Raw genomic sequence first — 144,179 nt, forward strand, 5'->3', positions numbered from 1 at the left:
CCTTGGTGGAATTCTTTCATGAATTATAATGAGGTCACAGCACAAACTGGTCTGGAACTAACCTTTCACTCTAGGCAAATCAGGAAAATGTGTTCTACTGTAAATTTTAGGCCATTTAATAATGGAGGGTATGATAAATCCCCAGCTAAACAGCCACTACCTGAAATGCAAATCACTAAATAATACACTGGGGTTTTGGATGGCTGTTTAATTATAATTAGCTATATTATAATTTTTCAAAGTTTTTTTCCACATTTTTTTAAGGAAAAAGCAAAGAACTTTTTAATTAAATTAAAATAGAAGAAAAGTTTGTTCTTCCCTTTGCAGTGTTCTTTCAGAATGCTTGCCTTTTGTTAAATTTTCTTCTCTCTCAGTACTAAAGGTTGTCTTTAATTAATTTCCATTTCTTCATAGCAAATTATTAGGAAGTAGAATCTGTAGTGTAGATTAAACAAATGTGAAGTTTTTTGTATTCCCTGAGAAACCTGAGTTCTGAATAGCTTAAAATAACATGCAGTTCTTGAATATTATCTAATTATGTGTTGGAGGTTTTTTAAACAAATTCCTAGGAGAGTAAAATCAATGCTCTCTTTCTTTATAGTTTAAAGTCCCCATTCTGCAAAGATATTTGCATAACAGTTTAGTAGTTGCTCAAAATTTATGAACTATATACCCTTCTCAGTTTGAAGTGCATTTTTAGAGAGGCAATTTAAGATATCTTTTAGATTGCTGGTGAGATATCTAGTAATACAAAATCATTCTGTAGGATACAGTTTAGTACAAATCTTCTTAAAATTATAGCACACATCTGTCATTTAAAAATAAGGGTATGGAATTTCAATGACATGCTTAGATGACTTTGAATTAAAAAACTGGGGAAAATAATAAACAGAGTTACTGAGGAAAGAAATCTTTCCTGCAGGAGAACAAGTGAAACAAACTTGATTAAATTTTGGAGGGAGCCTGTCCCTCTGAAATCTGAATATATTGTAAATATAAGACAACACTTGTAAAAAAAAAAAAATCTTTTAAGTCAAATGACAGCTGATAAAGCTAGGAGGTCTCAGCAATGGTATTCCATCTGGTTATTCTGATTTATTTCCTTTGTTTTATCTTCTCTGTATATACCTTTATGATTTCTGGAATTGGAACTTCTCTAATACAAATATGTGGTTCTCCTAATCTGTTTTACAGCCCCTTCCCTCTGTTCTGTTTCTATCCATTGATTTTAACTTGAAAGTCCAGGAGCATATGGGATACCAGATATAGGTATATCCATCTTGTCAGGGGAATGATGCATTGCTGTATAGTAATTGACATTTTAAAGAGTGTTGTCCATGCATATTTCACAAACTGCTTGCTTGCACTAATACAGGAAAGTGGAGTAGAAGAGTGAACTTATAACACTGGTTTTGGAGGAAATGAGATAATCTAAATACACAGGTAAAGCAAAAGTTTCCCTTAGAATTTAATTCGAAATTGAAGTTTTCAAACACAATTACCTTGGCTTATGCTGTTTCTTGATGAAATGCTGCTTCTGGGCACGTGTATAAACACAGTAATGCATACAAAAATAGCAAAAAAACGTAAAATCCTACAAGTTCAATTTTTGTGTTTTTCTGTTGGCCAGATTTTCTTCATTATTTTGCATTTTTTCAGCTAAAGTACAGGTTTTGAGAATTTCAGAAGTTCAGGGTACCCTACAGATATTAACTATAGACACAAAATGGAACTGGGTAGGGTTGGCTGAAATTTTCTAGTGAGTGCAGATGAACAGGACTACTCTGTACTTTTTAGTTTCAATTCAGGATAATCAAAGCTTCCTTGCCTGTTAATTTGTGAGCTATATAATTACCTTTTTTTTCTTTTTAAAAGAAGAAAGGGTAAATCAGAAAACACTGAATACTGTCTCAGCACTGAAGCTTCTTGAGCTAATCTAAATGATGAATATTAATTACTATTTTTGTATTTATAAAACCAGTATTTCAGGCCACAGAGATTTATTCTGTGTGTCAGCAATGAGCCAAATAATTCATACTTGACTTTGGAGGTTTTAAATGGTACTAAAATGTGTTATAGCTGGTTCTGACTGGCTTATGCCAAACTCCCTTGAAGATGCACATTTTTCTGTCATACAGAATAACCAATTTCTTGTGCTTTAAACATGGATTCATATAGGAACTTTTATAAGTTAATTAATGATTGTTGTAAACGTCATTCATAATGCCATCTTGTGTCAAAAGTAGCTTCCACCACTGGTTTCTTTCTTTCCATCACATCAGAGAATTTGATGAACCGTTCACCAGTGCCAACATTTCATCAGAAACTTTTGCAGTTTTTTGGAAGCCCTGACTTCTGGAGGGAAGACACTAGTTTTTTATTAGAAAAAGAGAATTATGTGTTTTAGATCTCTTGGTTCATCTCTTTTGCATGGAAAAACCTGAAAATATAAGCTTAATTCCTCCCTAGTGCCTAGACAACACAATAAAAGGGATCTATCAGAAGAAAAATTTGTTTTTAAAAGGTATTTGAGGAAAGGGGTTGTTTCAGGAGGGGTAAAGGCTGATTAATGAATTTATAAGGCCAGGAATTGACCAGACTGTATTCTGGAACTGAACTTATCCTGTGCAACTGGAGGCACAGAAATGACTTCTCCCTTTTATCTTGCCCCTGACAGCTAACAGTGTAATCTTCTCTGTTTGCTGTGTAGGTCAGATGCTTTTCCTGGTTAGTGGATTACAGGAATAGAAAGCTCCTTCCCACTGTTTGTGTTATAAATTTGAGATAGTCTTTCATATATATAATAGATGCATTTAGATTCTGAACCATTTGCTGTGTGTTAGCTCAGCAGTGTGCTCTTCTGATCACTGAAGTAAGAGTCCACCTTTTATTTGGAGATCACCTTAACAAAAGAAGGTGTCATACAAGCAATAATCTGGTCTTCCTCTTTAATCATTCACTTATACAAAGTTTCTTTATTTGCTTTTCAAAGAAAATTCAAGGTGTGAGGTTGGCAGGAGTCCCAGCTGATTCAGGGTGACTATTGTGTAAAACACTCTTGAGCAAAACCGTGGCCTCTTCTGATTCTTTTATATCAGTGTGTAAAACTTGGGCAGGTATGCATGAGACAGGAAAAGTGGGCTGGGAGAGATGGGATCTGGATGTTTAAGGCCAGGTTGGACGGGGCTGTGAGCAACCTGGTCTAGTTGAAGGTGCTCCTATCCATGGCAAGGGGGTGGGAAAGAGATGGTTTTCAAGGTCCTCTTCCAACTTGAACCATTCTAGGGTTCTGTGGTGTGTTTCACTGTGGTGCAGATGTAGGTTTAATACTCACAGATGTGTGCTGGGGTGGTAGATGAGGTTGTTCTTGGCCTCTGTCTCCTTTGCACAGAGCCTGAAGGGCTGCTGTCATGCCCTTCCCCAGCCTCCCTCACTACTCCCTGGTCCCCAGCACAGAAGAGCTGCTCACACTGCCTTGCTCAGGTATGGGCGTGTGAAGCAGTGCCAGCTTCCTTTGTACCCTGTCACCCTCTCTGCTGGGCTAGGTGCTTTAGAGGTAGGTACATCAGTATTCATTCACTGGCTTGTCCTATCTGCATCTCTTTTTTATTCTTTTTTAAGGGTATCAGCTTGTGTGAGAAGAGAAATGGACAGCTGTCTGTTTTGATTGCACAAGTTGGGGGCCCTTAAGGAAATTCACCTGGCAAGATCATCAAAGCACTTACATTAATAACAAAGTAAGAACATCAGTACATCTGTATTTTCTATGTCTGAAGGAAATACACAGGGAGCAGAATTTACTGACCACTCAGAAGGATGCTTAGTTAACAAAACTGAATTTTTTTATTTATTTTTTTTTTTTAGAAAATAATTTGACTATCATCTAGTCATTTCTTGCATGACCCCTGTAACCTACTGGTCATCTTGGTGTGTTTTTCCTACATTACTTGTCCACACACTGCACTTCTCTTGCATTATTCATGGAAACCTTTTCCCTGTATGCTATCTTGTTAGCCAGCCATTGTTTTTGCCTCCCGGTCTGGGTTATACAGGAAGAAAATGTCAGTGGGCAAACTTGTATCTTGTTCAGTGCCCCTTCAAGAATGCTGCTGCTGTTTTGTGACTTGTTGTTTTTTCTACCTGTGGTAATTTATAGCAGCTGCTGCCCTTGAAAGTGGAGAGCACAAAGGTGAGCATCTAATTATGGCTAAAGGCAGATCCTGAAATGTTGAGCTCTGGCATAGTGCTGTGGTTTGCATCAGAATTACACACAAGGCTAGTTCACGATATAGGAGAAACAAAATTGGAGCAGGAGCCCATAACCAATCAACTAACCAGCACAAACCCCTGCTTGATCCAAGAAGGGATCAGACACAAAAAAAGCTTTCTCTGGAGAAATGTTTGAAGATGACAGCTAGAAGTTTTCTCGTGCCATTGCATCTAAGGTAGCTTGTTGAAGTTTGCTTTTTTTTTTCTGTAGGAAACAGATGACTACTTGATTCAACAGTGTTTCTTGAAAAGTGGCTGTCAACCTTTTGGGAATTCCAGCTCAGAATAATAATTGCAGGATTATCCTAGCTCTGCTGGATGATGTTCCTTTCCTAATGCTTCCCCTGAGCTTTGTTTGAAGTGTTTTGTGAGTCTTAGATGGAAAAGGGGAAAGAAATACTTATTTTGCTCTTCTAGCAATCCCTAGATAGGAGAAGGGTTATGAATATTGAATGTTCTCTTCGGACATATTTTCACTCATTTACTGTTGCCACTTTCCAGCAAACACTTCATTATAATGACTTATTGAAAGCTCTGGCATGTGATCACTAGTAGTGGCAATAAATATTTGGAACTTAATATTGAGCTGGTCTAAAGGAAGACAGTGTTTCTCATTCACTCTGGTCAGTGCTGTCAGACTTTTGATGTCTGCTCATCTTTCCAATGAAATCTGATGATCTTCGTGTACCTGAAATGCTGAGAGTGTTTGGAAAGTGAGAGTAAAAAGAGGAACCAAGTTATTTGACAGTAGATCTGGTAGAGAAGGAAAAGAATAATGTTGTAGGAAAAGAACAGATATTGTCTTGTATAGAGAACCTAATATTAATATCACTAGCTTTTTAGAAGGTCCTGAGTCATGCTTTCATTATATGGTAGAAATAACTTTGTCCTTGGTATTGGGCCCACATATAAACAGAAAATGAACTCTTAAAGGAGCAGGATCTGAGTTCAATGTGCTCAGGTTTTTGTTGTCTGTGTATCAGTTCCACATACTTCCGTATCCTGTGTTTGGTTTTTACCCACTAAAACAATTTACCTCCTTTTTGGGGCGGATGGCTGCCTTTTCTAGGGTTCCTTTTTTGGCTGTTGTTTAGATAGATATGAATAAAGAACAGCATCTTGCCTTCAGAATATTCCTTTTAGAACTCAATGGGGATACAGTGCCTGGGATTGCTATAAAACTATTTTTTCAGTTTGATTCATACTGAGACAGAAGTGGGTTTTGAGTTTTTTTGTAGCCACCAAGACCAGAACTCTTGCCATCTCCTTGGGCCGAAGAGTAGAAATTCTGGGCAAATGGCTCCAGCTCACCCATTTAAAAGCACGAGGAGTTTTCAGGCAGGATGGAAGTGAAGAAGTTGTTTGTTCCACATCAACCTGTTTCAGATGTTGAAGTGTTTCACAAGGCAGTGCTCAGTCTAACTCAGAGTGGTTTCCTAAGAGCTACACCAGTGTCAAAGGACTGTAGTGGGCTGACTTTGTTGTATTTTCTCTCCTCTCTCCAGTTGTGGAGGAGATCTGGTATCCAGCCAAAGGATTCATGAGCTGAGAAAAGGACAAGGAGAAGAAGAGGGACAAGAAGAAAGAAAACCTCCACCCTAAAACCTCTATCTTGCCCTCTGCCTACTACTATATTCCAAAACCCCAAATTCCAAACCCTTCACCATATGATATTACACACTTCTCAAACTACACACCACTGATTCTAGTTCTATCACTCAATTTTAGAAGCCTTCTCCAAGGCCTCAAGTCACTCCCTGTTTCCAGGGTTCCAACACCTCCCATGGGAAAGTGCTCTCCATGAACTTCTCCCAAGTGACTTCTTCCCATGGGCTGTAGTTCTTCACTAGCTGCTCCAATGTGGGTCACTCTTCCATGGGGTCAAGTCCTTCAGGAACAGGCTGCTCAGTGTGAGTCCCCCACAGAGTCACAAGTCCCACTAGGAAATCTGTCCCTGAAGCCCATGGGGTCACCAGCATCCTTTGGTATCCACCTGCTTCAGCCTGGTCTCCTCCAGAGGCTGCAGGTGGATCTCTGCATCCCTGGGGATATCCATGCAAATCTCACTCTGGAAAACTTTTCCAGAAGTGAAGCAAGGCTTCTTTAGCTGTTTTCTATATCTTACTGTTCATTTGGTATATTTTCACATTGATGTTGGATCCATTTTGGATTTATATGGACACTGTTAGATCCACACCCCCTAACCTTTGTGGTTTTAGTTTTCAATTAGATTTAAATATGAAGCACCCTGAGTGCCAATTTAATTATATTGTATTACTGACTAGTTTTCTGGCAGCATCTTGTCTCTAACTGTCTAGGCTGGCTTCTGAAGGGAGCTACTTATATAAATATAGTCCCAAGGGCAATGATTAGAAAGCAAAGACTAAAAGAAGGGTCTGTGCTGAAGGAGGAGTTCATAGTGAATATAGGCAGAGGAAACTTTGCATATTATCATGCAAACTTTGCCCGAGGTCTTGCATGCATAAAGAAGACCTCATGTACATACTAACAAATGCAAATTGAAAAAAAACTCCTACTGAAGCAGTTCTTTGAAATAGCCTCATAATAATTTAAATAATCTGTGAATTTATAGTTGAAATATTATGCAAAAATAACTTATCTAGAAGATGCTTATTGGACCTCTAGGTGATATGTTGTTGTCGATTAGTAAGCATGACACTTATTATTTCTGATTAGCCTTAGAAACCCACCAAAACACTGAATTACAGCATAAAAGGACACATGCTTAGGGCTGAGTTTGTGCTTAAAAGAAAGGCTCAGCATCTTTGTGGAGCTGAAATCTCCCTGTGCTAGTGAACTCTCCCCCAAATTGCTGACCTATTTGAAGCCTGGAGGAAATCTGCAGGTAGATAGAGCCCAACCACCCCCCTGTGCTGGGGCTTGCTTCCAGGATGAGCCATGGCTAATTCTGCTCTTTCAGCTGCCAGCTCGGGCTTTGCAAGGAATGCAGGGGTGAAATTCGCATCACACCGCTAGAGCTGTTACTGCCCGTGTGTGCTCCACGCCGACTTTGTCAACCCACTTTGATGTCAGGTTACCTCAATATGCTAAAGTAGGATGAGTTAGGAGCTGATTCCTGAGTGGATCAGACATCCCTGCCTTGGGGGCAGCAGCATCTGTTGGGCGAGGAAGGCAGGGAGGGGCAGCAGCTTCAGCTGCCTGTCTAATTTTGTTCTGCTGCATGTCTGGCAGAGCCCTGTGGTCACAGGTTACCCCTCATTAAAATGTCCTTCCTGGACCGAGAGCTGCTGCTCGTTGTTCTCAGTCGCACTGAGGTTTGCCGGATCAAAGGTTCCAGCTTTGCTTGACACATGGCCACAGGCTGTATTTTCTTACTGCAAAAGTGAATTCTTCCTACCAGATGAGCCTGAGCTGTGCAAGGCTTCCTCCAGCCCTCAGCATATGGAAAAGGGAGGGCTGCAGTTTCAAACTTTCCTTCCTGCTTTCCCAGTTTTTCTGACATCTTTGTCACCTTACTGGGCTGGCATTGCAGTTTTCTAATGTGTTCCAGGAAATCTTTTAAAATATCTTAAAGACAGGGCTCATTCAGCTGCAGGCACCAGTGAACCGTCCAAATGCTGCAAAGTTGGACTGGTCACCCAGCTTCAGGGTATCCCAATTGTTCTCTATCTGAGAATCAGCTGTCATGAATAACAATTACAGAAATTAGCAGTCAGTCCTGGACACTGTATGCAAAATAGTTAATATAACTTTAGCAGTCATTTGAGTTGGTTTGGTGGGTTGCTTTTATCTGTAGGAGTCTCTATGTTGTTTTATTAAAAATTATAAATGAATGATTTACTGATGCCTGGCAGATTACAGGCTGAGGAATCCTGATCATCTGAAAAGTCTTGCCAGTGTCTGAGAAATTTCAGTCACAGCCAAGGTCTTCATTGGTAAAGAAGTTGCTAGCATTTGTTAATTATGCTTGTGTTTTTCTTGATCAACTTCCCAAGTTCAAGCAAGATAGGAATTGATTTGCCTGATGAAATTTATCTGTCTGCATACTTCAGAATTTTATCTAAGCTACATTGAGACTACATATGGGTTCAACTATGGTGTATGCAGGTGTTTTATGTGCATAAATGGGATCTCAGGAGTAAAGGATCACTTGGGATGCAGAGCTGGGAGAGGGTATACACTTCTGCCAAACCTGGTAGTACAGATGTAGCTCATACTTCTTATGTTTCTGCTTATGATGACAGAATAAATAGTCAATAGTATTGCCTTTCCTCCTGGTATGAGGTCCATTAAAAAGACAGACACTTGTTATTTTATACTGAAGAAGCTGAAAGGATATAGCTGTAGGCCAGCAAACATGAATAATGAGGAAGAACATCAGCAAATAGGAGATATGGGTAAATGGGACAAGACATTGTGAAAGGTTTCATCAGAAACTGAAATTTTTTTTCTTGGTTCTTAGTATTTTTAAATTGTTTTCCAGTAATTTTTATTCAGCCTTATTTATATGTGCTAGTTAGTGAGAAATACAGAATAAATACTTGCTGGTGCTCAACCCCTGCCAGAGTTAAAATCTGGAGAGGATCTCCTCTCAATTCCCAGTCATTCTGAGCACAGACTGAGCATAAAGATGCAGATGGTCAGATTATGGAGGCAAGAGGGGAGTGTGAGAAATAGCAATAGTCCCAGTGAAGCACATCCTTATACCCTAAAAATTTATATTGTCAGAAGCCCCATGCTTTCCTTACAGTCAATTCATATCCTGATATTTTAAAGTTACAAGATTATTATTCTTTTAAGATGCCAAATCTCATATATACCTGATGTATACCTTCACTCATTTTCTGCTCAGGATGAGACAAGTAGAAGTTCAGGACTAAATTCAGATTAATTGTATACTAAGTACTCTTGCATGATAGGAAAAATCTATGCTAGTTGTCTGAAATAAATGTTCCACTTCTCATTTCATTTGTTCACTTTCTTTTGCAGAGCCCCTAAATGAATAAGGGATTGTTTGTTGTCAGTTGATTAAAACTATTAACTAGATTATTTCTTTATCCCAAGATAACTCAATCACTTGGCTTCTAGCATAAGAAAGGTTTGATGAGGTTAATGTAGCACAGGAAAATGTCAATTTAATGTAGGAGCTGGCTACGTTGATTGGTGCCAAATTTTATTTTAGTTCTGGCTTTTTATTTAGTATAAAAGTTGTGAATAAAGCTCATCAGATATTCACTCTGTTTCTATCTCTCTGAAGTGAGTGCTAGACAGCAAATTAGTCAGGTGTGGTGCTGTGTGTGTTCTTACTTCTTCCACTGCTTCCCTTACCTGCATCCTTCCAATTAAATTGTCTCTCTTGTTCAGTTCAGGTTATTTGATGAAGATAGAAAACATCTGGTGTCTCCTGTGGGCTTGCATGGAGTCTAGGATGGAAAAGGCACACAGCCACGGCCAGACTTGGCAGACTGCTACTCTTTCCCACATAACCCTTGCTACACACCCTGTCCCAATGTGTCTAATTACTCCATACCAAGGGATTAAAACCCACAACAGTGACCTATCTTGGAAGGAGAGTGGGGAAAAGGGGATGCATTGCTATTCCAAAGTCCTGAAGTGCCTGGCTATTCTGGCCCCTTTTCTCTTAGCCAGTCTTCCCCAACTTCCATTTTCATACATTCAGCTTTATAGTTTTTCAGCTTCCTTGGTAGGAACTGTTACTGAAGGGCTTTGAGAATTTGTCAGCCAAATGCTTTCATTATCACCTCTGGAGCTTTGTTGTTTCTTGTGCTCCATCCTTTTTCTCATTCTGATTTCTTCTAAGGGTGTGCCTCAGGGAAGCATTACAGTAACATTGAATTCTGCAGCTCCTGCCTTTCTCCAGCAAGCACATACATGAGTGTGAGACCCAGGCAGTGTGCACGGAGCCATCCAACTTTGGGCTGTACACTGAAAGAGGACAGGTTTAGATTTGATACTTGGCAAACATTTTTATGAGGAGGCTTGTAAAACACTGTCTCAGGTTGCCCAGGGAAGTTGTGGATGCCCCATTCCTGGAAGAGCTCAAGGCCAGGCTGGATGGGGCTTTGAGCTACTTGGTCTAGAGAAAGGTTGGAAGAAGTTGCTGAGAAGTTGAGTGTTTAAAACTCCCTTCCAACCCAAACTATTCTGTGATTCCAAGATAATTAAGCAGGAGGAATTTGGACTGTTTGTCTTCTTCAGGAAAGAAGTTGTGAATGTAGTGCTTTCAAAAATCATGAAAGGAGCAAGATGATATCCTGTGCAGGCAGAACAGCAAACCTGTTCAGTCTGTTGTGGTGTCTTGGAAATAAAATGGGTATTTCTGCTAAGCACTTTGCATCAAGAAATACTATAAGCTCTTGGCATTATTAATTGTCCTCACATTCTGTGAAGCAGGAAAACAGCCAAAGGTGAATAATCTTAATTCCCAGTACCTTTATCTAATTTAAACAGTATTCAGTGACCTTTAGCCAGAGAATTATTTTTCAAAAGCCTTTTCAAACTCTATTTTAACATGACATCCAGACTTTCAGCTGTGCCTGAGATTTTGCCAAGCTTAGGGGAAGGTCAGGGCATTATATAAAATATACCAGCTTCTTCTAGCCATGTTCCAATAAAGAAATAAAATAGATCAATAAAGCACATTGAAGTCATTATAATACAGATTTTGGAAGTTCCTGTTAGCAGAGCACTTGTGGGTATTAACTGAAAATGTGTTTTCTTTAAGGATGAGTGGCTGCAATATCTGCTGTCACTCAGTGACTGGGAGCTTTCTCTGCATGCAGATATCGTGCCCAACTCACAAATGTGTTGGCCAGGTGGCAGTCTTGATATGTGCCATAATAAGGACACATTGGTGAAAGGAGAAGTATGTCAAAACTCTGATCATCCTTCAACTAAACTAACCCTGGTTTGAAAGTTTTTCACTTGGATGTCTGCATCTATGTAGTCCTGATTAGGCAATGGCTTTGCTCCTCTCTGTTAAAAATAAAATGTTAAATTATTTGAACTCTGCTTGAAGGTATTGATGGGCAATAAAAGATACATAAATAATAACAAAACCACCAGATTTGATAGTATGTCATCAGTGATTCAGACAGCAAAATTAATTGCTCTTCTTACTAAAACCAAAATCCTCTGTGTACTCCAGAGCAAAGGAATTACTTAATATAAGAGAAAATCCATAAAGTGCTTAATGGTTGACTTGCTGTGGCATATTTCCTATCATCATTATAAAAAATTTATCTGTTGTATTTTCTAACTGCTCATCTTTTATAGGTGGGGTAAGTTCAGGAAATTAAGATAGGAGGAACAGAAAGAGATAAATATTTACCTTTTTTTCTTTTTTTTTAAGTTTCTTGGGTTTGAATGGATCCTATTATAAAATATGGTCCATGAGTTGCACATATTGAACTACATCTTAGGCTGATCATCCATATTTTAAAGAAATTGAGAAGAGCATATAAATATGGATAAGAATAATTGATTTACTTTTAAGTAAACTATTCTATCATGTATGGTTCATGTAGGAAAGAAAATCCCAGGTGTGAAACAGCTGTGAAATTTTTTGTCTAAAATAATTTTCAGGTTTTTTTAATGACCTTAATTTTCTATAGAAAATATTCTTTAAATTCCCCTCCCATAATGCTTGTAGAAGCAAAACAAATGAGTAATATCTGATTAATTCTAAAGTAGATGAGATAAAGCTGTTATAGGACTATGCATTTATTTGTTTACAATGTTCCTAACCCAGAGTGTTTTGCTGAGCACTGGCATGTTGGGTGTCTTGTGTTGTAGGGCAGGAGTTAGCTTGCTATAGCTCTGATAATTATAAGGTCATAAGATCTGTAAAGAAGCAAAATTATTGCTCCTGCTAGGTGAGGTGTTTTTCCAGAACAAATGTTTTACTTAGCTGTGGTATTTAATAGCTGAAGGAGTGAAGATTCCAGAAGGGACCGTGCAAGTCTGCAAGTGTGGTCACACCCAGCTCCTCTGTGAGAGCAGAAGGAACTCAGCAAAAGGAAGAAGTCAGCCAGCTCCACCTGAACATGTGGGCTGCAGGCAGGAAATTTAATGCGTTTTCCTGTTCTCCAGTTCATCCCATTCTTCCCCCTCATTTCTCATTACTACTTGAAATTCAATCCTTTCACATAGGAGTAGTCAATCCCAGTGGACATCTGAAGGGTTGGGAATTATATGATGTGTGATGTCAGACCTTGATGAGGACAACAGTGCCCTTCCTCAGGACACAGCAAGCATGTTCAATCCTTCTCTTTTTGGTGGCGTTCTGGGAACAAAATACATGACTTGTGTGTGCTTGAGTCCTGATGGCCAAGGGTAAAGATACAGGACTGACAGTTGCTATAGCTATAGAGCTTTTTGCAGCCTGATCAAGACTTGCTTTGGAAACTACTGACATGAAATTAATTTTCTGAGGAAAGTCTCAACATGGCAATAGCCATGAACTTCTTGAGGGATTTTAACTTCCAGTGAATTTGTTACAATTTGGAGACACTCCCAAAGTACCTGCAGTCTGATTTCCCATGGAGTCACATCCAAAAATAAATTCCTGGGAAATGGATACACCCTTGAGCAGAGGAAACAAATGCAGAGTACTGTTTTGCTCACTGGTTATTAAATTTTAACCTCAAATGTCAGATACTTTTTAAAAAAACAAAAAAAATAAAGATCTTCAATAACGATCCTCAAGTAAGTCTTTCTTAATAACTATTGATCCTACACACATTAGTGCCTAAAGGAATCTCACAAATGTCAGAGAGAGAACATCAGCAAAACATTTTCTGTACAAGTCACAAATTGCAAAATGTTTTGCTTTGAAATCACAACCAAACATAACCACAGTTCACTTCTCAACTGGTTAAGCAGCCTTTTGTCATTTGAGAGATTTTGATTCTATACTGTTAGAGGGTGATTTGCTCTTTTTCGGTATTTGTTTATAGGGACCTTTATAACAGGTAAGTTTGGATCTGTACTTTTTTTGGTAGTTTTTTTTTTTTTATTCTTTACTGAAACCTTTAAATGTGAGGTCTTGTAAACTAACCTGTGTTTTCATAAAGTGGCATGTAGGATTGCAGACCGCTATTTTAGAAATTAAGTATAACAATTTATAGCTGTGAAGCCAACAAGCCATCAAGATTCTTAAAAAAAGAAAAAATTGTTTACCCTTAACTGCCCAGAGATACTGAAATGCAAGCTTTGTACCAGGTTTTTAAAATCCAATTCTGCATTTCAATGAACATTTATCTACTTTTTATTGTTGAATATTTTTCTAGCGTTGTGAATAATAACGTTTTCTGCCTAGACATGCAAAATATAATTGAAACTCGACTATATGCCTGAAAGCACCCTGGCAGCAATTAGTTTCTATAAATAGTGTATTAGTGGGCCTCACTTGAAGCTAAATGGTATTGGTCTGTTTATATTCAACAAATGGGAATAAGATGCCATTTTTTTTCATCTGAATGAGCATTCCCTGTGAAGGTGGCTTCAGCAGATCTGTCTGAAAAGCAGAATTTACTGTCCTGAGTGCAGCACTCTGCCACTCCTGGGTCCCAGACTAATTTTGCTCTATGGCTCTCTGTATAGCTTGGTCACTGCCAGCTCAGGGACCTTCACCCAGCCCCTCTGTGGGGCAGGGGAAGTTGGAAACTTTGGCTGAGATTCATTTGCTCAAATGTAGACCCTCTGTGTGTCTCCATGTAAATAAATGGCTGGACTCTGTTTGCAAGCACTGGAGAAAAAAAAAAAAGGATGACTGTCTGGGGCACAATTGATTTCATTTTAAAGGTAGATATGTGAAAAATGTCAAATGGCTGTGGTGCTCAAGATGCCCTTTTCTCTGCTATCTGTTTAACAAAGCCTATGATACAATCTATAGTTGAGTATAATGAAATCTACCCTATGTGACATTCTGAAGTTTAGTCATCTAAACTTAAATGTTGGCAGATAATTATATGTTTTTTGGGAAATTCAGAATGGTCATAAAACCAAGAGAAGTAGTAGCCCGAGGAGCTGAAAACTGTGAATATGAACATTCACAGGTTCAACATTCAAGGTTTGAAAATGTTGGACTTTCTTTGTTTTCAATGGTAATCCAGAAGGATTATATGGATATGCCTTAAAACCTGAGGAGGGGCAGGTCAGAAATACAAGCAGAGGAGAGGAAAATGATCGCATGTTTTCAAGTTCCTTTTTGCATATAAGTAAAACTTTACAAAAAAAAAAAAAAAAAAAAAAGCCTTGTAAAACCATGGATTAGGCCTGCTACTTCAGCTAAGTATGGCTAACAGCTGGCCTGACAAGTACCCGTGAGAAAAAGATTCTGTACCTATGAGAATTATTTTGTACCCGTGAAAAAGAGTGTAAACATAATTGGGAACAAAGTCTGTGGTGAGCACGGAAACTAGCAACTACTAACCAATGAACGGGGTAGTAACAAGTTACTAACCAATTAAAATGAAACACAATGCTTTGAAAAAAAACAACATATAAATATGAGCTATGAGCAATAAAGACTGGCTATTGCTGCATGAAGGAAATGTTTCTTGTCTGTCTCCCCTGCAACAATTCCTCTTTTTCCTGAATTATTTGCACCCTCTAAAAATCTCCTTTCCACTTTTCCCTGTGTTTGTTTCTTTGGTTATTAATGTTTTCTCTGCATAAATATATGCCCATGCCAGTCTGTTTGTCAGACTACTGGATTCAGTTTAAGGCTAGGAGTTCTTATATCTGTTGAGAGTTATTTTTCTTGTTTTTCTTGTACCACTATTCTCTGGTGCTGAAACTTTGATGTGGATGCACTCTATTTTTACCCTCCTTGAAGCACTGAGGGGTAGTTCATCTGGCAAACACCTCATTCTGCTGCCTCTTCTCCTGTACCTTGCAACTTATCGCCCTCCTTGATGCACTTACACTTGCATCTTAAATGACTCATTAGCTAATCATTATCCTGAATTGGCAGATGGTAATTGCTGTATTAAAATTCTACATAACTTATTTGCCATGTAGGACTAAGCAGAATTATATGTGCCTCACCAGTGTGTTGATTAGAGATGCCTTAGGCATCATCTTTTCCAAGTTTTAAAAAATTACTCACAGTTTTCATATTAACTCAGAACAGGGCAAAGGTTGAAAACGAGACAGCTCTTGGAGCACACTCTAAATATTCTGCATCTTTTTACTAGCCCAGTCTAACCTCTGTCTGCCTCCAATGACCCATACCTAAACGAAGAAAAGGAGAAATATTGTAATGAATCCACTTTCTCCAGGCAGGTTTTCTATTTCTTGTAAAAAAAGATGCAAATGAGAAATAAAAAGCTAGAGTTTGCTGAGCTGCTGATCTTGCCAGCACTGGAATGGAGAAGGTACCATACTTTGGCATATGTCATGATGTTAACATGGTGGAGGTGATGATGTTGTCTAGCAGAGGTGTGGAGTATTTCCACAGTACAAAAAATGATAAACAACATACCCTAAACCTGCAAAAGTACTCAGCTCTTAATGACTCTTTCATACTGGGGATTTTGCTATCCATACTTGAGCTGATTTGTTCTCCTCTCCACTGCCAAAGGGTGTGGAGATTGAAAACTTCGTTGTATGGACAGTGTCCTCTCAAAAGAACAGTGATTCATCTCAAAAGTACAGGAACTCCAGTGGCCTAAAGAGCCCCTTCCCTTTTGCAAAATACTTGAGGGAAGAGACAGAAGGTGGCACAGGATTTTTAGTGGTCACCTCTCTTTACACAACAGATTGCACCAATTTTAGTGAAGAAATGGTGGTCTTGCTCAGCTTCCCATGTTGTGAGGAAGTCTTTAGTTAGGATCCTTCAGTAGAGCTGGACAAGAAACTTTGTGGCTTTGTTTTGCACAGCCTTGGGTCCAGCTGGGTTTTGAGAGCTGACCAAGTCTTGTTGGTGTGGTTATATGATAGATGGGGAAGCTGTCTGCCAAATCAGTGAAGAGCTGGGATGGACACTTGCACTGGAGCAGCCACAGGAATGTGTTCACCAGGATGAGAAGATGCCTCTGTGTGTGTACAGAGCGGTTTGAGGAATTTCTGTTGTGTTGATTAGTTTATATTTGTAAATTAAAGACCTAATCCCTGCCTTAAAGGCTTTGCAACCTCAAATTCTGTGTTGGGTTTTGGGCCCTTTGCCTCAAGGAAGACATTGAGGTGCTGGGGTGTGTCCAGGGAAGGGCAATGGAGCTGGGAAAGGGTCTGGAGCACATGATGGATGAGGACTGGCTGAGAGAGGTGGGGGTGTTCAATCTGGAGAAAAGGAAGCTTGGGGGAGAGGAATGGAAAGTTGAAGCCAGGTGGAAGTTGGTCTTTTCTACTGGGTAACAAGTGATAGGACAACAAGAAATGGCCTCAAATTGCACCAGAGAGTCTTAGGTTGGATATTAAGAGAAATTTCTTCACAGGAACTATTGCCAAGAATTGGAACAGGCTGCCCAGGGAAACAATGAAGTCACCCTCTCTGAAGTATTCAAAACCATCTGGGTGTGGCACTTAGTGACATCGTTTAAAGATGAAAATGGCAGTGCTGGATTGTCAAACTGGTGACTTTAGAGGCCTTTTCCAACTTACATGATTTGATGATTCTTAAAACTACTGAAATATACCTAGTGGAATACCTAGAAAAATACCTACTAGAATAAAGTAAAATATGGGATCACTGGGTAGGCAGTGGAACTGCAAGAAAGAGGATTTGGCAAGTGGTGGAAATCTAAGTTGAAGGATCCTCCTCCTATGGTCTGCACTCATTTGGAGGCTAAAAAGTGTTTTCCTCTTTTTAAATCAGAGTGAAAAATTGCTTGTTACTTACATTAGGGAGGTTTTGATAAAATTGCATTTTGCCTTAGAAATCCTGACATGTACTCTAAAAGAAGCCTCTTTTGCCATTTATAATTCACTAAGATATAATGATGTTAACAACAAAAATGATGCCACAAGCACAAGATTATGATGAAATTTATGAGAAAAGCAATATAAGCAGATTACATGTTGATAACAGGCATAACTGAAGCCAACACACAAAGGAGGGTGGACTGTTTTCTGTTCAAACCGAAATCAATTGCTCGATAGTCACATAAAACCAATGATCAGTGCCATCAGTGTCTCTGCAGCTACGTGCTGAGATTAGGTAATGATTATTTCACTGGATGAGCTTCTGGAGTAAGCATACTTAAATCACATAGACTGTACAGGTATTACTTTCTGCACTGCTGTGCTGAATGTAAACATAGTGATTACTTCCCTTTCCTTCCATGCAGCTTGTGTGGCATGATAAATAAATTTGTGATGTTCCTGGTTACTGTTGCCAGCTGGTGGAGTCACTTTTGCAGAGGAGGTGGTTTATATCACCAGGTTCAACATTTTCTTGATGGTTCAAGCCAGAGATTGTCATGTAGCCAGTGCATATTCTTATTATGCACTGGATGAAAGAAGCTGCTTATGGACCTTCATCCCTGCCTCCTTCCAAGAGAACATAAAGCTAAATTTTTCTTACCCACATATTAGGAACTGGTTAAATGTACAAACATCATTAACTTCAAAACGAGGAATTGCTCAATTTACTTTCATCCATAAAATCTGTCAGATTTTTTGTTGTTGTTTAATTGGATATATATTGGAGATATATACACACTGGACATATATTGAAAAAGTTCATGGCTGATAACCTGATGAAATGGTGCTTCTTATGTGTAGAAAACTCTACCTGAATAAGAAAGTGAAGCAGTCTGGGAGAACAGAATTTAAATAGTTCAAGCTTTAAGTGTACCCAGCAAGTATCTCTTGAAGGGTATTGGGTGTTCATCAAGGTCTGAATAGATAGATTCTCTGGTATAAGCAACTGAATGAAGAATGTATTAATTATAAGAAATGAAACAACTACAGTAGAGAAAAATACTGTTGATTTTATTATGACATCCAAATTTTTGGAGCCTGATCTGAGAACAGAATTGGTCCATATATAGTTCACTTGCAGAGAGGACAAGAGAGGAAGGTATTTCACTAAAGCATTAATCTGTTGACTTACAAATATAGCGTGATCAGTCTCTAACCGTACTAATGTACCACTTCCTCCTGTCAACAGCTCAGACTGGCTCATCCAAACTTTGCTTTTTAAGAGTTCTACCAAAAAAAAGTGAAATATTACTTGTCTGAGATTTTTCTGGAGGAATTAGTTGGAGTTGTTTAAGCACTACAAAGTTTTCTGACCTAAATGAACAGTGTAAGAGACTCAGAGGTCTCTTTACCTTTTGGCTTTTTTTTTTTTTTTTTTTTTAATTGCCTGGAGAAAACTTAATGTAATACTGAAATGTGCTATAATCTCTCTCAGAGGTCCCATTCAGAAATTTATCTTCCTCTTTAGCATTTAGTCTGACCATTACTTTCTGAGGAATTTAAAAAGGAAATGTTGAGATGTTCACAGCTTAAGTGCATACAGATGTCAAATTACTTTGTGAATAATATTCCACAGTGTTAACGAGAGGAAAAAGTCCTATTATAGATATTGGTGAAGATCAAGATTTGGGTTTTTTTCCTCTTTCTTTTTTCATATGTTTCCTTCAAGTGGTTGAAAAATACATCTGAGAAAACTTCCCTCTACACTAAAATTATAGAGCAGTATAGTGTGGAGTTTTAATACGAGTGGACGATCTAAAAAAAAATAGATTTAAAGCAGAAATATGGAAAACATTTTTTTGTTTTGTTTTCTCCAGAGTTAAGTATGTCTCAAAAGGATTTATGTGAATTCATGGTGGAGTAGTGTTCTGGCAATTAAATAGGGGTAATTCAGATGCAATTTTTCTGTCAAGAGCTCTTGGAAATGCAGCTGGAGTCAATCCTATGCCATATAGGTGGATGGTGTTGGTTTGCCAGGCTTTGAAGAACTGCTATGATGAAATGCTATGATGACATTAAGCTAGTGTACAGCAGTTAATGAGGGAGCAAGAAATGACTTCTTTGTTGTGAAAATAGATGATCCTAGAAGAGAAAGTGAACGATACCAGCTCAGTATCAGCCTCTTGTCTCACTTTTCTCCACCAAAAACTAAAGCTTGGTATTTTTAATTTCTCTTAGGTTTTAGTTGAGAGAGCACCAAGAGAACATCAGGTTACCATACAAAGTCTTCAACATGATTAAATATGACACTATCGATTAAACTACTCAGATCTGCAAGAAGGGTGACATCTGCTAGTTACAACGTTTGTTTCTCTGATTTTCTTGCTCTTCTCAGCCAACCTACTCTATGTGAACAATGATTGCAGGACTGGGCCAGACTGTGCTGCCTGTAATGTTTTGGAGATGTCGATGACAGCTGGCCAGCTGATGGGATGAGGCTGCACAAGGGTGCTGCCTTCTGCCTCCATGGAGCTGTCACTTTGAAGGCTGCCTTTTGCTGAGATTCATCCGAAGCATTTCTATTTTATTTCTGTCTGCAAAGGCTTTGGATGCTAAGCCAGAGGTGTTTTTAAGCCTGAACAGGTTTTGTTGATATACAGAGTGGGGAGAGTAGAGAATGGAGAGATAAGCGATCCTGAACTGTTTCACTGGTTATGTGATTTAATACTCTCTGCTTTGAGTGAGATTCACTTTGCACTCTGCATCCTCAGAGTCTGTAGCACAGAGGTTTCTGTTGTGCTAGATGCATCTATTAAATGACTTGCAGTTTGCTTGCCAAAAGGGGGGAAATATATAGGAGGCCAAAAAAAAGTTTAAAAAAAGAGTTTTATTACAGGATAGAAAAGAAAGGAGGATTTAAAAAATGGAAAGGAAAAAACCCTGGCATTTATTAGTTGGCTGTTCATGTTAATCCTCTTTAAGACACATGTGACCTCAGCTGGAAAACCTCTCACATTTTTCAATCTGTTGTGAAGCAGCGAGCTTAGTGGCAGTCATAAGAACCTTTAAAAATCTCCGAGCACTTCCTAGCTCCTCTCAGTGTCACTCTGACTCTCTAGGCTGGCATACCAGCACTGCTCAGTGGCTTGGACCAAATGATAAATACTAAGCCTGCTTCTATATATCAGTTAGTCTGTTCCAAGACTACTGTTTCAAAATGACATGTCAGAAATTGATGTGTGGATTTTAATGCCATTTTTGAAAAGAGACTCGAACAGAATTTTTATTTTTGAAGTGGAATTTAATAATTTGTAGTGTCTGCCAAAAAAAGCATGCCCTGGATTTCAACTGTTAAGGTAGTTCAGAAGAGTTTCTAAAAGTCCTGAAAGGATAATGCAGACCATAATGCTGAAAGCTTTCCCTCTTGAATGACTATAGAGGTAACAGATAAAAAAAAATAAAAGAAGGTGTAATACAATAGATCATTTTGTCTCTTATGTTGTCAAAGTTGGAGTGGGCTCATACATTGTTATTTTCAGTACTGATCCAGATTAATTTTGATTGTCTTAAGGAGCTGGATTTTACTAACATATAGGCCCAGAGTTACAGACATGGGGTTATTTCAGTTTTTTCCTTACTGCACGGGATCTTAAATATATCACCAGGAAATGTGGGCTGAGTGAGAACACTAATAATAATATAGCTTATATGGATTAACTGTATGGATTAACTGCATGACAATTGTTTTGGACCTTAAAATGAAACCATTACCTTTGATAATTCAGAGGAAAGAACAACTTAGAAAAGAAAGAAAATAGTCAGGTTTGGGGTTTTTATGTCACCATGATTTATTTATATTTCATATTATTTATTTCAGCATTAATTTTTCTGCATTATCTACACATAAGAACTGAAGAGAACATCTGTCTGCTTGAAATGGTATTTTATGCTGAGCTCAAGTGAAGTTTATTTTTATGCCTTTGGTGCTATCATACTTCTTTATTTTGCCTAAATTTTTATCACAGTTATACTGATGAAATTTGATGTTGTATGATTCCTTTAATATTGTGAGAAATTAAATATGTTCCATGTCTGGAAACACCAAACAAATAATTTATCTTTTCTCAGATCACGTCAATTACGAGAGCTTGGGTTTTTCTGTGTATAAATGCTTCAGTCAGATTGGTTGCCAGTAAACTTGGTAAACCTACAGAAACTGAATGAAAACACAGAAAATATTTATGAAAAGATCTATTTTATCTGATAGTTGTGAGATGATATGTCAGGAATTAAGTACGAGGATGTATTTTCTCCTACCAAGATATCACTTTTAAATAAAATCTTTTAGTTCATGCTGACAGACTCTTTCTTCTTCCCAATTGATTTCCAGGCTCTAACTAGTATTCATGAATGCAGTGACAATTTTAAGACTGTGTTTTTTAAATGCAAGTGTGTCATATCTAGTTTCATGGGCTGCTTCTCTATCAGCTGAAAAGGTCATCTCTCAAATTCACAAGTGCATGTAAATTTAAAAGAAATTTGTTTTTTCCTTGTAAAATGCTCCAGTGAGAGTGATTAAAAAGCATCCTGCAAAGGGAGTCACCATAAACAGAGGAAAAACATTTTGGGAATATGACCTTGAGAAGCCTGGGGACCTGGTCCACAAATCCTACTGCCACTAAATTTTTGACGGCAAGTAGTAAAACTCAGCGCAAAGGTTGCATTGTACTTGAAATTATATTTTAAAATGAACCAACAGTAAAGCAGTGTCTGACTGCACTTAGATAAACCTTGAAGCAGGTGATACATGACAGATAAAACTTACAAAGGGACAATATATGAATGGAAGCAGCCAGGCAGGCTGGGGGCGTGGCCATCAATTTATGTACACAACTGCATTTTCAACACAATTAGCTGTCTAATTGAGCATTATAGTTTAACTGACTCATTTAAACATGTAATTTATTTGAATGCACACTGCTTGTTAATCTATTTCTGATGTTTGCTCTTCAGGATGGCATCAGACTCTAGAAGAGGAAATTATCCTTCTGATGAACAGAAAAAAGAACCAAGAGTATATTGAGAAGGCCTGAATGCAAATAAATTTCTGTAATTTGAGATCAGATGGGGAGCTTGGAAGCCGAAAAGCCATGCAGAGAAAGTTAAGTACTAAGCATGACTGTAAAGTCATGACTTAATTTCAAATACCAGAGATGTGCTGCACTTCATGTTTTCAGGCTACTGTGGAAACCTGACTGGTTCAGCTGGCACCTAGGTAAGAAGGATTTTGTGGTAACTGAGAGGTTTAAACTGCACATCTGTCTTGTCCTGAGGGAAAAAAAACATCCTTTTCTCGATGTGATGGTTATTGCCATATAGATATGGCTGGCCTTTTTCATTCCTGAACAGGGACAAGGGCACGTTACCCATACTCTGTTAAATTATACAGAGTAGTCTGTCAGCAAGTTTCAGAGGAAGGAACAAGAATTCATAGTTGCACACTCCCTGGTGTGCCAAAATTTCACTCTCTGGGCACCAATTGAGCACCTGGACTTTTTTTTTTCTCTTTTTTTCATTCCTTTTTTTTTTCCCCTTAAAATTTCAGGACTTATTTTCTGAACAAAATAGTGGCAGATTTCCTTCTAACCCAGCAAACTGTAGTAGCTACAGCTCATCATTTATTTTGTGGTGCTGAGCTATGAATCTGCTGCTTCAATTACAGAGACTGCCAACAGACATATGAAAATCCAGAACACAGAGACTAAACCATTCCTGCTTTTTGTCTTTGGAATTACTTTTGCATACTCTGACAATTTCCCCTTATAAACAAAATGTAGTAACAGCTACAGTTAAGGAATGCAAAAGAACTAATGTGAAATTTTGCTGCCAAAATAGAGAAGAAAACTACTTTTTCAAACCTGAGGTTGGCACAATTCCTGCTTTTCTCCTTACCTTCCCCTCTGCTCTCCACACTCTCAAGTAATTAATTATCAGAAGGGAAGAGGAGAAATTAAATGCAAGATCATGCAAGTAGAAATAAAAATGTATGAGTTTTTTACTCCAAGATGAATTCACTTATTAGGAAATCCTGAAGTTTACAGCAGTGGATTTTGCATATCTGGATAGAGAAGGTAGAATAAGCCCAGAAGATAAAAATAAAAGAGTGTATGTAAAAGGATCTCTGAAATTTGCATAGGTTCCCAAGTACATGGCTGCTATGCAGAAGCCAAGATGAAAGGGAACACTTGCAGAAAACCTGGTCTTTGTACCCTTCATGGGGAGATGAAGGGAGAGTTAATAAGATGGACTGTGACTCAGAGCATCGTTTCTCATTTCCAGTTTTTTGACAGAACAATTGTCAGGAGGTAGATTTCCTATTTTGTTGCCCAATGTGTGCTCAGAATAGCTCTTGTCAGGAGAAGAAGTATTGGAAATATAATGAGAAATACATTATAGAAGATAAAATTCTTTACTACTTTGACCTTTCTGTCCTTTATACCATGCTTCATGGTGAGAGCCTCCATTTTGTGAAGAATAGCAAGGCTGTCCATACAAAGAGGAGGGCACTTCAAAAAGCTCCCTACTCTGGTTATGGGATTTGTTGGAACTTCTGGATTAGTGCCTCTTCTATTCTCCCTTCATAATAAAGAAGTGATGAACCCTTTCCCATTTGGAATGGGAGGACCAGTGGAAGAGAAGAATCAGAGAAATTACTCCCTAATTACCTTTAATAGAGTAGTTCCTATTTTAATGATATTGCTCATTCTTGCCCTGCTTTGAGAAAAATAGAAATTCCTGTCTTTGGACTCTGAGTTGAGTCTGCTATGGTGGGAAGCAGGAAGGGCATAGCCTGAGGGGCAGGCAGGACAGTGAAAAGCTCTGGATTAAGCTGCTTTGCTTGGTGAGGGTTTAGTTGAGCTGTCTGGGATAATGATGGGTGTCCGGATCAAAGAGTGAATTCTACATTATTCATGAGGATTGACTGAGACTTGGGCATTCACTGCCCCCTGGAAAGGGGCATGAAAAAATATGAAAGTAAGAAGAAATTCAAATGGGAATGGCTCCTACTTTAGTTCAGACTTTACTGAGTGTGTGCTTTCAGGTGGGGGGAAAAAAAGTGAGAAATGAAGATCATAAACTAAAGCAACAATTAATGGCAAGATATCCCTTATGTAGCAGATTCATTGATGTCATGTCTGAGGAGAGGCTTTTAAATATATGTTGTTTTCAGAAAGCTGAATTGGGCTATTTTCTATAGTTTCTTTGAAGGGTTTTATAATTATTAACAAAAGGTGTACGCAGATGATTAATGTAATCTCTGCTTAACCTATACTCCTGTGCAAGTAAGTATTTATTTCTTGTTTAAATTAAGAAAAAATAAAAGCCTAAATTGTGTAACCTGAAGAAAAATTGATACAGGAGCAGCTTACGTTTTCCCCAACTTAAATTTCTGTGGTATTTTGACCTATTCTGCAGCAAGTGTTCATGTGATTTACAGTACAACAACTTTCTGTACTCCTTCTCTGCAACCTTTCTGTCTACCACAAATATCTTTTACAGGGAGGTGTTGTGCTACTCTAAAATGACCACAGTTAACTTGGTGTGCTGTTTTAACTCAAGTACAATTTGTATTTTGATTCAGCAGATAAGTAATATCTCCTTTACTCAATAAAGGAGATATCTATATATTCAGGGTTGTATACTCAAGGGGAGGGCCACTTCAGTGTGGGAGAGGTTATGCAGTGGGAAGGATTTGCTTTAGCTCTAGAGACAACTGATTATATGTTTTCTACTCTGTATTAGCTCCAAATTTCAGCTTTGTGTATGTATGCGTTAAAGAGAAGTGAGAGTCTTTTATCCCATTGAATTCCCCTCTGCCACCATCCCCTGTGAGGGGATTGTTAGGGCCCTGAAGCCTCTAGAAAAGTGTGAACAATATTGATTATTTTCATTTCCTTTAAGGCAAGAGCCCTCAAATCGTGCTCTTACAGAGTCCTCTCAACTCTCTTTGATTGCAAGCAAGGTGTTAACAAAGAAGGATAAAACTGAGGTTAGTGTCCATTATGTTGTAAAAAAGCCTATGATAAGAGTAGAAACATTTGATAGGAAAGCCTCTCTTAATCTTTGGACTAGATTAAAGGTGGAAGGGATGGAAAAGTGCTGGAAATAGTGCAATACACAGAGAGGGTTGAGCTGCTGGCTGTTTCTAAGTTTGTATGTGAAGCGTGAGTTGAAATGTGCTTAGAAATCCATGTCAGTACTTTTTGTTGTCCTGGAGACCGAACTTTTCAGGATCTGGGTAAACTGTACCTCCTCACAAATTGTGGGCAGGGGAAGAGGGCATATTTCTGGCATTGTGGCTGTTTTGCACAAAATCTTAAAGTTTAGAAGAGGAAGTCAGAAATACCCTCATGAAGCCCACACACTGTGTCCATCCTGCCATACATCAGCTTCTTAATCTTACTAAATGTCACAAAACATGGTAAAATTACTGTACTTGAATAGACAGTGTCTCTCAAGAATAGATTGTGAACGTGGAAAAATAGGAACTTCGTTTTCAAAGCAGAAATAGAGGCTGACCTCAGCACTAAAATGCTCCTCTCCATTGAAGTGTGGGAATAATATATGGAGCTGCACTAGTACAAACTGCTGAAGCACCTTGGCAGTGCTCCAAGCAAGTGCTTCTTCTGATGGAGTTTTTAATACTTCAAGAAGACAAAGCATGTGTATTTAAATGCCAATAAAATGATTCCCTGTAGGATCCACAGGCTGCATTTCAAAGCTAAACTGCTATGACTGTGTGAATGATTGACTGCCAGTCACTGCTGAAATATTTCTGGGCATGTATGTGCTCTTGCTTATCTGCAGGTTAAATCCCTTCTTGTGGTAAACTCTGTCACTGCTTCAGCCCTTAACTGAGATGCTTCTGTCCAGCTCTGTTGATGGAGATGTTGTGCCATTGCTGCTAAAGAAGCCCAGACCACCCCAGAGCTCATTGACTGAAGCCTGACCTTGCTGCATTCATGACCTGCACGATGCCCCAGCCAAGATTTGTTTGGTCTCCAGACAAAAAAAAAATCTATATTAAATAGACCAAAAGGGAAAAAGTGTGAGTATTGCTGCATATGACAATTGAGACACGAATGAGAACAAAATGGGATCTACAATTCCCATTACAATTATTCTTGGGTAAGAGCATAGTTTTCTGCTTAAGAGAAATCAAATAACTTTGTATATATTCTCAATCTAGTCTAAATTGTATGCAGCAGAAGAGAAATGAGCTTGCTTAATCTGGTGGAGAGAAAAGTGACCTGTTAAGGGTGAAAGTAAGGAACTGGGCTTCAGATTACTACAAGACATCTGAAAGTTTTCCCCACTTAATGGTCAATAAATTAAAATTTTGCTTAAGTTCTTGAGTTCTCCTCTCCAAGATTTTGCATAGATTATTTACATAAAAGAATTCAGCAGCTGAATCTACCTGTCACACCTGTGAACTGGGATAATTATCATTTACCCTTTAAAAAAAAAGAAAGATGTGATTTATAGGGGAAAACCATGATTCACAGAGAGTTCAGCACCTGATCAAATAGAAGAGTAATGCAAATGGAAAACGATACTGTATGAATGACATGAAAAGTACAATAAAAGTGAATATGGGGTTGCTAAAGAGCCAAGGTTAAATTTGACAATCTATGTAGTTGTATGTTTTCTTCATACTACAAGCCTTTTACCTACTGTGAAGAATTCTCCCACGATAAATGGGGAAATAGGTTAGAAAACGTTCTCAGTGCTAATTCTGCCTCTATTTGAGTTTTTCAAGGTTTGGGTTTTTTTTCCTGATGTGCCAATTAATTCTTTTCACATGCCCAGCCTAGCCTGAGTCATCTGAAGTAAAATCCTGAGTCTGAAGCTGCCAGCAGTCTTGCCATCATGCCAGGTATCTGGCACATCCAGTATTAATGGAAATTTACCCTGAGGTCTTGGTTTCTTGAGTGCCATGGGGTATCTCAGTGTTTGCATCCAAAAGCTGAGGAAAAATAACATGGGGACTCTGAAAATGGTTGTCTCATTCTGCTAATGAGAAATGCAAACACAGAAAACTCAAGAATAATATTTATGTACAGCATTGCTTAGGTTATGATTACATATATCCTGAATATGAAACATGAGATGGTATAAAACACACTCATATTTTCACATCCACAGGGCTTCAGTGAGAATTGGCTTTCTCTCATGTGGAGCTTTCATGCTTGATACCAGGTGTTAATGATTCCTGTCTGCTTAAAAAAGACCCATTAAACTGTCAAACCATTCAGCCAAATTCATCATGTCATTTGAAATAGAGCTTTAATAGTGAGAAAAATAGGAGGGATTTCTGAAATCCCTTTTTCTTTCCTTCTTTTCTAGCTGAAAATTGACTGGCAGCTATCAGCAAATTGAAGACAGGGAAACTTTCAGAAGCATTTGCCTTCTAAACTGCTGTTGCCTGCAGTCTTGTTGATATCAGATTTTTATTTGCTTCCTGCATTTTTTGGAAGCTTTTGCTGAGAATACAAGAAAAAAAAATTTGAATTGCTTTTGGATTTCTTATAGAGGTTTAATCTTACTTTTAAAATCTGTGACCTGGATGTGCATTTAATTCCTTCTCATTTTTCCATTTGCTGCTAAATGTTTGTATCCAGAACAAAGTGGAATGCAAAATAATTGAGTAATTTGTAAGACTCTGACTACAAAATAACACCCCCCCGACATTCTCAGTAGTTCAATTTTTAACTAAGATTTGACCTGTAGTAGAGATAACAAATAATTTTGATATTCTCATAGTTCTATATTTGCATTCAAACTTAAAATCTGTCCCAGTCTGCTGAGATTTGTTACTTCATGATGATTTATTCTCAATGACACCTTTGTTTTTAAATACTTTTAGTTTCTTCCCCCCTATACTAGTTAAACTCCTTCTCAACACTACAATAGGAACTGAAATCCCCAGAGTCAAAACTCCTCAATGCTAGATTATTTACATGAAACAAATACTTTTAGGTATTTTGCTGTCCTTTGACATTTGAAACCAGACTACTGCCATTCTACAGGGCTGCTTTCTGAAGTTCACAAACAACTCGGCATTATACACAGAAGACTCAGATCAGTTTTCTAAACAACATTTTTCATGCCATGCCACCCACGTATGAGAGTCTGGGGCTTTCCTCGCCTCTTCAGTCTTGCTGTGCTTCCTCTTTTATTCCTGTGCCTCCAGTCATCGTGGCTATGTGTGGCTGGAGCCTTGACTTGTGACTCCTTGGACTTGTTCAATGCAATAAGCTGATTGACAAATGCCTGGAAACATTGTCAAGGTATGCTCTCTACATCTCGAAATTACAGAGTTTGGGCTTGAGAACTGGGAACTCAAATTCAGGATTGAAGTTTAGGTCCTTCACTTTGCTGTATTACCATAAAGGTAAATGCTTTGCGTGTGTTTTGTGGCATTCCCCAGAGAAAAATACCAAAATTGTAGCTTTTTTGGAGAGACACAGCTGTGTCCAGATGTTGGCCAAAACTCTGTTAGTGTGATAAACCGTGTCAAGTGTGCTCAGCCCGAGGTACTGAGGTGTTGTTATTCCCTGTGATGCTCAAGCACTGAGAAGAGAGGTGCAGCTGGCAGGAAGGTTATTGACACCGTCAGAGGCCACTGATGGCATTCAGGCAACCAGCCTGGCTTGCTGAATCTTCTGGCTGATGTTTAGCTCTTTGCAGGGTGTAGGATTTGTAGGCTTTTCTGGTAAGGATTTTTGTTTGGAAAAGACAGTGGATAGATTGATCAGGGCTGGTGGTGAAAAAAGGAAAAGGTGAAAAGGAAACTTTCACAGCGATGATCTCAGTTATGCTCTAAAATGTTTGTTCAGGAGAAAATGTTTATGAATTGGAAAAAAACAACCAGAGAGAAACAATAAAAAGGCTGTGGACAATGCCAGATGCCATTAGAGGCTGAAGGTTTATTTTCAGAATATACTTTTTAGAAACATTGCTTCAAATAATTTCATCAGTCTAAAGAAAATTGCACCTTATACCTTTTTGTTCTGCTTTTAGAGTGAGTTTTTATGGGAGAATGGGGCTGTTCTGAGTGTTGGACAGGCTAAACCCCGTGCTTTCAGAAAAGCTCTTTGAAAAGACACTGGGTATTGTCTGTTGTGTTTGTGTAGTGGTCCTTGCTCTGTGACGAATAATTGAAGTAAAAGTGGCTGCTGAGGTACAAATAATCAGAAGCTATTTTGTGAGTATACTGTAAGTGGGGTCAGCAGACAGTTAAGACCCTCTTCCAGCTTCATCACCTCCTCAGGACTGGGCTCAGCTGATGGGTAATTCTCAAGAAATTCTCAAAATACAACAAGTAATCCCCCAACACCAAATAAGTATTCCTTACCCTGAGTGAAACTGAGTGAAAAATAATTGGAAGTAATGCTGGAACTCTTAAGGAGAAAAGCTCCTATTTTTCTTGATTTTAGTGGATAGCATTGAGAAGCAGTGTACACAAACATACTCCCTGGGAAGGCTACAAATAATGAGATCACTAGCAAGCTGCCAGGAGTTAGGAAAAGGAGTTTTCTGCATCCAACCTTCCTCTGGGCCTACCTTATAAATTTCCCTGGGAATTTCCCAAGGTCCTAAGCTTTGCATGTATGCTATCATCATACCACTGAAGGAGCAAGCAACCTTTTCCCTGCGTGGGAGAGTGCTAATTGCTATGCCCAAAGGGCAAACATGTGTTCTTCTGGCTAGTAATCAAATGATATTTGAAAGCCATTATACTGCCCAGCATTTGTACTGGATGGTTGCTGCAGACAACTTGCTGGGAGCTGCCTCGGGGTCGTCTGGTTATTGAGCATTTGCTTCAATCTTGGAATCAGCTTCCTGTGTAAATAAAGGGAAAACATTAATTAAGAATGTCTACTTTAAAGTGATCAGATGTTTGAAGATGTCATGTGTTCCTTCATTAAAAAGGCTTTGAAAATTAAAAACAGGTCACCAGCCCAATTTGGTTCTCCAGTTAATGCTTTTTGCTGTTTTGATTTGATCCAGTTGCCTAATCTTATTGGGGAGCAGCCTGTGGAACGTGCACCAAGAGAAAAAAACTTGGCAGGACATGCCACCTAGTCCTGGCTTTACTTGTAACTAGTGCCATGGAGATTGGCTTGGTTTGGGCTGTGGGGTGACAGGGAAGGTCCTGCCTGCAGTCACATGTGGGCTGCTGTGCAGGGAAGTGAGGGATCAGCTACTGAGCATCAGTAGGTGGAGGCAGAAGTAGAATAGAGAAAACTGGACAAGCACTGCTTGACTGCTATGCAGTCAAAAGATACAATCACTTTGCTTTTTACCTGTCTGCATTTAAACCAGATAAGCTTTTTTTATGCCTTCTTTTATCTCAGTGCCAGCTATGACAGGTGAGTTATAACTGAAACTATGAGGCTTTAAAAACACTGAAGTTTTACAGTTGTACCATATTGGTTGTCCAGGATTTCTTCTTTCTCACATAAATTTGAAAGCACAGTTGTGCTCTGAGCTCAGTGCCTGCTCTTTTGGAGGATAAAATGGTTTAACTGATCTTATTTTTACTCCCAAACCTAGGTACTAATTAAGCAATACCTGTAAGAGCAATAACGTCTCACTACACTGATCTAATCTGAAGCTATTAGCAGCTGCAATAGTTGTACCACGAGAAGAATTTTCCCCCTTTGGCATATATTATAAAAGCTGTCCCTCGATTAGGTCAAAAGTGCTTGAAGGCTACCGATTTTTACTGTTTTAGGAGAACGCACCTCTTTTTAACACTTTAATTGCTCAGTTTGAATTTGAATGAGCAGGTGAAGCAAACGTATTTAAGCATCTGATTGCCTGTTTGTCTGGCCAGGGGAGCTGTGCGATAACACAACAATCTCACTGCCATTCCCGCTGGATATCTGTGCTCCGGGGTGTTTCCCGGTGACACAGGAGAGGTGGCTGTAAACCTTTGCACTGTGCTTTGACAAAGGAGGGGTGTGCGGGGCTGCTTCCTGGCATCCCGGGAAAACAGCTGCGCCTCCGACAATTCCTGCTCCCTGGGAATGACACAGCTCCTCAGGCTGCCTGGGGATGTTGCTGAGTAACTCGGGGCCACTAACACCGGGGCTGTGTGTATATCCTTTACCGTGGGTCCTGGTCCCCGCGGAGATTTCCAAATTAGTAACACGGACGTGGGAGGGAGAGGCTGAGCTGCGACACTCCAAGTTCAGCCCCCGCAAACTTAACTTTTGTTGGGAGTTTTTCGAGAATGAAATTGGATTAGACCCAGGGATGACGTATCCTGTTTGATTTCTTTTCCCCTTGTGCTCTGACGAGCTTTGTGTTTAGGCAGGCTTTTGTTTCTGGCTCTGAGCTGCTTTAAAAAAAAAAAATAAAAATTTGGGAGCGTGTCTCGGGGTGTCGAGGGTGCTGTGCTTTGCATCGATTGGCGAGGTTTAGCTGGAGCTGCTTGAGAGTGCTTTGTTCTCACCACCCCCAGGTCAGTTGCACAACATGCCCCTACAGTTTAAAAGAGGAAAAAAAAAAAAAAGAAAACCAACAACCAAAAAAAAAAAAAAAAAGTGCTGAGTAATGCCAGCGGTTTCTCAAATGGCTGATGCAAACCTGGAGAATTTGCATCATCATTCAGCCAGAGTAACTTGGTATGACAAGAGCTTAAATACAAGTCCATGCGGAAGCTGAGCTGGTTTCCAATGATAGGGCAGTACCACAGTGTGAAAGCGCAGGTGTTCCTGAGCTGGGCTTGGATCACAGGAAGGGCTCACACACTCTTTGAGAGCTGGTTACCTGTGTGTAGGAGCAGCTGCAAAGATAAGAGGACACAGACAAAGTACTTGGCTACATAGAGAGGGGGGGAAAAAAAAGAGAACTCCTTCAGTTTCTGCTGAAAACTTTTCTGCCTGTGCTTGCCAGCAGCGTGCTGGTGGCACTGTAGCATGTTTAGGAAAGCTGCTCTGCCCACGGTCTCTAATGGAAGCTACTTGCAGGGACAAGCTAATGGCAAGTTGTCCTCTATGGACAGCGGACAGCCAGCCCGGGAGGGAAAAGTTGTGCTGAAGAAGAAAGTGACGCTTTTGAGGGGGATATCCATCATAATTGGCACTATCATTGGAGCTGGCATCTTCATCTCTCCCAAAGGCATCCTGAAGAACACAGGCAGCGTGGGCATGTCCTTGACTGTCTGGACAGTGTGTGGTATCCTCTCGCTTTTTGGTAAGTCCCTGAAAAGTTTCTAATTGGTTTAGAGGGGCAGCCGGTGAATTATTGTGATTATTTCTCTGATTTTACTATTGGATGGGAAGTCAGAGTGCAGAGCTTGAGCACCAATGGGACTACAGAAGGTCTGTGCTGCACGATGGGTTTGGGCAGGATGCAAAGACTTGCAACCTTTGTCCCCTCGCACCCAGCACCAGCCAGTGAAAGCTGGAAGCATAATTTTTTTTTTTTAAATGGCTCTCTAAAGGAACAGGAAAACCAAATGCACATTTTCCCCCATAGAATGTGCTGTATGTATGTTCTTGTCCTGTCTGTAAGACGTGTTTTTGGTTTGCTTGTAAAGCCCCTGGCGGCTGGATGAGCACTCTGCTTGAACACCACTGAAATGTTTAGACAGCTCAACCTAGCTCCCTAGAGGCTAGAGCAAGGTCTGAGAGGAATAATTCCCACTGTATGTAAGCTGTATTGGTATGAAAGGGAGCAAAACAATATTACCAATAACCCCCCTTCTCAGCTCTTCCTTCCTCACTCACTCATGATGTTGCTTTGAAAGACCGGGCTACAAAAAAAAGTGTGATGGAAGCAAATTTGCCCTGGGAGGTTTATTGCTGGCCTGCTTGTTGTGGGAGTTTTTGCTAATTCTTTGTATTCCTGAAGAGTGTTTAATTCTGGAGAAGTCCAGTTAAGTTGTTCTGTGCACAAAACCCTCATTCAGAGTGGAAAACCCCACCCTGGCCTCCGTGGGACAGAGGGTTCATTGACCTATTTAATGAGTTAATCTCAAAGAACTAACATGAATATTGGCTTTATTTAAAAGGGAAATTACTTGTTTACTGGCAGGAGATGAAGAGGACAAAGAGGGAGTAAGTGTCTACTTAATAGGCAGAACATGCAAATGCCACCTTGTAAATTGGCTCTGAGCTTAAAAGAAATATTCTTCACAGGCTAAACCCACGCTGATCAAACAGTCCGAGTAAGTTAGGACCCATTTGGGTCAAATGGTAAAGGTATGGGGACAGTGTGCAGCATAATATCCTGCCTGCAACAAAATTCCTCTATCAAGAAAAACCTCTAATGCTGTTTGTAACCCTGTCAAAAGACCTTGGTCTTTTGAGTTACTTAACCCAGAATTTGCTTAAGTGCTGCATTTTATGGCTGTAATTTTAGTAGTAGTAATCTTCTGGCTGGCTGTGAAGAAAAGTCTACAAGAAAACAAAAACCGCCCCCAAAAAACAGCAGCAACAACAAAAAAACCCCCAAACCCAAAAAACCCACCAAAAAAAAACCCATAAAAAAACCCAAACAAAAATGAAAAAAAAAAAAACAAACCCTCTCTCTTTTATCAGCCAGTTTTTTTAGGTCATTTTCCAGGCCTCTAGATATGAAGACTGTGTAATTTGGCACAGCAAAAGGTAGTATCTTGTTCTCAGAATGGACTTGTTACAGTTGGTTTGTTTTTGTGGTTGTTCTTGCTTTTTTTCTTTTTTATATTTTAATTTTTAGTTCCCTGCATACCTCAGTTATAGTTAAATCACATATGGAGATCATGTAAGGTCTTGCTGAGGCTGTGTTTATAACATATATTAAAACATAATTTCATTTAATCCTGAACCTCAACAGAAGAGGCTGGCCAAAGAATATGCAGGAACAGGTTTTTTTTTTTAAATGTGGCTGTAAGGATTCCTTTAAACACATCTCCAGATAAGCTAAAGAATAGCGGATAAAAGTTGCCACATTTTTGCAAAGCCCCAAACGAACAAATGAACGAGGCTGGAGAATTTGTCATCATGTGGTACAGCCTTAATGGGCTTGTACATGTGATGTGGTTTTGACAACTGTAGTTCTTATCTCAAAGCATTGTGACGTAAAGGTGTGCTGGGAAGAGAGCTGAAATGAGTTTGTCTGTGTTGCTGATCTTAACTCTGCCTGATGCAATGCTAGAAAACTTCATTACTGTTTATTCCTGGCTCCTCAGAGTCTTCCAAGAGGGATGCCTCTGTTTGTTGGTTGTGGAACACTATTGATGTGGCCCACCTGTGGAGCTGTGAACCCTCAGCTTTGTAACTGGCTGATGATTCCTGACCTTTCACTGCATTTGTAGTACACAAAAACACTCCACCAGTGTTGAAAAGTCGTAACTAAGCCATCCCCTGAGTTTTGTATTTAAGATGTTAGGAGTACTGTTGAGGAAAATTCTTATTCTGCAGATCCTGCTTCCAAATTTTGGCCATTTGGTTGCTTTTGTCCATGGCTGAGGAGCAGTAATGCAGTTTTCAGACCTTCAGAGTTTGAGCCAGCCATCTCTAAGGCTAAAAGGAGTGGATAAACTCTTGATAACAAGTAAATCTTTCATTTAGTGGTGCAGTCTGAGTGCCTGGGAAGTAGTATGGCTGGTATGATGCTCCGTTTTGTTGTCCCTCTTCACAAGATGCAGAGTAGTAACAACACTTATTGCAAATAGCTTGTCCAGTGGCTTTAAATATAACTGGATAAATGGTTTGGTTTGCTGCATGTTTAGCTGAATGAATTAAAGCTTACAAAATTAATTGGAAAAAAAATTAAAACATGTAAAAAGTAGTTGTGATACCATGGCAGCTCTGTTGTTTAGGCTATAAATGTTTTGATAGGTATTTCTGGATGTCTTTCATGTTGGCACTATTTTGTATTCTCACAGGTGCCCTCTGCTATGCTGAACTGGGAACATGCATTAAGAAATCTGGTGGTCACTACACCTATATCCTGGAGGCCTTTGGCCCATTACCTGCATTTGTGAGGGTCTGGGTTGAACTACTCATCATTCGGTAAGTGTATCATGGCTCTGGTTCTTTTCTGATTGCAATGCACTTGTCAGTCATAAAGAAAAATCTCTGATATCTGTTGGGCAAAAAAAAATCAAATACATGTTGGTCATTTATCTGTGGTGGGGTTTTTTTTGCCATGATTGCTTCAGAGAGTTTAAAAATGCTGTTCTGCTCATCAGCTTTGAAATGTTCAAGGAGACCTGTGTGCATATATGAGCAAAATAAGAAAACTCCCTAGCACAAAAATTCGATCACTTGCCTTAATTTTGCTAAGCTTACTATGCCCATTGATATCTCTAATAATGTACAGTAAAAGAGAGAAGTCACCTTTACCTTTTCTCAGTCTTGGCACTACCTTCTGGAGCAATTACTGTTATCTATGTATACAGGAATTATTCCTGGTGGAACTATTGCTCATTAGTTTTCATAGTTAGGGGCATTATGTATGCTTTAGATGTCAGATTGGGCCCTGAATTTTTGTTTTTGTGAGCTGTTGGAGAACTTGACTTTTACTTTGCAAAACACTAACTGAGCAAATAAAGACACATTGTCTTCACATACCTAAAATGTCCAATATATTGCCTTGGTGCCGAAGCCTGTGACTCATGCAGCCTTTGACCTTGTGCAGAAGAATTACAATATGAAGATGTTGAATCGTGTAAAATAAACTTTCATCATGTAAATGGATTGAAGTATGAAACTCACGTATAGCCTCTCTTTATTTCTGCAGTTTTGTTGAGTTTGGAGATCTTGATATACGTAGAGCAGGGCAACTCACTTATATAAAACGACTTTGGGAATGCTCCATGCCTGCCTCAGGCACGTTAGCACTTCCTTCCCCTCTCTTCTGCAATCAGTAGATTAGTCACAAATGAGGCACAAGCTTCATTTCCAATCACAACTATGTTTACATAACACTGACAAGTCCTAGCACAGATTGTTGAGTTTAAAAGTGCTGACGGTGCTGAGTCATTATGAATCTATAAATCCTTGTGTTGTTTCCAGAGGAAATACTTTTGTATGTCAGATGGTCCCACACAACCTCCCCACCAAAACGTAACCTTTGAATTAACTGCATAATTTCCATCAAATGAGATGAAAGGGCAGATGTCTGTATGAACCTTTTGCCAAGAAGGAAAATCAGGCAGTGGAATGAGACCTGTGTTTTCACAGTGCTGTGAACAGCTATATCATTTCACATCAGAGCATCAACAAAAAGGAACAGTATTTGAAATCCTCCTCTTAATCTGCACCTGGTTCAGCAGAGGCAACTTATTAACCTAGGCACAAACGCCCACAGGAAGTCAGGCGTCATAAATTCCTTTCCTCACAAAATAATTATTTTTTAATGTATGACAGTGTCCCAGGAGTGTTTTGAAAATGCTGTTAGTCATCGTGATCTGCCCCACACCCAGAAAATAATCATGTGTGGGAGAGAACATCAGTGAATTCTTTAATCACCCAATCTGAGAGACAGTGAGGAAGACACACATGCTGTAACTTGCAGTGATCAGAACAGCACTGCTGAAACTCTGTGTAGAGTTTTGTATCTGACTCCTGCATCAGGAAAAGGATTGACTTCTACTATCAAAGAACTTGAGAACTCATATGTTTTTTTTTTTTCTTTTCAGCAGATGAAGTTGCATACACATGTCTCAGCTAGGCTGGCTTTTCTTCTGAAAAATTTCAGGATTATCATACTCATAGGCTGGTGGAGGAAATATAAACATAAAATAGATATTTCCTGCTATCATATATCTCTGTAAAGCCACTACTTGACAGTGGAGGACACACTTAACTACTCTGCCCATATACCAATCTGTTCTGCCTTACACTACACTGCTTCTCACTCAGTGCAACTGTGAACCATTTTCTCTCCCAAAGCCAAGTTCTGTGAATTTTATATATATATATATATATACCTTTAGAACGTACACAACAACTACTTTTCAAACAGCTGAAGACATCAGTGTGAGTGCATTGTCTGTGGAGCTTCGCTGTGATGGTTGCTAAACAAAGGCTGGATGAGAGGTTGGAAAAGACCTCGGAGATCACTGAGTCCAACAATTAACTCAACACTGCCGAGTCCACCACTAAGCTGTGTCCCTAAACACCCCATCTGTGTATTTTTTTAAATACTGCTCCATTATTTAAACTTCTGCCTCCACTGATTGATGGCATTGCCAGCCACATCTCCCCCAAGACATGGGAGTGTCAGAGGCAGAGCTATTTATGAGAGGTGTCATTTAGGAGCTATGTTTTTAGAAACATAGTGGTGTAGATAGCAGTGACTGCTTCTTTAAAAACTCTTTTCCTTGAAATAGGAGGGCCAAATCCAAGTTCTGGGGAAAGGAGCTGGGCCTGAGGAAAAAAGTCTGGGACAGCTCCAAAGATCTGATCTTTCATCTGATCTAGGGTGCTCCAAAGCTACTTATGGCATGCAGTACTTAAAAACTGGAAGCCTGGTGATCTTCTGATATGAATTAGAAACATTGCACTGAGGTAAAGTCAGCAAATGTCTGTGAAAATCCAGACAAAATTTGCAAAGCCGTTTGCTGGCCAGTGAGAGGGACATCCCCATGCGTGGGAGATGCACATGGAGCAGCCCTTGCTTGTCCATGCAGAAACTTCCTGAGAAAGATTGTTCTGTTCTCTGCTGCCCTGCAGCTTGGTCCAACACAGTGTGTGACTTCTGGGTTGAGTCATAACACAAAGAAAGTGGGTTTTGTTTCCAGGGTGCAACTCCCTTGTGTTCTTTTATTGTTTGATGGAGAGCAACAATGTCTCTGCAGAATTTTTACTGGGTTCCACAGAATTTTTATCAAAATCCTGTGAAGTGAGGTGTTGCAGGTATTTTCATGAGAAATTTGCATGGGCTCTTGTTCAGCTCAGAAGTCCTTTGAGAATCGTGTGCCCTTTTGTCCTATGGTGTGTATGTGATAAACCACAGATGCCACCAGCTGTCCTAAAAAGGGTGAAAATGTCCTCCCAAATGGAACATGAACAATAACAGGCTATTTGCTACTAATGTGTGTCAGTGCTAAGGCTTCTGTCAAACAATTAGCTTCTCTCAAAGAGAAAGGCTGTATGAATATTATGGGCATTTCAAATTTGTAAATGCAACAACTTTGTGTGGGGTGTTGGAGAACTTAACTCTTACCATGACAAGCACTGACTGACCAAATAAATTGTGTCTTTCTTCATATTCTTTTGTTTTATGGTATTCTATGGTCTACTACAGGGATTTGTGCTTTCACTTGCAGTGCTAGGAAATTGTTAGTCAATAAAAGGAATAAATTCTGTTTGTATTTTAGAAAATCCCATTTGGACTCTCTCAGAATTTAATACAAGACTTGGGTAGCTTTTGGATACTTATTTTAGTAAACCAGAATTCTCAGTTTGAATGAAATTCATTTGCTTGTGTCTCTGAGGGGTGAGATATATCTGACCACTTAAATTTACCGACTTTTGTGCAGGGTGTTGCCCATGAAATCTGATTCTGTCTATGTTCGCTTCAAGTGAGTGAATGATTTCGATTGATATTTTTCCTTTTTGATTACAACTGCTTTGCAATATGGAAGTTGTAAGAGCCACCCTGGTAAGAAGTGTTGCTGTCAAAATCAGAACAACTGAGTAGTGCTACATTCAGAAACTGAATGTACATGTCAGCAAAGCTACAAGAAGGCACCAAAATGAAGGTTCACAGTTCTCTGATAGTGAAGTTACAGCATGATCCAATCAGAATAACAACTATGTATTATTGCAGATAAATTTTGTGACTTTGGGTTTTTTCTCACCCTAGCCCTGCTGCTACAGCAGTGATATCATTGGCCTTTGGACGTTACATCTTGGAACCTTTCTTTATGCAGTGTGAAATCCCAGAACTCGCGATTAAACTTATTACAGCTGTTGGCATCAGTAAGTATCCCATTTTAGCTTTCAGGGAAGGGTAAAGATTATACAAGTTGAAGAAAGAAAAAAAAAAAAAAATAGCACACTGAGCAGGTAGTTGTTTGATGTCAATCATTAATTACTGTGCATCCAGTGCCAGGGGCACCTGTGTGACATTTTGCCTGGGTGTGTGTGTTTGTGAACAAATGCAGGGGCAAGAGGAACAGCAGACTTTATCAATGGCAGGGAAAAATCTATTGTCAAGGCTGATTCTGTTGCCACTTGAATTAATTGCCCAATTTTCATTATTTTTGTAGAAGCAGTTTCAGTCCCTAAGACATGGCGAGGCAGTGCCAGAGATATGGAAGAATGATTATAATTCTTTAAGGGCTTTGCTCTACCTTGGTTTTAGGAGGCAGCTGAATGCCAAGCATGATGTCATGAAAAAATGTAGCTCTCCTGAGTGTGGACAGGCAACGTGAGGTCATCTTCCCCAGACCCACTCTTTCCATCCTGGCAATAATCCTTATTGAGGCACTTGTGGTTCAGAAAGCAGGGATTGAATTTTGGGAGCAGAACCTACAGCCTGGTGCATGGTTGTTGCTGGCTTGTTGTCCTACACTTGCTAACTTTGTAGTTAGTGTAAAAGGGATCATTTAGGGTTACTAGGGTTATAGAAAGCCAATATTTGCAGTGGAAAAAGGGACAGTACCCTGAGAGCAGAGGCTTTATAGTGTACCTGAGCTGGTGTGGAGGATGCATGAAATGGGAAGGCACAAAGGGTGATTGGAATAGGACTCTGGAGCTTGTGGGATTTAATGTTTATTTCCAGGTCTGCCTGGTCAATGGTGAGAATGCTCCTTGTGGACACACTTTGGAATTCAGCTTCGCTGGGAGGGAGTGCAGAGTAGACCTGAGTAATTAGTAACAGATTGTTCCTTTCAGTTTGCTCAGTGCACATATCAGAAACAAAAAGACTGGAAAAAGGAATTAAGACATGCAAAATGATCAAAGGCCCACAGGAGACCCCTTCAGTTTTGCACAATAATAGGTTCAGATGACTTTTTCTTTCTTCGGGGCAAGGAGTTCAATTGACATTGAAATTTCCAGTCTCCAGGTTACTGTGGCTTTTTGTGGGAGCTCTCCTGGTAAGATTTCCTTTCTGCTGGGAGTGTTAAAAAATCAGTATGTGACTGCATTCATTTCTAACTTAATTATGCACAAACTATAGGTTTCATAGGAATAATTGAATTAAGGGTTTGAATTTTGAGGTCAATGACTTTTTACAGCTAGGTCTGTCTAAAACATTTCAGTGCAGGATAAGAGTGAAACAGATGTTCAGAAACGTTAAGGTCACTGAGACAGAAGGAATGTTAAGTGAGGACTCCATCGAAGAGTTTTGTTAATTGCATGTGATTCAAGCACAATAGGTGAACGATTTGAAATATGTTTTTGTTACTTTTAATTTAAGTGAAAATCTGTGCGATAAGCCAGGGCCTGGCAAAATAATTGAACAAATAAGTAGCATTGCAGGGGAGGTGGAGTTAGGCTGAAATAATCAGTCTAAAGGGAGAAGGGAGTCACAGCCAGATGCTCCTGTACAGAGTACAGGACAGCACAGTTAGGATGAGCTGGCATTTCACTGAAAGAAGAGATTCTTGTAGAAAACTCTAGTAGTAGTGAATGGGATGATGTTGAGAAAAACAGTGCTATGTCAGGCTGAGGCTTCATTCTTTGCAGTATACAGTGGAGTTTCATTTGTAGTAGCTCTTAGAACTTCTGCTGCACTTAAGCTCAGGGATCCCAGAGTGTCTGACTGTTATCCTTGTATGGTAACAATCAGCTGCTGTGGTGGTAATTGTTATGAATGTTTGGTATTGGGCATGTAGGCAGAGTGATAGGTAAGATTAAGTTGGTGAGCTGAACAGACACTTTGGAGCCCTTGAAGATCTTGTAATCCAATATAATGGTGCAAAAAGTAGTATTTGTTTCCATTTCATATTTAAGTTAATCAGAAATGACATGCCTTTTTTCTTACCCATGCCTGGTCCCTTTCCTTCCTTGCCTGATGAGAGAGCACTGGTGGTGTATATGTCTTTATTGCACAGGGAAAGGCAGTGGGATGCACCACTGAACTCTGTCCTTGTCTGAGACTTTGTTCCATTGTTTTACCTTGTCATTTCTCATTGTGCTAGAAAGGAGAGGGAGAAATTTTGAAAAATCTTCAGGTGATCCCCTGATCCCAAACATAATCATTGTTATAGAAACAATTTCTTACAGATGTTTGCCTAAACTGGTCTTAAAATCTGCCTCGTGGGAGTTTTTTAAACCCTCACCAGTATTGTAGCCCAGTTTTTTCAATCCTTGTCACAATACAAGGATACTTCTCTTTACTTTTTATTTTATTCCTCCCCACCTGAATCTCTATTGATGCATCTTAAGCTTATGATTAAGAGGTTGACTGAGATGGATCCAACCAGGATTATGTTGGGGAGTGGCAAATGCTATTGCTTCTCTACCAGCTGCCAAAAAATATTTCTCATAGAGAGGCTACAGCTATTCTTCTCCCCACCATTTCCCCTCTGTGCCTCTTCAGTGAAAAAGGAATGATAGTGCAGAGCAGATGTAGATCAGATGAGAGTTAAAATGCAACAACTGTACACAGAAACATTTTAAAAATCCCTTGTTCTTGCTTTATTATTTATAGGAAAAAGGCACAAAATTCCCCTCAAAATCAGCTGTTCAACAGTCTGTAAAAACAAATTTTCTGTTCTTCAATATACTGCTTTCGTTTTTAGTTGCCTTTATTATGGTCTTCCTCTTTTTAACACGACCAATCAACCAAAATGTCCAAACATTTCAATATCTCAGTAGAGAGAAGGATCCTTGTGTGGAGTCTCTTTCCAGATGCCACAGCTTTCTGAACCTCCAAAGCAAAACCTTCCTGTTCTTTTCAAACTTAGAAATCCCTTAAATTCACTTGGTGTTTCTTAAGCAAATCTTCATGAGGAGAAAAACCTAGATCAAATACTGGATATGCAGATCTCAGGTGGTCAGTCTGCCATAAACTTTTTCTCAACTCAGTTAATTTAACTGTACGTGAAAGAAGAGCAGACATGTCAAAGATTTTTATTGCACTGTACGTTTCATAGACTCATAATCATAGAAGGGTTTAGGTTGGAAAGGATGTTAAGGATCACCCTGTCATGGGCAGGGACATTTTACACTAGGTCAGGTTGCTCAAAGCCCCATCCAACCTGGCCTTGAACACTTCCAGAGACAGGACATCTGATTACTACAATTTTATGAAAATAAATGGCCAGGTAGAGGAGAGAGAAGCTGGCTGTGCTCCAGCACAGGGAAGCAGAGCTGAAGGAAATGCAAGCAGGAGACTGACTAGCCCTTCTGACTCCCCACTTTGGTCCAACAGGACAAAATAGCTCCAGGACACAAAGCAAAGGGATGTTGTCAACTTTTGTTTTCATGCTGAAGGTAGTGTTTTAAGGAGAAAAACTTTAAAACTTATTTTTCTCTTGAAGTGAAAGTTGATAGTCTCCTCCATATTTATTGTTTCTTGACCTGAAGAAAAATCCTATCACCATACCTATCACTGCAAAAAAGGCCTTGTATTCATATATTGCTTTATTTGTATCTATTAATTCTTTTCCTATTGGTAGACTTAAATATAATGGTAACAGGAAGGGATAAATTGCACTGTGCAAAGATATCAAACTCTTCTATCAATATGTAGCCCAAAGAGGAGCTGAGCCTGTTCCAAACTTTTCACATGGCCTCTGTATCAGAAAGCAGATAAACAGGTTTGAGCTATTAAAAACTGTGAGACTAAAAGCCACTTAGCAACTCACATGAGTTTTTGCATGTGTGTATTTTGGGCGTTTTACACTGCAATAATATATAATTCCCACATCCCCCCACCTTTTTTTTTTTTTTTTTTGGGGAAGTCTTCCAAAAAAACTCAAATACCCCAAACTTTGGCTGCTAGAGGTAAAGTTATGCTTGAAAACTGAGGTTAGCTGTACAGTGCTTGCTGGCAAATGCTCCAGCCCCAAGTTTCATTGGTGTCTATGTGAGTTTATAATTAGATGCCTTTTTTCCCCCACATCATGGCAAGATGTTGCAGTTGCCACTCTCTACTGCTGACAGTCTTCAGACAAGCAGTTTACATAAAAAAAAATCTCTTGGCTTGCAGGGATATGCTCTGATATGCTTTTGCAAATATGCTCTGATAGGTGGTTTTGTGCTTCCTGTGGCTTTTTAATTGGCTCATTAAGGTCTGCAAATTGAGGGTATTTTTGGGTGTTTTTTGAATTCCTTGACCCTAAAAGTCTGACAAGTTATGGGAAAGTTTTCTTGGTCTCCTGCTGAGGCAATGGTACATATATTTTGAAAAGTAGGCCAGGATGTAATGCTCACTGCTGCTTCTCCCATTAGATTTTGTTACCCATCTATAGTGTCTGTGGGAAGGAAAGAGATTGTGAAAAACATTCTTGGTGTGTCCATTGTGTTTGATTGTTCACGAACCCCATTTTGTTCTCCCTCCTCGCTCCTCTTGGTTAGGATTCATCTTGTTTTTAGCAGTGTATTTAGTTCAGGTAATCTTCTGTGCTCCCCACAGTCAGTGGAGAAAGGAAAGAGGAACTTCCTGAAGGTAAACTGTCTCATCTGGGATAGGCATCTCACAGAGGTATTGTTATTCACCCTCTGGAGCTAACTGTCTCTTCATTGAGGATGCAGCCACACTTAATGCCTGACTTTTAGTTAGAAAAGTTAGACTTGAGTCCTCCCTTTACTGCCTTTTTTTCTGAGAAACTGCTGCTCCTTCTGATATTTGCTGTGATGCCTTATCAAAGTGTCTGCAATCAGTTTCTCTAAATATCTCCAATAGGCTCTATTCTATTAAGAGAGGTGTTGACTAATGGCCACAGCCCCAGAATATAATGTCCTTCCTGAACCCTGACACAGCTGTCATCATCTTTTCTTGCTTTTTAGCAGCTTTCTTCATGACTCCACTTTCCCATTGCCTTTTACTGCCCAGTTTCTAACACAACCAGTACTATGGTGCTGGTATATGATATTAGTTTAAGTCTCATATTTCTAGACAAGTATCATGCACATAGAAGCATTAAGACTAAATATTTTATAATAAAATACCACTACTATTATTAGTAGTATATAATAAGCAATAATGTATTTATATTATTTAATATTATACTACATTATAAAGAAGACTGTAAACTCTTATAGCCTAATAAGTGCAATAAAGTAAAATTTAGAGAATCTAAAACTGGTTTCAAATTTTGTAAGCACTTAAGTCTCAGCTCTGCAACCTGAATTACTACTAGTGCAGTCCTCCAACTTACTCTTATGAAGGACCATCAAAGGACATTTGTATCATGGGACTTTTTACAAAGGCAAGCAGTGATAGGTGTCCTGGTTTCAGCCCAGGCTAGAGTTAATTTCTTCTCAGTAGCTATTGCAGGGCTGTGCTTTGGATTTGGAATGAGAATGGTGCTGGTAACACACTGATGTTTTGGTTTTTAGCTAAGTCCAGTTAATCCGTAGTCAGGGACATTTTTTTCCTTGCCTCCATGCTCTACCAGTGAGGAAGTTCACAAAAGAAACTGGGAGGGAGCATAGCAGGGATTGACCAAAGAGATATTTCATATCACAGAACATCATGCCCAGTATATAAACTGGGAGGATTTAAATGGAAGGGCATCTGATCTGGGTTTGGGAATGAGGGATCTGGCTCTGTTCAGTGGGTGAAGAGCAATTGTATTGTGCAGCACTTGCTCTGTTATCATTATTATTATTATTAACCATTTTTACAATGTTTTACTTAGTTTTCAATTATTAAACTGTTCTTGTCTCAACCCACAAATTTTACTTTGATTCTCCTCCTCATTCCAGTGGTGGGTAGGAGGAGTAAGGGGGGAGTTGAGCAAGCAGCTGCCAGGTTTAATTTCCATTTGGGCTTAAACCATGGCAATAGGATGAGGGCAAATGGCTTCATGCTGGAAAAGGGCTGGTTTAGATATATGGAGGAAATTTGTCTGATGTGGGTGGTAGGACACTGGCACAGGTTGTTCAGGGAAGTTGTGGCTGACCCATTCCTGAAGTGTCTGAGGCCATGCCATCCAGTAACATTTTCATATGTATATCAGGAAGGTGAAACCAATGCAATAGAAAGCCTGGAGGAGCTCTCAGCACTCATGTTACCTCCTCTGACCTGTGTAAGGTGACAGACTGATTGCTGCAGTCAGCTTGAACTCTGAGTTAGCTGGATATCAAATTGCAGATTCTCTTACACAAAGAACTCCTCCTTGACATTTTCTTGTGCTCTGGTTCATGCCTGGGCTTTTCTTTCTACAGAAGAAAATTATGATAGCCTGAGTCTTCTAGGAAAATTAAATAAACTAGTGCTTGAGTATGGCACTAGATTTTTTTTTTTATAACTTAAACACTTTTGGTCAAATTAATATTTCAAATATATTTTGCTTAAATGCCAGTTGTTAGTCTTGCTGGTGATCAAGCCCTGGGAGAAGAAGGGGGGACTCAAACAGCACTAATATTTATCAGTCACCTAAAGGGATCTTTCACAATTTAAATGATTCAAGATATGTCAGTGTAATATTAGAGCAATAGAGTACTCTGTGACTTTCTGTTGCTTGCCAAATATAGGTATACAAGGAAGTAAAAAAGAAAAAAAATGTATTTGGGTCTCAAATGAAACTTTGCAGAAGTCCAAGCCATTTGTGACGTCAGAACACTTCAGCTCTGAAATATGGTGAGATACAGACCTGAGTAAACATTTTGACCTTCAAGATCCTTTTCCAGTGAAAAGATTGTGTTAGGTGAGGTTGTGAGTCAGCATACTGACTTGTAAATTGCTCATTTGAGAGTGGGACTCTGTCTCCCAAAAAAAAACTTATAGAAAAATACTTTTTTTTTTCCCCCCTCTGGAGTTTTTATTTTATTAAAAATATATAAAAAATACATTGGGATCCAGATTACTTGGAATTTTCTCTCTGTTCCATTAAATTCAAATTACTTTTAGTTGAAATTAGGGGATTTTAAAAATATTTTTTAATCTCACTGGAGAAGAGAAACTATCCAAAAGACTTGAGATAAATCTGTGTTTTTTTTGTTATTTTTTCATAAAGCTTGTGCCATGCCAGATTTACAATGCTAGCTCCTACAAACTAGCAAATTGTGCTTTTGTGTCCCAACATGTGTGATGTAGCTGATGATATAGACAGAGTGGTGCTTTTGAGAGAGCTTGAATTATGAGAGGATTGAGATGAGGAGCTTCTTCATCAGCTCCACGTGATGGCAAGAGAGAGAGGAACATGTTTGACCACGGTTACCTGAAGCAGCAGGGAAAAGAGATATTATATCTAGTAAAATGGCTCCCATTTTCCAATCTTTGGGGAAATTTGTAGTTTGTTTTTACTACCTAAACTCCTTCTGTTTAAGTAAACTAGAATAAGTGGCACTAAAATGACAAGACCTGCTCTCATCCTGTTAGTCAGAGCTGTAGGAAATATTAGAAGATGCTGTCCCTGACCCAGAAGGAGATGTGAGCTGGCCAGGCAGGATGTAAAAGCCCTGCTCACTGATCTCTCCACATGCTGATGAGCTGCAGACCTGGGCTTTGTTTTCAAGAAGTAAAAGGTGTCTGTTTCTTCCCTGATTCCTAGCAAGGGTGGGCACTGTACTTGCACTCTGCCCCTCCTGCATCTCTGGTGGTACAGCAAAAAGAGGGGAGAACATGGAAAAAAGGACCAGAGGTAAAGCAGTTACAAATTTATGTGCAGCCTAAACAAGGGTGAGAAAGTTTAATATGGTTATCAATTGTTATTGTTTTATGAAAAATACAAATCTCTACTCAAAGCCGCAGAGACAAAGAAATCTGGAGTGACAAGAGTTGGGCAATTAATTTCTTCCATCAGAAGCAGGGTGCTGCTCTCTGTCAGCAGCTGACAGTTTTGGCTCAATGAAGCTGTAATTTGGTGTGGAGGATGCCAGGCAGGGAAGGGACAGATGGATGGTCAGTGCAGTGGGTGAGGCATAGGGGCTCAGCTCAAGCCTTTGGTGTGGTACCTTGAAGGGGGACGGGAGAAGTGGGAGGACAAGAGCTGGAGAAGGTTATGGGGGTGTACTTCCTTTAATTCACCAGGATCTGCTGTTTGTGTGACCTCTCTGCTGGCAAAGAATTTTGTGACAATTATTTCTTTCTGACTTTTCTTTTTCCCCTCACAGCACTGGTGATGGTCCTGAATAGCACAAGTGTCAGCTGGAGTGCCCGCATTCAGATGTTCCTTACCTTTTGCAAGCTTGTAGCAATTCTGATAATTATAGTCCCTGGAGTTATCCAGCTAATTAAAGGTATGAAATGAAAGGTAAATGCTTTTAAAGAGCTTTTATCTTTACCTTCCCCAGTCTTTCCCCACTTGCCTCCACCACATAATGCTTACAGCAGCAAAATCTCTTAATTAGTCTGTGCTTGCTTAACTGAGGCTCTGTACTGTCATGTCATTGATAAGAAGTGGAACTACACTGGGATGAACTGGCATTTCCTTCAGCATGCCAATGAGACTATCCCAATCAGACTGGCTTTTCAAAGGAGCAAATGGACTGCTCTTGTCTGTAATGTGTCTTTGGCCTGAGCTTTGTGAAAGGGGTGGGATGGGATTTAAAGACAGCTGTGCACACACCTAGGCCAGGCAGGATGTCTGCTCTAACTGTGCTAGTCCCTAGCCATGGCACATGTGTGTGGTGGCAGAGGGGCTCACAATTCACAGCAGCACAAAATCACATGGTGGTTTGGGTTGGAAGGGACCTTAAAGATCATCTAGTTCAAACCCTCTGCCATGGGCAGAGATATCTTCCACTGGGCCATGTTTCTCAAAGGCCCATCCAACGCCTTGAGCACTTTCAGAGCATCCTGGACAGCTTCTCTGGACAATTTGTGCCTCATCACTGTCACAGGGAAGAATTTTTCCTAATATGTAATCTAAATATGCCATTTCCCCTTGTCCTGTCTCTACATGCCCTTGTAAAGGCACTCTTCTCACTGACAGATGCTCAGCTACCTGTAGATTTTTCCATTCCAGCCCTCTGAGCAGCAGGTGTGGGATGGTGACAAGCCCCAGGTCACCCTCCTTACAGCAGCCACACAGAGCATAAGTAGCCTTTCAGCCTGTGGGGAAGAGTAGGGAGCACTCCTGAATGTATTGGTGGCAGATTTTTATCTAACAAAAACTGTCACAGTTTTTGGCTATGTCCCAGGGGACGCTCTTTTTTTTTCTGCTGTTCACAAACCCTCCTACCCAAGTGAAGAGCACAGTGTTAGCCTGTGCAGTGAGCTCAGTGTCTCAGGGACAGGTGGCTCTCTGTGGTCAATATAGACTCTGAAATAAAAACTTTCCTGTGTAGCACACTGCTGATTCACTATTTTTGTTTTCTTGTTTTTCACTTTCTTTCTGGCACTTGGCAAAGCTGTTTCCTGTTGCACATGACACATGAAATGTGTAAAATTCCTCTCTGTTCCCATCTGCCCCACTTCTCCTAGACCTTTGGAGCAGGTCAAACCCAGGTTTGCTTGGGGGTTCTTGCTCTGCTGGTGTCCCTGATTCTCCACTGGGCACCTTTCTCTGGCCACAGCTTCTCCCTTAACCAAAAAGCCTCTGCTTCAGTGGGAATTTTGACTGAGGGCTTAGTAAAAACAGAATAAAGGGTAGAGGATTTAACTAATTGCTAATTTAACTCAGTTAATTAAGTCTCTTCCTGCTCTGCATCTGTGGAGGATCATTGCTTCTCAGGAAATTTGGGATATGGTGGGGACATCTTGCAAACCATAAAGCACTTTGTGAATGAATAAGAGCATAACAAAATTCCTGCATATTTTCATTTATAGATATGTAGATAATTCTTCCTTGATGTAATATTAATACAGTGTTGATTATCATGGTAGGGAGTTACTAAACTCATTTTTCAATGGTAAAAATGTTTAAAATTTTGGGTTTATTTATCTTATAAATGTTGCTTCTGAATGAAATGACAACAAAATTCCTTCTGATTCAAATGTTGAACAAGTGAAATTTTCCACATCAAAAACTACTGAGCTCATTCTGCTCTTTCATATTGATGTAAGTCACTGCTGGAAATGACAGAGCAGTGAGTGTTATCAAGCTCAGAATGCTTTGAAACAAACTAATAGGCCAAATTCTCCTATTGCATGAATACAGAAGCCACAAAGCCTTTTACAATTGCTGGCAGAGTATGGCTGCAATGGTTGGGCCAGAATTTAAGGTCAAGGGCAGAACTTGATATCGGTGAACTGTTGGGTGATTAAATGTTCCATGATGTGTTATATTTATTTTTTTTTAAGTAGTTATGACCAAAGTGCCTATTTTTCAACTTTTTTTTTTTGGTTGATTTTGCAGGAGAAACACAGCACTTTAAAAATGCCTTTGCAGGGAATGATGCCAGTGTTATGGGATTACCACTTGCTTTCTATTCAGGAATGTATGCCTATTCAGGCTGGTAAGTGGATGAAACTTGCACATATTTTTCTTGAAAACAAACACTAATATGTTATAACAAAGACATTTATTTGTATGAAGCAATGAGTATCACATTCTACATCTTTTGCCAAGCTACATCATACAGCTAGGGTAGTTCTCACCACTGTTCCATATGCTCAGTGGTCATTGTGCAAGCAGCTCTGCAAAGGAAGGATTTTTCTTTTTCAGTATACAATATATAAACACACACTGACCACCAAAATAATCACACCACAAGAAAGGAATAGTCTTCATTTTTCATTAAATATTTTAATAAAAGTATAAAAGGACTAATGAAGCTTAAATTTTTTTTAAGAAGTCAGTAATTATTTAAAAAACAAATCTATGATTCTGTTACAAAGTTGTGTGGCCCTTAGCTTTGCTTTGTAATAGCAGTATTCGACAAGTAAGAGTCAATGAGATTGGTATGGAGCAGGAAACAGAATAAAAATCTCAAGATTTTATACCTCTTGCTCTGAGAGATTTGGACCATACATAAAAGTGCAAATGGCTTCCACAAAAATCAAGTGTGAGCAAAGGTATGAGACTTTACCTTCAGGTATCCTGCTTAGAACTTTCAAATTCTTTCTCTTCCCCCTCCAAAGTACACAGCAGCTGGTTTGAAAGGTGCTGCTGCTTCTTGAATCTGCCTTTACAATTTATTCATGCTCGTGAGGGCTCACATTGTGCAGTGCCAAAGGGTTTCTGCAGCAGCAGCAGCGTGGGGGGAAGAAAGCAGAGCACAGAGCACAGAGTGGGCTTTTTTTGAGATAGCTTTGTCTGCAGCCCTTCCCTTGGCTCCCCACAGCCTCACAGGCAGCCAAGGTCTTTACCTTGCATGAAAAGTGAGGGCTGCAAGATAAGGGCTTTATTTATTTAATTTGGAGGGACAATGGGCTGAGCATTGGCGTTCTCTGCCCATCTCCAACTCCCTGGTTGCAGGAGCATTATAAATCTGCACACTGAAGCATGAACAGAACTTTATATATTAAATGGCAGTGGGGGGAAGAAGCCCAAGAGAGTCCAAAGCCTTTATCTGGGGATAGATATGTAAGAAAAGAGCCTGGCATTTTGAAGCCTCAAAGAAATGGAATTGATTATGTGGACAATCTCTGCTTTCTTCCCCCTCTCTCCTGTAACTGCCTCTGTCTATCATATCCATACGTGTGATGGTTTCTCACTTTTTGAATATTAACTGAAGTTTTTGTATGAAAGCAATTTTAAAAGCTCTTTAATATTATTCAGTTTCTTTCCTGCAAAATGGTTCATCAAAAATACTGTTATTCTGTTGCTTCTTTCCCATTTTTCACACAATTATTTAAAGCCTTACAATAATTATTTTTTTCCCTCTTTACACCTTCTGACTTTTATTTCGAGTTCCTTATTTGCCACTTATAAAAGAAATTAGCAGGAAAAAGACCCAATTTGGCTAGTGGTTCTTCCCAGCTGTCTATTTTTCTTTGTCATCAGCTAAAATTCATCACCTGAGAGCGTGGAGGAGCAGACCATTAAGCGGAGTGGCAATATCCTTGCACTATCAGTTTCATGGGGCTAAATCAATAAAATGAGCTGAATATGAAGGAGTGTTGCAAGTGTTGATGTGTCCTGGGATGCAGGCAGAATTTTATGCTCACAAGGCTGTTAACTTTGAATGATACAGCTTTGAAAAAGAAAAGCAGTATCTCTTCTGTGTGTGGGTTCATCCTGTCAAGAGCAAGTGTAGACTATTGAGTATGCAGAATTCTGGTTGAAAAAGGACAAGTGGAGAAAACAATGCAAGGAAACATGTCTTGGCATCAATAAAAGGACTGAGGCTGGGCTATCATAGAATGGTTTGGGTTGAAAGGCACCTTAAAGATCATTTTGTTCCAACCCCTCTGCCAAGGGTAGGGATAGCTCCCACTAGACCAGGTTGCTCAAAGCCCCATCCAACCTGGCCTTGTACACTTCCAGGTATGGGGCATCCACAGCTTGGATAACCAGTTCCAGTGCTCCACCACCCTCTCTGTAAAGACTTTCCTCCATTTATCTAACCAGAATCTTCTTCTGTGCTCTATGCACTAGAAAGTTTAAAAACAAGCACTGATGTTTTTGCATAAGCTGACAAAGAATTTAATGCTCAGTCACAAAATCACTATTTTTAAAAAGCCATGAGCCACTTGTTCTGCTACCTCAGCTTTGCTCCAAGACTTGTGATGGGGCCAAGCTCCAGACTTTCTGCCAGATCAGTTCCCAGTGTTCTGTTCACTGCAGCACTGTGGCTCAGGTGCCATTTGTCTCCCTGCACAAGTGCAGAGGGCCAGCATAGGCTCTGTATTGACTGCTCTGTTTAATTAGACAAGATCTGACTCTGGGCCTGTCTCTGAGCCAGGCACAATTGTTATCCAGTCAGGCACAGCCCTAGTGCTAATAAATGTAGAACAGAGGGTTCAGCAACCCTGAGGCTCATGGTTGCTTTGTATGCAGGGCTGTGCCTGGTGAGCAGTTCCTATGAATTCCCATACAGAGCTGTCTCTTGAATGCTGCTGGAATATGATCAGAGTGCAACCTGTACTGGAGGTTGTGCAAGAGCAGGCAGGGCTAGAAGCCTGTGTTTAAGTTCCTATACCACAAAATACTGTGAAAGTTCTTAGTTTAGGAGGGGTTTTTCTAAGGCTTCAGTTATTTGTATGGTTAAGAAGCCCTTGCTGAGTACTCTGATGAGACTTTTTGCCAATATAACCTGAACCTATAAAAGGCAACAAGCACAAATGGAATATGAAGCTTGAAGGGTGCATGTGTGTGTACGTATAGAATTTGGGTAAACTATTAACTGCATAGTATGCCAGGGGAAAAAAATAACTTAATTACACACTGATTTTATACTGTTACTGTCTTTTTCTTTTCCTACTTTGCTGTCTTTTCTGAGAATTTTCTTCCTGAGTGTGGGGATAAGGGAAGGTTAAATATCACTCTCTCTTTAATCCAATCATGGGCCTGCACAGCCTTCTGTAATTAACAGCAGTGCTTAACTGAAAGCATCTCGATTCTTGGTTTAAGAACTACGGAATAAAAATATAAGAATAAATCTTATAATAAATTTTATAACTCTTTTCTAGGTTTTACCTCAATTTTGTTACCGAAGAAGTGGAAAACCCTGAAAAGTATGTACTACATGTTTTGCTTGACTTTTGAATAATGGTGGTGAAATTTAAAATGTTATAAAATTAGTGATCTTCAAAAGTTCTGTATGCTGGTCAAGCTGCTTGCCTTCCAGCAGATCTGGTGTCTATTTGAATTGCAACTGCTTGAAGATTTGCTATTTTTGGTCTGTTGTGACCTCGTTATGTATTCTGCTTTTATCTGCACAGAAAGCAGAAAATTAAGTAGATCTCTAGGGCTCCAGTTCTCCTCCTCAGGATACAAGTAACTACCAGGGGCTCCTTTCAGTGGAAGTTACTGATATCCTGCCAGGGAAATCTTGCCCAAGAAACTTACCTGCTGCAATATTTGTCAGTTTTGCTGTGTTTAAATATTAATCAAATACTTAGTTCTACTTGTTTTAGATGTCTCAGAAATGCAGGATCTTGAATACACATCACACAGCGTCCAATCTAATTAAACTGGACAGGGGATATGGGTTGGAGCCTGTTTCCAACCAGAGATGAATATTCTGACATCACCTGCCTGTAAAACATGGAAAGAAAAGTTATCCTGTTAGGGAGAGTTTGATTTGTCCCATCTATTTTAGTAGATTTGTTTTGGTACCTGAAGCCAGTAATAAAAAGCTACTTATGTTTTGCAAAAGTTAGAGAAAATGAGTTTTCAGATCATTTTTCTTTGAGGAAAAGAAATTATTTACATGATGAAGAAATTAATGGCTAAATATAATTTTCTTAGGTTTTTAAAATAAGATAACTGGCTGGGTACCAAATTACTTATTGTTTTAAAAGGACACCCAGCACTGTACACTCAGATAATATGAATCTGAGATATATAGAGGAAGAAAACCCCAAGCCATTGATTGGGAACATGCAGAAGGGTTTTGTTGGTTTCTTTGGTATCTGAACCAAACCTGGTGCTGTTTCAGAGGCCTGAAAATCCTTGTAAGGAAATGGATGATAAAATATGAGGCTGGTAGAAAGACTGGCAGATTTCCATTGTCTCAGTGACTTTGAGCTGTGTTGTGTGTTAGTGGGCTCTTTGATGTGATCAGGATATGTACAGCGAGAATTGTGTGACAGGAATCCAGGAGCAGGTGGAAAACACTGCATTAATATTTATGAGTAATCATTATGACAGATACCTCTGCACAAATGGGTTTTTCACTGGTAATCTTCAGTTCTGATAAAACACCACTTTAGGAGCTGTGGTTTAGTAAAACATGACTCTGGATGTATTGAAAATGTGCAGGTGTGGCACTTGGGGACACTTGGGTTTAGTGGTGGACTTGGCAGTGCTGGGTTAATGGTTGGACTCAATGGTCTTGCAGGCCTTTTCAAACCTGGAGGCTTCTGTGCTCCTAAGTCACTTGTGTCAGTGGAGAGCAGCTGGCTAAAGATTCCCAGGCCTGGGACACACATGAACTCAACTGGATGATCCAGGGTTTAACTACCAAGGATCTGTGCTATTTATAAAATCATGAGAGGCAGATATTAAAACCAAAAGACAACCTACATATTTTTTTACTTTTGAAAAATTGTTGTATTACAGATTGATTTTAAATGTGAAACTAAATGTAGGAGTGAAGGGATTCTGGTCCAGGATATCTACTATTTCAGGAAATTCTAGGGAGATAGGTTAGGAGTCAGAGTCTTGGTGGTGTGATTAAATTCAGCTAGAGCAATATAATTTGTAAATTATCATGTGATTGCCATCAATACTGTGTGATCTTTTTAAATGTGCAGATGCCCTTTGTGACTTTTCATATATTTCTGTGTCTCTGCAATTCTTTTAAGTAGAATTCTTGGTAATTTTCATTATAGCTATTTTGATATATGTCGAGTTTTTGTGATTTGAGTCAGAGGAGTGCCTATTTTTGAATATTTTGCTCTCTGCTGCATAGGACCTTGATATATCTTAGCTAAGAGAAGTGGTGTTGGTTCAATTCTGATGTTTTTCTTTCCATTGCAGCTAGGATATGAGGGAAGAAGACTGTCTTTTCCCATCTTAGGAGAGCTTTTCTGTTCTCCAGGTTATCCTTGGAGAACTGCTGAAGTTAATTTGTACTGCCACTGAGGATGTAGTACTGGAGGGCAAACCACATAACCTGGCTGGTTTAGTGTATTCCAGGATGGCACTGGAAAAAAAGACAGCTCGATATTACATGTGCAATGTTATCACAAGGCTCTTAAAGCTTCCCTTCATCACTCTTCCTCTTGAGGCTGCACTTTGAGAGGATGAGTAGATGCCCAGTTTTTACAATCTCTATGCAAAGATATAATATAGAATAGAAGAGAGCAGGATTTTAAAAATTGCTGAATAAATTGCAGGTGATGGTGGAGCAAATGGATTGTTACTGTCTGTGCCGACAGAGACCTCTGCACCACCTGTAAATGGGGATTCTGGACTCTCTTGAGCTGAAATAAGCAATTAAATAAAACATTTGGAACACATTTTTTATCTGGTTTCCACTTGTGAATGGCTCTTTTGGAAAGATGTCCTGAACCAAGGCTTGCTCCACCATTTTTCCCAAAGCTTCAGGGCAATGGAATAGTGTGGATTCATCTCAGTGGCAACTGTCTCAGCTCCCACGAAATCCAGTGCAAATGATAGATGAGCCACTAATTGTTCTGCTGTTGTAGGGGGCTTGGAGCTACAATTTTAAGGTCCCTCCCAACCCAAATTATTCTGTGATTCTACTGTATTGTACATCTATGTAGATATGATGTAGCTGATTTTAAAAAAAGAAGAGGAAAGTACAGGCTTGAACCACTTAGAGCTTGTAACAGCTCCAGGTGTGCAATTTGTAATGTTTGTCAATGGTTAGGATGGATGTAAATTACTTACAGCAAAAGAGGTGAGCACAGTGAAGTCTTCTGCCCTGCACCTGCCAAAGTAAATATTTGCCTGAGAATCAGTCACAGTTGTGCATTTCCAGGTGTGAGACAGCTCTGGAAGTAACTGAGGTGAATGATCAGCTCTATCCCCATGAGAACCAGCAGGCTGCAAAACTCTAGTGAATGTTCTAAGGGGATGTGCCAGATTTACAGCAGAGGGATGGGCAGGAATTCTCTAGCAGAGAGTGAGGATGGGGCTTTGAGCAGCCTGGTCTAGTGGAAGGTGATCCTACCTATGGCAACAAGATGATCTTTAAGGTCCTTTCCAACCCAAGATATTCTGTGCAGGTGGGCCCTAGAATATATCCTGAGATGCATAGGAAGGCAGAAGTATCTGCTATTAGACATTAAATTTCCTAGACAGAGATTGCATTTCTTTCTGTGGTGTGTGGCACCAGGAAAACCTATGGGGGAGTATGGCACGTGTCATTGGGAGTGCAGGAGAGAGGCAGGGAAAGGGGGATGCTTGTGCTTTTGCCCAGTCCCCTTTGTGCTGTTTGCAGAGGCAGGAAGGGCTTTGGAGGCTGTGGGAATCTGTGGAGGTGCAGCTGCCTGCCCAGGTGCAGTAAATTCCACTCTGAGGTCTATAAGTAGGGGAAATACTCTGGATCTTAGGCACTGGGGTGCCAAGGCAATATGAAACCTAGAGAGGGAGAGCAGGAATTAGCAAAGCAGGGAGCAAGAGCCCTTTACATTACAGAAGGGAGAGCAGAAAGACTTAAAATAACCTCTCAAAGAGAATGTCATTGCTTTTTGAACAGAGTTTTAGAAGTAGTGTTGAATTCTCACTTTGGAAATGCCACTGTCCCCTCTTTTGTGTAAGGACATTATTATAACCCCAATTATAAGATGTAGAAGTAGCTGTTTCTGTGTCTCGCTAAACCCCCTTTTGATGTCTCATTTTTAAGCCTGAACTCATTTCTTTATTCCTCTTTGTTCAAGCCAGCTATTAGTAGGTCCTGAAGAAACACAAAGTTAATGTTTATTTTAGAAGGAGCTGTGGTTGCAGTGCCAATGTACAATTTTTTAAAATAGCCTGAAATAATTTTATTAGCAAGAATATGTGGAACAACATTAAAGTGCGACAGCAAATTTCTTTTCCTTTTTATGAAAATTATGCTTTGCATGTACAGGTTGGGTCAGTATAAATTGTTGTTTCAAATAAATTACCTAAATAATCCTTGAAGCAGAACTTCACCAAAACAAATTTGTGCAGCTACATCCCATGTAGCTTTATTTTTGATTTTTTTTATGCTATAAGGATCAGTCCCAAACTGAGGTCTTATTGTGTTGCCTTGTTAAATAATAGGTGAATGAAGGAACAGCCAGGTCTCTCAGAGAGTTTGTCACCTGAAAAGTGACAGGAGCCATGTTGTCTGGAGCAGGAAATTTAGAGGATTAGAAATCATGCATGCTGAACTTCCAGACTCATTTCTTGAACATAGCCTTTGATCTCATCTGTATTCTTGAGCACTCACTGTGTACTCTCAAGAAACACGCCAAGTTTATTCAGTCAAGACCCTAAAGGCAGCTCATGCCTGAAGAGCACTTCCCTCTTGCCTTCCCAGGCTGAGCAGAGTCTGGGATCAGTGCTAAAGTTCATCAAGAATTTTGGCAGCTTCCAGATGAGAAGATAACACAGGAGAGTCTTCACATCACAGCAGCATCTTCAGAGCCTTGTCAAAGCCAGAGGCAGGTTGTGTCAAAAAGAGAATCCCACTTTAACAAAATTGTGCTCCATCCTCACTATGAGTAGATGACTGGCCTGAATGCTTCAAGTTGTGAAGATTAGCCTTGTGTTGTAAGATAGAGAAAATAATATTTCACTTTAAGGAGAGGGAAACTTGGACTCAAATTCCTTACTGACTTGAAGGCAGTCTGTTGTCAAGTGACAGTTTGAGAGAGATGTTAATTTATAGCCCTTGTTTTACTAAATAATTTTATTTCTTTGGCACTGCAGATTTTTGTTGGTGTTGTTGAACTTAGAAATATTTTTCATTTAGTGGAAAAAAAAGAGAATTTCAAAGGATGTGTAGTCTGAAAGTATTTTACAGTATAGATTACTTTGCAGTTGCAGTTAAGTACAGCTGCCATTTGGCATAATAATTCCTTTTTTTCTCTCTCTTTTTTTTTTTTCATTTCTTGCCCCTCACCTCCTTTATTGAACCATTTCATTTGCAAATATTTCATTTCTGTTTGTAAAATAACTTTGGTCCAGCCCAGGCAATCTATCATTGTTTAAAAAGTTACACAGTGCAAAGAACATATTATTGAGATGTATAGTGTTTATAAGTGTGGTCTCAGATTGATAAATCATGTCTTGTGCTGTTGAAAAACCACAAAATGAATTGCTTTGCTCTGACCTTGGGGTCTGAGATCAGTCAGTTTGTCTATTAGATTTTTCCAGTGTTCTTCTCACTTCATTTATTCCTGTTTTTCCAAAGCACCAAGCAACAGTAGCTGTATAGCAAGTCAGCAGAGCTTGATATCTTCAGACATTTCGTAAAATCAGGATATCAAAATGTTTGATATAATCTATTTTTATACTGTTATAATGTGAATGTCGTGTCTAGCTAATGTGTGCCACCCATTCATTCTAATTATAGAGTCTATGAGGACTGAGTGAGAGAAATAAAGTATTAAGGGTGTTTTCTTCAGGCTATCTGAGCATTATAGGGATGCAGATGGATGGGAGGGGAATGGGGGCTAGGATGCTACAACTCTTCCAGCTCCCTTTTTATTCATAGCCATCTGATTTTTGCTGCTTCACGTTAAAATGCAGCCCCCTACCAAAGTCAGTCAGAAGCTTGAATTGCACTCATTGTTGCTCATTGTCAATCTAGCCACTGATTGGGGATCAGATTCACAGCAATCAAAAAAGTAAAACATGTTTTCAGTGTTAATTGAGAGGATGCAAGTCTTTGATATTTCTGCCTCTCTCCTTCTTCCTTTTTTTTTTGTTATTTTGTAATTTAATGACAAGATTTATGCTGAAGAGGAGTATTAATATCAGTACTCTTAAACACTAGGAAGGTTTATCTGCCTGGAGTTTGAAATCTTTCTTGTGTCATTATATTCTACTTATTCCTAAAAGATACATTTGACTCCAATTCATTTTCTTCATGTCAGGCTACAGTGACAAATATTCAGTGCAGAAGTTATAGGATTACATTGTGATATTTTACCTGAAGATAATCAAAGGAGACAAATGCTAATCTTTCCAGTATTTTGTAAAGCCCATTTGCTCATGTGAATTCATCAAATCACCTTAAAGGGAAAACCAGGTCAGTCAAGTGAGCATTTGCATTTTTCCCTCTATATATTATTTGTGTCTTGCTTTTTTTTTTTTTGCAGTTGAATACTTATTCTTCATCATAGAATGAGGATGTTCTAATTAGCCTCCCCACAGCTATTTTTATGTCTCCTTAATAGAAGTTTATACTTTCTAATTTTGACTGTATCTAACAGCATTACAGTCTGCTTAAATTCTTTCAATCGTCTGGGAGGCATCTCAGATGAGGTGTCCAAACCTGGTGAATTCAACAATTTCTACAGTTTATTTCTGACCTCTGTAAGTGATAAAATCATGTTTTCAGATCTATACAATCCTTTAATGGGGAACTGAATCTGCCAAAAAAAGAAAACAAATTAATTTACTAGCTCAAATGTACTTTCATGAAACCAAGCATGGGTTTTGCTATTTGTAAAATGTATGTAAAACATTTAATTAAGAATGTAATTCAGTAGTATTTGTGTGTGTTTGAGAGGGACAAATAGACAATTATTAGATCTCAGGGGAGTTGACTCACCAGCATGAGATTGAAAATGATCTTTCCTTTGCTTTTGCTTTCTTGCTAACCTAATTAGCTCCGTAGTATTTGCATGACTCAAATCTTCAGCTCATTAATTGTTTCTTTTAGAAAATACTAATAATTCATTTCTGAAACAAAGTATTTCAGTCTTGGATGCATGTTTTTAATTCAGATTTCTGAAATCTCAGTATGGGAACTAACTTATTTCCCTTCATAAATCTATTTTATTCTTTTTAGTTGAAGGATGCCACTCTTGCTGGAAGTTGGAAATTCTCTTACGAGCGGGAATCGAATATTCTGATTGCTTTGCCTTTATTTATAGTCTTTTTTCACTCCTAGTTTGGGAGATTTTAGACCAGGCTTCTCAGAGCCCCATCCAACCCAGCCTTAAACTCTCCTGAGTTCTGGCTCCAACTTTTCCTCTCTTCACTCTTTACTAGTTGGAAACCAAACTAGTGGCAGATCCCAAGTGAGAATTACAATTTAATAGGAAAATTAAGATAAAGGCAATAATACAGAAACACTGGCTTAACCTGACGGAGTCAGAATACAACCTGACACCGTGTTGGCCAGGGTGTTGGTAGCAGTCTGATTAAATGGTGGCTGCATCCTCTTGGAGTGATGGATGTGACTCTGTTGAAGCAGTGATCCTGTAGAAGGGTCTGGTCTTCCTCTGAAGGTCCAGAGGTGGTTATGGACTCTTGTCCTCTGGGAATTCAGTGGATAAGGCTGCTTGTGATGTTCCAAATCTCAGGTTATATCCAGGTAGGAACGTTTGTCTCCTGTCCCTGCATGGAGCATCTCCCAATGGGATGGTGTAATTTTGTCAGCTATGCAGTGGGACTCAATGGCCTATTAACAGAAAATATCCCCTGGAGGGAGGATGGCTCATGGAAGAGATAAAGAACACTGCCCCACCCGGTTTTAACAACTGGTTATAGAATACATACTTTTGGTTACATCTTACATTTTTATCTAAAACAACTCTCCATCCCACCCCTCAGGAGATGTGCCATAAATGCTCTAACTGTGACAATCTGATGGTTCTGCTGACAAAAAATGTGATTGAGTCACATATGATACAGGGAAATTATTCAAGGGTTGCAACTTGCTTGTGAGCCCCAGTTGGGGTCTGTCTGTGATAGGATTTGTTGGGGGTCACTGAATCCACAAAATATTTCCAACCAGAGGAAGAAGTGAAACTGTGATTTTTAGCTGTGTTAGCAGCTTGAGTTAAAAATGTGAAAAGGGTCAGAATGGAACTGGAAGTGGTAACCCAAACTGAAATCCAAATAATTGGTTTCTTTCTTTTTTCATTAACTTCAATTACATAGGACTAGATTTTTGGATTTGATAATGTGGATTATCCTGTAGTCTCGTAGCAATTTCTTTGGCCCTGTAATTTCTGAGAGTTTCAACATAGTAACTACCATCTATAATATAATTGAGGATGCAGATTCAGTCCTTCTGTTCTTGTTTTCCCTATTCTTGGCTGTTGAACACAAATTCCTCCTGCCACACCCGAGTGTCCTCTGCCCCATAGGTGCATTGGGCTGTGCTGTGTCACAAGAGAGGGAATGGAGAGCACAGCTGGAAAGCAGAGTGTGCTGTGCAGTCTGTGTCTGGAGGGGTCCAGATGTATGCAGAAAACACTGCAAATCCCCTGCCTTGTCTTTGACAGATGCACTGTGTGTCTGAGCAGTGCTCTGAATTCACCAGAGCAATAGATGCAGGCAGCAGAGGGTCTGGGAAGATGACTCAGTGCATGAATTCGCCTGTCATCAGGCTGATCACAGGCAGCAAAGGCTTCAGCAGCAGGGACAGCCAAAGGGCTGCAGATTTCATTGGGCACTATTCCTCTTCCTTTCCTCTGAGACAGGCAGAGGCAGCCACTGTGTGTGCCTGCTGCTCTCCAGAGGCTGCATGTTTTCCCTCATACATCTAGTTAGGGACTGACCTAATGGATGCTGTTACATTCTACAATGTTCAGGGATGTGTACGTGACACACATTCAGCATATCAGATATTTTTATTTACTTTTCCTTTCCCTGTGTACTTGCTTTTTTCTCCCACTCCATTTTTTTTGGTGTTTATATCAGTGCTGAGTCCTGTGGTGAAATTCTACACATGAGAGAGATGACCCTGGGGTGCTGTATCTTTGTCATTGGCAGCTGCCTTCTAAACCTCAATTTAGCACTTGAATTGGTTCAGCTGCCTTCAGGTCTTTCTATTTCCTACTTCCACTTCATTATCTATTTTATGTAAAAAAAAAAAAATAAAAAACCACAAAACTGATGTTCTGTTTAGAAATTGACTGCAATGAAGAGCTACCTGTGGCAGGGTTTAAACTGATATGCCAGTCAATATGTGTAAATTAGAAAAGAGACTGATGTAATCTATTGTGTCTGTAAAGATTTCAAAGATGTACCTTGATCATTAATTAAGACAATAAGGATGTCTCATAAAACTGCAGTTGAGAAGACTAATAATTCACTATCGAATGAAGCAAGGCAAGGTGACTTGTATAATTGCCTGTTCTAACATTTATATTCCTTGTATAAAATACTCCTACTCACATAAAAGTCGAGCTGAAGGCCATGGAAATATTCAGGACTAGGCAATGCAGTTTTCATACCTAAACTTTGAGGGTACACTAAAGAAACACAGCAGTTGTCTTTCTCTATGTATTCGTTTGATTTTTATAGATTGAATTATTATTTCATACAGTTAACTTATAGCACACATCTGGCATGGGTGTTGGAGAAGAGTGAGTGGGAAAATGGCAGAATAAAAATGAGTGCTATAGATGCAAGGTTAGATACAGTATTGCTGTGCTGGGTTTTTTCTGTGGAAATGTGTGTTGAAATTAATAGTGCCACCTCTGCCCTTTTCCCCCTAATTGCCTGACGTAGAATCTAACTCCTTTTATGTCTCAAAAATGTAATAAGGATACCACCAAGACATTAGTCCGAAATCAGGAAGGGAGTCAGCTACCTGAAAAATCAAATCTATTCAGCAAACATGAGGTGGAGGATGGAAGGAAAAAGATGAATTGCAAGGGCAGTACCAGGACATGGTATATAGCATATATATATATATATATATATATATAGTTAGTAGTGGTTCTGTTCTGTGTGTGCTGCTGGGAGGGAGGATGGTAAAGCAGAGTGGGAATGCTGCCTGGGGGATTGTCCCCCTCTAAGGCAGCATCTACATTAAGGCAACATTTCTGAAACCATTGCTTTGGTATATTTGTTTCTGTTTATGTAGACTCTATGGCTTAAGATAAAAGAACCAACTTGAAATGAAAATGGCTGGATAAATTCCTTCACAATTCTGGAGACAACTGAAACTTTTTGAAGATTATTTGTTAGATCTATTTGATAGTTCTAAAAATGCATCATCAGGGCAGGATCCTACTGCTGGAGAGGTGGGTGGGAGAGGTTCCTGCAAGCTCACTGGATCAGTGCAAATGCCTGGGCTGCTGTGATGTACATCCTTATTTCTTTTTTTATCTGGGGCCAGTGGAGAAAGAGGGTCTGGACTAATCTCTTCTGAGGGGATGAGGGTTGAGCAAAGTGGTCAAGGGGAAGGTGCCCCTGTCCATGGCAGAGGGCTGGAGCTAGGTGGTCTTTAAAGTCCCTTCCAATCAAAACTATTGTATGATTTCAGTCTTTTGTTTTTTGCAAGTGGCTGCTTTTGTTAATTCATCACTGACAATGGAAAATGCCACGGCTGGGTATGGGTGGGGTTTTGCTTACAGTGTACACAGGAGGGGAAAACATCTACATGGAAGAGCCCTCAAACAGGTTTTCCTCTGCCAGGCCAGTGGCATCTCCTATGAGGAAGCAAAGTCCAGGGAGCTCAGCTGGAGCTCCCTGCCCTCCATCCTGCTCCGGAATGCAGAAGGTGTGTCCTGGGTGCCAGGACTGTGGCTGGCTGCTGCAGAGGGTCCTGCAGCCACTCTGGTCCATGGAGATTTGGTGTCTCCAAGGTGTCAGGATGTGACAAGCCCTCCTGCTGGCCCTGTGGCTATGCAGTGTGTGGTGCCACTGCACAGCAGGTTGCTCCTTTCTAGCCCTCGTGGCTCGTTTTGTTTGCCAACGTGATAACCTGCTGAGTGTAAGGTTTGTTTTGTTTCCTGTTGGTGATTTTACCTTTTTTGTTTTTTAAGTCATTTCTGTTTGTTTATGTGAATCATGGTTACTGTGAATCAGCTCTCCTAAGGAAGTAAAACAAATGTTTATCCACAGTCTCTCTGGGTAGCTGGAAAAATTGTAATCTGCTTTACCAGCAGGGTAATGTAATGTAACACAAAACACTGTAACCTTCGAAGTTTCCATTGCCCCGGATTTTCCTTAATTTTCACCAGCTGAAACACATGCAAAACTGTTCTATTTCTGTTTCCATGAGGGACATAGCAGTGCCTGTACAGAAGGGTGACAGTATCCTCTTTATGGGGTACCTGAGCTGCTCAGCAAAATATTCATGGCAGGAATAAAAATCCCTTGCAAGACTGATGTTCTGCTGTAGAGCAGAGTGTATTTTACTGGAGAGATGATGGGTTTCTCAGGGCTGAGCAGCTCTTCTCTTGGCCACACTGAAAGTTCCATTAGACATTTTCATTCCCTTTTGGTGTTTCATAAGCAGGGAGGCCTTACTGAAATTACTGGAAAAGAGATGGGCAACAGTGTATTCAGGGGTAGATAGAAAAAAGAATGAATTCACTAGGGAGACAAATCCAGCTGAAGTGGTTCAGAACAGTCACTGCAGCTGCCCCTCACATCTTGTCTTGGGTCCTAGGGGTGCTGAACTCTTTGTGAAAGCAGTGTGTTTTATAGAACTTCTAGTGTCGGTCTGCATTGTAGGCAAACCTCTCCCAGATTTTCTCCTTCTCATTTTAAAACTGGAACCTGGCTTTGTTTAAGCTCTTATTTCTGTGTTTACCAGCGGCATTAGCTGTTTTGGAGGTGACTCAGAGCACTCACCCTAATGTTTTGGTCTGAGATTTAAATCTGTGTTTCAAATAGCACTGAAATGTCACTGAAAGCCCCAGTCAAGACCATGAAATTCCTTATGAAATTGTTGACCAGCCTTTTCTCATGGGTACTGTCAGTGTTAGGTATAGAAAAAGAGGTCTCAAGCCATTTATCCTGGTGTTTGTGAAAGCAAGGCACCCTGAGTACCCATGGTTAGTTATTTAGGGCAGTGATAGCTACTTCAATTCACAGTGCAATTTTGTGATCTGTACGTGGTGCATCCTCTCCTGGAGCCAGAAGGGGATGACCCTTTTCTGCCACTTTTTATTTCCTTTTCTCTTTAATGCTGAGACTCAAAAATGAGGAAGAGCAGAGTGCCAAGGCAGTGTTAGATAAGCAGAGTGTTATACCAGTGCACGTAGCAGCATCTTGGTTGCCATTAACAGTAAATCTTTTCTTAGAGCACCATTAGGCTGATGCTGGCTGGCACCATGTGACAGAGCTGGTGAGATGACTGTCAGAGAAAGTGAGACAGCATTTCTTACTGGGATAAGATACAAAATCAGAGAATAAAATAAAATACAAACACAGCAATGGGCAATAAAAATTGCAAGAACTCTTTATTGCAGTCATGCACATCAGATTGCAGTTTTATAATGACAAAGAGTCATTAACATGTGCCATGCCACCATGAGTAGTTATTCTTTAGAACAGCATGGTCAAAATTCCAATAGCAAGAGAAGGAATGTTCCACTCAGTTCAGCCAGCACAATAACTAACTCTGGCACAGTCTTTTTGTAGGAAACGTTAAATGGGGTTCTCTTGTCTGATTGTTCATCTTTAATAGGTACTGAGGTTGCTGGCTTGTATTTAAGATATGTCATAGTCATATCAAAATGAGACAATTTGGCTTTGCACATTTTCCCTGTCGATGAGTACGTCCTTTCTTGTGTTACAGCAGAATTTCCATCAGAGGGGCACTGATCTCAGCTAGTGAGTGCTAAGATTGTTATTTCCCTGCACACCCTTCACTGCATGGTGGCTGTTTTATATGAGTGCTTATGGCTGTGCAGATGTTCTGGGAGCAGGTTCTGCTCACTTGCAGTGTAGCTTACATGTCGATATTTGGCTGTGAATATCTTGGAATTTTAAACACATAGCCATAGTGATATTTTATTTATGGAATGACTATTGTTAACTAAGTGACCATTAGGGTTTTTAGTCATTTAAATTACAGTGCAGTCTATATCCATGAAATGTAAGCCAGGAGGATTTATATAAGATTATGAACACTCCAGGGGTGCTGTGAAGTGAATAATCTGCATTTCACAAATTGCAGTGCTGTGGTGTATTATGTCAATCCTCATTCATTTGTAACACTTGCTGTTGAACAAATGCTGTTATTTGCATCTTCACCTTGTCATTATATTTTGTTTATTGTGAAAAAGTGGGCTATATAATAACATTATTTAATTTTTTGAAGTATGATGGAATGGAAAATCCCTTACAAGAATAGTTTTGATATCATAATTTGGAAATATCTAACAGTAATTTAGAGACCTCCTCCATAGATCATGAGAATGGATAATGAATAGGAGCACTCTGATATGACAAGAGGTTTAACTTCTATATTATGGGGATATTTTAAAAGAAAGAAAATTTACATTCATCCAACGCCATAAAGGAATGACAGGCACTTCTAGTTTATCATATCTGTTTATTACAGCAAAAAAACGGTTGCTAAGCAAAACCAGATAAAAGTAAAGGTTTATCCACAAGGAACATAGAAGACTGAAATTCCTTTTCCTTGGGCAAAACTCCCATTAGAGAACAAGCTGCTTGTGAGTCTGAGGAGGAAATAATTCAATGGATATGAAAATAAACATAAATGCTTTAGGATTCTTGCTTGGTGGTTGTGAAAGCCATGAGGAGAGGCTTTTTCTTAGTTGCAGGCTATCCCAGACATGAATAGATCCAAGTTCTAGGCCAGCTCACCTTAGTGTTAGGTGTTGGCAGAGTCACGATGCTGTACTAGAATGACCCTGGGTTGCAGTGAATTACATATTTTCTCTGCTTTTAAGAATGTAATTTTGCCCACAGAGGCCCAAATGTTGCCATTTTCTTTGTGCTTATTTTGGTTACTGAAAAAATGTCCTGCAAGCATTATTGCTAAACTAACACATAAATTTTTCCTGTTCCCCAGAGCTGATGTTTTTAAATGGAGGCCTGAAAAATGAAGATAGGGGTAATGATTTTTAAACCAAAGGAGACTTAGATACATGGAAGAAGGGGTTTGCAATGAGGGTTGTATAGCAGTGGAATGGGTTGCCCAGGGCAGTGGCAGATACCCCATCCCTGGAAGCATTCCGGGCCAGGCTGGGTCGGGTTCTGAGCATTCTGATCTAGTGGAAGGTGTCCATGCTCTTCCCAGGGAAGTTGGACTTAAGTGACATTTAATGGTCCCTTTCAACCCAAAGCTTTGTATGATTATCTAGGTTTACTTTCAAATGCAGATGTTGGGGAGACTGGTGCTGGACAGGGTGCTATGGATGCTGGGATGCAGGAATTTTTGATGGCACCACTACATGGTCCTTTTAAGTTGATGTTATTGGTCAGGATAAGAGATAGTGTGACAAATTCTGTATAAATCCTCATTATCACTCTCATTTTAAGATTTTAACGTGGAAGAGTAGGGCATTTTTGACAGAGGGTACACGGAACAATGTGCAATTGCAAAGATGAGTCAGCCTTAAAATCCTGAGGCTCATTGATTGTACTGTCCAGGATAATTGAAATAGGCTAATATGTCTGGCTATCTCATGTCACTACCAACTGCAGGGAACTCGATTTGCAGCAGATTTTCAGGATTAACTCTCTAAGGTTATGTTTGAGGTTATGTTTAAGATTTCTCAGTTTGAGCACAGAAAAAGGAAACCTCAGCCTTACTGGTAATTTTGAAAATTGTGCATATTTTGCTTCATGATATCACTTCATCAAAAAAGAGAAGGATAAGCTTTTTTTGCTATGCCTGTGATTAGTTTCAGCATTATGAAGGTTTAGTGAGAGAAGATTTCAGCTTACTATTTCCTTACTCAAAGCACAGAAGGTAATGAAATAGAAAAAGTTGATATTCCCATTTGAACTCCATTCAAGTGCTTCCAATTACTGTGTGCTGCAAAGGCATATTTAAGCTCACATTTGGAGTTTTCTGGATTTCTGTTCTCTGTCAGAACTCCTACAGAGTTATTTCATTGTGCTATGTGGGCTATCCCACATCTGTGAGTAGTCTGCTGGGCTGTCCTTAGCAGGACCATAATTTCTCTGCTTTCTGCAGAGAAAAGCTATCTGCCAGATAGCTGCCTTCATGGCAGTGCAGTATTGTTAAGACACCTCCTTATAATTTCATTTACACCTTTTTGTATCTTTAAAAATGCTAATACTTTAAGTCACCTGCAGTTACCATTTTTCTCGTTTTGAATTCTTTCAGAAGAGGAGCCTGTCTTGGTAAATGATATTTCAGTTTCCATGGTGCTCCTTATTACAAATAGCTGCTCTTTTCATCATCAAATGGTGCAATTTTCATTCATGCTGAAATATCAATGGTAACATACAGCAGCAAATTGTTCCTTTATGATCCTTGGCATTGTGGAAGCTCTCCTGCTCAAAATTAAATGTCAAGGAATTTAGCAAGTATGAAAAATCTGGCTCCTTTTACGCACATACACACAGAGGCATTTTCTCTTCCCTCTGTGCACCTAAGCATTTACCTTCCTTTATTACTGTAAGGAGTCATTAATATATGCTACCAGTGATGCTTCCCAAAAAGTCCAGCTTTTAGAGGGGTTGAGGGGGTAACACTCCTTCCTGTACCTTCCCCTGGAACTGGGTGAAATATTTTGTATTCAGGCTACTTGTTGCCGGACTGTGAGCTTGAGTAGCTCATTTTGGGAAGGATAGCATCCTTGCATTACTCAAAGTGTTGCTCTGTCATTTGCCCTGGTCCAAATTAGAAACACTTATCATCAGTGTAGGCAGCAGAAATGCACACAGATCAAGGCAGGGCTCTGCTTCCACCCTGCTCCCTGCGAACACTGAGGTACTGTGACAGGCAGCACGGTTTTTTTTTAGTGGGATTCCTTTCACAACCACTGTAATCTCTTTCCCTGGCCATGATATTGTTATGCAGTAGATGATGGCTTAGGTTTCTCAGCTACGTGGCCTGATCGGCACATTTCCCAGATCAGGTTCTCTTGTTTATAATTCTAAATATCCCTCTCTCCCCCACTGCCAATTACTGCCAGTGGTCCATCTTTCCTAAGAAAAGTGATCCTGTCTGGAGAAAGTACATGTTGTTCATAAATCAGGTGCTCAGGGAATTAATAATTTCAAATTCCCAGGGGAGCCCGCTGTAATAAATTACGCTACTTTTAATACACAATTACTTTGCTTCCTTCCTTTTACATTTATTTATGTGAAATGAAGTATGTGTTGGAGCAGTTAAAAGGAAGTTAGTCACACTATCACATGCTAAATAAAGCAGCTTGGAGGAAGTGCTTTGGATTGTGCCTCTGCCCCTTTCTCCTACATTTCCATACAGGAGCTGGGTGCAGTCAGATGTTTTGGTTTTTTTCAGCCCTGTGTCAGGTTTGTTGTTATGGCTTCCCTGCCTCCAAGCAAGCACTGTGATTTACTAGTGCTTCTCACCATAATCTACACTACTGGCAGTACTGGGAGCACTTCCAACAAATAAACCTCAGAAGAAAATAAAATGCTGGAGCTTTTTGAGAGAGCAGAGGTGCTCCTTTCATCTTCTGCTTGGGAGAGAGCTGGACAATAAAGGTAAAATCTGAGGTTTTGTCCCTCTGGTGGAAAAGGTCACAAACTTCCTCGAGGACATTAAGGTTTGCCACAAATGAAATAAAAGGAGGGTGATGTTTAATGATATAAGATAGAAACATAGAAATCATTCATCAAACTCAAGAGTATTTGACGGTATATTTGTATCTGAATCCTCTGAATTTAGACTATGCTGCTTTTTAAAAGGCAAGCTTTTGTGAGAGTGACAGACAATCTTTTATCTACAGGTAGAACCTAAACCTCACTTTTATTGCAATACACTAGATAAATAACCATTGTCTTCTGGGCATCCTCACTGCCACTTCAGGTTCTGAAATGCAAAATGCAGATCCTTTGCTAAGATCCTCCGTTTTGCTTTTTTCAGGCACCTGTTTTTTCTCTGGTTAAGCCTCCCAGACTCTAACAATAAGCACACTTGAGTTCCTAGGGTGGGCCCTTTTCCCTGCAGGTATGACTATAGCAACAAGAAAGAAAAGCAAGATCCTTGGGACTTTCAGGTTCTCAGGAGGAAAATAACTTGGGGTCAAGTTACAGTGCAAAATAAAAGCCACATTTGGCTATTCACACATCTTTTGGAAGCAGTTTTAAACTTTCTGCAATAAGTTTGCAACTGAGGTAGCGTGAAGATGTTGAACACTGGCATTTCATATACTTATGGAAATAGACTTGACACAGGGAGTGATAAATATTTTATGTCTCAAGTCTGTATTCCATTTCTTCTTTTAAAGAGATTTTAAAAATTAGCCCCCACAGTAGCTCTGTGAGCTGCCTCTCGTGCTCAGTTTCTGGCTCCTAACAGTGTTCATATGCCTGCTATACAAGAAATAGCTAAGCAGAGGCAGAGAAACTAGTATTTAGTGCTGTAATCTCAAATCGTTGTGTGTTTAGCTGTGTAATCGTTGTGTATTTAGCTGTCATCTTTGATACCTGCTGTGTTGGCATAGTTTTCTTTGGAGATGCCAGCAGCACTATCCCCTCCATGAAAAATGATTCAGGATCCTGCTTGGCCATGAAGAGTGTCTTTGGCTGGTAGTCCAAGTTTCAGAGTAATCCATTCTGCTCTTCCAAGAAAGATGTTTCATAAAAGGTGTTGACAGGGTGGGGCTTGAGCACTCTGGTCAGATCTGGCTTGGTAACCTGAGTTTGTACACAGAGACATTATAGCCAGCTTTAAATCGCTGTTAAAATAAAGCAAATCCTCTTGTGAGCATAACTATTCTGTTTCTTGAGGGCTGTGGACAGATTTGCTCATTGAGATTTGAGCTGGGAGGGTTTGCCTGAAAGGGGATGTTTTATAGAAAAGAGTGTTACCCTGTGCAATGATTACCTAAGTCTTAAAACAAGGCAGAATTTATGTTAATTAGTTTTTGAGGAAAACCTGTTGGAAAAAGTGCTGAAAACATCTGAGAAGTTGATAAAATTTCCTGCCTTTTGCAGTGCTCTGATAACACAGTATCACACTTTAAAGTCAGTTGGTCATGGAAGACCCTATTTACAAACAGTAAGCAATTATCATCTGAACCAGTGAAGTCAACCACTGAGAAGAAAATAAGTAATTAGCACACCAGAAGCTCTTTTCTTCTCTTGCTAGGTGGTAGAAGGCAAGAAGGCTTTTAAATGCAGCCTGTAGCCTGATTCTTCATTGTTTTATCCCACTGTCATGCTGCCGTGTCTCTGAAGTAAGAGATATGGAACCAAAGAATGGAAATGAATAAGGGGAGCCCTTTAAAACTCACTCCAGCAGTAACATCCATGGAGCATGTGGTGGTGTAAATGAGAGTGCAGCTTAATGACTGGGCTTTCCTTCCTTTTATTCTTCCTTTCAAAATCAAAAAAAGATCACAGGATGATGAAGGGCAGTTATGTAATTGAATATTGTCTAAGCTGAAAGCCCACAGACTGCAAGTTCCTCTGATCTGGAACATAAGGATGGAACATACTGGGAGGCAGTGATGGGAAGAGATGATTTGCTGATGGGGAAACTTCAATAAACAGAATAATAATAGTTTGTCACAGAAGTCAGCAATTGATGAGACACTGGTTAGCATGTAGAAATATGTGGATTTGAGAGGTGCTGTGATGATTCCCATCACTTTTGTCTCTCTATTCCTGGCTTTGATTCAGTCCTGGGAGGTGACCTCCTCTGAAATTTTACATCTGCCTTTTCCCCTAGCAGATGGATGAGATTGTAGTTTTTTCACCTGTTGACATGGTGAGGACTATTTGATCCCTTCAGTGTAATGTGTTTCTTATAGGCTGTTTTTACATGAAAAACATGTCAGGCATAAGTGAGTTTATATCAAAATGTACTGCCTGCTATCCAGAATGTGGGATTGCCACAGCTTATGGAATGACTGCCTGGGAATGGTGAGAGACATAGTTTGGACTCTGGAACACGGCACCTACTAAGGCAAGCCTGTGTGTATTGTAGTCTTGCACTGAAGTCTTGGGAATATTAAATTTCTCTTGCCACTTTCTGTATTTGGTTATTTTTTATTTTCCCCAGTGTCAGGTTATTTGGATAAATTTGCTCTTGGGATAAATTTGCTCTTTTTCTGCCAAGCTTTGGTGCTATGGGCAGTGCAGTGGATGATATGATTTTTTTTTTAAGAGTGCCAAAATCTGGAAAGAGTTCGTTTGGAAAATTGCTTAGCAGATTGAAAATGGTGAATAAATTATTGCACAAGGGAACTTTTGAAACTCCTCTGGTGGTAAATGTTCAGCTAAAGAAATATGAAATATACAGCATCATGCTTATGAAAACTAAGAAAATTCTTGCCCATAAATCATATGAGGGAATTAGGATTTCTCTCCTTTCATTCTAAACTCTCATTATTTTCATTCTAAATTTGTATGTAAAATTATCTTCCCCTATTTCCTTACAACAGTAAAGATGTAATTTCATGTAACTTTATCAGTAATTAAGCTATTTATTTCAACCTTTTTGTTTGTTTCCTGGCTGGGTCCCACTGGTGCAGCTTTGTCCAGGACAGTTGACTATGATGATGAGCAATTGTAAAACCTGGCTTTGATATGGATGCAAGGAAAAGGTTTTGGTATGACCATTAAATGATAAAGGATGTGGGAACAAGGTGCTTCACCATTGTGAACTCAGCTGGCTTGGAGGGCTGTCTTTGACTGTGTGGTTGTCATTTCATAGGAAGAACAGCCCTCAGTGGACACAGCTCTTACTGCTCACTGTTTGCTCTTATAAAAGTTGACATTAACTTGAGATATGTGTTGTACATTTCTAGGAATATTCCTCAACTGATTTATTGGCATGGTTTTTCTTATCCTCAGGTTCTTGCTCTGGCTTTCTTTCTCTTTTTCCTTTTATCTTTTTTCTCTTTTCCCCTTCTCTTGCTTGCTCTGCTTTCAGTTGTTTCTTGCAAAAATATTTGTAGGAGTAGAGATGTCCTAGAGCTGATTATCAGAAGATCTATGATTCTACACCACTGAAGGCTAAATGCAAAATCCAGTGGTTATCCTGATTCACTGAACTGTATGCCCCAGCTCTAGTGCCTTTTACAGGCTCTAGTGGAAGGAAACTTGCTTCCAAGCAATAGACAGCATTGCTTGGCAACCTTTTCAGCCCTGTATAGCACAGGATGGGCCAGCTGTGTTCCCAACACTGAACTTCTCTCTGATGGTAGGCTCCTTTGTGGCTCTTTTTCTGGGAATCACAAGGTAAATGTGCTCTTTGTTTAAGTGTGAGTCTTCACTACAGTTGCTCTGTATATAGGGCAGAAGGAGAAGATTTAGCTTTGAATAGCAGCTAGAGATGGGTAAGTCTTAAAAGGTATGGAGATTGAATTGAATTTTAGTTAATCTTCAGCTCCATTGACTCTATCCTAATTGTCTCTCACCCACTTTTTAAAAGGCTTTTTAATTATAGGGTCAATATTTTCTGATTCAGATTTCTTCAGATTCTTTTTGATACCGATTTTCTTCAAAGTTTTGGGAGAAGACATGAGTATTGCAAAAACGACTTTCCTGGCAGCAGCTTCCCCTTCTAACCAAGGAGCAAGCCTGCTTGAATATCATCTTGACACTAATTCTCAAGACATTTGGAAATAATTGTATAGGTTTGGAGCTAATATCAAGGCTAGGTTGGATGGGGCCCTGAGCAACCTGGTTTAATGAAATGTGTCCCTGCCCACAGCAGAGGGACTGCAATTAGATGATCTTTAAGATCTATTCCAGAATGATGATTCTGTGATCAGCAATTCAAGGTCTACTCAGGCAAACAGCTGGTTTGAAAAGAGTTGTTCTTTGTTTTGAAATCTTTTGAAATAAGAGCACTGCCCTGTAGTAACCTGTAGCCACTTCAATGCAAGTTGAAGTCTTCAGCTTGCTTGAAATAAATGAGATATTGCAATCTCCTGTATCTGAGCACTCACAGTGCCATGGTTTTTAAGCCATTTTGAGGTCTTTATCAGTAGGATGAGATTTGTGTTTTTGCTTGTAAGAGTTTTTCCCAAAGAAACATCCTGCTGATATGGTCAAGTTTCCCATCAGACATTTTAGCTTTGATAAATCAAAATCTTTGAAATAATAAAAGTGGGAAATACGTTTTCTTTAATTTTCTCTCTCTAGTCCAGAACCTGTAAGGCAGCTGTGGATTTGTTTTACATCAGAAACATGGCTTATCAGTATTTTGAACATCCTGTGTTGTGTGTGATTCATAGAATGCAGAAGTGAAAAGGTGGAAACTGCATCAACAGAGGCAATTTAATGGAGAATAGAATCTAGGTATGTTTTTTCTTATTTAGAGACAAGGTTTGGAAGTCTAGAGAATATCTAAAATATTCCAAGAAAATTGGTACAGTGATCCTCTCTAGGGAAAGGAGGTAGTCTTTATTCTAATGGCATTACAGCTTTTATTCTAGCATAGAGACTGTAGTTCACAGCAGAGTCTGATAATGGGATCCTGTTGCAAATTGGGAACTGTCTCTTAAATTGGATGGATAGAAAAGACACAATTAAAGCTCTCACTCAGTGGTTTTGCATACGGTTCCCACCTGTCTGCCTGTGTTTTCAGGTGATTTGAGGGCCAAGTGTGAATCTGAGCAGAGGTGTCAGTGAGAAATGAACCATAGTGTATTGCTCATCCCTGAAATCTTGAAACTGGCCTTTTATTTCTGTCTGAATCTGTCACTGGCAGCAGTGGGTAATGAGCAGCACTTGGAAGGGCTGTGCAGGCACAGACAGCCCTCTGAAAGCTCACTGCTGCCAGGAGACAAAAGGCAGTGCAGCCTGAGCACTTGCTTCCTTCAAGAACAGGGACTTGGGAGCTTAGAAGTCACAGCATCCCTTGTGCTGCTCCAGGCACTGGGTTATGATTTGTAGGCTTTTTAATGAACAGTGCTTCCTGACTATTAGTGCTTCCTGACTAGTTCTGGCTTGTTTAGGGGTTTTATTCTTTTGAGTGTTTTTTTTTTTTTTTTTTTTGTTTTTTTTTTTTTTTTTTTTTGTTTTTTTTTTTTTTGTTGGTGTTACTATCCAAGGGCGTTAGCACTTTTCAGCATAACAAAGCAGGACTTCCAGTGCTCAGATAATGGTCAGGTTTGGAAACTTGATTCTTCACACCACACCCTCCCACTCCCCCCAGGTTTTGAATTTCCATTTTGTTTTATCAGAAATTAAGCTGGGATTTAAATTAGACGTGAATAGAAGGTGTTTAGTAAGAGCTGGAACAAGGATAATCTGGTAAGTTTAGCAATATGCCTTCAGTCATTTAAATGGTATTTAAAAAAAAAGTCCAAATTTGCTATATTTGGTTAAAACATCTTTTTCTTAAATATTGGAGTCAGGGATGATTTTTCCAAAAGCTTGGAGGTTGAAGCATTCATCTGTGAAGCCGAAAATATAGATTAAATACCTGCTCTGAGATGCTTTAAATCCATGTATCCCTACCTTGAATCAGATGCTAAGAGGATTGAATTCAATTTACACCCAGGTCAGGAAAGAAGCTTAACCCAACTGACTGCAATATATCTGACAACTGACTTACAAACCCCATTTTGGCATATATTATCACCACACAGAGCTGCAGGATCTCTTGTGTCCATAACTGCAGGTTTTCCAGGAACAAAACACCTGTATTCTGGGCTCTTTGCTCTAGTCCTTGCTGCCATCTGCTCCATCAACAGACACATCCTACAAGTTGACTGGCTTCCCTTTTTCCAGTTTTTTCATCTGAGATGAGTGCATGAGGTAGCTGTGGCTTAATACAGTATGATGATGTCTGCCCAGATTTGGTGTTATATTACTGGCACGATCCTCTTACCTACCTGTGTGTCTGGGTTAATGGGAGCATTTGACACCATGGTTTGTGAGGTGGGCAAGATGTGCAACAATGATACTGTCCTGCTTTACTTATTTATAAATACATTTATTTATTTAGTCTCAGGTTAGAGCTTGTTTTCAGCTCTGTACAGCCATACTGATGTGAAGGATCTATTGGAGAAATAAGTGAAGAAGATCGTTAAATTTTTATCTGGCTGTGTTTCTTTGAGAAAATATCAGAAAAGAATGGATCTTTGCATTGGTTTTCAAAATACCTTTTCCTTTGAGGTGATTACAATAGTCCTTGTGCTTGTGATCTCTTCTGGAATAGCAGAATTCCTAGTTCTGCCTTTCCTTTCTTCCACCTGCTGGGGTGACCTTCTTTAAATATGGTAACCTCTCCAAAAGCAGCCTTAATATGGACAGCTGGGGGGAACCAGCCATGAAAGAGGAGCTCTCAGCTCTCCTCGGAGGGACTATAGGTACCATCACTCTCAGCCTTGGCCCTAAAGGATTAATTTCAGATCTGAGGTTTTTCTTGGCGTGATGTAGATATCAATAATATTAGCTGGAAAGAGACTAGAGTAATACTTGAGGCATCTGGGTTTTTCTCCTGACTCAAACATTTGCTTGCAGTGTGGCTTTGGACAAATTCACTGTGCCTCTGTTCCTCCTCTTGAAAACAAAAATAATTCTGCTTTTCTGACTAGGACATGCTATATAAAAGTTTGCATTATTATATATTTATTGGTTATTCTGTCTTTATCAAGGATGGCAGGGGGGTTGTGCTTTTCCATACCATTTGTGCTGTGCTAAATTTACAAATTTGTGCTGTTTCTATTTCTGTGTCATATTCTGCTCTCCTGTTCCCCTGAATAGTGAGAGAGATCACTGGGATGTGGTAAGCTGTGTAAAGGAAGAAATACATCCAGGAGGAAAGGGCAGAATTTTGCATGCTAGATGTTTTGGTATCCAGGGGAAGATGTCAAACACCTCTGGGTGTTTGGGCTCAGCTTGCAAGTCAATCTGAGTAGGGAACTTAAATGGGAGGTGGGGAACCAATGGGAAACACAAGGGTCGCAAGTCCCCTGGTGTCCCCAAAGGACTCCTCCCTCAAATGGCTTCTCACCTCTTGATTATAAACCTATTTCCTTTGTCTAGAGGGTTTTGTTTATTCCTTTTTTTCCTGGTAGTTTCTACTGATGGTATTTTGGGATCACTGAATCTGCACTCACCATCTTTAGTGGCTTCTTCTCATGTTATTTGTTTCATGTTCAGGGATTAGCAACCAGATTGCAAAATAATGAGCTGCCTTGTGTATTTCAGAAACATACCCCTCGCAATATGCATTTCAATGATTATCGTCACAGTTGGCTATGTGTTAACAAACGTGGCTTATTTCACTACAATCAGTGCTGGGGAATTGCTGCTTTCAAAAGCTGTAGCAGTGGTAAGTTACAGAAGAAAAATACAAAGATCTTCCTGCTGCAGTTATGTTTGTTGATATTATTCTTATTTTCAGGGGGGAAAAAGATTGGGTGGACACATCCAGTCAGGTTGTAGTTTGGCAGCACTTATTAGCATCCCTGTGAAATTTGATTTTTGACTGATGAGTGGGATTACACTTCAGGCCATCAGTAGCATTTAATAATGTAACATTGGACTGTATTTATTTACCTCTTATAACAAAGTCAATAGGACTTTAATTTCATAGCCAAGTACATCCTTGAAAAATTCAGAGCTAAATTGTAAGCTCAGCTCCTGGGAAGCAGGAATTACAGATCTTTATGGAAGAGAGGGCTCTGAACTATCTTGTGTAGCAGAATACAGTAACTTTGTCTCTGCACAATGTTTGTCCTGAGTACTTGGGAAGAGGATTGCCGTGAATACTGGAGCTCATTTGGGAAGGAGTTGCAAGGCAACCTGGCTAGGAAATACTGCTTTGTTTTTGCTGAATTGTGGTGATGACATCGATTTTTATATTTATGGTATCTGAGTCAAAATAAGGAAATAAAAACTTCCCTTTCTTTTCCAGTAGTAATACTGCCTGTGGCTATTTCAGTCGATGTGAGTGTTGAAAAATGACCAAATTCTGTAGCTAATGGGAGGCCTAGAAAGAAAACATTTTATAAACATGACGAAAATTATGCATGTTTCTTGTGGTGCCCCAAACTCCAATTAGGGCTCTTCTGCTAACCTGAAACACTAAAGCCTGAATGGATGGACTGTACCACTGGGTAGTACCAGCTGAGTGCAATGAAGGCTATAAAAAAAAGATATTAGATGTGCTGATCAGACCTTGATCCCTTCAGACTTGGTCTTCTTCTCTGGAGCCATAATGGTCTAAACTGACATGAGTTAGGGCCTGATTCCACCTCCTCATCATTGCTTCAGCTGGGGATCTTCCACAGGGGTAAGGGTAGGACAGCTGGGCTGTAGTAGCTGAGCTCTCACAAAAGAGACAATAAATGCCCAATTTTCAGTGAGGGATGCAGAGAAGGGGTGATACTAACACCATGATAATTGGTTAATAGAGGACAGTTGTTATTTTCCCATTTTGTGAAAAACCACTGTGTGCTTCTCTCTCTTTTCTAACAGACCTTTGCTGAACGACTGATGGGAGACTTTTCTTTAGCTGTGCCCGTGTTTGTTGCTCTCTCCTGCTTTGGATCTATGAATGGTGGCATTTTTGCCGTGTCCAGGTGAGCACTGCTGATGTTCCTGGGGGTGAGGGCTTGGGAGACATACTGAAAGTGTGGAAGCAAGGGGGAGGGAGAGTAGGGTTCATTCCTTTAGCAGGATATGATAAATGACTACACTGTTTACCAGGTATAGGGCTTTATCTCACTTTGTTTAGAGTAGTATTTTTAAAATCCTTGGAATAGTTTGGAAATGAATCTCTCTGAGGCTAGCCCTTAATCAGTGTCTTTTTTTTTTTTAATGTAAAGGAGGAAAATTGGAGGGAAAGCATTAACTCTTCCCAAACAAGGGACACCTTGAGAGATTGTTTTGATTTGTGTGTGGTTTTCTCCTGCCAGTACTTTCATTTAGAACACCTCAAACAAGACTTAGAAGTGCTGCTCTGCTCTGTGACTTTCATGAGCCACTTTGGGTACTCACAGTAATGAGCACATTTAAAGTCTGTCCACATTTATTTCCCACCAGGATGTTCTTCGTTGCATCCCGTGAGGGTCACCTTCCAGAAATTCTCTCCATGATTCATGTCCGCAAGCACACTCCTCTGCCAGCTGTCATTGTTTTGGTAAATCATACAAACAAATGTTCCTGCACTAGAATTCACATTACAGCCTTGCTCTGGAGGATTCAAACAGAATTTGGGCACTGCTTGAGTCTCATTTATTAATGTGAACGTGGGCTTTGGGCAGGGTGGAGGACAGGAGGAAGAGGAATGAGATGTGGGAGTCGTTCTTATTCTATCATCTCCTCCTTGCTTTCTTGACTATCCTTGCAATCTAATTCATATCTTACTGCTCTGAGTTTCTAAGAACCAGCTAGTGATGAGCTAGTTCCCTTTCAGAGAAACAAATTCCAGTTAAACACAAACAAAAAAAGGGATTCAGTTAACTGAAAGTTGAACTAAACACCAACATCTGGGAATACCCTAAAGGCTCATTACTTCACTACCTTATAGTGAAAAATACAAACAGTTTTGCAACTAAGATAATGGAGGGGAAACCCTCAGCTGTCCAGCATAGTGGTGATTAAAAAATGATAGAATATGTGCCTGGGAAGTAGCCTGTGAATTTTCTAAGGAAAACCACTGATGCTTTAGTGGAAATCCTATTACTGACTTCTAAAATAAACAGCAAAGGTAAATGTTGGCCATGTGTTAGCTTTGCAGACTAATTTGTATGGTAAAATATTAGGACTAAATGTCAAAACACCAACTTCAAACTTCAGTTTTCGTAGTGCCTTGAAGATTCACTTAACTTGCAGTCTTCATAATCATGGGTGTTCAGCCCCTCTTTTGGGATCAATGACTGCAGTGTATCTGGATAGGCCTCTGCCATATTTAGGGACTTACAGCCAAAGCAGAAGATGCACCTATGAGTCAATGCTAGTAAAAGCAAATGCCTGTGGAATTTAAATTGGCTTTTGCTATTGATGCCCATAAGCTCACTGCTGAATTGTTGAATTTTATACGTGCACATATAGCTCATAGGCTTTGAAATTTTGGAAATTTGGCAGTGTGATTATGGTGAAATGTTTTGATGAAATTAATTTTCCATAAACATTTAGTTTGCATTTTATTTCTTTGGGCGTAGTCATACCTTGTGGATAAATTTCATTGACTGTTTTTTGTGGAATGAAATGCACAAAATGTATTAATATATTATTTTTTCCTGACATTTTCTGCTATTGCATATGGTCCTGTTAAACCAGTGCATTGATTTCCTTTGAAAAAGTCAGATTCTCATTTGAGATGCCTTTTCTTCAGATATTACAATTTTTTAGCTCACCTTATTGTAAATAGAGCAGTGGCAGGACACATTCTACATCAATAGCAATTTTAGCATTCCTCTATTTTATTTCTCCTTCCAAGTTCTGCACACTGTAAGAAAAGAGAGAGCTTTTGAGGATAAACTGAGAAAATGAGCATGTGCCTGAGATTTGTTACGTTAAAAATCAAACCAACACCTTTTTTTGAAATTAAGAAATCTGTTTATGTATGTATGTTGCTAGAGAAACTTCCCAGTTTGACCATGAGACTTCCTTCTGGTGACTCAGTGATGGGTCACTGCTGAACTCCTGAACTTCCCACTCAGGTCTCCCCACTGCTCCAACCCTTAGTTTCCCATGGCAGAGTATCAGATGTCTCATTCCATAAAGCCAGGCACAGGAACACAGAAACAGTGGAGCTGGTGGCTTTTTATACCCCAAATTGTCCCCACAAGTCTTGCTCTTACTTCCAAGTCTTTTGTCTCCTGCTCTATCTCCATGTCTGCTGGCTTCACCTGTCTTCATCTGCTTTGGTATCCAAAGGGTCAGCAATTCCCAGCTCCTTCTGTGCCACCCAGTATCTGTCCATCTGGCTGGAGTCACCAATCTTTCATACTCTTTGTTATCCCAAAGGTTGGCTATTCATGGCCTCTTGTCTCAGGCTTCCACGCAGAGCTCAGTCTGCTTTTCAATCTGCAATCTCAGTCTGCATCTCAATTTGCAAGTTGAGCTACCTGGACCAGAAATATTCCTCACCAATGTGAGGAATTTGATAGATGTATGTAGTAACTCATGTTACTTGTATTTTTTTTGTATACTCATGCTTTCTTGTATTTTTTCTTGATAGCTCTCCTTCACTTGCATTATTGTATGTAGCTTGCATTGTAGTTATAACTGAGATTTTAAAGTTTTAGAGACTGAGTCTGTAGAGAAAAAATCTTGCCCGATATAATTCAGTGGTAGAATTTCCCTTGACATTTACATGAGTTTGCTTAATATCTGTATGAAAGGAACCAAGTACTTTATAAGTCATTAGAGGTTGGAGGCCAGAGACCCACATTTGAAATATTGATCCTTCTGATTCAAATCCATGTAGTCTGCACTGCTTTGAAATAAAGGAGGGAGAGCAGTGAATCTAGAAAAATAATACAAGTTAGTTTTTCTCTATGTAAAGATTTAGCCCAGTGTTTTGCTGCATCTGCAGTTGATTTCACCTGTTGCCTTGTTATGAACCTAAAGGCTCTCACTGCTAGGATCTTCCCTCTTGCTAAAGAATGAAGGATATGGTGAATTTGACTTACTCCCTCATGCCCAAATGCAAGGACGTTTTTTGTCCAGATATTACTTTGAAATAGGTCCATGTAGCCTTCACTAACCATCTAACTCATGACAAAACACTCTAGTTTATACATAACCTGCCTGCCTCACAGAAGCCTTGTATCTCAGACTAGCTTTTCTATGAGGAACTGTATTTATTCTGGTGTCCCCTCTCCTTCTTGCTCTTCAGTAGCTGCCTGAGTGACAAATTTTTCCTTCTGCTTATAAATATTTGCAATGTGCAGTAAGGCCACGCTCTGCAAGTGTGAAAGGCAAACCCAAGCTGGTGGCAACCCAGTGTGCCCAGCTGGCATCTCATGGCGTGGAACTGCCCCTTGCCATGTCCTCTTTGCTCACTTCCCCTTTGAAACCTGGGGGTCTAAGACTTTTTCCTTCCACAAAACACCTAAAAACCTCTGCTTTCCTAGGATCAAATGTGACCAAAATTTAACTGTTCATATCATTTGCATGAGGAATGGGGAAGTAAAAGTGCAGTGAGCCCATATCCATATGAGAATGCTGCCCAGGATGCTCCAGCACTTTGGTGGTGCAGTGTGCCTGTGTATTTTTGTCTAGGTCACAGGGGACAGATTTGTATTGACTATGTGTGGCCACCCAGGGCAGATATATATTGATCCAAAATGGTCTCAAGGGACAGCTAGGCATTGATCACACACCTGATTACATGACAAAGGCAAGCCTGAAGACTTGTGGCACTCAGGTGTGTGCATAAGGCTGTGCTGCTTGTCCCTGTGGGGAAATTTGACATCCCTGCTGTAAAATAATAGAGATCGATCTACTAAACCCCTCTTATGCTCTGAATTTCTTTTGCAGCATCCTCTCACAATGATAATGTTATTCACCGGGGATCTCTACAGCCTCTTGAATTTCCTCAGCTTTGCCAGGTGGCTTTTTATTGGACTGGTAGTTGCTGGGTTGATTTATCTCAGATATAAACGTCCTGATATGCCTCGTCCTTTCAAGGTAACATCTGCTCTCTACTCTTTTACATGAATCCTCCCTCCTGTCCATCCTGTAGTCAGACAGCAAGGGAGTATTTTCTGATGTAACAAGCTCTTTTCCGGGAAAAACAGAGTTTAGTGAAGACTGAGAGTTTTCCTGCAAGGTCCCCGGTGCTATCCCAGCTGTTTTCCATTCTGGAAAAGAATTCTTGCCTCTTCCCTGTGCTTTGGGGGCGGAGAATGAAGCTGCAGTGTTGAGATGAAGGTGTTTGCTCTGTTTTGCTTGTCTGTTGTGTTCAGGCCCTGTGATGCAAGCTGTGTAAAAATACCTCGAGCCCTCTGCAGTCACAGAGGGTTCAGACTGGAAATATTGGGGTTACATGTGCCAACTTGATTTTCAGCCAGTGCTCTATTTAATGTCTCCTTTGATAAAGGCCTGGATAACTTTACCACCAAAGAGTCACGTCAAGCATAAGAATTTTTGAGAGAGAGCATTTATGTCACTGCACATCCAATACCAAGGATGCCAATTTTCTGTGCAAATAAGGGGTTAGTGTGACTATTGTAGTATTTGGCACTTGCATGGATTTGTAGACAGAGTTATTGTGAACCCAGAAAGAAAATGTGAGTAGTCCCTTGAATAGTAGCTATTTTGGCCTTGGTTCTGCTTGCTATTTTTCTTGCTTGTTTTAAGTAGCATCATACAAAGTAAATTGTCCCATTGTGTATCCAGAAAGATAATATCCATCATCAAAAAATTGAGATATATATCCCTATTTCGATGCTGCCAAGAAGCTATTTGTGAAGACCTAAGAATGTGTATTGTTGCATTCTTGTAGGTATATCAGTAAATAAGGAGGTGAACAGTACAACCTATTTTGCTTTGATTAAAAAAAAATGTTTTGACAATGTACAAAAGAGGAACAGTAATGTTTTGAGGCGTGAAAGGAAGAGAACAATCTCCAAGGAATTCTCAATTCTCCATTACACTTAATGTCTCATAAGCCATGCCTGTAGGCATTTCCTTCAGAGAGTTGCTAGGAGAGTGATTGTATTGGTGTTCTTGAAAATTGAGCAAATAAATTTGACATGGTTACTTTGTGTGCTTTCAACAGTGACACTGGCAGTGCTATCAGTCATACAGTCAGAAAGTGCTTTTTCAATGAGTAACAGGTGCATAACACTATCAAATATCTTTATCACTAGTCAAATTACTGTTTAATTTGCTGTCTTCCTGCTAGATTTTGATTTTTACCTTAGGAAGAAAATCAATATGCTCTTAATAGTTTTAAAAGGTGACTGGAGCTCCTGGCTGTGTTTTAAAATGTTTTCTAATGGGTAATTATCAAAACGGAAATCTTTACTGTGGTTAGAGCTGCTTACTTATATGCTGGGGGATTAGAGGAAGGACTTTTACAATTTAACTTATTTACAGTCCTTACGTTTTAAAGGAAGTAAAACACTGGAGTGTTTTAGTGTGTAATTAAGAGACTTCTGTGGTACTCACTGCATAGCAGTAGTCTATGGCAGACTGCAGTGGCTTCTGCAGTCACTGACATTTTTTGTTCCTGTTCTAGATACCCTCATTTCTCCAGAACTGTCTTTTATTGCTGGGCCTTATCCAATTTATATTTCATGGAAAGTTAAATGCCTTAGTCATTACGTTACATTGACCTTATTATTTAATGGCTCTTTGTGTGGTTATTTTTCAGGTTCCTCTATTTATTCCAGCGTTGTTTTCCTTCACTTGCCTCTTCATGGTTGCACTGTCACTTTACTCTGACCCAGTGAACACAGGGATTGGATTTGCAATAACCCTGACTGGCATTCCTGCCTACTACCTCTTTATTGTATGGGACAATAAGCCAAAGTGGTTCAGAAAGCTTCTTGGTAAGTCCTGGTGTGGGACTTCTCTCCTTCATGCTGACTCCAGGCTTTCCTCAGAGCTCTCCCTGTGTTGTGAAATCCTTCAGATCAATGTTCTCAGCTGCTGTGAGCTGGGGGTGACTGCACGAGTTGCTTTTTGGGCACGTGCTCTAGCATTGCTCAGCCGGTGGCAATCAATGTCCCCTAACTAATGAGGTACATTCACAGCAAGGCTGTTCTTCAGCCAGGGATTGATATTAAATGACTGATGCTTCTTCCCCTGCCTCCCCTACAAACATCTAATTCCTTTTAAATCACCATCATCTTCTCCTGACCCCGTCTCTGTGCTACCAAAGACAGTACCGCACTCCTTGGAGAATCTGTTTGGAATCTTGAGCAAAACAACTGTGATGACAAGATGAGCTTGGTGTTCCCTGCTGAGACCATGTGTCTGTGTTTGGAATGGGACTGGAAGTGTCTGGAAGGTTCAGGCAGGTTGGGCATGTCCTTAGCAGTGGCTCCTGAACAAGGTGATGGCAACATATACCATGGCTGACATGCCTCTATGGAAATTATTTCTGTGCTTCATCAACAGTGACTTCTGTGTGACTTGGCTAGTAGTATTTCATGCCTGAAATACACTGAGAATCCTTCCTGTACCATTTCTGAAAGGTTTCAAAAGGATTTGTGGAAGTTCTGATGTGTTAGAGAAAGATTATTTGGAACATTTAAATTAGAAGTCAGTATAATTTATTCTAGCTCTTCATTCTCTCTCTTTTTTAAATTTTTTTTTCCTCAGGATGATGATAGCTTCCAAAATAAAGGGAATTTTCAAAATATGAAATAATACTATTGGCAAAATATTTCAGGAATAAGGGATTATTTATCAAAAACAACCAAACAAAAAAATTTTTTTGCTGCATAACTAAAACTCAACCTGTGAAAACTTTAACTAAAAATAGCTGATTTCTATAGATGCTGAATCAAAAGTGCATATTGTCTTCTGTGCTTCAGTCTTAATTGATGATTTAAAATGAGCTGCTCGCAAGAAAAGAATAATGCTTTTATATGTAATTACCAGTACAACCAGTTGTATGCATTTCCTTGATACAAATATGTTGTAGAGTTATATCCTATCTGCTTTAGAATATATTAATTTCCTTCTCAATACATGCTGGGAAGTCCATAGGCAATAGGGCAGGAAGTATTTACAGAAAAAGGTGTTAATTTAGGCTAGCAAAATCTTAATTTTGTAGCCAACAAGTAATTTATTACTTGCAGTGTCCTGGGAATGGGTAGAAATCTTCAGTATAAATTAAAGTAGTTGCATGCAGAAGGACATTCTATTAAGTAGTTGGGGTTTAGTCTATTTATAATTTCTCAGTCTTGACATTTAGGGTGTAGGAATTTTTCCCTTATCAAATCCAGGAGCTTTTTGGCATTTTCTGTCATGTCTCAGAGGTTTTGGAATACATCTACTTGAATCTTTGGCCACGGGATGCCAGTGTTGAACTACAATACTTAGGCAAGATAAAGAATATTCTCTTTAAGCTAGACTGGATAGATGTGAAGATTCTTCTGCCAGCTGTGACAATGAAGGTGAATAATTTCTAGCTTTTAAGATAACACAAAATTCTCCTCCTCAAAGGAAGCCTTTGTGCCTGTGTCATATCCATGGATGGGCATGGTGTACTGGCTCAAAGGGGAAGGCAGCAGAAGCCAGTCAGTGAGGGAAACAGTTTGTTTGCTTTGCAATTATTATCCCCAAAATGACAACAATAATGAGAGAAAACTGATGCTGACAGTTTTGAGATGGAGCAGAGTGGAGATTTACTTGTGAAATAAACAGATTTTTCTTTTCACTAAGAAGCAGCAATAAACCTTCTGTGTGGAGTCATTAAGCTGGCATTATTTTGGGAGACCCATTGTATAGCCTGAGAACATTTGCAAAAGGTATTGAGTGAGGATAAATTCACTTAAGGTACCTCTGTGAGATACAGAAAAGAAATTGGGCAGCTGCAAGGTTGATATTCTAACCTTGAAACAATATGTCTCATATAGGCATGGAAGTGTAATTCCAGACACCAGGTAAAGGACAGTATAACAAAATGGGATTGTCATTTAAAAGATAGATTTTTTTTCTAAAGCAAACTGGGTAGCTTTCTGTGAGAAGGTAAATGATTTTTTTTTTTTTTTTAAAGGAGACTGTGAAGAATTCAATCTACTTAGACTTAACCAAAGCATTTCATGTGGTAGCAGAGGGGAAGTAGGAGCCTGCCAGACTGAACACACTGCTGTGCTATCAATACTTTCTTATTTAAGAAAGTTTGGTATTAATTACCAATACTTGTCCCCAAGTTGCTTCAGGTGCCCAGATCAGAGCATGGGCAGCTGGTGTGGGGTTTGACAAGTCCCCTTCTTGAGGCATTGACTGGTTCAGCTGCCCAGCTGTGCTTCAGCCATGAGAGGTGGCTCATAAACCCCATAAGGTGCAGACTCCCATGGGCACAGACCAGCCCCACATAAGGTCAGAGAGAATATCCTGAACAGGCTTTGTAAGGATCAGAGGAAAGGGTTATTGAGCAGCCAGAATGGGATAAAAGAGCCTGAAGATGCATGTATTTCTGAAAGGAGTTTCAGGCTGATTACATTTGCAGAGCCCTGGAATGGATTACCCAAGGAATCCACTGCCAAGGCTGAAAATCTTTGTTCTGTACTTATGGCATTTACACAGCCCATCCTCCTTACAAAATTGCTGCATTGAACAAAAGGTATCTTTACAGCTTGTAGGGTTTGTAGATTCTGGGATAGTATTTTGCAATGAGAATAACATTTTTTTCCTCTCCTCTTCCAAAGGAATTTTGCTGTAGCCCTAGAAGTGCTGGGACAAATACTTTTCAGCTAGTACAGGCTTCATTTGACCTCTGCATTTTTGCTTTTTGTAAAACTAATGTGAAAATGAGAAAAAGTTGAGCCTAGCAGATCAGTGTGTAAAAGGATGCACCACCAGCACTTCCTCATTTGAAATCCCAACCTTACACTCACAATTAAAACATCTATTTCTGTAGAGGGTTGAATTGTGAGGAGGTAAAAAGTTGAATCCTACTTTTTTTCGAAGCTGAGCCCCTTGCTGGAAATGACATCTCTTTATATGACAAAATATCTCTACCAGGTTCATTTAGCAACATCAGAGGATGATACTTGCTCACTTAGGGCAAAGCGTTATATGCTCAATTTTCTTCACTTTGTTGAGTTTGTCGTGGGATCCATGGCAGATTATCTCAGCATTTTGTTGTTACAGATTTCTTGTCCACTCATATATATGCTATAAAAATCCTGTTTTCTTTCCTCACTTAAACTTTATGTGGTTCTTGTGTGGATACAAGGTCTGGGTTTTTTTATAAAGGTTATCCCCTGGGATCCATTTGCAGTGAATTTTCCTCTCAGAAAAGTAAAATTAGGTTTTAAAGTGGGCTAGGGAAGTTATCTGCACGGTCTTGTGATGAATATGAAACTGGTCCTGTAACTCTGGGTACTGCTCCAAGCAGACAACACAGAGGTACTGACTGGAAACAGATGGGAACATTTTCATAGGGGAAAATGCTCCTTATACTGATTTATTCTGAGTACATTGCAACCAAAAAATGCAAAGAATTCCAGCTCCCCCAGCTCATCTGCTCTGCTGTGGCTTCATCCCAGGAGAGAGAAAAACTGCTGCATGGAAATGGAGGACTAGGCAAGGTCTTGCTGCTGCTGGGTCTGTCCACTTAGGAGAACAAAATTTTGGCAGCTCTAGAGATGCCCAGGATTTCCCTCTGATGCCATGCCCTTTTCCAAGAGATGTCATGTCACTGCTCAGCTTCATCAAATTCTCTTTTTCCTTTTGCTTGTCCTCAAATCTGGAAGGGCTGGGATGGCAGGGGTGAAACCCTGCTGTTCTCCTGCTGCTGGCTTTCTTCCCATCCTTCATCCCTGCTATGCTCAGCCCAGCTCTGCTCTCCCCACTACGGGTAGGGAAGGCAGATGGGAGGAAAATGCAATGCCTGGAGACTCAGCCTCTCTGCCCCTGTCAGTTTACAGTCTAAGGGCAACCTGGCTTTGCACTGAGATGGTGACATGCAGAGAAAAGAGGAAAGGATGGAAGAATCTGCCTTAGACAGGAGGTCAGAGAAGTGGTTTCAGTTCATATCTTCTGTGAGTTGCACTGTTTTAGCCTCCTGGCTTTGCACTGTGTCAATGTCAACATTCGTGCCAGACGTTCAAGGAAAATCAGAACTTTCCTTTACAATTTCTGCTTATTTAAAATAGGATACTAAGGAACAGAGATAAGTGAAAGAAATTGTAAGAAAATGTTCTTTTACTATTCTTTCTATTCTGTATGTGCTATACATGAATTAACTGTGCCATTTACACATTAGTACCCTAAAAAGAAAACCACAAAAATCACCAAAAGGAAATAAATGTGCCGAGTGACAAAAAAGAAAACATGAAGTTACTTTGGATGGGTGACTTTTTTTTTGTTTGTTTGTTTCAACATAAATAAAGGCTAAGCAGTTATGCAGAGTACCCATTTTTTAAAGATAACCTTTAAAAGCACGCAGACTTTTATTGAATAAGATATTATTATGGTATATGCATAGCCTTGGATCACAGCCACAGAAAACAGTTAAAAAGAAGAAAAAATTGAGTTTAAATGATGTATATATATGATATATATATAACCTGTTTGAAGTCTATGTGCAAGTAACCTGTGTAGAAGCTAAGATAATTTTCCTGACTGCTTCTTCTCCATCTCTCCTGCAGAATCTGACCATGTGTATGCTTTTATCTTTGCAGGCAAGGTAACCATAACATTGCAAATCCTCTTGGAAGTCATCCCAGCAGAGGAAGATCAGAAATCATGATCATCATGTACAGCTTTTGGCTTGGTGTTTGATTTCTACCTGAAACAAAACTAGTAGGGAGATTTATCCCCCTTCCTAACATGCTGCAAACTGGAGGAACAAGTCACAGTCACGATGGATACTGAACAAGTCATTTACCAGAATCTTCTTTTATGATACTGTTGCAAAATTTTTTTTTGTCTACATGTAGAAAGCAAGTACTTGTGCTACGAGGGAACTCTTTACTGTTTCTTTTGGTACAGTGTCTTATTTTAACAAACTGTAAGTTCATCAAACTGCAATTTTGTTTGCCTTGTCCCTGAAGATAGGTTCAAGTGATGTGTAATGGCTGGGTGTACCATGAAGAATGTATCTTGCTTTCTGTCCCTGGAGATCTCAACTCTCACCAGAGCAAGGGTGAGATAAAGCTGCTGAATTTCACATACTACATTCTTCCCATCACTCTGTTTGGCAGCTCGATTTGACTTTTGACTCGCTGGAGGCCCCAGCACACAGATGCAGAAGCACCACTCCCTAGCCCTTTGGGATGGCAAACTCATGGTTTCTTCATTCCAGAGTTCTTATACCATCCCAACGGAAACATCTTTTGGGATTAATATTTCTGCCAGTGGGGCAGAAAGATTTTAGCACAGGAATTGTAGCAGTAATTTTATACATGCTAAATTTTTTCCAGGCTGGAATTGATCACTGGTTTTACCAGTGCTTGTGTATCTACACACACAAAATCCAGCAAGTTGAGCAATGACCTTCAAAAGAGTCAAAATATTTTGAAGGTCACCTCCACTGCTGTATGAATATTTCCTATCTGGAAGCATATGGTCCTGCAGTTATCAGTCAGGCAAAGCTGATTTTAAAGTTTTATATCAGTGTTGGTGGGCAGAAATAGATGTCAGTTGGTGGGAACATGGTAAAGACATGACAATAAATGCAATACTTTTTTATGAATAATGTATAAGGCAGGCTACAGCAGATTTGCTGATTTGAGTAGGATATGTGCCTGATCTCTGGGCTTTTCACTCAAGCACACTCCATTTAACAGAGCTTTGGAATACTGAGGAACATGTGCTTTTCCTGTCTTCTCATGGGTTTTATCTCAGCAGAAACAGAGAAAGGCGTTCAAAACTGATAAAATAAAATGAAATTCATCTCCAGAACTATTTTTAGCTGAGCTCTGTCTCAAATATGAGCTGAAATTTTGCCCTTTTTAAAAGATAATTGTATAGCTAAAGAAGTTTTTTAATACTTAGAAATTGAGTTTTATATTCTTAATGACTACCCAACCTTAAGGTTAAGGTTTATTATCACTCCGTTAAGAATATAACACTTAACTATTGAATGCACTACTATTTGAGCTGTCTGCTTTCAGCAAGTCATGTTTCATGAGAATTCTTGTGGAACTAAGCAACATTTAACTTCCTGAACTGGGAGAAAAGCACAACTAGTAGCCAGACCACTACAGTAAAGGGAGACTGTGTATTGTGTGTGTGTTGTATATATCCAGAATACCTACTGCTTTAAAGGTGTACAGTAATGTATCTTAAATGTATACATGTTTTTTTGATTTTGTATCTCTGTGGTGGAATTTCACAAAAGTAGGGAAATGCAAGTAACTGCTTATATGGAGAAGAGCATTAATTTAAGACACAGAAAGCATTTTGCAAACAGTGTTTTTCTTTAAATATTTTCTGTTTACAGTAATTTAGTGTTATTAGAAATTTATTTTAGGCAAACATTTGGAGAGAGTTTTTTGTGTTCAGTGGATGTGTTTGTTTAGTACTTACATTTGGGTCACAGTTCTGCTTTTGAGGCCATCCCCGTTCATCAGGGTTTGGCCTCTGTCGTCATGGAGCATCTTCAAAGTGCACAAACACTACTTCTCTCTGACAGAAATAAACTGTCTGGCACCCTGCAGGAGTGCACCCAACCCATTCCTCCCCTAATGAATGCAAAGTGCACGGGATCCAGAACAAAACCACTTCCAGAGCGACCATGGACGTGACTTTTTCACTCTGTTTCATTCCCATGTATTCACTCCTGTTGTGCCACAATACTTGAAAGTTGAATTGTAGGCAGTGTTAACTTGTAGAAATAAAGAGGCTCCATAAATATAAAAATAAATGTTGCTTTATTTCCTCATCGTGGTCTTTAATATTTAGAAATGTTTCTGAAGCCTGATTCAGTGAACAAATTTTTACTAGGTTTGGTTCATGTAAAGGGTTAATTTCTCTCAAGGGAAATCCTAGGACTTGTTGATTATGAAGTTTTATATTTTAGGAAGGAAAACACATGTAAAATAAAAGTCTGGATTTTTTGAAGGTGCACAGGGATTTTAATTTCAGTTTAAGTTTCTTTAGTACATGCAAGTACAGTACAAAATAATGTAATTGGGTTTCCACTGTATTATGGAAGTCAGTATTAAGAATTTTTATTACACTTGAAAGTGAGGCATATCTTCAGAAACTGAGGAAAAACATTTTTTCTTTAAGCATCAAGTTCTCTTATAAGATTGAAAAGAAATACTTAACAGAGTCATAGAGGAAATTCTTTTAGAATAAAGAATAGACATTAGCTATACCTTTTCTTATTAGGGCCTGAGGTGGTCAGGCCAATGAGATTATTTCTGTGGTTCTTCTTTTTCTTGCCTTTTGCACTTTTATATCAACTGGATGTGCCAAAAGATCTTTCTTTTTGTTTAGGTGGTTGTTGCTAGTTTTTTACTTCTTTGAATTTGTTGCTTTTCTGGGGTACAGGTAAAAGTGTCACTGAAGGTAAGAGAAATGAACATCTTATGTGAGTAGCAAATACTGCTCAGGTTTAGTGTAACACAGAGAAACTGTTCAGCACCTGAAGCCTCTGAAAGGGCTGATGTGCCTTTGCATCTCCTAATCTGGAGCATCACAATTCCCCCATAAGAATTATTTCTTTTCAATTCAAATTGCAACAGAAGCGTCTTTTGACCACACTACATCTTCTGCATTTTTCAATCTGAATGAAAAACAAACAAAAAAACTTTGCTTGCCAAAGGTTCACGTGCCTTTCACTATATACATATAAATATAACTCCTTGGCTGAAAAATCATGCTCCTGCTTTTATTTTCACAGGAAAAGCAGGCTTCAATTTACGAATAGTTGTCAAATATTTTTCTACAGAAGGAAGTAGTAGTTAGCTATATCTACAAGGTGCATAATTGTGTTGATGTAACAAGATAAAGAGGATTTCCCATTATGTTCAGTGCCTCCAGCATTTCTAACTTAAGAATTAGCCATATATCAGGATCCAAACAGATTTTAATTAGCCTGTCTTTGAGAAACGTGTGTTGATCTTTCTTAGGAGGAATTAGTTATTTCATTTTACAATGTATCTATCAAATACTATGTTTAATGACCAAGCAGACCAAGGTTTGGACAGCAGAGCATGGAGCAGCTAATTAATATACTGAAATCCAGTACAAAAATTGTATTTATATCTGGGAAGGATGCAAAGTACAAAGTCTGGCATTTGAACCCAGGCAGGATTGGTCAGGGGGAAGAGCACGACAATGTGTGATGACCCCTAATGGTCATAGGGCAGCTGCCTAAGGCTGGAGACCCTCCTGCAGGAAAACCATCCTAAAAATGTATATTTGTGCCCATGTATATACAGTTTGTGTCCTCCCTAAGGTGCTGTTTAGTCCCTTTTAGCCTGGCTCTATCCCTGGCAGGACAAGTCTCAGGGAAGGCTGGTACTGTCAGAGTGAGATGGCAGATTGAGATATCCCTGTGCCTTTTCTGTAGAAGATATCACTTCTTTTGAAGTGAATTTTCTTTTGCCCCTGGAACATCCCCTGCATTCTTTGAACCATTCCTCTCTGGTGGTGTCTGGAGTAACTGGGGAAAGCCTCTTTAAACACCTCTGGGGATTTGTTGGGGCTTGGCAAACTGATGGAGTTTTTCAGTTTGCTTCAGAAGCCTGTAGAATTTTCTTGCATGCTAGTCCATGCTAAATTTGTTTTCTATTGTATTTTTGCCAAGGTACTCTTGGAGAACATGTCAACAATTGACACCATTTCTGTTTACATTTGCTTTCTTGTTTCATTTTTTATTCAAAGAAACTTTTGAAATAATTTTTCCTTGAAGTACAAAGATGTAAATGGATAAAAACACCTGTTCCAACAAAGGATTAACTTTATCAAGCAAGAGTGTGGATCCTCCTCGTATTTCCTGTAACCCGAATGTCTACAGTGTTGTGATGTATATCAAAGCTTTGAGATTTTCTAAATATGATATTGGTGATGATCCAACATGGTTATAAAAATGCTGTGGCTACAGTCAGTTTTATGCTCCTGTAGCTCAGCCTCTGCTCCCAACTCAAGTTACTCAATGTTCCCACTGGTAAACTTTTCTACAGGCCTTTTTCAGATCCAGGAATTCACCTATCTCTCCTTTGAAAGGGCAATGCCATCCTTTCCTTTGTGGTTCACCTCAGCTCCCTGAGCTGGATGTTAGCAGGTGACCTTAGCTCTAGACAGGCCCTTAGCTGAGCCCAGGGATTCTTCTGTTCCAGGGAAGTTGGAACCCTGGGTTTTAAAAAGTAGCTGGCTTTTGCAATTATCTCTCTCATTTGTACTTAAAATGTTTTATAAAACTGTTAGATAGGAATTTTTGGTGCTGTTTTTTTTGATGTGGTTTTGTGTGTGTCTGTGTGTTTGTGAATTTTATTTTTTCCCCCTTCCTGTTAGTTATGAGAAGTTAAATGTTATGGGATCTTCTAATTTTACCCTGTGCCTTTGGCTGTGCCTGAAGAAAGCCATTTGATGCAGTTTCAGCTGCCAATATCTCTTTGCCACTCAGTCATTACAGTGTAATTGGATCTAAAGTACGTGGATAATTTGCTGCTAGCAATTCTGGCTTATCTTAATTATGATTTCCAGCTGATTTCTAACAATACTCATCAATGAATATGCATGGCATAGCAGTCAGACTGGTGCAGGTGAAAGAAAAACTCTGTTTGAGAACTTGAGCTTTGCTGCTACCTACATACCAAGCTGTTTAAAAGCATCAAGGCAGGATCTCTGCCTTAAACTGGATGGAGGCTTTCAGAAGGGCTAATGACACAGCCCAATGAGTGCAAATGTTTTGGATTCTGTATACGTGTGCATTCTTCCACATTTGGCAAAATTTCTGGGAGAAAATGAGGAAAATCTGAGAGGTATAAACGTGACCTCCTAGGCAGACGATTTCCCCAGTACTTTCTTCTGCATTCACCCTGACTGAAGGCTACAAATATATTTTCACTGAGAGCATTTCTATTCAGTGTTTCTTCTGCAAGCCAGCTCTTTGAAACATCTGTATTTAATTTTAAACTGGGTGCTATTCTTACCCGTCTGCTTGTGATTTTTTTTAAACCTCCTATTTTTCCTCACCTGAAAACTGTCATGTCATAGAAAACTGGTTTTACAGGTTGCAACAGTACTTTTAAAAAGTAACACAGTCATAAATTAGGGTCACATAAAGATCTAAAGCAGTTCCAAGCAGCTCCCTCCTCCCGGGCTCATACAGTATTGTTTGCAGATTGCAGCTGGAGGATCTTAAAGTTTATCACAGCAAATACTCAGCTCCCCTCAGGCATCAAGGATGTGGTGTTTTATTAGAATCCTTGCACTTGCACTTCAACACCTGATTAGAGGTTCTGACTTGGCCAAGTTGGTGTTGGAAAATTTGGGCACGTAATAAACCTCACGTGAGGTTATGAAAACTCTGTGGGATAGTGAGAGATTTGGACAAGCTGAAAGACTATGTGCACAGCAGTGAATTTTATTATTAGCCATCTATGTATAACTAATTACTTGCATATTTTCAATTACCAATAACTGAACTGAAAAATAGCTGTTATACTGTTTTAGAGAGGTGTTTCTTTTGTTTGTTTGTTTTAGTTTTTCTTTCCTTTGTTTTTGAGCATTATATTCAGGACAGCTCTCTCAGGTGTTCTGCTTGAAAGCTGGGGCAGACAAAGAAGCTTTTAAGGGAATTCTCACTGTATTTTCTCTACGTGCCCTGCACAGTGCAAGTCAATATTCATAAATTACTTTTAGCTGCTCTTAGTATTTCCCATCTCTGTTTGCTAATTCATATACCAGATATATTTAAAATGAACCACTAAACATCAGGGGATTTGATGCTTGTTCCACATGCAACAGCTCACTATTGAACAAAATTCCAGTGCTTTGTACTAATGCTAAGCCCTACCTTTGATTTTGTAATAAGTACAGGAGTCAGAGGCAGAATAAATCAGACCCTATACTGTCAGGTTGGCAGAGATGACTGATCATAGCTTTCTGGCAGCCCTGCATTTGACTGCAAGTCTCATGCAGCCCTACTTTAGATCATCTAGAGGCATCTGGATGATGAAAAGCAGGCTGGTTTAGAGGACAGAATACAGTGCTGCACCGCTGTCATGTTTATTTAGTGGCATGTGTCTGCTAAAATGCTTCAGGTTGTAGCTCATGGTAATAATTCTCTCTTGTGTTGAATCCATCTTGGCCCATTTTTATTCCTTTACCCATATTTTAAACAAAAATTGTTTTCAAAAACCTTTCCAAAATGGAAACAAAGCCTTTATCTAAAGCAGACACATGTGAGTAATAAAATAGCTCATTTCTGCACTCGCTAAGAGTGCTGTTTTTAGAAATGAAATCATTATGTGTTAGTCAAAAGGTTAGGTGGTCACCCCAACACTCATGTTCTTCCTGCTTTAGAAAAAACTCTTTACTCAAGTATCAGAAACTCTCTAGTCCTACAAATTTGAGTTTGGTTGCTGTTTGGCTCTTGGTGATGGACATCTGCACCAAAGCTCTGGTTTTGAATATTGAATTTGGATCTGAAACCCAAAAATTTTTCTGGGCAGAGGGAGCAAGGAGCAGCAGCCTGTGACTGTCGCCCTGTCCTGGAGGGGTTTGTGCATCTGTCATAGGAACAGGACTCATCTGGAAGCTGCTCTCATGGAGAAATTGTAGTTCGTTCATGTTATGAATATGCCTGCATACAAACCACAGACTGGTACAGCACATTGTGCTGGGTTTTCTCACAGTTTTTCAAGGTGTTATTTGAGATGCATTTATGTCTGCCTTGTATGGCTTTAATTTGGCTTTCTCTTTTATAATACAAATGATTTTCTGTGTATACACAGAGATGTATGTATTCTTTAGGGCTGGTGATGCAGAGCTGCACTCCCGTGTTGCAAGTTTAAGACAATCAATGAAGTATTATTTAATGCATGCCAACTTCTTTTTTAATGCTATTTCTAAAGTAAATTGCAGCAAGCACACAGCTATCCACTATGGAATAATAAATTGATATAGAATGTGTGGGGAAAAGGCAATAAGCCAGAATCATTAAAAAGCTCAGTGCACCACTCCAGCAACACAAAGCAGCCATAAAGCTGAGGTTGGAACTGCACACAGCAAATGGTGTACACCAGTAAATCTGGCCCTGGTAATTTTATTGCAAGTGACATGCAAGCCAGAAAAACATTTAGATAATTGAAATTAACGCTTTTAACAATGATCTATAAAGCAGTGAATGATAATCAAGAGGTTCTTTCAAGCTCTTTGTAGCAAACTTATAGTACTTCACACTCTATTTTTCTCCAATATAAAGGAGACAAAACAACACAGACCCTCTTTTCCTTAAGAATGGATCATCTTTTTGGTAAGGTATCATACCAGCCTCTACTTTGCCAAACACTACAAATGTGCATGGATTGAAGGCTTGTTATTTTGGTCTTGGAACAAAGTTAGATAAAAAAGGAAAAGATAATAAATAGGAGCTGTTGGAAAAACATGAAACAGATTTTTTTTTTTTGATTGATGCAAATCTGCACCTGTGTTTACTCATATCAAAGTGACTGTGCATACCAGATCATGTGAACATAGCCCTTGGGTAGGTAGAAAGGCTGCTGCAATCTTTGAAGTCTTTTGGAGGGTGTAACCACTACTGTAAAACTTTGGATATTCTTCACTGATACTCTCAAAGTTAAAAAGTTTTTATTTTGCATTTAATCCATTCCATGTTTTTCGATGTTGCTCTTAAGATACAACCATTTCCTTTCTTTCTGACCAAATTGAAGAAAGAGAAGATTCAATCTCTCATCTCTCTCAACAATGTCAGCTTTTTAATGTTGGATCAGCTATTTAAATCACTGTTTTACCATATTATTGGCCACTGTCTCTCATTAAACTGCCCCCAAAGCCACCAGGCAGGGAGCCTGGTATTTTACCACACCCCAACCAGGCAGCAAGCCTTTAAAATGAACCTGGGGAGAAGTGGGAACACTGCCTTGCATCATGTTGTGCACAGGGGTGAAACGTTTCCCTGTGGATTAGAACTAAAATCCTACCAGGACCCTTTTTAAAACTGAGCTGGTTTTGCTTATCTGAGTTCTGTGCAGAAATCTCTGCCATCTCTTTCTAGTCTATCAATCTGAGCTCTTTCATGAATACCAAATTCATTTCAAAAAATCAGAGTCAGTAAAATATCTCTGTAGAGGAAGCAGCAGTATTGGGAGAGAGATGGAAATGTGGGTTTGCATTAAATTCCCCTTTTTTGTCAGATGATAAGGATGCTTCAGAAGTAGTACTGCAAATATTTTTTTAAAAAACCCAATCGTTCCTCTACACTAATATAAAACATTTTGTTCTCAAATAAAAGCAGACAAATATGTGTGTGTGAGAGAAGAAATAAAGCATTGCAGGTGTGAGAACACATAAGAGCAATATTCTCTGTACTACTCCTGAAACTCTGGGGAGGGAATGAGTGCTTCAGGAGGGGAGTTGTGCTGCCAAAATTCTGGGACTCTGATATTCCTGTCTCTTCTCCTGAGCACCTCCAGCATCAGTCTTTTAGGTGCTGCCACTGTGGAGAAATTTGGCTGGAGTGGTTTACCCTGTCTTGATGGTGGGAAAGGTGCAATGTGCCTGGAAAAGTCATCAGCCCCCATGGAGAGGTGACCCCATACCCAGTGGGACTGTGGAATATAGTGAGAACAAAGTCTGAGAAAAAATGGGTGGCTTTTGAGATCCCACCCAGAAGCCCATGTTTGTGACAAATATAAGTTACTGGAAGCTGTAAAACCAGGAAACCTTTTACACTGATCTCCAGTATAAAAGAAATTGAGATCCAAGGTGAACGTAGAGATGATGTCAGTGCTGTGCTCCTGTCTCCGTGGGGGACAACTAATTCGGCTCCCTGGAGAGGTAAACACATCTCAGGGGGAAAAAAATAAAAAAAGGCTCAGCTCATGAGGGCAGTTGTGAAAGTTGGGTTATTTTAGGAGGTTGGAGAAAAGGAGACAGGCTGAGTTGGGAGGATCAGGACAGTATGCCCACAGTGCCATCACCTGTAGGAAAGAATGGGCAGAGTTTTCTCCCCATGAATTTCAAGTCCTAGTGTCTTGAAGAGGAAATTACAGGCTTAAAGTCCCCTTAAATAGGAATGTCAGAGATACAGACCTATCTCTCCTTCCAGAGGAAACTGGTGGCTGCTGTATGAAACCTGAGGGCAGGTAAGAGTAGCCTGGAGCAGCAGGCTATACTGACCAGGACTAGGCTGAAAATAGGTCAAAGCTGTTGTTTGTCCAAACAGAGAGTGAGTGTTCATATAAACCTTTACAAATATCTGATTTGCCTGCCGTGTTTTTCCCCATATTTACATTCAGGCAACAAATGCATTTGAGTGTGGGTGACATTGTACCAATTAAAAAAACGGAGGTTTCTTGACAGTCGAATCATACTCAATAGTATTTGAGAAATCTTGTTTTGAAATTTTTAGTCTACAACTGAGATATTATATCCATTAAAAATTTGTGACTGACTGGTTGAGACAAGCACATAATATTGTTTTTGTTCTGCTAAGACTCCTATTGATGTTGTGGATTTCTCATACCTAGAAATGTTCAAAGCCAGATTTGATGGAGCTTTAAGCAACCTGATCTAATCAAAGGTGACTCTGCTTAAGGCACGGGGGTTGGAATGAGGTGATCCTTAAAGTCTTTGCAAACCCAAACTATTTTATGTTTTTATTCCAAACATTTATATTCAAAGGATAACAGGAAGAGCATGCACAAAGAGCTTCAGTTACAATTACATTTTAGGAGTAATAATAATAAATTAAGAGACAGCAACAGATTTTAGGTTTCTTTTGGAACATCTAATTAGCTAATTTGTTATATTTTAAACTGAGTAACTGAGTATTCCAATTTAAGTGGAACTTATAGAGCCGTAATTTAGAAAAGAAATTGTAGTCTCTTTGTTGAATGGTAATACTTTTTCTCCTCTTAACTGTATTCATATTGCTCATGGGGTTCCAAAAGTACTTTGAAATTTTTGCTTGCAGTTCAAGTCCATTCCTAAAAGATTTTATTCATTAAAAAAAAAAAAAAAAAGCTTTGCTTTTATTTTCCACACAGTTCATCTTCTTGCATTCTTGGCAATGCAGACCAGGAGTTATTATTCCAGAAGCAGCTATGTGGAGTCTAGGCAGACGTACAGATTTTACATTAACAACCTATTTTGCAGAAATCCTTTACTCTCCATTAACAAAATATAGGTTTGATGGGGATCTTGATACTGCTGCTTTTTTATTTACGTTTCTTATTATTACAAAAATTGATTGTGACTCCACTTCAGTTGGTTTACCTATCTATTATAATATGCCATATTCAATATGTTTTTTTAAGACAACAACTTACGTTTAGGATTTCTAGTCCAGAAAAATCTTGTCTTCCATCATTTCTTTCTGGTATCATTAAGTTTATTTCTAATAATTGGTAATGTTCAGAGCCCTGAATTTCAGTCTGCAGGTTTTTTTGTCTTCCTGCCAAAACCTTCAGCATCATTCTGCAGCCCTTGGTACTCAGCGTTTCTTCTTGTAAACGACTGCAGGATTTCCTTACAAAGAGATTATTGATAGGACAAGGGGGAATGGCTTCCAGCTGAAATAGGGTAGGTTTAGAATAGATATTAGTCAGAAATTCTTCCCTGTGAGGGTGGTGAGGCCCTGGCACAGGTGGCCCAGAGAAGCTGAGACTTCTAATGGGGAGCATCACTGCCTGTGGCCGAGGGGTTAAAAGCAGATGATCTTTAAGGTCCTTTCCAACCCAAGTCACCCTATGATTCTATGAGTACCTCAGTAGAATATATTTTACATTTTATAAATGTAAATATGTAGGAATTTCATTTTCTTGATTATCTATGTGTCGTTCTACAACTAAAAAGAAGAAATGATCCTGTTAAATACCACTTTACACAAAACATTAGGAAAGACCTGTTATTGTGCTATGTTATAATTTCATCTCAAGTTTTTCTGCTTCTTGTACTGAATGTTACAGCTTGGAATATGAACATTTAACTCTCTTTACTCTGGTGCCAAAGATATTCTGGTAAGTGTAATGCCAGAATACAGAAAATTCCTTACTGAATGTCTCTGTGTCAAAATAATTGGTATCACTTCACAGATTATGCACCAGCTTCAGCCTGGGTTACAACAAACTCTGTAACCTTTGTGTGATGGTGCACAAAGTACCTCCCCACATTACCAAAATTTTGCATAGTCAAAACATGGTTTTTTCCCTCTATAAACCTTATAGTTTTCTTTTTAGTCTCTATAAATGTTATAGTTATAATAACTTTAATTTTTCTCCTCATGTCCTATAGTACAAGATTTCTCTTGGCAATTCCTTTTGTTTTCTTTGTATTTTAGAAGTCACACAGAGAAAGGTTAAGCTCTGAAAGGGCTGTCTCCTTTTGGATACATTTATTTACACATATATATGTAAATGGCCAGGAGAATACTTTCCTTTGCTCCTTATTTTTTTTCCCTCCCTTAAGTGGATCAGGCAGTAGCAAAAAAGGTTTATTCCATCTGCAGGAACAACCTTCCAGAAAAGAATAAGAGCAGATTAAGAGCTAACTTCAGAGCTGTGGAGGCTGCATCTTTGAAGATGTATTCATTTCACTTGCCTCTAACCATCTGAAAACTCAGTGCAAGACTGGAAGGTCTCTGTAGTCACTGGAGACAAACTGGTCCTCCCAGGAGGCAATGTGAGCTATTCTGGGGTATGAAGGATGAATTTTTCTCTGTCTGCTTTCTACTTCTGGTGGAGTTGTACTTTCTTGTCTCTCCAGCCCTGCTGGGCTTTGCTGCCTTTCACACCCTTGGACACATCTCAGCTCACAGCATTTTGAGAATGGTGGGTTTTCTCTTCACTCCCTCTGGAGCAGTCTGTTTTTCCCCACTGACCATGGAGAACACTCCTAGACTATAGAGGAACACAAGTCACACATCGGATGCCCGAGGCAAATGAGAATTTAGAAGAGATAAATCCCACTCTTTGAAGCAGAGTAAACCCAACAAGACTATCCATCCAGCTAGCAGTGCACATGCCTGAGTAAGAAGCCAGGATAATGTGCAGAAGGAAGAAAACATTTGAGAAGAATGCAGAAAAAAGGGTGTTTCAGTCCTACTGCAAAAGGTATGGTGATGTCTGTCACTGGGGCAAATGGAGTGACTTACCCCTTTACATGGAGTTAAGGGAAAACAGGTGACTCCCCTTCTCCTGAGGCTGCTCTGCTTTATCCAAACCCTTCTGTGATAAATGCAGGCAGTGGAAGCAACAAGGGGTCCAAGAGGAATGCTTCAGCAGTCGTTGCCAGAAGGGATTTTTACTCCCATACTCTTTCAATTTCTTTCAATTCAAAATGCTGCAGACAATGAACTGATGGTTTATTTTCTGAAACAAATAAGTACTTCAGAGAGAGTCTAGTGTTTTGATCAAAAGGCAGCATTAAAAACATGCAAGCAGTAAGTGGAAAATCTACTGTTAGAAAAACAATGCTTGGCAGCCCAAATCTGTTAATAAAAGTTCTCATTAATCCCTAGCAACACAATCAATCTGTGCTGAAAATTTAGTCTTACGTGTATGAATTGGAAGTGATCTTATTAGTGTTTTACTACATCAGGTCAGATAAACTTCCATATCTATTTCAGTTAAGCTTGTATTGATCCACTTAGAAGATAATTTTGACTTGCATTGTTTTTGGGGGGGTAATTTCATTTGTCTCAGACTGAAGTCAAGAAAAAAGTGTAATTTAGCAGTTGGGGGATGCATGCACTCTTCCACCTGTGCATACAAACACACAGACACCCACATATTTGTGTAGCAGAGGTGCCTATGTGATGTTTTGGAATCACCCTCTTGGTTCCTCGGTTCCTGATACCATATTTGGGTCAGAATTTGGTGTCTGAACTGCAGTATACCTATGGAAAGAACAATTCAGTGAGTAACAGAGACTTTTCTCAGTTCAGCTGCAGTCAAAGCTCCATCTGCAAGTCAGAAAGTGTTGTACAAGCTAAAAGCTTTGTTTTCAAAAGAAGAAGAGTGCCAAAGAAGGAGACAGGTGTGAGGTCTAGATAAATACCAACTGCAACAAGTTGTTGTTAGGAAGGGAGTTTCTTTGCTCTTTTCTGCAAAAATGTAGTCAGAGGGATGTAGCACCTCTCCTGTGAGGATGACTCGGGTCGTTCAGCATAAGAGAAGGATCTTGAGAAACCTTATTGTGGCATTTCAGTATTCACAAGGAACTTGTAAAAAAGATGGGACAGACTCTGAAGACTTTTTCCAGAATGAGGAGAAGGTTTGATCAATTCTATGCATAATGAAGGGCATCACCTATTTAGTTGAATGAAATTTTTATTTTTCAAAACAATGTGATTTGCATTACAATACATTTTAGTAGGGCCTATAGCAATAGGACAAGGAGTAATGGTTTTAAATTAAAACAGGTTCTGTTTAGATTAGATACAAGAAAGAAAATTTTTACCACTAAGAGTGGTAAAACACTGGACAAGTTCCCAGAGAGGTGGTAGATGCCCCATCCATGAAATCATTTAAGGCCTGTTTGGATGGGGCTCTGAGCAATCTGATCTAGTTAAATATTCCCCATTAATTGTAGAGGAGTTGCACTAGATGACTTTTAAAATTTCCTTCCAACAGAAACCATTCTAGGATTTTTTCAGGTATGTTTTTCAGGTAGGTGAGGCAATGCCCTTAAGTGGAGGGGTATAGGGAGAGAAGGACTGTGAGAAACCCCCATTTTTCCAATGTATCTGCCAGTGGCTTTTGGTCTGCCTTCCACTACTGAAAACAGAAATAACTCTTGGAGGTGTGGAATAGAGACAAGATCTCATCCCACTTGAGGATTTGCATCTTCCTCTCATATGAGGCAAATACTCCCCATTTCCCATTGGTAATGCATGGAGCAGGACTATGCCTCCTGTGGCTGCCAGTACCAGGAGAAAAAAAATTGTACAGGCAAGACACTACACTCATGATGAATTTGAAACAGTTTTTTTTATTTAGTACTGACATGGAAAGTAGGCATTGCTGCACTTCTTCTCTGAAGAGCATGAAGTCATTGAACAATTACAAAAAGAAGAGTGAGAAAGGCCATAAGAAGTACCCCTGCTGTGGTATTTTTCCTCTGTAAAGATGTCATAGACAAGTTCCTTTTACTTATAGCTATAGTAGCATACACTGAACTCATTTTTTCAGAAGGTATTTTGCTATAAGCTTACTCTCTGTCTTTACCATTTTTATTTGCACTCCATAGTCAGAAGTTATTAACAAAAGGCCTATAAATTCAAGTCATTAAACAGACTATCATTCAGCTGAAAATAATTCAGAATAATAAATTGAAAACATTAAAACCCCTTCCAAACTGAGAGGTAGACCTCTTGTCCATAGATCTGAAGACTCTGAGTCACCTAGTAAAGGCAACTGGCCTCATCCATCCACTATTTCACTGTGAATTAAAAACTGATCACATTTGTCATGGTTTGTCGTGGTTTCCACTGCAGCAAAAAGTCTGGTGGAAATGGAATACTTGACCCAATTAGCAAAAAAAAACCCCTCAAAAGTTTCTTGGTGACTCGGGAGGTGCCTCCCTATGGTCAATCTCAGCACTTCTGTGGGAAGAGACAGGATGGAATTGAGTCACAGCTGTGGGGTGTACCTGCAGAAGCACAGAACAGCACAGAACAGCACATGATGGCACAGAGAAGCACATGGCAGCACAAGGAACTTGTCTCCACCTGACTTTGTGGGGAGGAGGTGTCAGGGGCAGAGCCCTGCAGAGAGGAGCCTGCCAGAAGCTGACAGACAGGTGACCAGCACAGGATCACATACAGAGATATTAGGAAAGAATGCTGCTGACATGGCAATGTGTGAGAGATAATTAGTGAGAATTACCATATAATGAAATCCTGTGTCTTAAAGAATTGTATGAAACCAGCTCCTTTCTTTGAATAAAGGATTCAGATTCCCTGCTGGTCTGAGTCCGTGCCTCAGTGGTTACAATTTCCATGGGTGCAAAAATCCTGCCTGTGCAATAAGGTTTTGAGTTAATATAGTTGTCTTATTCCTAACAGAACAGGAAACAGAAACCTCCCTTTTCAGGAGAGCCTGGCACAGATGTTAAATTTTTTGGAAATTAGTTATTCACCATGATAACTATCGATGGATAAAAAGTCTAAAGCAGAGTGTAAAATATCTTGCTTTTCCAATACTCTAATTCCACTTGGAAAGGCTCCTAGTGGCAGACTGAGCACAGTCAGTACTGCTGCAAGGATTGCTCATGGATTCAACAGGGAACAGGAGACCTCCTGGCATAGTATCTAGCAGTGCCACCTTGGAATACCCTGCAAATTTATGTTTGCATGAGCCTGAAGTGTTGAAATATCCTGAGGTTCAGAGCTCTGTGAAACGTGCATTAAGCCTGCTTTCCTTCTTGAAATATTGCCTTAATATATATTAAAATATAATGCAAAATTTTGTGAAACTCAAACCCAGGGAAAAAACCCTTTAAAATCAAAACACTGGGATACATTATTACTACTTACTCATAATTTCTATTGATAAAAATACTAATGATAATGATTATCATCACCCTGCTGTATCTTTCCTTTCTGGTGCTATGGCAATTTCTGCACAACATGTGCACTATTCAGACAGTTCCTCTTAAAATACTTACTCAGATTTACTGATAAATGTGTGATTTGCAAATGCAGGTAGTGCATTCCTAGTTAGCAAACCCCTTCTTGCCTCCTATAAATAGGTGTGTGCTTAAGTGCTTTTTCAAGTGTGACTTAGACACATAATATTGGACAGAATAAGGGTGTAGTAGAAGGCAAAATATTTAACAATGCTGTACAAAGCCACCATTTATCTCCTGCATGCAACTTCTATTCTGCTTAACAAATTTTTGTTTGGCATAAGTGACAAACCAGGTTAAACAAAAGAACATTTCTGTCTTGCACTGCTGTTACAGTTAAACTTTGCAAAATTGGCTTTTCAGTTATTAAAAAAAAGATGAGAAAAAAGGAGAGGGAAAAAAGAAATGTAAAACTCTGCAAAGATAAGTTATGTGGCTGCTATTGAAAGAATTCTCTTGCTGGAATGTCAATAAATAAGACTTGAAAAAAAATAGAGAAAATCAATGGAACAAGTTCTAAAAGCCACCTGGTCTCTATATAGGAGGAATTAGCACATAAATGCAGCTAACTCCCTCAACATTTCATTTCTGGGAAAGGTGAAATTTTAAGCCATGGTATCCTCCATTATTCATCTCATCAGTCATCTTGCAATTGTAATTGGCATTGCCAGGCTAGATGCCTGCATTCCTGCTTTTCACCTACCCCTGTTGAACAGGGAGTGCAATTAATCAGCTCTTCTAGGGCTGGCTGTCCCTCTGTGAAATGCCATCAAAAACCTGAGCACATTTTGTGAGGAGAGGAAGGATGTCATTCTGGAGGACTTCTCTCAATGTTGGTGCGTGTTATAAACGAGCCTTAGGAACTGGACCTTTTCCTAGTGATGTTTGTGATCCGTCTCAAATGGTAGAGGAATTAATCTCAGGATTAAAATTGCCCTGGTTTCTTCCCTTTCTTTATGCTACTACCATTGTTGCAGTTTTGTAGTTTTGTGCTGTTTTGTACGTTGCTTCATTTCTTTGTAGGACTTTTATATTTGCATACAAGAATCTTGTGAGAAAAATTGGGTTGGAAGGGACCTCGAGGGATCATTTGGTCCATCCTGGAGTCTGGCTTACAGGCTGATACTAAGTGTGTGAGTAGGACAGAGGGAACTGGGGATGTTGGACATTATTACCTCTAAAGGTCTGTGAACCTTCAGGCAGTGCTTGTGGTTTCTCACAGAGAAAGCAGACCTCTCACAGCATGGCATGACAGCACCCATGGGGCCAGCAAATAAAAGCATTCAAATGGCTGAAAGAGCAACCAAAGCTCCTGTTAGACTGAGGATAGCTGTAAAATAAAACTTTACTTTTAGAATTTGATGTGTATAAGTGATATAAGTCCTTTCTCCCAAGTAACAACAAATAGGACAAAATTAAATGTCTTCAAGTTGCACCAGGGCAGGTTTAGATTGGATATTATGAAAAAATTCCTCATGGAAAGGGTTGAAATTGGAATAGGTTGCCCAGGAAAGTGGTTAAGCCATCCTCCCTAGAGATATTTAAAAGATGTGTGGATGTGGTACTTGAGGGCAAGGTTTTGCAATGGCTGTACTAGGTTAGCAGCTGGACTCATCATTTTAGAGGTGTTTTCCAACCAAAGTATTTCTGTGATTGCATTAAATAGGTGCTACTGCTGAAGGAATAGTTAAGGCAAACTTGGATTTTAAAACAGAAAGAGGCCAAAGTTTTCTTTATAAATAGGTCTGTCTGTACTGCCCACTCACCCCAACTATAAGGCAGATTTTCACATCTCTTGAATTTTTGGCTTGTCTAAAAGCTTTTTTTTTTTTTTTTTTAACACAGACACATGTAAATTTATGTATATAAAAGGTGACTTGTTTTAATGAAAAAGTTTTGGTCGGGAACAATTAATTACTTTCATCTTCAGGTACCACTGTAATACCAAAATCAGATCCAGGTTTAGAGAAATGTAAAACTTTAACTTCTGGCACTCCTCAGCAAGAACAAGTGTGTATTTTATCACTAGCTACTGAAATTTATGGCATTGAAATCAAGAGACAGCTAAAAGATGACTCTGCAGATTGTTCTTGTGATGTGGACAGAAGAATGCCCAAGTTATGTTTGCAGGGCAGAGTGTGTCATCTAAATTAATTCAGAGGAATTGCCTCATAAGTCATCTCTGCAGTTGCTCTGCATTGCACTATTTGAGGACCAGAATTCAACACTACACTAATTTTGCAAATGTAGCACTGATTCATCTGGTTTGGATCTTCATATCTTTTCACACAGAGAGAGTTTTAATGACACTCAGACCATTCAGAGAACCACACTAGCTAGACCATTAAACCCAGCATTAAATCCAAACTAACTCTTCAAGGAGCCTAATTCATTTAATATGAGGCAGTACAGTGTTGCTGATGACGCCACTGAAATATTTAAAACACAGTGTATTCCACCAAAAGGGAAACAAATATGAGAAACACATAAGAGCAGGTAACATTGCTCAGTTATTACTGGAGTTTTCTTCTGCTTGTAGGTACAGCAAAATATTTCACTTTAAACCACATGGTCACCCTGGGTGTTGCATTTTGTAGACCTGCATTTCATACCTCCTGTGAGCTCTCTGGAGAAGCCAATATAGGAGAGCAGAGTGAGTGGAAGACAGAGATTACTTTTTGCAGTCTTGAGGAATTCAGAAGCCTTGTGGCTTTGGAGAAATTTGTTTGGTTTTTTGTTCTTTTGGGGGGATGGGGGTGGGGGAAGTATGTGTGTTAAACCTGTGACAAAAAAAACAAACTAGGGAAAATTAGGAGGAAAAAAACATTTTAGGAAACTTGTACAGCCTCTTACATGTGGCAGCCAGCAAGTGGGATGTGCTCCTGGGTTGTGAATCATAGAATAATTGTTGGGCTTTCAACAGCAATGACATTTTCAGGACAGACCCTAGGTTCCTGGGGGTTTCTTCATCTGGCTAAAAACCAGTTATACTTCTCCAGGCCCCTCTCACCAAAATCAGCATGCTTAAAAAAATTATTAGTAAATTAATAACAATTAATAAAAACCAATATTTGACGTTTTTTGAAAATCCCATACATTTCAATGAAAGCGTATTTTTCTGGAATTTTCCTGGCTTGCTTTATTTGGGTTGTTCTCTCAGAAAAGTGTTGGCATTTATTAAGACACTTTTCTGGTCTGGCTTTGCTCCAGTAAAGCATGGCCTCGTTCCAGCCAGCTGTTAATGACAGTACTGGAGTGACACACACCAGTCTACTCATTATTGTGCAGAGGCATGAAACTGCACAAAATAGTCTATTTAACAACAGAGAAAATAGGTAAACTTGACAGGCTTTGGAAGCAGACTGACTATAGTTAGGCACTGGCGAGTGTAAGAAGCATAATGTAATCACATGGTCATGCTTCTATTGAACACAAAATTCATTTGAGAAAGAAAAGTGGAGACTGCTTCTCTCTTAAGTGGTATCTCTTGTAAGGAAATTGCTGATTTCTCCAGAGGGTTGCTTGAGGAGGAATTGATATTTTGTTGATATTTTGCTTCCTCGGGGATTTTTTGTTTATTTGTTTGTTTTTCTTGTTTTGTTTTTTTGTGTGTTTTACAATGGAAACTCTTGCTGTTATAAAGTATAACCTTTCTTTCCTAAGCAGATGTTTAATTGTTTCTGGTAGGTGTTCAAGGTTTGAGCACTGTGACAATGCTTCAAAAACTAAGAATATTCTCTGTAGCTCCCAGCATTTCTGTTTTGAAATTCATTGCCTGCACTGTTTGTATGCTGAGTGCAACACCAGCAGAACAGAGCTGATGTGCTGTTGACACACTTGAGCAAAAGGAAATCATATGACCCAGGATGCTCAGTAAGGCCCTGGAAACAACTGAAATGCACCAGAGAAAGCAATAAGCTGCAGCTCTCTTTTAGCAATGACTTGTTTTTGAGCCTCCTTTTCTCAAAGGACTGAGCTGCCAGAAGACCATGAAAAACATTGTTATGGGTCAAAGAAAAGTCGTCTCTACAGCATCTCCAAAAACTGGTCTAATTCCTGTGTGCTGTTTTGTGGGCTGGTCTCATAAGAACAGTTTGAAGATGGTATTTAAATGCTTTAGGAAGTGCAAAGAAGGGCAAGAAGTGAGTGTACTGCAGGGAATTAAATGAATGAGTTATGTATGAGGTGGTGTTTGGATAGTACATTATCTCCAGGCCTAGGAGGAAGGTGACAGAAGGGGGTCTAATTGCATGATGCAGTCCCTGAGGATGTTCATACAATAATGAATGACAGAATGTGCTCACACTTGAAGGGAATGGATAAATAATCCATAGACCTTGTTTGAAAGGAAGAAATGAAAAGTTCAAACTACCCATCAAGTCCCTAGTATTTCTCCCAGATGGCTCGTGGTATAAAAACAGGCTTAAACCATAACTAATTTTACCAGGCTATATACATATGTGTACATAGACACCCATATAGGTGTATTTCAAGATGGGATGTACTAGATGACCAGAGAAGAAAACCATTTGTTAACTTATTGTAAATAATTCACAAACATAGGTATTCATGCCTACTTTTCACCAACATTTTTTTCCTTCTGTTGTGCATGACTTTCCTTTTTAACTTTCTTACACAAGGGGAAGGGCAGAGGAGGTTCCCCTTTCCATATGACACCAAGCTTCATGACCTGATGCTAACAAATTCCTTTTTCTGTTCTAGTGGCTCGGGAATGCTGCAGGACTGGTGGAGAGAGGTGGCCCTTCCTTCCTGTAGGGAGAGGAACTGTGTACCATTGGGCACAGTGTCCAGAGGAGGCTACACATTGCCTGGAGCAGGAAAGGTTTTGTTGTGTGTCCCTTTGTTTATTCTGCCCAAGAGGAAGAAAAATCCCCAAACCTGTGACAAGCATGCTGTGTGGAGAACAATGGAGCCAAGGCACTCTGAGGGTGAGGCCACACCGTTGCAAACTACACATTCTTTTTTCCAAAGTGTTGACAAATTACTGTGCAATTATGTTCAGCTGCAACAATGACAGATATAGTTACAGAGGAGATAGCAATCGCTGCTGCAGGCAAAGCAGGAATGCAGTTGAGATTTTTGCACTGTGAGGTTACCCTGACTTTGTACACACCAGTGTACCCCCCAAAGTCCAGGTAAGGCAGCTGACCCATCAGTACGGTGTGTTCAGCCAGAGACACAAATGGGGCTGATTGCACTTGGCAGGGCATTTGCCTTCAGCTGCTTTCCAACTCAAATGTAACTTTTTAGGGGTCAACCAGCTGCAGCTTTGTGGCCTATCCCTCCATGAAGAGCAGCAAAGCTCCTTGGCAGACTCCAGGTGCCTGGGCTGTGCTGGCCAAGGACCAATGGCCCAAACCTCTGGCTGCTTGTGAGACTTGCACTTCATCCATGCTTTGCTTCAAGAATCTCAAAACACTCCCTTAGTGTTAGTAAGTGTCCTGGGTTAGAGTTCATGTTCATCTTAGCAGTACAGTGCTGTGGCTTGGATTTTGTATAACATGGATAACACACTGATGTGTTGGCTCTTGCTCAGTAGTGCTTACCCTAAATAAAGCACTTTTCAGTGTCCCAGGCTCTGCAGTGAGAAGGTGCACAAGAATCTATGAGAGAGCATGGCTGGGACAGCTGAACTGAACTGTTCAAAGGGCTATTCCAGATCTTCGAGTGTCATGGTCAGTATAAACTGGGGAGGGTTACCCAAAAAAGAGGGCAATCACTCTTTGGGAATGAGCTGCATATTGGTGGTAAGCAATTTTATCATGTGCAACTTGTCTGTCATGTATTTTATTTATTTCTCTTCCCCCCCACCCCCCATTACTATCATTGTTTTTGTTATTATTTTATTTATTTATTTATTTAATTTAGTTTTTATTATTAAACTCTTCTTAGCTTTATCCATGAGGTTTTTTTTATCTCTTTTTCTGATTCTCCTCCCCATCCCACAGTGGGGAAGAGGGAGTGAGTGAGCATCTGCATGGTACAAGATAGAACTCATCAGCCTTCTCTGAAGGCTTGTCAGTATGGCAAAGGCAGACTAATAATACAATCAGGGAGCATTGACGTTCTTCCTTGAAGTGTTTTCCTAGGATATTTTAAGGTGGTATCTGTGGCACAGTAACTCAGTTCATAAAGACCTCCAGCCTCCCAAAGCAGTAAGGATTCACCAGTCAACAGACCTCCTCAGATTTTGCTCCTGTTGTAGATTTCTGCGATCAATAGGGCAATATGTGGGGAAGAAGAACAGCAGAAGTTTGCTGTTCTAGTTTTTTTTTTTTTTGGTATCTCATATGGAAGGTTCATAGCCATAAAGCTACATTATAGGGTTCTGTATGTTGATCACAATGAGCAAAATGGCAGCTGTTGTGCAGAGATGTTTGTGTTAGCAAATTTGTCCCAAAGTTACAAGATTATTTACTCTGAACTATGCAGGTACTTTGAACCTAGAGCTGAATTTCCTGTGCTTAGCAGGCTGTTTTTTTCTCCTTAAGTGGTTTAATTGGCTCAAGCAGTAGAAATGACCTTGCCAGAACAATGACTTCCTTTCAGATATGGTAAGAAGCACACAGAAGATGCTGTTAACTGTTGCACTTCTTTGGGTGGTGCACCTGACTCCTGAAAGATCTGAACTCATTGACTGTGAATCATAGAGGATGGCTCTTCCTGTAAGTCCTGCCTGTAGAATACCAGCACGCAGAAATTTTAATCATTATCAGAAAATTAACTTTCCTCCAAAAAGCTTTAAACGTTTCTTTAAGATGCATGTCAAGAGAAGAGGACTCCAGTGCTGGCCAGAGATCCACTGACAGAGCATGAAGGGTGGCACAGGTAATGTGTATTAGGTGAGCTGCTGCCAGGTTATGTATCTGACAAAACTGGGAATCTTCCAGGGTAACTTTTAATACTTTTGGGATTAAATCTGAGCTGATGCACTGATGGATGGGGGGTTGGCAGTAGGGTGGCTGCTCTGAGTGACAGAAAGGAGGGAGCGACTCACACTCTGCAAACACAATTAATCTGTACAAACCCTGAGCTCTATCCCCTATTGCGTGTTCCTGGAGGTGGAAACCATCCCTGTTAAGCTGCTGGAGGTGTGTTGTGGCTTGTGAGTCAGCACCTTTGAGGAGTTTGTGGTGGGAGCTGAAAACTTACTGAAGTGTGATGCACAAGAAAACAGAAGAGCTCTTGACATGTGTCTGGTGTCTTTGTTCAGCCTGGTGAAAATTTATAACAAACATCGTGTCTCCTACGAGTGGGTTGTGACTCCCTCCTGGTGTGTTACAGGCTGGCTGTCTTCTGTACTGGGAAGTTCTTGGGATCTGTGGTGGCCATAAAAATTAGCAGAGAGAACCCCTGAAAGGACAGTATCTGTCAAACTTCCATCCTACAGACAATGGCATTGTCTCCCTGCCCTGTGCCCTCGATTCCCTCCTTGGGTCCCTGAGCCAGAATGCACTACCACCCTCACAGACTTTTCTATGGTGACACAGCTGAAAAACAGACTAGAGCATATGTTTGAAATCCAGATAACAGAAAGGCAGATTGTGCTGGGAGAAAGTCCAATATAATTTGAAGAAAGTCAAGCTGCTGTAAGGTTCCATCACTCAAAGTTACATGATACAAAGAAAAAAAAAATAAAGTACAGAGTACTTAGTTTTAATTTAGTAGAAGTAATTTTGATTTGAGCTAGGCTGCATGCTGTCTACTGAAAAAAAATAATTTATAGACTCTAATTGTAAAACAGTGAAGCCTTTTGCTTCAAAGAGCCCATCAGCAATCTGTCTTTCCTGTTTTATCGGTAAGCGAAACTGAGAGCAAATAACAGATGGGTACGTCCCTTAGCTCCAGCAGTGAATGTGCATGAAATATAGCACAATCTACTTCTGATGTGCTGTGTTTTTTAACAGTGGTAGTAGGTGTGGGGCAAGATGAATAATTAGCTCAGATCAAAGATCCCTTTTTTCCTGCTGAGAAGATGGCAGTGGCTGGCACTTGGGAAATGACCATATTATTTTGGTGGGATTGTTGGAGCAGAGACAAACAGCTTCAGAAAACACACTGAACAAATTTTAGGGGGTGAAAGGAGCATGAGAAAGATTTTTATGTCTGGATTCAGATTTCCCCCAAAGAAACAAAAAATTCCAGTTAACTCATTGCTTCAACAGGAGACAAATAAACCTCTTCTAGCCATCGAAAAAACCCAAGATTAGATTCTCCAGTGCACTTAGTACTGCAATGCAGGGAGATGATGCAGAGGGAGAGCCCGTTGGGATGGCTGGGTAGAGCACTGGATGGAGCATGGCTGTGTTGGATCAACAGCCTCTCTGGGCACACAGAGCTCAGCCCAGGTATCAGTGGACTCTGCTAACACAGACAGATACCTCAGAAATGAGAGGGAAAGATTTGTGTGTATGTTCAGGATGCACAGCTGTGAAAGTTGGCCAACCCCTCCTTGCTCTGAAAAAGCAACCAAGCAGAAAAGTCCTTTGAATCAAAGCATCACAGAATGGCAGGGATAACTTTCAACAGTTTGGTTTGTTCAGAGCTCCGTCCAGCCTGGCCTTGAACACTTTTGGGGATGGGGCATCCACAGCTTCTCTAGGCAAATTGTTCCAGTGCCTAATCATCCTCACAGAAAATATTTTTTCTTCCTAATATCTGATCTAAACCTACCCTCTTTCAGTTTTAAGTCTTTCTGCCCTTTCCTATCACTACCTGCCCTTGTGAAATATCCCTCTCCAGATCTTTTGTAGGTCACTTCAGGTACTGGAAGGTAATTTAAGGTCTCCATGGTGTGCTTTCTTCTCTAGGGAGAACAGCCCCAGCTCTTCCTGCCTCTTCACAAGAGAGATATTCCAGGTCTATGATCACAATCCTGGGCCTCCTCTGACTCACTTGGAGAGGTCACAGTATCATGCCAAGCTTTCTGAGGGCTTGAGGGGATTTTGGTTTCTACCACTACTGAGAAAGAGAGAGAGAGATGTTATCTCCCTGAGCTGGGGTTTCTCATTGATTTAATATCGAATCCATTTTTTCAAGCAGAGCCACTTCAGCAGGAGAAATTCAGCACATCCCTGAGTGATGAGAGAAACACTTGCTGGTGAACACTCCAGGGGATTTGTCATGGCATAAGTGCTGGGGAGGCCTGTGTGTATCCAGCCTGAAATATTTCTGTGTGTTAAGGCAAGCTACAGTCCAGTATTTTCAGCATCTAACTTCCAGATGAATGCACTTTTGTGCAAGATGAAGAACAAAGTCTCATCTGAAAAATCTATTTCTTACTTTCTCAATTACAAAATAGACAACTGTTTTACATATGTTCACTATCTGTTTGTTTATGTTTAGCTACTCAGCTGTTACTCTAGCTCTATTTGATAGAAAATGCCAGAGGGCCAGATCATTAAACAATGTAAATTAACCAATTCCACTGTCATCAGCTGACTTTCATCAACAGGAATTCACGGCTCTTAGAGTTAACTTAGAGTCCATATTCCCACTCCTGGGTGGGATTAACAGAAAAGCAGTGTGATCTCTTTGCAAACAAATGGAAACATGTAAATTGAAGGGATGCTTCAGTTGTGGTGGTTCTGACTTTCGGAATATGAAACGTTCCAGAGCCATGAGACTTATTTTTGTATGGTATTCAAGTCAAAGCTTACAGATATAAGTTCTTGTTCCACCATTCTGAGCTTCCCAAACTTTGCAGGTGATTGCACTGATAGTAGGTTGAATGTGAGTTGAATGGTTTCACTTTCACTTGGTTTAAAACTCTATATCTGGAAAACTAAATAAAGTTTGGATAGAGGTGATGTGAATTCAGAATAAACTCAAGTTCAGATGGGATTTCACTAGGGTGACATGTGCTTGTGCACAATAAAATTCCAGGATATCACATTCAGATTAGACTTGGAGGAATGTTTTACATAATCCTCTGAGAAAGCAAACCAAGACACCATGAAAACAAAAACACAAGCTTTTTAATTCTCCTGGAATGGAAGGTGAAGAATATTGTATTATGCACCCATATAATTGCAAACAAGATGATATATTTGTATAGTAATTGAGATTCTGGCATGTTTTGAAGTATAAATCTGTAAAGAAGCCATTGAGGAAGTAAGAAAATAAAACCCCAAAACCAAAGCTAGAATCATTATCAGAAGACCTAAATATAAGTTGCATACTTTACTCCAGACTGAAAATATGTTCTGGAAAACAAACAGGAGATGCTTTAGTGGCAGTAGCCAAATACAGAAACAACAAGAAAATAATAACAAGAAAAAGAAGACAACAGCATAAAAGTAGCAAAAATATTTGGTAGTCTGATAAGCAGATATATACAAAGTTTCTTTGGCCTTCATTTTTGCAGTGTTTTTTACACTTACATTGTTGAATGGCTGTAGTCGTGTAGAACTGGGTTCTTTGGAATATTCATCATCCTGTCAATCCTTTCAAATTTATTTTAGTAACTATTTGGTTTACTTTAAAAGTTTTTGTTTGTTGAAAAGAATATTAACTTCTCATTCATGTGTGCCAAAGAGTAACAAGGTTTAAAAAACACCAGTTTCCCTGAAGAAATAAAATCAGACTTTCTTGGTTACTGGTACTACATAACTGAATATTATAGCAGTAGCTAGGAGAGGGTTTTTTTTATCCATTATATATAAAAAGCCAACTGAGGAAAAACTGATAATAAACCACCATATAGGCATTATGGGGTTCTGGTAGTAAAAAGAGAAAAACATGAGTATTTTATGATGTCTTCAGACTCTGTATATACCTGTATTATGTTTTTCTGGTTTCAACACTTTCATTATCCTATACCATCACGAGGAGCAACATAATTTTCCTACGTTTATGGCTTGTAGTGGCCACATATACACAGGCTTCTGAGGAAGAAGGTCCCCATCAGTGTAGTATTTTGTGCATTTTGTCTATAAAAATGTCTTCTCCTGGTGTGCTAAATCCTAGTACTGGGAGGGACCAGGAAGCCTGAAGATATTTCTTGTAGAACAGCAATCCTCCTGAAGTTTAACAGAACGTCAGGTAAAAGAGAAAAGAAATGCTAGTGTTATTTATTTATATTTAAAAAAGAAAACAATTAAGGAAAAAAAATAAAGCACAACATAAAGGAAGCAAAAAAACCCACCCCAAAACAAAAAAACAAAAACCACCCCCCAAAAAAACTGAAACTCAGAAGAAAAAAGAAAAAAAGGAAAGCAAGAAAAAAATTTCCCCAATTAAAAAGCACCAACAAAGTGATTTTCCCCTGTTTTCATTTGCAATTGTAGTGATACTATTTCAGTGAGAGACTCAGTAATAAGAAATAGTGTGGATGACAGAAGCTTGACTACTTTTAAAGAGCTCTGACCATTTTTTTCCTCAAATAAACATTTTCCAGCAAGTCTTCCTGTTTAGTTAGAGATCTCCCTGAAAAGCAGCGGACACCGTGAGACTGCTAATTTGTAACCTACTTTTTTACCCTTTTCAGTGTGCTTCCAGTCGAATTGCAGGCGTGTTAGAGTTGGGAAGATGCTGGATTCGCCTCAGCTGCTTTTTTGTCCTTCCCTCCTGGTTTGGTTCTCCCAGCGATTCCCACTAGATGGTAGCATCAGCCCAGCTCCAAATTCCAGCTCCTCTGGCCACCCCCAGGTGCACCTGTAAAATAAAATATTGCTGGGATGGGGATTTGCCTTTTTTTTTCGTTTGTTCGGTTTTTTGTTTTTTTTTTTTTTTTTTTTTTTTTTGTTTTTTGTTTTTGTTTTTTTTTTTTGACAAAAGAAAATGGTTTCGAACTAAAAGAGGTTCTATTTAGATTAGATGTAAAAAAGAAGTCTTTGCTATGAGGGTAGTAAATCACAGGAGCAGGTTGCCCAGGGAGGTGGTAGATGTCCCATCCCTGGAAACATCCAAGGTCAGGTTGGATAGCTCAATAAGATCAACCTGAATTAATTGAAGATGTCCCTGCTCGTGGCATGGGGGTTGGACTAGGTGACCTTTAAAGGTCCATTCTACCCCAAACCATTCCATGATTCTCTGCTTAGGGATGCACACATGGCAGCTTCATGCAGATCAGGCTGAAGACTGTTGAGAGAAGTAAAGGAAATAAGAACCATCTCTCTAACAGTTTTGGATTTTTACCCTCAGATTTATTACCTTATATCTTTTGCATGCTCTAATTTTTCATTGCAATACTTAACAGAGAGCAGTTAAGAGGAGGGCCATTAATAGTGTCTCAGAATGAGCTATATATTAGCAGTTGTATTTTGCAGCATATAGTCCTTACTGGTGTTTAAATTTATCTTTTGTTGGGATGCATCATTTGGATCAGAAATCCTGGCCCTTGTTCTGCATGTGTTTTATACTTCTATCACCATAACTATAAAAAAATCAGTATTCTTTCAGAAAGTACAGTGTTAAAATGGAGCCAGGACTAGAAGCCCCTGCTTTTCCTCTTGGGATTCAGTGAATATCTAGAATGATAGAAAAGTGGACTTCAGTTTCCCAAGCTAAATGTTACCTGTTTTGCTTTAAAGGACATTTATCCTTAAACTCTCCTTTCCATTTGCACTGTCCTCCTGACCTTCTCAGGTCGTTTGGAGTGGCAAGTACAGCAAAGTACTTTGATGATGAAGGCTTTGAAGATGTTTGGTAAGTTGAGAAGAAACTTTTAAAAGGGAAGACAGGGGTTCTTTTTTTGTCCATGAATAAGCAAGTAAAGCCAAAAATTTACTGAAGATTAGTGAGGAATAAGGAAGGATTCCTGTGTGTGCAGTCTGTATATTGCACAGAACATAGTGAATGAGACAGAGATCAATATGCATTCTTCCAGTCATGCCTTTCTAAAGTGCTTTAAATTATGGGATCTTCTTGTTTTCAGTCATACTCTTTTAAGATAGAAAATTGCATAAAGTCTAACAGTGACAGTGTGTTAAAACCCCAGATATTTTGCTCATAAGGCAGGTAGTGACTAAATTAAAGCTTTATCTCAGCCATACTAATGAGATGCAATTGCATTGCAGTCTTTAATTACATGATTGCTTGGACCAGACCTGCAATGCATATAAATGACTGTAGCTCCCTCAGAGTCAATGCCAGTGTACACTAACAGAGAATCCTTCTCTTGAACAGAGTAATTTTCCAGAGAAGAACGCTCATTTACTTGAATTGAAAGAAGTTCTATATATAAAATATTTTAATCTTGTCTGCTTACCCACAGGTATAGGGGGCTGCATAAACTTATCAAGGGCAGTACACCAGGAAATGTGTTGTTATTATATTACATCATTAAAGACTGATCATATACTTAAAAGCCTGTATCATCATCCATATGAACAAGGGGCAGAGTCCTGGAACCCATTTTTGGCTGGCAGCTGCCTAAATGTGCAGTTTTCCCATTCCATTACTGTGTAATTTTATGAGGCTGCTCTAGAGCCCTCTTCAAGTATTATTGCAGCATTTCTTTCATATACCTCTCTCATGCCAGGATGCAAATATATTGCTACTAATGCTTCAACCTATTTTTGTTTTGCATCAGCAGTTAAGGTAAGAAAAGCTAAATTTAATATTTCCATCCCTCCCCATACAATTTCCTTGATTGTAAACACATAATGGTTTTGGATTCCCTGTGCTGAATTGCTGCAGGTTCCCTGTGAACATTAAAGGTTGCTGTTAAATGCTGACCAGTTTTAAATACCCCAGCAGGCATTAAAAGCCTGCCATGACTTGGCCACGTCTCTCTGACAGTGGGGCTGCAGTGCTGGGTTTAAGTAGCAGACACTACAGAGAGGACCCAGGTACACCCTGCACTTGTTGCCATATGCAGGCTCCCCTTGCCTTGATTTTTTTCATGAAAACTGTTGTGTTTTTAAACTTCCTGGAGCTTAATTAATAAACATGACAATGAAAGTGAGACTTGGCACAAAGCCTTTTCCCATCTAGCACATGGGCATAGTAGGGTAATTGCAGTTATTTACATTTGGCATCCAGCTGACTGAACTAACAGCACAGTATTTTTTTTTCCCTCTTGGAGTAGAGAGGCTATTAAATTAAACAGGTTAATGTAGCTGCAGCATTTCACCCCCTGCTATCCCTGCAGCCATAGTAAATCTGCCACCTGTTTATTTCCATAAAAATTCAATTACAGCACCACCAGTTTATTCTTCTTATGTGCGTTGTTAACTTCAGGCAGTTTCAGACTCAAAGTGCGTGGCCTGTTCCTTTCCAAGGCTGTTTTTCTGATTCTTCTCCTTAGCTGGTAGCTTTTAATTTTGTTAAGTATCCCAGCCACAGACGCCTTGAAAATGAGAAAATAGATTTCTGCTGTGGTGCTTTGCCTTGGTGGTGAAAAAGCCACATGCAGAAGTCGAAGCAACATGTGCACATACACACATACATCATATACACACCTAAACACACCTAAACACACCTAAACACACCTAAACACACCTAAACACACATAAACACATATTTACACTTCTCATCTCACTGTGGGGCACGAGTAGAGAACTGGCTGTAGGCTCCCTGCAGCAACAGTCAAAAGAGTTTAGCAAAACAGGTTAAATCAGACATCTTTTAAAACCAAGCATAAATTCTCCCCCTTTCTTCCTCTTTCCCGATTTTCTCCTCTGAGAGACACAAACACATCTCTCTGTAGGGAAGAGGTTCTGAATGAGGTGCCCCTTTGTATTGGGGTTGCATGAGGTAAGGCAGAATCTTTACAAGCTCATCCTTGAGACTCTTGTCGTTGGATCAGAAGCAGCCAAGTGGCCTGGACTGGCTCTGTCTCTGCTGGCTGCAGGTGCCCCTTTGGGTGTGACAAGAACTGGATGTGGTGTCAGAGTGAGGAGAAAAAGGGAAAAGCATGGACGTAAGTCACCTGGCAGACTTGTTTCATGGTGTCACTTCATCCCCCCAGGATCCCTAGGGGAACGATAACATTTCATTCACTCCCTTATTTCTGGTGGGACAAATAAGTTGGAATGTTATTCTTACAACAGTCTAATTTCTGGTCTGATGCTTGACTTTTTCCATTTCATCATTGTTCCCTCCTCTTTCTCCACCTTCACCTGATTTCGTGGTTAAGAGCTTTTGCTTCTGCCAAAAGCAACATTTTTAATGGGGAGCCTGAAGGTCAGAATTCAGAGAAATGAAGTGTTTGACTGAGAAAGGTGTATGCTGTCATCGTTGGTTCTGGTATTGCTGCTAGCACAGGCATTATGGGAATGAAAGGACCCTTTTCCATGTGCTGTTGCAGGGAGAGCATTTAAGCAATTAAGGAGAATAAGAGCAGGGTGCTCTTAGTGCAGAGAAGGGAGAAAACCCTGTTTTTCTCTTCAGGTGACGGGATAGCTTAATTTAAAAATTGGAGGAACCAAAAGTGCCTCTTTTAGGACTTGTGCAGAGGTTCAGGGACTGGTTTCCTCCTGCTCCATGTGCCCTGGGACATTGTGAGTGGCCACCAAGCCTGTGATTTCCCTCTAGAATCCCTTGTGGCAGCATTTGGCAGAGGTACAGGCTAATCTACACTGAGGAGTCCGCTGGGCTTCTGGAGCTCCTGAGAGAGAGTAGCTTTATTAGTCCTTCTGTAACTAACAGCAGGTTAGTTTTTTTCCTCAAAAAAATACCACACTACCAGAAGAACATTGGCTTAATCAAATACTGACTGCTATTTTTGCCTGTTGCATTATTGGTTTTGATTTTTTACAAATCCAGACCCACTCACTCTGAACAGTTTTTGTGACTGGCTTCTTCCTCCTGAAGTCAGCCAAGAGAACGTGCTCCAAAGCCACCTTCTCATCCTGCAAGGGCTTGAAGGCTGCTGTGGTGGGGGAACCTCTCTTTGCACCTCTCTGAAAGGGAGGATGCACTTGCTTCATCCCACTTTCCATGAAATTACTACTTATAAATCAACTATATTGCATTTGTACAAGGAAATCCTGCTACTACCAAATTATATGGGTTTATCTCACGTGTTCAATAGTCTTTGACACCAACACTGTGTCTACTTTCATATACTTTTTCTGAGTTTTGCATATTGATTTATTATGTATGACCAATGCATTACTCAAGTTGGATTACACTAACAGTCTTTGGAAATCTCCCTCACTTTTTATTTTACTGTTTTCCTCTCTAGAGTTACATCCTTAGGAGAAGAATGGCTGCAGTATTTTGTGAAATGATTTAAATTTGGAATAACAGTATTTTCAAAAGAGAATTAAGGGAGGCTAAATGAGGTTTATATCTGATATGGTATTTTGTCAGAAGCAGACATGGGTGAATTTTTTTGGATACCAAATTACTCATCTTCAACACAATTAAACAGTAGCATTTTTTTCCTTCTGGATGATTAGAGTCTTTCAAGTAAAATTCTAATTAATTTTTTTCTATCTTGACTATCCATCTTAAGCAAAATTCAACAAGAAATTTATGCCTCTGCTAACATTTAAGAATGCAATTGACCTGGGGTTTCTTTACATGCCAGAGTTCAAGTTTGCCTCCTGGTTCAAGGATTTGCATAACCATGTTGAAGTCAGAGTAAATGTTTGTGCAGGAAGAGGCTCTTGGCAGGAGCCAGAGCATCACAATCGAGTCTTTCTGCAAAATACAGGATAACAAAATGTTGCTGTTTTCGTTGTTAAGTACAAAAGGCTTATTTAAAGAAAGAAAACCGTGGTGATGTTTGCTCTTGCTGCAGGTGATCTCATGTGGTTTTTGTGAAACTCTTGGAGTCATAAGGCTATGTTATCTTTATTAATTGACCACAGGCTATATTAGAAAGATTGTTGAGGGAATTATTAAAGAAACCCAAAGAACATTGGACAGTTTCCAAATCTTTCTCATTTGGGGGTTTTCGGGTTTAACTGGCAGATTTAACTGCACCCCTCCATTTGAATATGTAGGTAATAAGTTATTTTATCATTATAGAGAAATTGTCATTGTGGTGGAGAACTTTTCCACATTACCCCTGAGGAAAAAAAAGGCATATCTTTATATATGTTCCTTGTATCTTTTGTGAGGGACAATTGACCAAGCAGCCTTGTGAAGCTTTAAAAACTTGAAATTGTTTGCAAACAATATACAAGTGCCATTCATCCCTATTGAAATATGGCCTTTTGGAAGGTAAAATGTGATAATTTTTTGATTTAAAAATAAATGATCATGTAGTAAGGGCAGATTCTGTGGGCTGTAGAAAGGCAGTATGTAATTACCCCAATTAATATGTGGCCAAAGAAGTCAGAGTCCCATTTTATTCTAGAAACTCTCTTTTTCATTAGGAAGAATGATATAACTTTGATTTTGTTTTTTTCTTTTTTTTTTTTTTTTTTTTTGTTTGCTTGTTTTTTGTTTAGTTTATTATATCATAAAAATTGAGTTTTGGGTTGTTTGAGTCCTTTTTACTGTAGAACACCGTCATTTTAGATTCGTTATATGTCCTTTTATATAGGTTAAATTTCTCAGCCATTATCCTTCATGTGACATTATCCCCTATGGAAAGTTTTAATGCGTTTAATAAGAGACTTAGGTATGGTTTTAATCTTAATTCCAAAAGGTACTCTGTCTGGATTCAGATGGTCTGATTTTACCAATTCCTCTCAGAATTTTCTAGAAAGAAGGAATATTAATTTATTTTGCTGAACTTCCCGGAGGAATATTAATAAATGTTACAGAATGGAAAGGTGTTACTATTTATTGATTCTATAATTTCTCAAGTTGCACATAGGAAACCTCCCTTCCTGTTATCTTCTATGTTTATTTAATTTAGCCTAGCAGATGCATTTGTTATTTGCTGTCTACATCTTCTTCATAAGAAAAAGATCACTTTATCTTTTATCAGGATACACTTGCTATTTACTAAGGCATACTGAGTGCTCTTTGTCACCATACAGTTTGGATTTATTTATATATAATTTATTCTCCTATTTTTATGGGTGGATAAAATTCATTTCCAGTTAGACCTTTAGTGCTGCTATGATGAATAGGTGGATTCCATCCAGAATAGAACAAATAGGGCATTTAGAAGAAAAGCTTTATAACATCCTCAGCCGATTTTCAATGGGAAAAAAAATAATGTTTGGAGACTGCCTCTTATTGTTACACAAATTATTTGGAAAAGGGAAGATCTTTCTCTTTATCATACCTACAAAATGAAGACGGATTTTTCAGAGATTGAAGAGAATGCATGGTTTATCAATACTCCAAAAATTAAAGAAGTCTTGAAATTGCTGCATTCACAAGTCAAGAGGAAGCTGCTGATGATAGCTAACTATCCTTATTTATGTAACTCTAAATATAACAAGATAAGAAATCTACATTAGTGGAAAAGTTAAATTTTGAAGAGCATTGTACAAATATTTAAAAACACTAAGTACATACATTCTGATCCCTTTTTTCTCACTTTTAGTTACTTTTGGTGACACAGTTTACAAGAGCTGGTAGAATAGATTGGGAACATGGGAATAGAGCACTGGGAAAATGTTTCCTGATTTGACTTTCTGTATAATTGTGAAATCAATGAAAGCTAAAGTTGTGTAAGAAAGAGTAGAGAAAAGGCAAAATTTCCAAACTGTTGTACACACAATTTTAAGAGTTATTCTTGTTCCTATTAATGCTAAATTCTCATGTAAAACTGTTTTAGCAATTGGCCAAAAAAAAATTGCTGAGGGTTGATGGCATTGCTCAGTCTACCCTTTCTTTCTGTGAGGAACACATGTCACTATTCTTCTTAAGGAGTAATTGTGAATATACCAGTGAAAAATTACTTAGAAGAGCATCCAAATGGAGTATCCCATTCAAACAGCTGCAGGAAGATGTCAGCTTTAACAAACCACTGAGAGCCAGAACCTGGGGTGTTTGTGGGAAATATTGAGGTGCCAACAGCCTGGCAGAGCTTGTCCATCATTCTGAAAGAGATAATACATCTGGAAACGTGTGAGCTTTAAGGGATAATGACTATAAAGGCAGACTGGGAGGTCACTTCCTCCGTGTGTCTCTTCCAAGGATAAGCTGAAGGCTAAACATTGGTTTCCTGGAAGTTTTTGGTCAGAACTTCTTGGAGGTGTGAATGAACAACAGTGTAGTGATTTTGTGTTTTAACCCTCTGGTTGAATTTTGCTGTTTGTTCTGAATTTCAGAAGTTCAGATAACATATGGAATTATCTCTTTTTTTTTCCCTCTTCCCCCTTAAGTTTCATTAAAGCTTTTCCACATGTGGTAAGATTCATAGTGCAATTAAACTTAATGAGTGGTTCCTGTGTGCTCTCTAGCAGCAGCGATTTATGGATTCTTAGATTATATTTTATGTGAAAAATCAAAGGAAATAACTCTCCCAGTATTTAATTTTTCCTTCAGCACTATTAGATGGTTGCATTTGCTGTGGCAGAAGCATTCCTTTAAGCTCATTGGAATACAGTGATTTGATCTTTTTCCTCTTAGTATTTCAGTAGGATAGACAGGTAGCCATATAATAATTTATTGTTAGTTTCAGGTTTTTTTTTTTAAGAATCAAAGAAAGAACATATTTATAAATATGTTCTTTAAAGAGTATATTTTGTGTCTTCTCATTAGATGTTTGTGTGAAAATTACTTGATGGTTTCTGACAGAAGATTTTTTTATAGTTACGTAGAACATTTTATTTTTAAGAATGTGAGCTGCAATGAAACCTTGAAAAGTCCTATTAGGAGTGTTTGAAGACATAATAATTTCACACGGGCTGCACCTGGTACTTGAAAAACAGTGTGACAAGGTGTAGTCCATTTTTAATTGATAAAATCAGATAAACTGTGTTTTCAGTGTTCTTAATCTTCACTGATACTCTGAGAATATCAATCACAGTTTACATGTCGAAGTCTTGCTCTTGAGCATCAGATTAAGGCCCCTGATTTGTTGCATGAATTAGTTTTACTGTTTATTATTGCTGTTAATAAAGAAGATCTAAACAGAGTGCTGTACACTGTATTGCCAGAGTTGGTTACCCTTTGTAAAGCAGAATCACCAGTTCTAATCATCTGTCTCCTGCTGCATTTTATGGGCTACATAAGAGAAGAAACAGCAGTAGTGTGTGTGTGAGAGAGAGCTCATTACTTTTAAAGGTGTTTTGCAATTCCTTTATTGATGTAATTAAGTCAGGAGAAGAAGTTGTGGGAAGGCTATTCCAGATAAAGGCCACAGAAGCCCATGAATACAGATGTTCAGAGACAGGGATGGGTAGACAAGGGATCAAATACAAAAGCAGATATCCTTGCAAACAAATCTATTGAGGTTTTACAACCTGCTAGCAAACTAATCTTGACAAATGAGGGGCAGGGGAGCTGTGTGAGAGAGATGTACTCCTTCAAGTCCCTGTGTTTCTGAGGTCTCAGCAGCTTCCTGGAACAGAAATAAACCACAGAGGAGGGAATTTGACCACTCTGGGAAAGAGGAAATAAAGAACCATATGAATTCTTCTGCAGAAACCAAGCAATAGCAGAGGTCTGTGCAGGTGATGCAATGACACAGGGAATGCCTGAAGTCTCTAAATGAAAACAGAGTCCTTTCATTTTAGGGCAGAGCAGATGTTTTTACTGCTTCTCTTATGGTGAGAATAAAGTCCAACGTTGGGTATTGACTTCTGCTGTTCTGTAAACTGAAGGAATAAGATGCCAACAAACAATTTCTTTCCTGATTTGGTCATTGGAAACTTTGGATACAAAATTTCTTACTTTCAAGTAAGAAATCTTTCAACTTTTCTTACTTTCAAGCTGATGATAGATGTTTGTTACTCTCTCTTTGCAAGATTTTGAGGTAATATTACTGATACCATCCTTGTTCAATTGAAAACTATATATAAAAGGAAACTTTAATATTATAAATATTTTCTAGTTTTGAAGTCTGAGTAACATTCTAAATTTGAAAAAGATTGAGATGCTTTTACATATTAAGAACAAAAACCATTGGAAACATAATTTTCATCAAAATTATCACTTTATCAGCTTTTCTACTTGCTGTCATTTATTCCAATACATTTTTTGTAATCAAAATGTGTCCAATCAATCTCTATGTGTACATTATCATCCGTTCATTCTTTCAATTTATTTCCACAGGATCAAGGAAGAAATGTGAGGGTGCCAAGAAGAGAAACAATTACAACAGAAAGAAATGGGCTTGTTACAAGCCTACAGGCAGTTAAAATGTTATTTGTTCTGCTGTGGAGCAATTAACAGCTAAGACTGTGGGAAATTTTTAATTGAGTATTGATTTGAAACAAAAGCAGTGATCACTTAAGTAGTTGTGTTCTGTTGAACAGCCCCCATCGTGGCTTAATGCAGACTTTCAGACAACTGTGTTAATTAAACTGTATATGACATTTGCCTTTTTTAAAACCTTTTGGAAGATCAGGATAGGGATCTTTTGGATGATCACAACACAGTGTTTGGTTATAGGTGACAGTTATAAGAATTCTGTTAAATTATATAAAAATATTGAAGTTTCATCTTCAAGGAACAAAACTGGCATCTGTATTACCTCCAACTGCAGTTGAAGGTCCTTTGCAGTGTTCAAGTTTTAAATGATGTGGGTGGATGTTATTGAACATGTACTCAGGAAAAGGGAACCTGAAACAGGAGTCTCAGTGGAGAAGTTTTGTTAGAAAAGTTTCTCATGTCTTAGAGAAGCATCTGTTTGAGACTGAAGGACTTTCAATCCCTTCTTAGCCACAAAAGCCAGTTTCCTGACAGCCCCTCCTATTTTTTTGCCAGGGAGAGAAGCAGCAGGTTCTTTTTCTCAAGCCCATTTTTTCTTTTTTTGTGTGATATGTTTGTGTCCTTCAGTTTTACATTGTTCCTTGTCAAACAATTCTCTTTGCACACCCTTATCTAGTACAGCTTAGATTCTACTTTCAGCTGAGAAATCAAATATCTAGTTTTAGTCATAAACCTTAAAATATTGATGGCAAACACTAATTGAAGTTGATTATAGTATGCACATGAGTTGGAAGTAAAATATCTTTGGAAAAATATTAACTGGTGTCATTTATAAATGCCAAAGAGATTGATAGGCTTTCTGTCTGTCTCTCTTCTCAATGTGCATAGAGATTTTAACAAACTCACTGTATTTTTTCTTTTGCTTCTGTTTCTCTGCATTTCTCCCTCACTGATAATTGAAATGAGATGAAAATGTTAACTGTGCTCCTATGGAGCTCTTTCCAAATTCCAGCTTCTTGCATGGTAGGCTGGCCCAGAAGACATTGCCTATCCTAAACTACAGACAATTAGATTAGAAATTTCATTACTAAAAAAATGTATTAATTGCAATCTTGTGTAGCTGCCTACTTAGAAATTCACTTTTTGTGTGCACATCTGGTTGCTACTCTAAATCAAATGTCTAATGATATTGAATGACATTTACTGTGGTTACCATTTGATAGATGTTAAACTCAAGCAGAGTGGACCAAAGTTATGCAGAAATATCTGAGCTTAGTATTGCATCCTCTTCCCTGCACAGTTTTAAAAAAGGAGTCTGGGGAAAATTACCCATGTGTGTTTTTGTAAGGAGCTGTCACAGGACTGAGGGTGGAACAGTGAAATTCTGGTGCTCAGACCTCTGTTGTAACCATTTTAATTTTTCTTGTTAACAGTGAGATGAATAATACTCTGACTCTTCTTGTTACTTATAATTCAACAGACACTGCAGTAGGATGATTGTTGCTAATTATGATGAATTAATATTAGGCTAATTGTGTCTAAACTGGCAAGTTAAAAGATTGAAAAAGCACAGAGTACTCTATCTTTCAGACAGTCAGTGGAAAAAGCATTTAGCAAAAGTAAAAATCCTAGACTTTTTCTTGTATTCCATTCAATTTCTCAAGTACATTTATTAAGTTCTTTTGCCTCCAACATCTCCAGAAAAGCAAGTTTGACCTGACTGAATTCACTAACAAAGCTGAATATATGTTTCTGTCTCTAAGAGCTAGATATATTCCTTCCTGAATCACCTGTCAGGCTTGTCATACCTAAACTGAGGGAGACTGAATAATGACTTAATTCGATGAAGATCTATAGTACAATTATTTTGTGATCCTGAATATTCTGTAATTCCCTAAGCTTTTTGCATACACATCTTCAGAGTGGAAAGGCTTTTTTAAAATTTTTTTTTTCCATAGAGTATATCTAAAATTTCAAGGAAAAGGACTAATGTTCATTCTTACTCATGTATTTTCATAATACTTTGAGCCCTTTGATTTTAGATGCCCACTCTGTTTTTGTTACAAAAGCAAGAAATTCAGCATAAATTATACTTGTCCAGGAAGACAGGACATGTGAGTTCAAGGCCAGGATGGATGGAACTCTGAGCAAGCTGATGTAGTGAAAAGTGTTCCTGTCCACAGAAGGGGATTTGAACTAGGTGATCTTTAAGGTCCATTCTGTGATCTATTCCATGTTTTTTCTCCAACCCCCCTGTGACATGTGACAAACACAGGACTTCAGAAAGTCTGAACAGATTTTTGATTGATTATTTATGAGACAAAAATAGTCTCTACCACTGGTACCAGTGGCCCTTTATGGAAGAGGGAGCCAGCAATGTTTAATGTTAATATCTGAGCACAAAGTGATATAAATGGGCACCTCAGTGCTGCCCATGGGGAAATGAAAATCCCAGGCACAGATTGCCTTGGTGTTGTAGGCATTGACAAGGGATTTACTGTAAGAATTATTGATTGTGGCAAGCCTTGGGGTCTTTTCCCTCCAGGTAAGTAGATTGTGCATTAAAAGAGAATGAAGTACTTTAGACAAAGTTTTGATCTGAAGGCAGAAATGTCACAGGGACATTCAGAAATCTATTTTTGGTGCACAAGACAATGAAAAGAAGATGAACAAAATTCCTTCTTCTGTCCATGCAATTGGACACATTGATCTTCTAAGTAATTTTATATGGTATACATATAAGGAGTCTTTGCTCCAACACAGTAGAAGGAAAAGAAATTTTAGAAAATAGTGTTCACTTGTGTTCTACAATGCCCAGAATGACATTATCCATCTGGTGTCTATATGCTCATATCACACTGTCTTCTCACATCTAGTCATTTTTGTGTGCTATGGGACACATATATTTCAGTGACAGGATGGTTTTGGTATGAGATTCTAACCATAACCAGATGACATGATAAGATTAGACAGATAGTGATAAACTTACCCATTGAAATGTTTCCTTAGGTCTTGCAATAACTTGGATGAATAAAGCAGTCAGTCAATCACTCCATCTTCATATTACTGCTTTTTTTCTTTTTAGTAGAATATATGCTATAATTCAGAAATTATTTAAAGAAAAGATATATATCCACTAGGTATGCCCATTGACATATTTTAGGGGAAATACTAGTTCCAGGATAGTTCTCAGTTTTATATATGCTTCACTAGAAAAATAGATTCTTGTAGTTCACAGGTGAAAAAGCAATATTTTGAAAGAGGTTTTCAATATGTACGAATCACAACCAGAATAATGGTAGTTTCATGTTATACTTTAAGGACCATGTAAATATTTTGTTATTAGGCTGTAATATAGACTGATCTATGATTTAAAAAAAACAAACCATGATGGGTGAAGTATGGCTTCGCTGGTCCATACTCTGTACCAGATTTTGCACCACCTAAACAATAAAGGCTCCAAGATGGTTTGGATTTAATTCTGGAGTGTCTGGAGTTTACCTTGTGAGCACAGTGAAACCTTTTGGGTACAGTCCAAGGAAGTGGTGGGTGAGCTCTGTGCAAAGGCTGTCTCGGTTTGGGGTAGGGGGCTTGAGATTGGAGGCTTTTGGGTGACTTTATTTAATGGTCTTGTTCTGCAGTCTGAGGGCAGCATGCTTAGCAGGGGGAGAGAGTTATGTTCTCTTCTGTAAGTGTTTTGCTTGTTTGATTTGGGAACAGTAGATTTCATGGAGCTGGGGGTTCCAAGTGCATTTTGTTATGTTATAAAGGAGAAAGCACAGTTGTAGGAGCAAGTGGAGGCAGGTCCTGAGAGAGGATGTGAGAAACCTGAAACATGCCCTGTGGTCTGCCCTCTTGAGGAATTGCACTCACCTTATCAGCTGGTCATCTGTACATGTGCTGGAGCTTCTTTTGTCAGAATTGACTCTTGCATTTTCTTTTTGTAAGTCCCTGGCATCATGGAGTACGATTTAAACTTTTTATTTTTCTGTGTGCTTTGCAATATCTGGACGCAAGGTCATACATAGTCAGCCTAGTCATTGCCTCCTTTTTACTGAGGGTGGTATGAAGATATATATGCAATTCAGCCTCTCTGGAAAGAAATATTTCAATTCCATAGATATACTGGGGTCAAACCCAGTAACACATAAATTCCTCTGCTCTCCAAACAGCCGTGAGGAATTCCACTGTGTATGTAAATCTCATCAGCAATGGTTTAAAGTCAGCACCAAACCAAAAGTATAAATGTCACCTAACAGGCAAGTTTACAAAAATCACAGGGGTGTTAAGTCCAGGAATAAGTGTCCCCTTTCTCATAGCTTTTGTCATAAGTTTGGGTCCTGAGCATTGGGCAAACAGGCCTGTGGACTGTATGGCAGGATTGTTAGCTAGCACTTGAATCTTAGTTGCTGAAAAAGCTGCAGCTTCTCTCAGTAGTAACTCCCTGAGTGTCTCTTCCCTTCATTTCAGAGGTTCCTTTAGCTCTGAGAACTTGGTGACATTTAAGGGAAGTTTGCAATATTTCCTGATCTACCTTAAAAGGTTAAAGCCAGTTCTCTAATTGAGATTCCCAAAATATTTAAGTGACCAAATCCAAGGGAGAGAAACTGTGTTAGGTGCTTACCTACACCTGGCAGACTGTGAACTGTCAGGCATCAATTCCCAGTATTGCAAGAGGAGATCTGAATCTCAGCCAGGCTTAAGTTTCTAGGCCCTATAAGTATAAACCTCTTGCCTCTAAAAGAAAAAAGTAATGGGTATAAATCCACTGATTCTGAAGATCAGTTGATGCAATGCTCTTCCACTCATTTGTAGCCATGTATATCTCAGTCACATGGACAAGAGATGGATATAAGGTGAACTTGACAGGGCATGCCACTTGGAATATGTCAAAGGCTTTGCCTTGTTCAAGTTTGTCTTGTTCAAGTTCCTGTGTGCTATTAGTAGGGAAATTTTTAACATCTTAAGGCATAAAATTCGTGGATTGAACTCTTATTGCTAAAGTAAGAGAAATTGCATTTCAAATGCCTCATAACAGAGTTTACAGCTCTTAATACTTAGTGAGGCATTGATGATGAGGCATTTCCCTGTTCCAAATGGACAAATTATATTGGTGGATGTAACTGCAGGAAGATAAGTGAAGCATCTTATGTTTGAAGTGGAAGTTGTGCAAGTGACGAAGGGCAAATTGCCAGTGGCCTTCTCTCTCTGAAGCATCCTCTGTAGCATGAACAGGCATTAACTACTCTTCACAAACTACCTGTGGGTGTTTTAAAATATTTATTACTTTCTCCCTCTTTAAAGTTAAAGCCTGCATCTGCCCACCACCAAACAAATCCTTTAAGAATAGACGTGGCTTGTTGCTTCTCTGAAGGTGGTACTTAGCAGTGAAGAGAGAAACTTGTGTCTGCAATTAGAAATTAAATTCCTCATCCCCCCTACTGAGTGGGAAGTTCTCATTCCTTCATTCTTGCCCCCTTGTTGCAAGGCTGAGACCTCTGGCTATCCTGAGAAAGCCTGGGACTCCTAAGACAGACATTTCAACTTAATAGTAATAATTAAAAAAGGTATTCAGCTTGCATTTTTAAGCACTGAATAATCCTTGTCAAATAGCTAAGAACTGAAGATGAGTAGTTGTTATAATCACCATTGTTTGGGAAAGTAGAAATGGACAGCTAACTACTGAATAGTACCATGACTTCTTGGGAGGAGCATGTATAATGACCCCCTTTCTGGTATCTGTGGATATAGAAATCTAATTATAGTGTATTTTTACATAGCAGTTATATAAGCAGACAGATTTGCTTTTGACCTGCTCTTTTCAATGGATCCAGTTAAATCCTCCTGATTTATTCTGGTAGGTGGCACCTTAGTTCAAAGTTGGATAAAATACCAACACTTCTATTAAGAATAGTAATTTTTTTTTCCCAAAGTTGTCTCTAAGTTGGAAGGGAGGTGAATAACTAAGTTCAATTACTAAATTCTGAGTGTTGTTGTCAGATTAAATATAGTTTTTTTGGTATCAAACTAATCACTGCTACTTAACATATGCACTGCAATACCATTGCTGCAGTATTTAAGTACAGTCTCAGATTCTGCATAATTTAAGAGTTAGGTTTAAAACCCTGCTGGCACATTAGCCCCAGAACCACTATGAGCAGCATTGGTGAGAGCAGGTTTTGCACCATTTGGAGCACCAGAGAGAAGGTGCCCTGCTCTTTATTCACCCAGAGCAGACTGGGCTGCCTGAGGCACAGACACTCCTTCTGCATGGCCACTGATCACAGGTGTGCTCAGACTCCTAATTCACTACAAAAAGCTTGCCTGTAGCCACAGAGCAAATCTGGGAGTTTTAGTCAGACTCTCTTTTGCACTGCTTTGCCTTTGGAAGCATAACAACTCCATCCCTTTTCCTTTCCACAGGGAAAACAAACTAGTTCTATAACTCTTGCCAGACATTTAGCATATAGGGAGTTTTGCCCCCTGCATTTGATGTCACTTTTTCCATTACCTCTTGCTTTAGAATGCTTTGTGCAAAATGCAGCAATTCCCTTTCTTTTAGAATAAGCCCACTGATTTCTGTGTTCTCCAAATCAAATCCAGTGGAAAATCAGTTTTGGACTAGTAATTATTTAATTTAAATTTTGACTTATTTTCTACAGTAGTAGATGATTAAAAGATTATTTGGGGAAAAACATTGAGAAACTTGTTCTGGGAATGTCAATAAGAATTTTCTGACATTACTGTTTTTTTCACCTTGTTTCTCGCCAGTAAAAATTGGTAAGGATCCACTGTCTAAACTTACCCTTCATAAAACATCTAGATATTTTTCTGCTGAAAGTCAACAGGCTTGTTGACTAATAAATTCACTCACCAAAGTTTGGATAACATCTCCCTAAGCATGAACAAGACTGCTCTGCAGTGGTGTTCCATTAAGAGCTGTGGCAGTGAGGATGCTAATCTATAAATATGTAAACTCTGATGTCAAAGTTGCCATTTTTCTTTACTGTATGGGCTATGGCATGTTGTCTGTGACTAGCAGAGTGTGTGAAAATGTGTGCCTGCCAGCTTGGCTGAAAAGTGCTGGTTTTGTTTTGTGCAGAGGCTTTTGCAGTCACTAAGTTCACCTTCTCTGCCAGGTTTGCTTGTCCAGGAGCAGCAGGCTCCACGTTACCTGCAGCTAGGTGGGCATCATGGCCAGCTCGACCTTTGAATATCCAGTCAAAATTTCTTGCCCACCAAATAACTATCAAGTGACTCTAAGTACTATGTATTAACTGAAAAGTTAAAATCACATCATGGCTGTGTCTGACAACTCTGACATAACATTTTTTAATTTCACACCCATGCCAGTGCTAAATTAACTCTGTAAATTCTGACAGCCCAAATCATGCTGTTTTTCCTCCAAGCCCCTCCATGCACAGAAGGATCATTACAGTTCACAAGGGTCTCAAGCATGGATCTGGGCTCTGCATTATTCTTGTCTGTTTGAAAAATGTAGGCAATAATAAAGCTTATGTTGTTGACTGAGAATTGTTTCTCAGGAAGGATGTATGCTTGTGGTCAAGGTCAAAGCAAAGTAGAGGAAAAACATGTTGATTTTGGTTGGGCAAAAAAGGCTGTTTTTGAATGACTAAGATTCCATCAAAAATTTATTATATAATCATTCCAAAGTGGCCTTTTCCCCCCTGTGGGTGACCCATTTATTTTGTTTTGCCCTGGCCCTCCACAGCATTACCCACGTGAGAACATTTCTTGTATAAACTATTAGGATGTTGTCATTTGGTGTCATTCCTAGTTACATGATTGCTTTGTCTTTTTTTTTTTTTTTTTGAGACACTGGGGAATAAAACTTAAAACTTCCACTGTGTCTGTATTATAAATCAAACATTTTGGTGGAAGATAATGGCACACTTTAAACAAAAATGACAGAGACTTCAATCAATTGAATACCTAAAGAGCAACAGCTTGTCTGCAGCTTGAATTGTAGTTAATTAATTCGAGTCAGCATTTACATATTTAGTATGGTGCATTAGTTTAAAATAACAACAAAGAATAAATTCATCCTTCCAATGCATTTGATCAATGTATGAAAATCAGAACAAACAAGTTTTATCCTGTTTTTATTTTATGTGCATTATTTAAGTAATGTACATCCCTGGGTAAAGCTTATAGAGAAGTTAATTCAACTATTCTATCAATTTAATTCACTTTCTTCAAATGTTTGAGAAGAATTTGTTCATGGTTTTACTGAAATCTCTTCTTTCAGGATTCAAATGCTTCCTACTTAATGAGTTTCAGAGACTTCCTCAGATGTTTCACTGCTAGGAAGAGTAGCATGCTAAAGGCTGCAACCTTTTCTGTACCTACTTGGAGGTGCCTAAAATAAAAGCTTGTTGATAATGCAGTATTTTTTGACAATGATTTGTGACTTCTTTGTTATGCTAGTGGTGGCCAGGGCAAGCAATCCTGAATATTGGCATAGGAGACACTTATATCACCTGTCAATCTGCCTCCTGGATTTCATGGTGAGGGGGCAAAGATGGCAATATTAATATGACATTTTTGCATATTATTCTCTTTTTATTCTTTCATTATTGACAGGAATTTTAGAAAAATGACCACAATCCATGGCTGTCTGTAGCTGGGGAAGTCTTCTCACTGAAGGTTTCATTGTTTTCATCTAGGCATTTTGCTTGTTGTCCTGAGCAAAAGTTAATTTTAATAAACCCACAGCAGTAAATATTTTGAGTAAATCATAATTTTACAATGGCAAGAATAGGTCAGAGATTGAAGGGAAGCCTGATAAGTCAACCAAAGTAATAAACTGAAAATGAATCATGAACTAATTTTCATGACTGACAATTCCTCTCTGGATTAGTGAAGAGAGCAGAATATCTTGAGAGGAGTTATGGAGATATATCAGCTTGATTTAAGGACAGTAATCTTGCTGTGGACTGTATATGAACATGGATTAAAATAAAAGCTACCACATCTTGTTTCACGTGAATCTTTAATGCCATAGTAAAACTTGAAGAGAAAATACAAGCAAACACTATTTTTCCCACTAAAAAAGAACTGGGGGTAGAAATGTAAATCGAAGAAACTGGATTCAGATGTGGAACTCTTGCTCTATATTCTTCTTGTTTAAAGATTTATTTTTGTCCATGATGAATTCAAACAGATGCAGGAAGAATGATCTAGGCTGATTTTTGTAAGGTTAATAGAGCAAAAGCCCTGAATTCCTTATGAAGATGATGATGCCAAAATATTAGGCCTGCGAAAAGGTGGGAGTTTCATGAGGTGAATATTTGTTTAGTATCAATATTGAGCTGAGATTCACATGTTCAGTCCTCTTCTCTGAGGGATGTAAAAAACTCCAAGGGATGAAACAATTAAAACCTAAAGCCAAATACTGAAACAACAGATGACAGAATTTCCATATCTATCTTTCAACCTTTGGCCAGTTTTATGAGAGTAACTTCTGATTCTGTAGCTATAACACCTTCCACCCCCAACATTTATTCTGATGTGAACTATCTTAACTCTCTTAACTTTACTAGAGAGGGAATAATTTTCTCTGAATGAGAGTCAGTGGATAGTGACAATGCTCTTGGGAGCATCTCAAAAGGATGGGGTCTCAAAGCCTTAATTCAGTTGGGTTATCGTTGAACTGTTTAAGATTATTTTAATAATTAATATTGTTGTATAATTGATACAGAATTCTAGGTATGCATTTTTCTCCCTACCAATATTTTCCTTTCTCTTTGGTCTAATATGTTCTTTCACCTGGATAAAGGAAATTATTTTTTATAGATTTATTGTCCTCTTGTCTCTGAACCTCATCTTCTATATAATGTTCTTCCTTACTGATAGTTTAAAGGAGTGATTGGCATTGTATTCTCTTTACATGACAAACATATATCAGAATATTCCAACCAATTAAAATAAAGTAATGAGGATAATGAATTTTCAGAATTTATGGCCACTTCACTTACATGAGAGCACAGAAACAAGCAACCTACCATCTATCCAAGAAGTCTGATAAACCAGGATGTATCCTAGGGAGTTTAAGACAAATAAAACTTAATGGCAAGGACTGTTGATTTTTATAGGTAGTAATTCTATTTAACTGGAATTTTTTCCAGCTTATTTAGTTGTGCTCATTATCTGGTCTTTATCAGTCTCATTATTTACTTCTTACCAAGCTAAAGAAGTGTTCACTTTCATCTTACCTGTAACTCAAAAATGCAATAATTTAATTGTCAGTTCTCTGTCTGTGGTTGATAACTGCCTTATTCTCCACCACTATGCAGTTAATAAATCAAAATTCAGATTAATCAAGGCAATAAAAAGTCTTTTGTAGCTTATTTCCTTTCTATACCCCAGGCTTATTTTTCATAAGCTCCTTTGTAGCACGTGCATGCTCCTGTGCAGCATGTGAAAACCTGCTTATTTGGGAAGTCACCTAGGACAAACTTTATACATTTAGTTAAAACAGCTGACTGACTTCTAATTGTTTTGTAATATTATGATATATAGTTGTTGCTATGTACCTTTTTTTTCAAACACATCTCTAGTTTGCACCTCTACTTCTGTAGAATATCTACTCATACCACATAGCTTGTAAGGACTTATTTTTGGATAATGCTTGCCATTGAAAGGTTGCACTACAATCATTCATTGATTTATTGGAATAAAATTGGAGGAAATTGCTTTACATTTAAGTTGGAGTAGACATCTGCATGCTGCAGTGCTAAATCCCTGTCTGGCAAGTGCTGGCTCTCTGAGGCTCCTGATTGCTCCTTGGACTTCTGGGGCCCTGGCTTGGGTATTTTCCCTTGGAGTCCTTGCAAAGAAGCTTTTGGGATGCCCATTTTGGTTCTAAATGGAGGAGAAATCAGAGGTTGCTCTATGGGAATTTCATGGATTTGCCTCCTCCCAGTTCTGCTCAGACTCATAGAAACATAGGATGGGTGGTGTTGGAAGGGACCTTAAAGATCATCCTGTTTCAACCCCCCTGCCATGGTCAGGGACACTGTCCACTAGATCAGAATGTTCCCAGCCCCATCCAACCTGGCCTTGAACACTCCCTGGGATGGGCACCAACAACTTCTCTGGGCAAAACTGAGATACAGAGACATTAACTGCAAGTGAGCATGCTGATTGTAGAGATATGGGCAGAAGAAAGCAATTTCTTTGTCGTTGGACTTAAATGGAAGGGCATATATGTGCAGGGATATTCAAAAGCTGTATCAGACAGCAGCATCTTCAGAGGAGCAGACTCCAGACCTGTTAGTCAGAGGTAAGGTGTTGTGGAAGGAAGTTTGGTGATGGAAAAGGAAGTGGAAGGATGACTTGACCTTTAAAAACAGCCAAACTCCCAAGCACTGGCTTACATTATCAGCAAAGAGCCTGCAAAACTTGGTTTAAAGAAATAAAAATGTTTCTGAGTTTTGAAAACACAAAGACAAGACCCATGTCAACTCTATGGCTTAAAAAACATTGAAGGTTTTTTTTCCCTAGTTCAATTTAAGAAAGAAAAGAAAGAACCCTTCTGGCTGTGGCCATGTATGCCAACCATCAGCCAGGAGTAAGGCTTTACAGCTGACTTATAAACCCCTGAGAGATGGGTTTTCTAATGGAAATACTGACAGCCCCTTGACTAGCAGCACTAGCAGGCACTGTTGTAATAAATGAGACTGAGAGACACATGATACAGGGCCCAGAAGGTAATTAATGGCTGGAGCGAAATAAAATATAGACACAACATCCCGCAGAGAGCATGACTCAATGGAACAAACTTGTAATAAAGCACAAAGAATGTCTGTTTAGTAAAGAGCTGTGTGAAACTGCTTGTAAAATAAATCATGAGCTAGTGCTAGAGACAGCTGAGCTCTCTGTATGTTTCTTTTAAATAGGAGGATTAACAAACGCCCCTTCTCTGTAAAAAGCCATTTTTGGCCATGCAGAATTGCAGTTAGAATAAAATGAGAAGCAGTGGAATGCTAAGTGCACCTATGCAAACAAGATCTTAACACACTTCTCAGCAGAAATATGGCAGAGGGAAGTTATGACTGCACCTACCACCTCGTCTTTTTAACGAAGTAACTTTTGGGCTAGCTCTCATTCTGATTTAAACCAAGTGTCTTGTCATTTGGAATACTTGACTTTATCCCTGTCACATGTAATATGTCAAAGCAGGAATCAAAATAGTTCTTATTCCTTAATTTATTTTCTTAAATTCTAAGCTTAAAAAATTAAAAAATCACCACCAAAAAACTCCCCAAACCCAGACTCTGTTGCCTTGTTTCTTGCTGTGCTTCCACTCATTTATGAGACTGTAGCTATGACACTTGAAGGTAAACTATTGTTTTGGGATTATGCACTAGGATGCCTGATCATAGCTTATTATTGTAAATTTACTAACAAAGTATTAATAAGCTCCTACCTTGTTTTGTTACTGTATCCTATGGTCACATTTCCAAGGCAGAAAAGTAAATTGCTCCAGATTCCTAATCCAATTGAGTTAGACATCACAACAAATGTATTCCCAACACTAACAGCTCCCACACTGCAAATCTTGGAAGGTTTCAGACCTAGGGTGATGGAAGCACTTGCCATGCTACTGCTACTTCAATCTTTATCAAACAGTGTTGGCAAGTCTCAATCCAACATTACTTGAGTTAGGACTAAAAATATTTGATGAATGACAAATTTCAGCTTCTGTGATTTCTATCACTAATTAACACATAAGAATATCAAAGCCCACTGTTTAAAACTAGTGACTGAAGTTGAAACGTGACAACACTACAATGTCAAAGTTGACTTTGTGATATGTGAATTGTGTAAAAAATGCAATCAAAAATATCTTACCCAAATATATTTTTCTAATTTTCTGTTTCTGCTTTGTTTCATTTTATGCATCCTTTGGGGGAAAAAATCAGAAATTGCTTTCTAGGTTGTTATGCTGCAAATCTTCTGTACTGGTGCATCTCAATGTTTTTATTTCTTGACTGAAGAGCAGGGACCTGTTTAGTGTCAAGCTCTGTACAACAGGGAAATACCACACAAATAATTTTTGTGACATATGTTGGAGAATAAAACGCTTCCCTTACATCATCTACACTACAAAGGTTGCTGAAGAAGTTTGTTTTGTGACTTCAAGCAGTCTGCTAGTTAGTTTTGCCATAGTTCCAGTTCCTTATCATTCTCAGGAAGCAAAATACCTTAAACCCAGTACTGTATTCTTTTATCTTAAAGCTTTACTAATAATACTTTAATAATTATTCTGAGTGTGAAACAGCCAATCACAATAAACAGCTTTATATAAAGTTGGGATCAACTTCAGAAAAAAAAAAAAAAAAAAAAAACCAACAAAAACCCAAACCCCTTAGAAGCCTAAAAAACTCTTGTGCTATTTGAAGTACAAAATATGAGAAGTAAACTAGAAAGACCCCCACCTACCCTTGGCAGAAAGTTTGGAGGCTCCAATAAATGAGCTCTGATTTTAATTATATTTTCTCTGCCTTTCACTTTGCTTTGACTCTGACATGTGGGTGGTTGGAACAAATGTTTTCTCAGCTGCTACAGTCATGTGATGTTTATGCTGGACATTTACAAAATGTGTAAATAGCAGCTGAAGTGAAGTATGGGCCCTGATTCTTTCTATTCTGTGTATAAAATCTTGGACATTTGTTCCATTCTGGAGCTGGATTATGGACTGTGAAGTATTTTGCACAGCTGAATTGGACCACACTAAAATCCTTCAAATGTGGACCACCCTTTTTCTGAAATCCTAATTTCTCTTTCACTTGAGCAAAAATAATTTGAAAATAATTTCTTTGAAATTTTTAAAATCGCCGATTTGCATAGCAGAAATCATTTATGCCTCCTGCTTGTACTGTGGAAGACAAAATTTCTTGTCTGCTATTTGGAGTTTCTGTCTTAGATTTATAGCTAGCTGAGTCTCATGGCTTGATTCATAGAGAGGCTGCAGATGAGTGCCCATATATTGCTGATTCAAACTAGATCGGTTATCTAAATCTTTATTGTGCATAGAAAGAGCCAGGAATTAAATTTAATGCCCTTGACACTTCAAAATATCAGTGAGAGAACTCAGATGTACAGGAACAGTGGCTTTTTATCGTCATTATTTATGGACTTTTACATCCAATGCCATTTGTATCGTAGAGTTACGTGGCAATGGGGAAACTTTATTAATAGCAGTTTAGGTTCCACAGTCTTTGCATTGAAAATGGGAATGAATTGAAAGCATTTTTATTTGATAATGTCACAGTAGAATCAGAAGCTTAATTGTTCATGCTGGGATTTTTTAAATATTGCAAAAACAGTTCTTTAATCATAGCATTGGAACTTTGCATGTTTTGTTCAGCCCTGTGAAAACTGGAATATGATTTTTGATACATTTTGATCACAGGAAGTATTGAAAGAATGTATAGATAGAAAAGGCTAATGGACATGGCTAGTGATTGAAAAATCAGATAATATTACTATGGAGAAAATATTCATACCCATTTTTGTCACCCCCACTGCAGTGACTGTGTCTTTCACTGAATTCTTCCGAAGGTTATCAAGGTTTGACTGCAGAGTTTGAAGTGTGAGAAGTCTATTAAAACAACCATCTTCCCTTTCCTCAAAAAGGATTTAAATTCAAGTTCAGAAAGGCTCCCTGGTCAAAAAGGCCTTTTGACACCCTCAGTCATGCATCACCTATTCAGCTCCTGTGGGAGGGGAAAAACAACAGTTTTATCCTTAATATTTAAAGAACAATCCAACTCTCTCATAGCTGCCTTGCACCAGGAAACTGATGATTGCCTTCTTCTGCAAGAATAAAGGTAGAACTGGCAGAATCTCTTCCCCTGGCTAATGCACCAACACCCAAACTTATGAGAGGTATAGATTAAAGAGCTCTCTCTTTGAAGTTATGTGTAGGGGGAGAATTTACAGATCAAATATTTCTCTCCTCTGTCAATCAGTAGGCAATTAAGTCACATGGGCAGGCTGATGTGTGACCTGAAATTGGATTTGTGCCTTTTTAAACCACTGCAGTGTTCTTTAAAGTGACAACAGAAGCATTGAAATCCACTTGAGACATTTTTCCTAATTCTCATCTCTGGATTTGTAATTTATATGCTATATGATTGAAAGTGATATATACAAGTAGTAAACTGAAAGGAGAAAATGAAAGGCTTCTAATCCTGGGTATCAATATCTTAAAAGGAAAGGAAATTCACTGTGGAGACTAGCTAATCCACTGTTCCAGTAAAAATAGTCAATTTGTTTATAAACATTATGGTGCACTGTAGATTGGTTTTAACAGAGAAATTCTGTGAATAGTTCCAATGTTGATCTTTTAGAAATAAAAAATTATCTTGGGCATTCTAAACCTGAAATGGGGGATATAATCATATGGAATAAAACATGAAAATTACATTTCTATTTGGATGTTATTCATGTTGACAGAGTTCAGTATTCAAGAATTAAAGCAATTTTGAATCATCACTACACAGAATTAAAGACCTTTGCTCATATAAAATATTTCACATAAAACATTATACTAGCACAAAAGAGAGAAATTCCTGAAGAAAAACTTCCTTTATGGTTGCTCAATGAATTGAAAAAACTTCGAAGAAAAATAAATATCAAAGCAGAGAGGGAAAATATTAATGTCACTAAAACAGTTGTGACTCACAGAAGAGTTGTAAAGATTATCAGCAATAACAATGTAGGTAATGCTCATGAGGAGAAATGCTGAAGTACTGAAATAATGAAAGATTTCATTTTTTTTCTTCCAGCAGCTTATTCTTTATGGCATGTTATAGTTGTAGACCCTCTGTTCAGGGGAATGTTTTTTTTAAAATTATTTCTGATGATAATTTCCATTTCCTCTGAGTATACTCCAGACTCTCATATATGAGACCTTTTATTTCTCTTCTTTGTAGACTCTTCTGTGGTTTTAAGTGCTGTGCTGGATCATGTAGTAATTTCTCTTTAAGGATCTTCCTTTTTTGTGTGTGATGAGTACATGATTTGTTTGTGGTGAACACAGCCCTGCTTTCAGTGTAGAGTTTCTGTATTAACTTGACTGTATCATATATTTCATGTAAGTTGTTCTTATTTCATTCTTGAGTACTCCACACACTTTTCTTTTACACAATGTGGTCATTTTATTCCTGCTGTCACTTTGGTCCATGACTGTTTCTTATGGCTGGTTCAGTGCCTGTTCATTTTCAAATTTATCACAGGCAGAAAGGTTATCTAGTGCTTAAATCCATAGTTATTACTATTGTCATCAAGGGGAACCTTAATTATGGTTTCTAAATATTACATATAGTGGTAGAATCATGTTTGTCTTCAGAAGCAGACTGATTAGAGAAAAGCCATTTATTGTTGAAAAATCTCAATAGGAGGATGACTTTCAAGTGTCTGCCTATTGATAGCCAGAGCTGACAGGTCTCTAATTCTTCAGAATTTCCTTGCCATCTCTGTTCAAATAAAACAACTGACAGAACTGCATACAAAGAACCAGTACAGGCTTTTTTTTCTCAAGTCTATGTTGTTAGGAGTTAAAGCAGTTTGTATGCAAGAATGTTGTTTTTTTAATTCACTTTAATTAGATCTTTAACTTCTCTTTCTCTTCTTTTCATTGGCTGCATTCACCACAATTTATACAATGTATTCAAATTTTTCAAGTTTTTTTCTCAGTGAATCATTTATTCTGCTGTATTAGCCTGATCATGTTTGATCCATGGCATGAATCACTGTGCCATTTTTCTTATGGCCTTATGCTCTGATTAAACATAATGAGAAGTGAGAACTGTCTGTATGGCATGAGAAGTGACTTGTATCTGAGCCTAAAGTGCTTTGCAAAAGTATTTTGAAAAGTAGTCCAGATTTGCTCTTATATCGTTCCTTGGTAGAAATATGATTTTAATTTTTAAATGGTTTTTAATTTTGCCATGTTCTCATATAGAAAAAGTCAGTCTTTCAATCTAATCTTGATTTCTCTCTGTTATTTCTTTCAGTTTCTCTGCTCCTGTTAGGAGTAACTCCACTTCTTTAGATCCCCAAAGTTTATTCTGGTAAGTTTACTTTAGTTAATTTACCTCCAGCCTCAGTGGCACACATGAAGTTCATTGCTGTTCCGTGTCTACTGAGAGTTATGGGGGAATATTGATGTTGATGGGGTCTCATGGTGTTTACTGATCCTGATTTGTGGGTCAGCCAGGGTAAAACCCTTGGTATGTTGGATTAAAGCAAAAGAAATCCCTCAGCTGGGAAACTGAAGTTCTTTTTAAAGGTGTAGTTCACCGCTGTTCAGATTTTAAGGCACAGTTTAATTGCACCCTCACATTGGACAGGTTTTGAGAGCATTGAGGATGAGAGGAGGAAAACTCCACATTGGGTGTCCGAGCACAGCATTTCTGTGCTCCTGTCTGTGATCCACTCTCCACATTTGGACTGCCACTGGGATGCTTTAATGGATTTCCCTTCTTTTTGAATGACAAGACCTGCCAAGAGACCTGCATCTGCACCTTCCTTCACCTGATGTGAACGCCTAAAAACCTGGGCTTATTTTCTACTGGATGATGTCTGCCAAGAGATTTTGTGTTATTCATAACAAAGCCAAGTAGAGTCTGTCCATAGCAACTCAGGTACTCTAAGTGTCTTGTCTTAAACCTTTTATTGTAGATATCCATAGGGATGGTATGACAGCAGGGACAAGGGACTTCTAGATGACTGTACAGTATAGGAACTTAGA

General features: G+C 39.1%; 1 protein-coding gene across 1 annotated transcript; it reads left to right on the top strand.

Moving 5' to 3' along the window:
• Positions 1-31,877: 31,877 nt before the first annotated feature.
• On the top strand, positions 31,878-91,310 carry SLC7A11 (solute carrier family 7 member 11). Its single transcript, XM_014891955.2, has 12 exons — positions 31,878-32,406; positions 35,084-35,210; positions 39,013-39,128; positions 47,385-47,510; positions 49,571-49,670; positions 52,789-52,833; positions 76,991-77,114; positions 78,263-78,366; positions 78,830-78,926; positions 82,277-82,426; positions 84,117-84,294; positions 89,107-91,310. Exons 1-12 carry the CDS (start codon positions 32,130-32,132, stop codon positions 89,172-89,174), a joined length of 1,512 nt encoding a protein of 503 aa, XP_014747441.1. The 5' UTR covers positions 31,878-32,129; the 3' UTR covers positions 89,175-91,310.
• The last annotated feature ends 52,869 nt before the right edge of the window (positions 91,311-144,179 follow it).

The sequence above is a fragment of the Sturnus vulgaris genome, chromosome 4 (genome assembly GCF_052056855.1).
Source record: "Sturnus vulgaris isolate bStuVul1 chromosome 4, bStuVul1.hap1, whole genome shotgun sequence".
In the NCBI taxonomy this organism is placed as follows: domain Eukaryota; kingdom Metazoa; phylum Chordata; class Aves; order Passeriformes; family Sturnidae; genus Sturnus; species Sturnus vulgaris.

What these genes read in the sequence shown, in the direction of transcription:
- SLC7A11 (XM_014891955.2), top strand. Translation starts at nt 32,130, where the DNA reads ATGTTTAGGAAAGCTGCTCTGCCCACGGTCTCTAATGGAAGCTACTTG. An exon ending in GGCATTTTTGCCGTGTCCAG is followed by an intron (nt 78,367 to 78,829) that starts GTGAGCACTGCT and finishes ATTTCCCACCAG; the next exon opens with GATGTTCTTCGTTGCATCCC. An exon ending in ATATGCCTCGTCCTTTCAAG is followed by an intron (nt 82,427 to 84,116) that starts GTAACATCTGCT and finishes GTTATTTTTCAG; the next exon opens with GTTCCTCTATTTATTCCAGC.